Source organism: Stenella coeruleoalba (assembly GCF_951394435.1).
Source record: "Stenella coeruleoalba genome assembly, chromosome: 2".
NCBI lineage: Eukaryota > Metazoa > Chordata > Mammalia > Artiodactyla > Delphinidae > Stenella > Stenella coeruleoalba.
Genome location: NC_137147.1, coordinates 110,333,797 through 110,477,425, shown reverse-complemented (window position 1 = coordinate 110,477,425; position 143,629 = coordinate 110,333,797). Strand labels below are relative to the sequence as shown.

Below are 143,629 nucleotides of genomic sequence, written 5' to 3'. Positions count from 1 at the left end.
CCAAATCCTTTCACAGGAAATCCCTCCAGGCTTGCTCTAATGAGTAGGGGGTGGGGGGAGAGGAGGAATGATTCTGGATATTCAGAACCTTCCTGGGAATCACAAGGCCATTTCACCACTCCATATCTAGCTGCCTGTGCACAAGGCAGCACTCTTTGGCAAAAACTAAAACCATGCTAAAGGTACATCAATAAGGGACTATGGTGTGAGCACTCCATGGAATATTATACTGCAGTGAAAAGGGGTGAGTTGGAACAGTCAGTATCAACAGCACAGCAATCTGACACTTCAGAATCCAGATGAAGAAGTATACATGAGGGACTTCCCTGGTGCTCTAGTGGTTAAAACTCCATGCTCCCAATACAGGGGGCCCAGGTTTCAACCCTGGTCAGGGAACTAGATCCCACATGCTGCAACTAAGACCCAGCACAGCCAAATAAATTAATAAATTTTTTTAAAAAAGAAATATACATGAAAACTGATGAATCTTGTTTACAACTGTCAATTAAATATATATAAATTTCCTGACAGTACAATATGTCAAGATCTTTATAGTACTGTGCAGCCTTGGACAAATAATGATTTGCCATTATTTTCATCGTAAAAAGTGTGGGATTGACTGTTTTCTAAGTCTCCCTCCCCTTAGGAGAAAGGATTATTATTTTTTTAACTTTGGTTTAAACCCTTTCAAATCATGAAATATTGCATAACTAATTGCTTCTTTCCTGTTTGAAATCAAGGCCATTATCGATTGGTTCCACCTTCTTTTTGTGTGATGGACAGATTAAATATGTCCCCTCCTCATTCACAGCAGCTAGAATAAACTAAAAACAGTTGCCCTGACCAACCTTATTCAATGTCAATTATTACTTCATCATAACGTTAGAGTAATAACTTGGGCATATCTTCTCCAATATTTAACAAAGTAAGTTCTGAGGAGAAAGTGATGTAATTTCATTATTGAAGGTTTATTTGTACCTCCTGCCATTTAATTTTTTTTCCAGTTAAAATTATCCACTATGATTTAAATGGATGAACATTTAAATCAACTAAGACCAACTATGAGTCAGCTAAACACATCCTGACATGGAATGATCTCAGATACGCTGTTGAATGAAAAAAAAGCAAGTTACAGGCAAATTGCCATAATGTTACCTCATTTATACTATGTGTTTTCTAAGGATACATATGTTTATGTGAGTGCACAGGGACCAAGTCTGGAAGAACACATGACCTTTGGAGAGGGGTTACAGGGACTCCAGCTTTATCTGTCAGGTTTCCATTGCTTATAAAGAGAACATATTAGTTATGTAATTTGTGTAATAAAGTTAATTTTTTAAAATAAATTTATTTATCTATTTATTATTTTTGGCTGCGTTGGGTCTTTGTTGTTGCGCGCAGGCTTTCTCTAGTTGCAGCGAGCAGGGGCTACTCTTCGTTGCGGTGCGTGGGCTTCTCATTGCAGTGGCTTCTCTTGTTGCGGAGCACGGGCTCTAGGTGCGCAGGCTTCAGTAATTGTGGCTCGCGGGCTCAGTAGCTGTGGTGCACAGGCTTAGTTGCTCCGTGGCATGTGGGATCTTCCCAGACCAGGGCTCGAACCTATGTCCCCTGCATTGGTAGGCGGATTCTTTTTTTGCTGTACGCGGGCCTCTCACTGTTGTGGCCTCTCCCGTTGCGGAACACAGGCTCCGGACGCACAGGCTCAGCGGCCACAGCTCACGGGCCCAGCCGCTCCACGGCACGCGGGATCCTCCCAGACCGGGGCACGAACCCACGTCCCCTGCATCGGCAGGTGGACTCTCAACCACTGCACCACCAGGAAAGCCCCTGATTTTTTTTTTTTTTAATGTCACACTTCTGCTGAAAAGTCCATTTGGCTTCCCATTGCCTTGGCAGTAAAATACAACTTCTCAGCCTGGCCCCAGCCAAGGTGAGCTCCTGCTCTCCACATCACCCTGCCCTTGCACACCATTCCTGAAGCACACTGGGAAGTCCCACTGCCAGGCCTTTGCTTATGCAGTTCCCACATTCAGAATGCTCTCCACCTGCCCCTCTCCCTACCCAAGTCCTACCCATTGTTCAAGACCCAGTTGTGACCTCTCCGCCTCTGTGGCCAGAGCATGACAGTCCCTCTGAGTTCAGCCTTTTCTCTGAAGATTACGAAGAACACTGATACCTCCTTTAAATTGTAATTATTGCTGAGGGGTGGGAGCTTTTACTTTTAAACTTCACTGTATCAAAGGTTATATTATAAGACTATAACAACAGTCCTGTGAGCGGATACTATAATTACTACTCCTGTTTTAAGAGCTGTAGTTCAGGCTCAGAGCTGTCCAAGGGCAACACAGCTAGCTAGTGGTGGAGCTACTAATTACATAACGTTTACTCCTCTCTCCCACAAGACTGAAATCCCATGAGAGCACAGACCACAACTATCTTGTTCACTCTGGTATGCCTGACATTTACCAGCTGCTAAATAAATATGTATTAAATAATGCCTACAAGCATCTTGAAATGTAAGTACTTTCTAAATAAAATGGTAGCAGCAAACATTTAGCCCACTTGCCAGGCTCATTCTAAGTGGTCCCATGGATGGTTTCACTTGGTACCAGCAACCATCCTAGGTGGTGGGTATTTTATTTACTGCCACAGGGATGAGGCAACTTGAGCCTCAGAGGAGTTAACCGAACTGCCCAAGGTCACACAGCAAATAAAGAGGGTCTGACTCAGGCCTGCCTGGGGGCCCACATTCCCCCATTTTCATCACTCACTACACTCCATGCCTCTTCTTCAGGCTGCTCTGTACTATTTCTCAGGGAAAGAAACTAACTGTGGACAGTGAGATGACTTTCTCGGTGTCACTCAGCAAAGCAGCAAGTGCGGGCTCTGGGAACCCAGTAACGGTCCACCCGTATGTCCCCTCCTTCCCCAACCCCTCTCCCGCCATCACTGTGAGCAAGTCCCTCGGGGTCTGTCTTGACGCCTTATCCAGCACACTGGTAGGCACTGGGTGGGAGTTACTGGGTACAGTCTCCCGGAGGGTGGTGATGAGGGAGGCGGCCACTCTTTGCGGGGGTCCTTGAGTCACTTGAGGGACAGCCTGGCCGCCCCCAGACGATGGCACTGCCCACCACTGTCAGGGTCCCGGGCACTCACCGGAGCAGTGGATGAGGCGGAGTGGGTGGGAACACAGTGAGAAGCTTAGCAGCTCCATCCAGATGCGAATTGTCCCTCCCACACTTCCCGGGCTGCAGGGGCCTCCATTAGAGCCCCCGAGGAGTCAGAATCCACACCTCCGCAAATGGGCCCGCTTTCCCAGGACACCCCCTGCCCAGACCTTCCCTGGGCTCTGTGGGTTTTGACACCTCTCTGTAACGTGGCAGGGGTCCACCTCGCACCTTTGGTCCAGATAAAAGCTCAGTCCTGGAGGTGGCCGGCCCAGCCTCCCAGAGCCCGCAGCCCCGGCCATGGCCCAGTCCCCTCCTCTGCAGGGCCTCCTCGGCCACGACCACTGGATCTTCCCGCAGGGTTGGGGCTGGACCGGCCACTCGGACTCGACGTCCCCGGCCTCCTCCTCGGATTCGTCGGGCTCCTGCCCCTGCGACCGTGCCCGCGGCCCCTCACAGCCGGCGCCCCCTGCCCGCAGCGCCTCACAGGCCGCCTCGATGGCACCCGGACGTGCGCGGAGCCGGCCAGGAGGCGGGCAGCGGCAGAGCGCCAGTGAGCGTGAGAAGCTGCGCATGCGCACGCTCGCCCGCGCCCTGCACGAGCTGCGCCGCTTTCTGCCGCCGTCCGTGGCGCCCGCCGGCCAGAGCCTGACGAAGATCGAGACGCTGCGTCTGGCCATCCGCTACATCGGCCACCTGTCGGCCGTGCTGGGCCTCAGCGAGGAGAGCCTGCAGCGCCGGCGCCGGCGGCACAGCGACGCAGTGCTCCCTCGAGGCTGCCCGCTGTGCCCCGACGGCGGCCCCGCGCAGGCGCAGACGCAGACGCAAGGGTGCGGCCCTGGCTCAGCCGCTAGCGCCACGGTGTCCTGGGGGTCCCCGCCCGTCTGTCCCGGAGCCCTAGCGGCGCCCGAGCGCCTGGGGAGCAGGGTGTCTGATATGGGTCCCTGGGTGACACTCCCTTACTGCCCCGGGATGCAGTCGCCCCCGCAGCTGTCCCAAGGGAGAGCCCCTGACGCGGCTCGTTGGACGCCGCCCCAAGCCTGTTCCGGAACGCAGACACCCCCAGAGCCCCGGGACCAGGCCACGCCCTGGACCTCGCCCCCCGCAATGGAGCTGGCTGCAGTGTACCAGGTACGCGCCCAGGCTCTCTCCGCTTCCCTCGGAGTGGTCCCCAGTCTTCGATTGGAAACGGAGGGGGTGAGTAAGCTCTAGTCTGCAGAGAATCTTATGCTTTTTAGATCCCGGGTTTACCTAATCCAACCCTGGTTAGGGATGGAAAGCTGAAGGGAGGATGAAGAAGACCCTAACCTCCTTGGGGAAAGAGGTGGGGGCCCTGGGAAGTTAAGGCCACCACCACCTCTACCTAGAAGGCTTCACAGTCATGTGGAAGAGTGGGGAATCTTCAGACTTGCTTTCAGAGTCCAGGGTGGAAGGTAGCAGGGGCCTTCAGGTAATTCAGGAAATTCCTTGCAAGTGCTCCATCAGGGTTTGAGGGGGAGGGAGGCCTGGCTGCTCCGGGCGTAGGGGCTTTCTAAGTAGATGGGCTTGGATCTGGTGACCTTCATGCTTTCCTCAAGCTTCCATAAAAGAGCATATTAATAACCAAAATTTATTGAATGCTTACTGTGTGCCCAACATGATTCTTGGTATTTTACATGAATTAACTAACTCATCAGCCCTCCAGCAACCCTGTGAAGTAGGTTTTATTATCATCATCACCATTTTATAGATGAAAAAACTGAGACTAAAAGAGGTTATCTGAGTTCTCATAGCTAGTGAGTGGCAGAGCTGGGTTTTGAACCCTGGCAGTATATCTCCAGAGCTTGTACTCTAAACCACTTTGCTTCACTGGATCCATGGCACCAGGGCAGTTCAGCAGCTACCAGCCACACTATGGGGAACATCCAGGTTCAGGATCTCAGGGCATGAGGCAGTGGCCCACTAACCCACTACTCTTCTCTCTCTCAGGGAATCTCTATGTCTCCAGAGCCTTGTCTGTTGCCAGAAACCCCTCCTGTCCTGCCCCGCCCAGCATGCCAGAGACTCCAGCCTGAGACCCAGTGGGGATGCTGGAGCCACAGTGCAGAGGTGCTGCCCAGCTCGGAGGACCAGGGACCAGGCCCCGCCTTCCAGCTCAGTGATGAAAGCCCTCCCCAGAGCTCAGGCCTACAGCTCAGTGGCTGCCCTGAATTTTGGCAAGAAGATTTGGAGGGGACTCACCTGGGCATCTTCTACTAATGGCCTTGGAATCAGGCCTGTAGCGTGGGGTGTCCTCCTCACCTGCTACTTCACTAGTATTCAGGCGTTGTTTTAGCCAAGGATCCCTTTTCCAAGTGATGTCTTTCATGGAAGCAGTGTTTGAAACAGCTAAGGGTGGCCTCCCTGGCTAAAGTCGGGGCTGGGGCAGTCCCTCCACTCCTAGACGCCCCCCAGAATGACCAGTGTTCTGTAGAGCACAACCTGAGCTGCAGTAACATGGGTTGTTTGACCACAGTGGTTGGACAGGCTGGGACTGGTGGGGGAGTGGGCTTGGGGGTGGGTGGGGATGGGAGTGGGAAGAAAAGTATATGCTTAGATTTTGTACTTCTTAAAAAAAAAAAACCAAAAGAAACACCCAAATTTGGTTTGGTCTGTTTTTCTTCTATCCACTTGGGTTTTTATTGCTTCTGGAAAAGGAAAAATGTTCCCGTCCTTCAGGGAATAAATCATGCTGCTTTCCCCTCCTGGAATTCAGGCCCTCACTTGCCAGTTCGACAGTAATTATTGTGCAGGGGCTCCACCTGGCCTGCTGTGCAGGCGACACAGGTGAGTTAACGTTTGGGCCTGTTCACTTGCCTGAAGCCCGTCACCATTGCCCTTTTGCATTCTCCTGTGTGCATTCCTGCTGACCCATAGGGCTCTTTCACAGTTATCTGAAGTTGTTTCCAAAGGGTGCTTGTGAGTGGCTCCCATGTGCTAGGCCCAGTGTATTAGTTTACTAGGGCTGCCATAAGACAATACCACAAATTGGGTGGCTTAAACAATGGAAATTGATTTTCTCACAGTTCTGGAGACTGGAAGTCCAAGACCAAGGGGTCAGCAGGTTTGGTTTCTTCTGAGGCCTCTCTCCTTGGCTTGCAGATGGCCGCCTTCTTGCTGTGTCCTCGCATGGTTATCCCATGGTCCAGTCTCTGCATCTGTGTCTTAATCTCTTCTTACAAGGACACCAGTATATTGGATTTGGGCCCACCCACATGAAGTCATTTTACCTTAAGTTCCTCTTTAAAGGCTCTATCTCCAAATACATTCACGTTCTGAGATACTGGGGGTTAGAACTTCACCAAGAGTTGTGGGGGAACACAGTTCAGCTCACAACACCCAGTACTAGGTGCTGGAGAAAATGTGCCCTGACTAATGGGGTAAATTACAGGGAAGGAAATGATCAGAGCCCAGGTCAAGATGGGGGTTTATACAAGGTACTTTGGGACCAAAGAGGATATGCCAGCCTGGTGGGAGATGGGGTTGACAGTGCTGTTGCGTTCTTGAGTTACCTGATCCATTAGTCCTGCCGCATTGATTTATGTGGCTTTGAGCAAGACTAAGAGGCACCTCCAGGATCTTGGGAAAGGGCGCCATGATCCATTAGCAAAGGCTGCCATAGGCTTGGGAGCCAGCAGTGGTGGTGACTTCATTCTGTTTCTGACTCGGAGAGGGGAGAGTTGCAGGATGTTGGAACTGAGTATTGAAGGATGTGTGGAGTTCGCCAAGAGGAGTAGGCAGAAGAAACAGCGTGAGCCAAGTTGAAACAGGTGGTTGAAGTCCAGGACTGAAGGGGAAAAGTGACAAATTGAGTTGGAAAAGGAGCTGGGAGGTGGGGTTGTGGGGAGCCCCACATGGCGGCAGGGGGAGGCATCTGGCCTCTGTGTCCTGGGTGGAGGGGGCAGTGAAGGTGGAGGGTACGGGGTGGGCTGGTCAGAGCCACTCTTGGTCTTTTGGACTGCCTTATAGCAATGCAGCCTGGCAGGGGGCCACTGTTAGCGGTGCAGGGCGAGAGCAGAGGCAGGAGGAAGACCAGAGCGTGAGCTGCCACATGCAGGGCCTCCCATCTGACCCACTGCCTGCTGACATGCCCTTTGACGCCAGGCAAGTCACTCCATCTCTGTGCCTCAGTTTCCCCATCTCTTAAAGAGGAGCTGGATTAGGTGACCACTGCAGTGCCTTCTTCCCCCAACCTTTTAGAAGTGGGTTCTGGTTCCTACCCCAGGACCCTCTGTAGGGGCTGCCTGCCACAGCGGAGGATGGGAAACGCTCACACAAGGTTACATGCAGCAGGGAGACAGATACCGGGCACAGCTGCCCTGCTTGCACATTCATTCAGCTCTTACTCTCTGTGTAACCATGGGCAAGCTTCAAAACCTCCCTGGGGACTTCCCTGGCGGTCTAGTGGTTAAGACTCCAAGCTTCCAATGCAGGGAGCGCAGGTTCAATCACTGGTTGGGGAACTAAGATCCCATATACCGCACAGCACGGCCAAAAAATTGAAAAGACAAAAAATGAACAAAATCTCCCTGACTCTCAGTCTCCTCAGCTGTGAAGTGGCAACAATAATAGACCCTACCTCTCAGGGTTCTTAGGCTTGGCACGTAGTAATTGCTCAATACATAATAGCTGAATAGAATCACACGACCTTAGAGATGATCCAGTCTGGTGGTTCCCTCACCTGACTGCATGTTGAGCCCTCTGGTTCCAGGGTCCCACCCTGAGAGTGCGATTCAGTGCATCGGGCCGGGACCTGGGAACCTGGAGCCGAGGTCCAACCAGGTTTGGGAGCAATGGCTATTGTTTGCTCCTTCGTTTTACAGCTGAGGAAACTGGCCCAGGGAGGGCAGCAACTTTCTCTAGCCCTCCAGCTAGGTTGGAACATCAAGCCCCTGGCTCCCTGTCCAGTGCTCTCTCCTTCTCAAGAAGATGCAAGGACTTGGCTCCACAGTCTCATGGCACCTGCACCTAAGGCGGAACTGAACAGCTGCCCATCTCCTTCCTTCGACTCCCGCCTATCTGGGCTCAGTCCTTGGTCCAGTCACTGATGGCCACGGCAAGGGCCAGCCAGAGCTGAGCATCTTCTGGAATTTGGCAGCCTTCTTCTCCCAGCTCCTCTGGGAGATGCAAAGGCAGAGGCAAAAGGCTGCTATCACCCCAGCTGGAGTTGCCGGGGGCTTGGGCTAATCCCCCACCCCTGTCCTCACCCTCTGGGAGGGCAGGCTCAGCCCTGCCTCTCAGGAGCAGCAGCCCCTCACTCTCTTGTGTGGCTCCATCCCAGACAGGCTGCTCTTGGCTGCACCTCTGTGCTAAGTGCCTGGCAGGGGAGGGAGAGGGGCTGATGCTGGTGCCCTGCCTGGGATGACTGGTCCACCTACACCTTCCTGGGGACCCAGTCACCATCCATAAGAGACTGGACATTCACCGAGTACCTCACCCGGGGCTTCTCAATGACCCTGCAGTGCAGAGGACGTGCCTCCTGAGGAGTCTCCTGGAGGGTGGGGAGGTGGGAGAGCCCCCCCCCCCCCGCCCCTGCTGCTTCTGGCTGATCCTCAGGGCCCCCCACTGGCCGTGAGAAGTCAACCTACCTGTAGACGGAGCGCTGGATAGGGAATGAGCAGTCAGAGTTCTAGGCAGCTCCTGTTCTGCATCCGACCTTGAGCTAGGTTCTGCAAGCAGGTCTCTGGCTTTGCATGTCCTCGCTGCATCCTCGGTACCGATTTCCTCCAGCCCCACAGGCAGTCATGAATGCCTGCACTGTGAGCTGTCAGGTGACGAGTGCCTAACTACCGTAGCCCCAAATGCAGGGCCAGCTTCCATTCATGCACGGGCATTAGAGGTGGGGTCTTAACCTCCCCGTGCCTCTGTTTCCTTATCTGCAAAACTGAGATAAAGACAGTCCTTATCTCCTGGGGCTGTTGAAAACCAAATGAGATAATGCGCATAAACACAGCCCAGTGCCAGGCACCGAGACTAGGGTCCCTGCTGACTCTCCTACCTGGCTCCCCCAGGGACCCTAGATGGCGGTGCTGGTCCTTCCCCCAGTGGGGACCACCTGAGGGGGCCGCCTGCCCTCTGGTCCCCCTAAGGTCAAGTGCCAGCCGCCGGCAGCTGGGCCCTGGCGACAGGAAGGGCTGGTCCGGAGATGCTGGGCTGGGGGGAGCCTCCTGGTTGGTGGAGGGACCCATATCCAAGGCTGGTCCCACCCCTTGGCCCGCCCCACCCTTTGATATGTGGAAGGCAGTGGAGCGTGGAGGAGCCTTCCTGGCCCCAGGCCAGCTGGCGCGCTTCTCACAAGGAGGAAGAGGCTGGGAGGAAAAAGGATGAATGGGGCCTTGAGCAGGAGACAGGGCTAAGGATGATAGTAACACCCTGCTCTCCTTAAGTGTCAGACTGTGTGCTAAGTACGTGAATCTCCTTAGATCCACACACCAACCCTATGATAGATCATCTTTATCGTGCAGATGAGGAAACCAAAGCCCAGGGGTCAAGAAACAGGCTGGACTTCAAGACTTCAGCTGGAGCAGCTCACAGGCGGGGTCAACTGGAGGTGACCCCTGAGGAGCCTGGGCTATCTGTTACCTCCCTCTTTCCCTCCCACCAGCCTTGGGTGCTCAGCTGGACCTCCTTTGCCAAGAAATTTCCACCAAGGCTGATGTGGGCCGTGGAGCCCTGCGGGTCCCAGACCTTTTCCTCAGAGTTGGCCCTGATCACTGGCTGCCCCAGGTGATCTGGAGAGCACCTGCCTTTTTCTGTATGCTACTCTTGAAAACAACCACTTTACAAACTGATATGCCACCCAGGGATCCTGGAGAGGTGGCAGGACATGCCCTTGGCCAGTGAGTGGTCACACCAGGCCTGGATCCAGGGCTTGCTGCCCTTACCGTGAGCCCTGTTCTCTCACTCTCCCAGGTGTGCTGGCTGCAGTGCAGGAAGAGGGGCCCAGCCAGCACCCTGCTCCCTGAACTTGCCTTACGCTAGTTCAGGTGCAAATCCTAGCTTCTGAAACCATGGAAACTCCTGCTTTCTGGAAAAGCACTCCCTCCACTGTCAGGACCTGCTCTGTGTCTGGCACCAAGTCCCACTCCACCTTGGGGACTGCTGTGTCCCCATTCCTTCCACCTCCAGTGGTTCCCCAGCACCCAGAGTCTCGATCCTGCCAATGAAATGAACACTGCAGGCAGACACTGCCATACAGTTGTTCTAGGAAGGACCGGCAGCCTGGGTACTTCTTCCCTCCTATGTTTCCTGGGGGTCCAAGGCCCCCACGCACCCCAGGTTCTCTAGCTGTTGTGCAGATCCACTCCTGCTCTAGTTTAGTGATGAGTCTGGAAGCTCATCTAGAAATCCTTTATTTACATTTTATCTTAGAAAAAAATATACAGATCTGGTGCTCTGTTGACTCCTCCGGTTCAGGGTCTTTATGGGAGGGTGAGAGAGGGCACAGGGCAGCCCTCCAAGGCAGTCCATCATCCATCAAGGGCCTCTGCTCTTCTGGCCCTTGAGCTGGACTTCCCTGAGATCAGCCCCAGGGCCCTGGGTGACAGGAGCCATGCCAGGCCTGGGGTGGGGTTGGCATGAGGGGCAGGGGCTGGGAGGCACTTGGACAGTCTGGCCATCAGAAACTGGATTGGCCCCCTGGGCAGAGTGGAGAGAACATGGGCCAGAGACTCTGTTCCTAAGGGGAGGACACAGGTGCCTCAGGCTTCAGGAATGGGGGCCCTACCGTGAGCCACTTGGATAGACACACGTGGGCATCTCACATGGGGGCCAGGTGACTGTAAGCACCAGGGACTATTGGGCTGTGTTCTGTGAACCACTTTAACACCACCTCCTTGTTCTCCTTCACCCACTTGATGTTGGCTTTGGTCTTCTCCAGGGCTTGCTCCAGAGCCCGGGTGCCTGAGCCGAAGCCTACATCCATGTTGTTCTTCTTGAACTGCTCCAGCTGTGAGGAAAAGGATAATTCTGAGCCCCTGGTTAGGTCTCGAACACAGCCCTGAGGAGAGGGCTGCCAGATCCTCTGTCCTCCCCCTCCATGTTAGGGCCCCTAACATGGGAATGGGGACCACAGCCTGTTCTCCAGGACAGGGAGGGCCAGTCCTTCCCTCTCCCTGGCAGGGGTCAAAAATGACAGCCCCGGGCTTCCCTAATGGTGCAGTGGTTAAGAATCCGCCTCCCAATGCAAGGGACGCGGGTTCAAGCCCTTGTCCAGGAAGATCCCACATGCCTCGGAGTAACTAAGCCCATGCGCCACAACTACTGAACCTCCACTCTAGAGCCCGCGAGCCACAACTACTGAAGCAGGCCCGCACGCTGAGAGCCCGCGCTCTGCAACAAGAGAAGCCACTGCAGTGAGAAGCCCGCGCACCACAACTAAGAGTAGCCCCTGCTTGCTGCAACTAGAGAAAGCCTGCATGCAGCGACAAAGACCCAACACAGCCAAAAATAAATAAATAAATAAATTTATTAAAAAAAAAAAAAAGACTGCCCCAAGGTTCAGCCTGGCTCCTACATGTATTTAATCTTCATTGTGAGGTTCTTATTGAGTTGATCCTCAGTTTTTAAATGAATTACAATCTTAAGCCAATCAAGGGAGGAGAGAGGAACAAATTAAACAGACACCACAAGGAAGCAACCAGCCAAATTCAAAATGTGGACATTTCTATAGTACAAATGGCCCAGTTGCTTGAGCAAATAAATGTTTTTTTGGTTGGTTTTTTTTTAAAAGAGATGCTACAAATTAAAAGATGTATTAGTACTGGAGGTTGTAGCGAGGGCAATTAGGCAAGAAAATGAAATTAAAAGCATCCAGAAAGGAAGAAGTAAACTATCTCTATTTGCAGATGACACGATTTTGTATACAGAAAATCCCAAGGAATCGAAAAATAAAAAAGCACAACTATTAAAGCTTATGAGTTCAACAAGGTTGCAGGATATAAGAGCAATATACAAAGATCAATTGTATTTCTATACACTAGTTGTGAAAAATCTGAAAATGAAATTAAGAAAACAGTTCCATTTACAATAGCATCAAAAAGAATAAAATACTTAGGAATAAATTTGACAAAAGAAGTGCAAGACCAGTATGCTGAAAACTATAAAATATTGTTGAGAAAAATTAAGAAGACCTAAATAAAAGGAAAAATAATGACAAATAAATCTGTGTTAATGGATTGGTAGATTTAATATTACTAACATGGAAATACTTCCCAAATTGATCTACAGATTCAATACAATCCCTATCAAAATTCCAACTGTATTTTTTTGCAGAAATTGGCAAGCTGATCCTAAAATTCATAAAGAAATGCAAAGATTCAGAATAGCCAAATGATCTTGAAAAAGAATAAAGTTGGAGGGCCCACAATCCCGATTTCAAAACTCACTACAAATCTATGATAACTAAGACAATGTGTACTAGCATAAAGACAAACAGATCAATGAAATAGAATTGAGAGTCCAGAAATAGACCCTAAAATTTACAGTCAAATGATTTTCAACAAAGATGCCAAGATCATTCAATGGGTGAAAGAATAGTCCTTTTATCAACAGAGGAATGGATAAAGAAGATGTGGTACATATCTACAATAGAATATTACTCAGCCATAAAAAAGAATGAAATAATGCCATTTGCAGCAACATGGATGGACCTAGAGATTATCATACTAAATGAAGTAAGTCAGACAGAGAAAGAAAAATATCATAGATATCATTTATATGTGGAATCTATTTTTTTTAATGATACAAATGAACTTATTTACAAAACAGAAACAGACTTACAGATATCAAAAACAAACTTATGCTTACCAAAGGGGAAACATGGGGGCCAGGAGAGATAAATCAGGACCTTGGTATTAATATACACACACCACTATATATAAGATAGATAACCAGCAAGAACCTACTGTGTAGCACAGGGAGCATTACTCAATATTCTGTGATAAGCTATATGAGAAAAGAATCTGAAAAAGAATGAATATATGTATATGTATGACTGAATCACTTTGTTGTACACCTGAAACTGACACAACATTGTAAATCAACTATACTCCAATAAAATTTTTTAATAAATTAATGATATTACAAAAAAAAGGAATAGTCCTTTTAATAAATGGTACTGGGACAACTGGATAGCCACATACAAAGGGATGAAATTGGACCTCTGCCTTACACCATGTACAAAAATTAAGTCAAAATTGATCACTCCTAAATGTAAGAGCTAAAATGATAAGAATCTTAGTAAAAAGCATAGGTGTAAATCTTTGTGACCTAGGATTAGGTAACTGTTTCTTATATATGACACATAAAGCACAAGCAACAAAAGAAAAATAGAAAGTTAGACTTCATCAAAATAAAAAACTTTTGGACTTCCCTGGTGGCTCAGTGGTAAAGAATCCGCCTGCCAATTCAGGGGACATGGGTTCGATCCCTGGGTCGGGAAGATACCACATGCCCCGGAGCAACTAAGCCCCTGCACCACTACTACTGAGCTTGTGTTCTAGAGCCTGCGAGCCACAACTACTGAGCCCACGTGCCACAACCACTGAAGCCCTCGTGCATAGAACCCGTGCTCCACAACAAGAGAAGCCACCACAGCGAGAAGCCCGCGCACCACAACGAAGAGTAGCCCCAGCTCGCCGCAACTAGAGAAAGCCTGTGCAGCAATGAAGACCCAATGCAGCCATAAATAAATAAATATTTTTTTAAAAATTGAAAACTTTGTGTATCAAAGACACTATCAAGAAACTGAAAAGACAATCCACAAAATGGGAGAAAATATTTGCAAATCATTTGTCTAATAAGGGCCTAGTATCCAGAATATATAAAGAACTCTTGTAACTCAACAATAAAAAGACAAATACACCAATTAAAAACTGAGTGAAGGGGGCTTCCCTGGTGGCACAGTGGTTAAGAATCCGCCTGCCAATGCAGGGGACACGGGTTCAAGCCCTGGTCCGCGAAGATCCCACATGCCGCAGAGCAACTAAGCCCACGAGCCACAACTACTGAGCCCGCGTGCCTAGAGCCCATGCTCCACAACAAGAGAAGCCACCGCAATGAGAAGCCGGTGCACCGCAACGAAGAGCAGCCCCCACTCTCCGCAACTAGAGAAAGCCCGCGCACAGCAATGAAGACCCAATGCAGCCAAAAATAAATAAATAAATATATTTTTTTTAAAAAAATGAGTGAAGGATTTGAATAGACATTTCTCCAAAGAAGATATACAAACGGCCAAGAAGCACATGAAATGATGCTCAACATCATTAGTCATCCGAGAAATGCCACTCATAACCACAGTGAGATACCACTTTGCACCCAGTAGGATGGCTATAATTTTTTAAAAAAGGAAAATAACAATTCTCCCCCAAACATAAAGAAATTGGAACCTTCATACATTGCTGGTGGGAATGGAAGTTGGTGCAGTTGCTTTGGAAAACATTTTGGCAGTTTCTCAAAAAGTTAAACACAGTTACCAAATGACCCAGCAATTCTACTCCTAGGTGTACACCCACGAGAACTCAAAACATGAACATAGGGGACTTCCCTGGTGATCCAGTGGTTAAGACTCTGTGCTCCCAACGCAGGGGGCACAGGTTCAATTGCTGGTCAGGGAACTAAGATCCCACAAGCGGCTGTGGCACGGCCAAAAAAAAAAGACAGAATTTGAAAATGGCCTGGGTATAAGATGATAGTAAGGCATTGTTAATTTTCTTGTATTTGCTAATGATAGATTATGTTTTTAAATTCCTTTATTTTAGATATGACTAAAGTGTTTATAGGTGAAATTATATAATATCAGTGATTAGCTTGAAAACTGTCCACCCCCCAAAAAATGTCAGCAAATGTTAACAATTGTTCAATCTGAGTAACGGGTACGTGGAGGTTCATTATATTATTCTCTTTACCTTTTGCCTATACAAAAATTCCAAGATGAGTATCTGTGATTGAACTGTGACATTTAGAAAGTCTGGATACCCAGTTTCCCCTGTACATGAGGAAGGCCTGACCACATGGAGCCCCGCTGCCTTGTGAACACATGCGGTGGGAGCTGAGTGGCGGCTGTCCGTTGAGACTGGGGATGGGCCTCTGGGTGCTTCCCCAAGGTCCGGGGCTTCTTACCTCCTGCAGCTCGAACTCAGTGGAGAATCTTCGGGTCACAGCCTGGATGAGGTTGGAGAAGGAGAAGGAACCACCGCCGTAACTGCAGGGTAGGGAGAGAGAGGAACCGTGAGGGGGGCCAGGAACCAACGTTCAGTGACTGGCAGGCGACACAGGACCCTGTGACTGTCCCTATCTCGTAGATGTGATGAAATGACATGTCCAAGGAGACACCACTAGGGACTTGAACACAGGTTTGATTGCAGTGTCCTTGCTCCCATCTCTTCAGAGAACACTCCCACCAGCCAGACTTTCTTTCCCCCAAGTGGGAAAAGGGACGGCTGTGCCCCGCTGCCACAGCTTTCAATTCCTGTCCCTTCCCGACCTCAGGCTGGGTTCTTTTTGGACCACTCCGATGCAGTGTCTACCATCCACTCCCAACCCTACAGGGTCTGGTGCACACAGGCCACCCCCAGGGGACGCAGCCTTGGTGTGCGCTTCCCCTAACATGCTCTCAGCAGACTCACTCCTGAAAGATTTTCTTCCAGTTGCTCTGGACAAAGTCCCAGGCCAGAGATTGCCCGAGGACGTTGCTGGCAATGCTGTTAATGGTGGAGGTGGCATCCTGCTTCCGGATGAGGTCTGGGTTCAGGGTGTAACTCAGGTACCTGTGAGGACAGCATGCTGCGTAATAAGTAAAAGGACCCTGCCCTCCACCACACACACCTCTCCTGCAACCTCTCAACATGCCTTCAGCATGCTGCGGGTTAAAGACTCCTCAGTCCTACCGCCCTCCTGTAGATGGGACACTGAGTCCCCTAAGCAGGGTCACTGACTATGCTAGGTATCATACTGACATAGACCAGGTGCTTGATAAATATCTGACAATGAATGAACGAAGGAAGGGGTAAGCGCTGCACCAGGTAGGATGGCCACTCCTGTCTTTGAAATTGAGGGTAGCTCTTCTTTACTGAAGTACAGAAGATGGCATATGAGGCACACAGTGGGAGCCAGGAGCCCTCATCCAAGGGTTTGGAGGGTGCCCAGCTGGATGTCCAGAAGGCCTCAAGTCCAGGTGCACCACAGCCCTTGACAGAGAGGTAAAGGCTAGGAGACTGCAGCAGTTAAAAGCACAGGACGTACACCCAGATCCAGATTCAAATCTTGTTTTTCTCACTTAGTAAAGCTTCTAGACTTTGGGCAAGTTGTTTTGCTTCTTTGAGCCTCAGTGTCCTCATCTGTAAAACTGGGAAACACACTGCTCCACTGCACAGGTTTGCGAGAATCCCACGGAGGAGAGTGTGGACGCCTGGCTGGTTCTTTCTCCCCCACATTGGGAGCCTGGTCCCCGGCGGGGAGGGGACTCACCCAGCCCCGCCCAGCTCTGGTCCTCACCTGTTCAGGAGCCAGACCTGGTTGGTGCAGGCCAGCGCTGAGCGGAGCTTGTCAGCTTCATTAACCAGTTGGGCTTGTTGTAACTGCCTCCAGGCGAAGTCCCACTCTTTCTCGTCGCCCTGGGCGATGGCGTTGCAGTAGATGGTGGACCGCAGGTTGGGGTGGATCCTGGTGTGGGGTCAGGGTGTCAGGGGTAGAGTAGCAGCAGGGAGGGCAGGACGAGGGTCTGATGAGGGCAGGGCTGTGAGCTTGAGGGACAGATAAAGATCAGGAGACAAGCAGGGGACACACTCACGGGTTATTTTGGGGGTCCTCCATCCACCGGTTGTAAAGGTTCTTGGCCAGCTCCTCACACTTAGGCAGCCCATTGGAGCAGGCAGTGCTGATGGCATTAATCTCATTGTACCTGCCCCAGGGGTGACACTCTGTCAGCATGCCTGGCTCTGACTCTGGCAAAGACTCCCCTGCTGACACACAACTCCAGGAAGGGCAGCAGGGCTGGGGCTCTAAGGTTGCAGCCCTCCCGCCCTTTGGGTCCCCCTCTTTGCTTCTTGCCTTGGGCAGCCCAGGGAGGGTGGGCACAGACTCCAGCCCCACCTTCAACACCTAGAATCTGAATAACAATGCCGGTGAGGGGACCTTGAAATTTCAGTTTGGTCCTTTGTACAAAGAGGCCACATAGAGCCTCAGGGCAGGGCTCCCTATTCTTAGTGGGTGGGTGGGGTCTCTCCCTGACTGGTGGCCCTGGTCCAGCCAGGAGTTGGGAACTTCAGAGGAGGATGCTGCTGGGACTTGCTCTGGACTTCCCAGGTCAGGGTGCCTGGGCCACCTGTGATCTCCAGACCCAAGAGAGGTCATACTCACTGGTCCATCAGGCTTTCTGGGCGCTTAGTCCAGTTTTGGGTGAGATTTTCAAAATATAGGAAGAGAGGTTCAACCTGATTCCTGAGGTAATTCTGGGAAAAAGAAAACATGAACAGCCTCAAAGAAGAGACTCATGCCTGACCCACCTGGAGCCCCACGGAGCCTCTGATGTGGGTGGGCAAGTGTAGCAAGGGCTAATGGCTACAGAAGCGAGAGGCCAGAGGCTAAGGGCCTCGCCCAAGGCCAGATAGTGGTCAAAGGAGCCGGCGCTAGTTCAGGTCTCAGATGACTGATCTGAGATTCTTTCTCCTCAACCAGTTCTGACACTGATGTCTAAGTATCACCATTTCCTAATATAGTTTTAGGGCCTACCATCCCCCCCCACCTGATCATAAGTATTCTGCCTCTATTGTGGGGAATTTAGAAAACACTGTAAAGCGTAGGCAGAAAATATTAACCATCCCAGAACTTACCAAATCCAAGACTCACAAATTGGTGAGTTTGCCCCTTCCTTTCTCTTTTCTACGCAGCATATCTACAATTCTGCATGCTGTTCTTTTAGCTGGCATTGTCGTGTAAGGCCCCACCCATGTTATTAAACTCCTTTGCAGACGCTGGTTCAGTAGAGTAGATTATCATGTGTGTCAACCAGAATCCGCATCCAAACGTTAAAGGAATAAACCCCCAAGAGCAAAGAGAATTGGAAAGGAAACAACAGTGGATGAGACGGCCACACAGTGTAGGAGCTGGGAGGTGGAGAGAGGGAGGTGGAACAGGCTTGGCCAAGGCGGGGGTCTGCAGCAGAGCACCTGCCATGGGGGAGATGGAGACAGAAGCAAGGAGATTTGCTGTGGCGAGGCTCGGAATTAGAGGGATGCGTGTGCAGGGGACAGGAGTGAGGCCAGGCTGTGAACAGGGCAATGGAGTCCAAGTCTGCAGAGGGACTAATTAAACCCTCAAGCGCCCACTTCCCTCCCTGCCTCAAGCAACACCCCTCCCTCCCCCATGAGCAAGGCTGAATCAGAGGGGCTCAGCACTAGGGTCCCCAGACACAGTGGGAGGGTTGCTGAATTGCAGAGAGGGCCAGAGGTGAAAGTTTACAGCCTAAATGGAGGTACCCCCCAGTTTCCTTCCCCACCCTGATCCCAGAAAGTGAGCCTCAACTGCACAAGACAGAGGATCACTCTGGAGACTGAATGGTCTCAAGGGAACACAGTCACAGATATTAATTTTTGAGGGTCCTCACGAGGAGTTACTTAGTCACCCCATAACAAGACTGCAGGTGACAAACTCCACCTCCTCGTGGAGCTTTCAACCACTGCCTCACTCTCAAATTCAAAGGGGCAGCTCAGCTTCCAACTTGAAAGAGGAGATCAAAACAGACAGAAGACTTGGAGGAAACAAGTCAGTGAAAGAAAAAGAAAACTTCATAAAAGCCTATGATAAATATCCTCCAAGAGTTCAGAGAAGATATTGCATAGGACGCTGGAGCCAGGAATAGCACTTGGAAACTTAAATATATGATAGAAAAAATGAGGAGAGGCGGTGTGCTAAACTGAGGGCATATCCCGGAGGTCAGAACAAGAAGTCAACAAGCTGGAAAATAGGAGAGAAGAAAACTAGAGGACGAATGTAAGGGCAGTGAATTGGATTAACAAGTATCCCAGAAAGAGAGAACCGGGGGAAAAAAGGAGAGGAAGAAAGTTTAAAGGAGCAATGCAAAGTTGTCCAGGTTGAAAATGTAGAAGGATAAGAAAGGCCTGCATGAAGGACCACCAGCATGGAGAGAAGAGCCCACAGCTTCCAGAAGGGGAAACTGGCCACATTCAAAGAACTGGAAATAAGAAAGGCCCTGGGCTTCTCAACAGAAACATGAGAGGTTTGATGTCAATGGAGCAAGACCTGAAATTTCCTGAGGAATAATTTCCAAAATAGAAACTACTTTTTAAAAATTTTTTTGGCCATGCTGCGAGGCATGTGGGATCTTAGTTCCCTGATCAGGGATTGAACCCATTCCCCCTACAGTGGAAGCGCAGAGTCCTAACCACTGGACCGCCAGGGAAGTCCCTCAACCTAGAAACTTCTAAACCCAAGAAAACTCTCAATGCAGTGTGAAGGTGGAATAAAGACATTTCAGACAATCTACCTGAAAAAATCCACCTCTTATGAACCCTTTCTCCAAAACTGAAAGATGTGCTCCCCTAATAGAGAGAAAACTCAAGGAAGAATCCATGGGTTCAGGAAACAAGAGATGCAACAATGGAGAGCCTCCCAGCATGGGAGCTGAGTAGCAGTTCTAGAAGGGAGCAGGCCGACAGAGGGTACCAGGAGGGATGCCTCCAGGAAAAAGCAAAACTAATGTACTATCTGATGCATTTATATAAGATGTATAAAAAAGGAGACACACACATGGTACTTTATGTGGCTCGGCGGAGAATGATATTTAAATAATCACATACAGTAAGTGCTGAATGCTGAGTTGACCAAATACTGTGATTTCACTACATTAGGAGGATGGGGTGAATCCAAGGTGTAGGTAGGTTAATGAGTTTAAAGTGAGTTAAAACCTCATTTACCATAACAGTTAGTTAATCATGTGAAAAACATTTTTAATGACTACATAATATCCCATCAAATGGATATTCTAGTTTACGTAACCAACTCCAACTGTTGGACATTTGAGTATTTTTGGTTTTCTTGTCTTTTATAAACCACACTTCAGTGAACATCCTTATGGGTTCAGCTATGGATCCAGAGCAAGCAGCTTCCCTCTGATCCTCCCTGCCCGTGCCCCCAAGCTTCAAAACTGTTAACATCGGCATCCCCCTCCAGGCCCTTAGGGCAGGCTAGGCAGGCACAGGCCCGCTTCTTTCACAGAGGGGTTCTCTGGGGCTGAAGAGGATTGCCTGAGTCCACACAGCTGATAAAAGGCCTCCTCCCTCACTCCCACCCCCTTCCTGTTCTGTGGCTTTTTCTGTTGCCTTCTGAAAGAAGGATTTGCTAATTTCCAAATCTAGCAAACCTTGCTAGAAGTCTGTGTCCTTTCTTTGCCGTGCCCAACCTGCTCACCTTCTCAATCCCTGCTCCCTTCACCCTACATCCCTCCTACTCTCTCACCACTGCCAAGGACTTGGCGTGTTTCACCATTCCAGGCAATATTTCTATTCACTTCCTTATGGTGTAATTTCAGGCACTGGGGAATTGGTCCTTGAACCCTGCCATGACCCTCTGTACCTTCATGGGGCCGTAGACCTCGGATCGGTCGAACATGAGCTTGAAGTACCTCAGGCTGCTCAGGGCGGCCTGCCAGGGCATGTACTCTATCTCGTTTTTCAGGAAGAGGGTGTTGTTCAGCGCCAGGGTGACAGGGACTATACGGGCACTGGGAACAGACAGAGGGGCTCAAGTAAGCACCCCCACCCAGTCCAGCCTCACTGTGGGAACCCCAACCTCCTCCTAGAGCCTGAGGTCCCAGAGGCCCAACTGAGCCAACTCCAGCATTCACCAGGGGTGGGGCTGGGGGTAGGGGCGAGGGATGTGGATGCTGGGTGGTGCCACAGACGAGGCCAGCCCAGGCCTGGCCCTCACCCACTGCCAGTCACATTTCCTTGCTCATTATCCCCATTTTACAGGTGAGGAAACTGAGGCTCAGAGAGGTAAAGTGCCTTGCCTAAGGCCACACAGCCCACAGGAGACAGATCAGAAATTCAAAAAGACAAGAAACCTGTGCTATTTACTCTGCCCACCTCTTCTCTGATTGCTTGGCTCTCTGGTCTTTCCTCCCTCCACCTCCTCAGGCCATCTGTGCATATTTGGTTCATAAGTGTCCATGTCTATGGGTGATATCACTTATGTCTAAGAACTTGGCACCTGCTGGTGCTCATGAACACAGCAGCTGCTCAATAAATAATCTGTTTATCCATGCTGCATCTCTTCTATCCTGTCCTTCCCGTATCTTTCTCAGCACTGAGCATGGTGGCCTGGGCCATAGGTAGCCCTCCGGAAAACCTTGGTGCCGTGGAGTGCACTGGGGTTTTGGAGTTGGACAGGACTGCGTCTGGCTGTCATGGGCTAATGTGTGACCTCAGGCAGGGTACTCAAGCTCTGAATCTCAGAGTCCTTCTCTGGGAAGTACGGGCTGTGACGCCGACAATCTCCGGGGACATGGGGCCAAGGGAGGGGTGTGCACAAGCACAGGGAGCCCACGGTGCTGAGCCTGGCACACGGTGAGGACGGCGGCAGGCAGCACTGGCTCTCACTATGGAACCGCACTCACCAAGTCTCCAGGCTTCCGTGGCTGAGCACTCACCTGGCCAGGTTGAAGCTGTCGTAGATGACCTGTGCCCGATTGATGACAGGGATGGTCTAGAAGGAGCAACAGAGCGTGTGACCTCGGGCTGGCGGTGCGGGCAGGCCCTGCAGTCTGGGGCCCCGTCGTGGGGCTGGGCCTCGGGCAGGGGATGGGTGGGGCGGCAGGTACCCACCGCTGGTCTTATCTGCAGCTGATTCTGAATCTTCCTCCAGTTGTTCTCATCGTAGTTCACCTGGTAATAGCCCGTCACGTTGACGTTAAGCAGGACCCACTCTTCTGCTCCGGTTTTGAACAGATCGTGCTGGGCTGTGGGGAGAGACCAGAGCTGGGCAGGGCTGCTCAGAAGGCCACAGGCTGACCTGACCCAGGCCTCGGCAGAGCAGCCTCCGCTGCAGCCTGGCAGCAGCCGGCCCTCACGCCGCTGGGCCAACGCCAAGGAGAGGGGCGGAGAAGAGGGGTAGGACTGGCTGCCGGGGCCCGACTCTGGCCGTGGACCTTGGACAGACCAGTTGCCATCTCTGAACCTCAGTGGCCGCCCTGCCTCCCACAGGCTCTGTGTGGCCGCGTCAGTGGCATCCACCGGGACAACTCCATCAGCACACCCCTGGCCACTCAGACTCAACTCCCCAGGTGGCCTCTCCCCCTCCACCCCCTCCTCCTCCCACCTCTCCACTTGTAACAGTGCCATCACACCCAGGCAGCGCCTCCCATCCAGTTAGCCCCCAGCACCGCTCATCTCTTCCTGGGGGCTCTGTGCCCCCTCCTCACGGCTCTCCCTCCACCCTTTCTCCTGGCAGCCAGAGGGGATCCTTCCATAACTGCAGGTCAGACCCAATGGCTTTCCCACTTCCCACCTGTCCCAGCTCCTCCTGGCCCGAGGACATAGCCATTGTCTCCTGCAGCCTGCAGGGACCCGCTTCAGCTTCACCGAGGGCGCACCTCTGCCCCAGCCACACTCAGTCCCCGAGCTCTGTCCTACCTCAAGCCTTGCGCTTGCTCTTGACTCTGCCTGGACTGCTTCTCTCTGCTGCCATTAGCCTGGCGAACTCCTGCTCTTACTCTGACTCAGCTCACCTCCTCCAGTGTTTCCTGACCTCTCCATGAAGTTGAAGCTCCCTATTCCCCGCTCCCTACCCACCTGCCCCAGTACCCCAGAGGCCACATGTGCCTCCGTTAAAGCACTCAGCACAGCTCTGGAACGTTTGAACTGCTTGTCTTCCTTCCCTTCACCTGCAGCCTTGGCTTAGGCAGAGGATGACTTGCCTTGACCTTGGTTTCCTCAGTGCCTGGCAGAGTAGGACTGCTCATACTATGTGCCAGGCACTGTTTTAAACATTTCATGGGAATCCTCTTCTTTAACCTTCACACAACTCAATGGGGTAGATATTGTTCCTAGCCCCATTGTATAGATGGGGAAATGGAGACCAGAGAGAGATGGTAACTTGGCCAGGGTCACACAGCGTAGAAATTAGAACCAAAGAAGCTGGCTCTATTTGTTGAATGAAACGATGAAGGAAGCCCTGGCTGAGGCCTGCCATAACCCCAGAACATGGGCCAGGAGCTGGGAGTATGGGATGGGGCTGCTGTCCACTAGGGCAGGGCTGGATTACCTGCTGCATTGCCCTGCAGCCAGTAGTGGCCCTGCTGGTTGCCATTTCTGATAGATGAGATGGGAACAATCCACAGGTATCTGCAACAAGAGATCCAGAGGCCAGGTGTGAGAAACGGCAGCTCTTGGGCACTGCCAGCAAAGAACAGCCTTGCCCGGACTTCCAGTTTCTGCCCAACTCTGGCACTAAAACGCCCCCATCCTCCTGGCCCAGGAAGGAGACTGTCTACAGCCACTGTGGCAGGGCCACAGCGGGCCAGGCCCTGCTATGGTCAGAGGGTCCCAGAGCAACTGCCCCTCAGAACCCTCACTAGGATGCCTGTCTCAGTGACCTCATCTGCTCACTTGAACACTGAGGGGCGGGTGACGTTGGACTCGGGGTCAAGGAGGAAGTGCTTCTGGGAGATGCTCCCTGTCTTGGTGTCCACAGTGATGACAGGGAAGCCCATCTGCTGGGTCCAGCGGTCCATGATGGCACGCACGGTGTCTGGCAGCTTGATGGCCGACTGATTGTTTACAGCCTTGGGCAGAGGGATATGGTGCAGCCATCAGCGACTGCCATTCTCCCACCCACCCACTCTCCCCTTGCACCCTTGGCCTCCCCTTAGTGGTACCACTTTGCTGGGAGGCAGGAGCTGGGGTCCCAGCCCGGCTCTCTGTCTCCTCGGCTGCCCAGTGCTGGACGAGCCAAGAGCTTCCCAGCCTCTGGTTCATTCCACTTTGATTAAGCAAATCTATGTGGCCTCCCATTCTGTGATCCACCCTCAGGTGGGTGTGTGTCAGGGAGGGGCACCCAGGATGCCCATGGCTCAGCCTGAACAAACCCGGGAGGACAGGCAGGGAGAGGAGACAGAAAGGAAGGAAAACCAGTGTCCGCATGTCACAGGCAGCGTGAAGGAGAGGCTCGTGGCGATGTGAAGGAAACGCACCTGGATGAGGGTCTGGGGATGGGCTTAGGTTGGTTGTTATTGTCTTAAATCTTTTTTCATCTTTTTCCATGTGTGTGCATTGCTTTCATAATAATAACAAAAAACCAACCACATCTGTTAATAACTGAGAAAATAAAAAACTAAGAACAGCGTAAATAGAGGGCAGAAGACCCTGTCGGAAGGTGCAAGCTGAGGGGGAGGGCATCTCTAGGGCGGCTGCAGAGAGAAGGGGCTCAGGGAAAGAGGGAGGGGCAGATGGAGCTGGAGGGGTGCTGGTGTGGAGGAGAGCTTGGCTTCGGAAGAAAGGAAGGCGCTGGAAACTGAGGCTGGGCAGGGAAGACAGTGGAAGCGGAGGGGAGGGACTGACGCTGTGGGAGGTGTGGGAGGTGGACCGGCCTTGTGGCAGATGGATGTCGGGCTGGAGACTGGCCAGGAGGGCCCTGGAGCCCAGCTGTGACTCTGTGACAAGGCCCTGGGCCTCCCCTCCCTGGTCAGGCTGGTCATGGAGCACAGGCATATGGGGGGATCGGTAGGCCTGACCAGGGCCACAGAGAAGGGGTGGGGGCCGCAGTGAAGGAGAAGACATGATGGGGGATGATGGGGAGAGTCTCAAGAGAGGTGGGGAGGAGGGGCAGGCGGGAGGGTGGGAGTGGTCAGAGGGTTTGCCCAAAGACAGGGGCCACTCAGGGTCTGAATGGACAGGAATGCAAGGTGAGGCTGGATAGGAGGGTCAGAGAGCGCGCCGAGGGTTCTGGTGTGTGCAAAGTCATGTCTGGGAGGGGCCAGCCGGGGCGCAGGGCAGCCAGGAATGCTGAGTAGGTGAATGACTGGCTCCAAAGTTCCAGGGAGAGGAAGGCTTGGGCTTGGGAACCACAAGAGCCCGTTTCCTCGCTACTCAGATGACGGCACTCCTCAGCTGCCCTCACAGAGCTCACTGTAGCGTGAGGGGGGCTGCCTGCCAGGGCTCGTGACCCAGGCTCTCGTAACACCTCCTTCAAGGAGACATCATTGCGCCCATTTTACAGATGAGCAACCAAGCCTCCAGATGGCCTGCCTGGGAGGGTAAGCAGTGGAGCTGGGCACATTCTCTTACACGTGTGCTGCCCCCAAGGACTTTCAGCATCTCAGGACCCCCACATAATGGCTTCAGGGGGGCTGGTTGTTACTGACCTTCTGCAGGTGTTCCCACAGGTCCAGGTAGGTGGTGTTCTGATAGGCAAAGGCATGCAAGTAGGACTGTGGAAAGACAGGGCACGGTGAGGGTAAAGCTGCTGCCCCAGGCTCTACCACTCAGCCTCTGTGGTAGGCCGGGGCTTGGAGGAAACACCTCCCACCCTATGGCTGGCCAAGGGTACTCACCGCCAGGCCCTTCCTGAACAGGTCCTCAGTCAGGAACTCAGAAAGCATCCTGATGACCGAGGCTCCCTGGTGGAGGACAGGGGGCTCAGAAAGCTGCGCCGAGCCAGCAGGAGACCCTGTGTCCCCATTGGGCTGGGACAGGTGCTCCCGGAGCCCCCAGCTTCGGTGGGCCCCTGTGGGCCGAGATCCCACCTCCCTTCCCATGACCCCTACTATCTCAGGACCAGCACGGGGGCTGGGCAGCACCTTGCTGTAGGAGATGGAGTCAAACATCTCGCTGATCTGGGCGGGTGTGTTGACCTCCTCGGCAGGGGTGGTCAGGGGGTGGGAGGAGGCCAGCGCGTCCACAGCCATCACATGGTACAACTCGTTCGGCACCATGAGGTCTTTCTGCAAATCCCCAGCAGCCATCAGGAGACTGGCCTGGGAGGGGGTGACCCAGGTCTTCCCCCATCCCAGACCCCAGAGGTCCCTGGGCAGCGGGCTCACCAGGTTCCAGGTGGGCTCTGCATGGTCAGCACCCAGGTACTCCACGTAGGAGGCAAAGCCCTCATTCAGCCAAAGATCATTCCACCAGGCCAGGGTCACCAAGTTCCCAAACCACTGTGGGGGAGGGGAGGTCAGCCCGGCAAGCCGCTCGCGCCTTGTGGCCACTAACAGTACCCAGAGCTACCCTTCACCGAGTGTTCCCAGCGTGCCAGTCTTGAGCTCGGCTTCACCGACATCATCATGACTCTCCTCCCTGACACCCTGCCAGGTGGAACTCTTCCCTTCTCAGCTGCCAAGGACGGAGCCACAACTTGTGCTGTCTCCTCCCAGAGCCCCCCTCGTTCTTTGTCTGCACTCCCCATGATTGGGGGGCTACCTGGTGGGCCAGCTCGTGAGCAATCACAGTGACAACCCGCTCTTTGTTGCTGCTGGAGGAGGCCTGTGGGTCAAACAGCAGCGAGTTCTCCCGGTAGGTCACCAGCCCCCAGTTCTCCATGGCACCGGCGTTGAAGTCGGGCAAGGCAACCTGGTCTGGGGAGTCCAGGCTGTTGGTGGGATGGCCTCGGGCTATGGGGGGAGACCCATCCACTTCCCCCCAATGCGAGGTACCTCACTCACCAGATTTTGGGAGTGGGTAGGGTGTATCAAAATGTTTGGCAAAGAAGTTTAGGATGGGACCTGTCACGTTCAGGGCATAATTGCCATGGTTCTCTGCAATTGCATTAGGCCGAGCCCAGATCCCGACCTGTAAAGAAGACAGAGGTAGGTCAGGGGCCCTTCTTGGGTCCTGGTGCAGGTGGGCCGAGTCCCAAAGCCTGGCAGGCTGGGGGACCAACTAAGTTAAACTGGGAGGCTTGGTCAGCGGAGGAGAGGGCGGGGGTGTCTCTTCAGAGCCTTGAGTCACAGGCAGGGGCCTTCGGGGAATAACAATAGCCATAGACACCATCTGTCTGGCACCCAGGAGTCGGGAACTCCCTTCATGAGGAGGGTCCCACTTTTCAGATGCAGAGACGGAGGGTCAGAGAACCTAAGGCACTTGCCCAAGATCACTCAGAACTGGGATTCAAACACTGCCTAGCAACTCAGGGGCTGGGACAAGGATGAGGATAAATAGGAATATCTCCCAGGCCAGGACCAATCCCGAGGAAGGATAGGTGGCCTCAGCTCCATACCTGGACGTTGTTGGGTGCCATTGTCTTCACACTCGTGAACTCGCACACGATGTAGGCCAGAAGGTATGTGGACATTACAGGCGTGGTTTCGAACTCAATGACGTTCCATTTGGGGTCTTCTGCAAACGGGACACTGGGACCTGGGCAGAGAGCACGCAGGCATGTGGGGTTGTGCCCTCTCCCTGCCCTGTGCCCCAGCCCTGGGGGTCTGCTTTCCAAGGATGTGTGGCCCCAGCCAGACCTGCTCACCTTTGGGCGGCATGTTGGACAAGGCCGTGAATCCGTTGGGGTAGATGAGGGTGATGTTAAATGTGGCCTTCATGGCCGGCTCGTCAAAGCACGGGAAGGATTTCCGGGCATCTGTAGACTGCATCTGTGTCGTGGCCAGCACCCTGCCCGAAGCGGGGGTTAGAGGGTGTGCCAGCTTAATGCCTGTGCCCGTGTGGGTGTGCGGGGCTGGGGCTGTAGGATGTTGCTGGGTGTGCAGGGATGGGGTGCACAGATGCTGCCTGGCCTAATCCCTGCCCTCCCCACCTCCCCCAGGCCGCCTCTAGGCCGACAGGCCAGCTGACATGGGAGAGCAGAGCTCCTTCTGGACTCAGGGTCAAAGTCCTGGCAGGCTCCATCCCTGTATTGGCTGGGAAACCTTGGCAAATTTCTTTCCTCAGAGCCTGTTTTCCTATCTATCCAAGGGGCACTTTCATCTCTCATCCCTACTCCCTAATAAAGTATAGAGGAGCCCTCCGGGAAAGGGTCGATTGTCTTGGTAGCTGCTCTACCGGAGCTGCAGATGGAGTGATGGGCCAGCCAAGGACTCCCGAAGGTTCAAAGGCCCCGAACCCAAGCCGTTCCTTGGCTCCCAGGGTCCAGCTCTGCCTCAGCACCTAGGATCTGCCCCCCAGCAGACCCAGCTCTGACTTACTTTTTGACATTGCCTTCCATGTACTCGCTGCGGTAGAAGCCTGCCAGGTCGTCGGCCAGCTCCCCCTGAAATGCACTCTCCATCTCGTACATTCTGCCTGCCTCCAGCGAGCCCTTGAGGTGTACCACCAGATACTCCGTGGGCTCTACCAGCTCGGTCCTGGCGATGTCGGGGGCCGAGAAGCCCCCCACGCCCCGCAGGGCCACCATGTGCCCCTGGGTTGTGGTGTAGTTGAGCTTCTTGCTATGGATGATGATGACGTCAGTGGGGGCCTTGCAGATGAAGCGGACGATGCTTGTGCCCGTGAAGATATACAGGCCATTCTCATTGGGAGTGAGGTAGGGCCTCAGTGTCACCTTGTAGGAGTCAGGCAACAGTGTCGTGGGTAGGCGGTATCGGTTCCATGGCTTGCTCTGATCCAAGGTGGTGGCCGCGGTGATGGTGGTTGTCAGGCTGGTCGCGGGGCTCGTAGGGGCCACGGAGCTCGTAGGGGCCACGGAGCTCGTAGGGGCCACGGAGCTCGTAGGGGCCACGGAGCTCGTAGGAGCCACGGAGCTCGTAGGGGCCATGGTGGTGGCATACCCAGCATTCTGGTTCTTCTCCTGGGCATACAGCACAGACAGAGCGATGATAGTGGCTATGGCCGCCAAGCCCAGGAGGATGCCCAGGATGCCCAGAGCCTTGGATATGTAGAATCCTTTGGCCATGGTGAGGGTGCAGAGGGAGCTTGGGGAGGCTCAGGACAGGTGGGGAACAGGGTAGCCTCGGGCCAGGCTTATATCCCTGAAGGGGAGGAGCCCCACAGCCTGCAGACTGGGCAAAAATTAACCAGGGCTCAGACAGGCGAAGGTCACCGGACTGGGTGGGAACACACTCTTGCCCAGGTTTCGGAGAGGAGATCCAGGAACAGTGTGCGGAGTGCAGCTCAGGGGTACCTGCTGGGAGCAAACTGTCCGGTTACAGGCTGCAGGCTTCCTGGGAGCCCACCGAGGGCTGAAGGGCAGGCGTCAGGCTTCGTGCCCAGCAGGGAGAGGGAGCGGCCAGGTGGCTTGGATCTGCCTGCAAGGGGAGACAATGGGCACCAGAACAGGAGGATCGAGGTTAGGTCCAGGAGGTTAGAAGGACTTCCCAGGAGCAGGGAGGTGGGAGATGAAGAGAAAGGGAGAGTTGGTTTCCGGCTCGGGTCAAGAACACATTGGTTCACCCCTGTGGTTGGATGGATGCCCAGGGCTCCTCAGTGACATGGCCCCAGGCTCCCTTGCATTCTTTCAGAGCAGGGAGTTCTTCCAGGTTCCCCTCCCTTTCCCTTCTGCCAAAAACTTTTTCCTCAATTATAAGCTCACTGAGAAGAATGAAATAAGTTGTTTTGCCTTTTTTTTTTTTTTTTTTTTTTTTTAAGACAGGAGACTGGTGGAGGCTTAACCTCTTCCCAGCCATGACCTTGGGCAGGTAATTTTACCTTTCTGAGACCCCTTTCCTCGTACATAAATAATAGTATTTACTTCTCAGATTTGTTGAACAGATTTAATGAGAAAACATATTAAATACCATATAGTAGAACCTGAAAATCCTTCCCTTCCCTTCTTTCTTACTCAGAGGTCAACCATTCTATCCTTGGTAGAAAGGAAGATATTACTTATCATGCTCAATATAATATGTTCTTACAGGAATATGATGTTCATCGTTACCCTTCCCATCTGCCAGCCCAGTTCCTCAGACCTCAATATCACCTGACCCTCACCCCAACATCCAACTCACCCTGCCCCCCAATCTCACCATGTCCTTGGTCAAAGCCACTGTCATTGTTTATGTGGGCACTGCTGGACCCTCATGACTCCTCACTTCCACTTGGGCCCCCTCAAACTAGTTTGCTATACAAATTGGATCATTTTGCACCACTGCTTAAAACCTTCCCTTTGCTCTTGGAATTCAGACCAAATCTTCTAAAGACACCCACAAGTTCAAGTGCTATCAGCTGGACCACTTCCCAACCTCGTTCTCACCACACTCCCCTCTGTTGTGGCACTCCAGCCACTCTGGCCTTCACCCAGACCCTCCACCACAGGACCTTTGCATGTGCAGTTCCCTCTGTTTGGATCATCTTCTCCCCCTTCTTGCCCTGGTTACTTCTTATTTATTCTTCAAGTCTTTCTCAGAGAAGACACCCTGACCTCTGTGACTAGGTCAGGCCCCTTAGAACCACAAACCTCTTCTTCAAAGCCCTATAACTCAGCACAATTTTCCATTTGATCTGTGTGGTGATGATTTGAGTGTTGCCTGTCTCCCCGACCAATGGCAGGCCCCATAAGAGCAGGTCCCTGGCTGCTTCTGCTCACTGGCACTAGGCACGGTGCCTGGCACATAGTAGTTGCTCAATACATATTTGCCGAGTGAATGCACACAGGCGTGAATGGGTGCATGGATGAATGAGTGAGTCAATTCAGGCGTCACTCCTTATTGGAGTCTTTGCAGCCCATCTCCACCCCTGTCTCCACTCCCACTTAGCCCTGGGAGAACTGTCTACCCCCTTCTCTGAGCCCTCCTCCAACCATGGCAGACAGGCAAGACTCTTGCTAGGGCCAGATGCATCTCAGGGCCCACACTTGTCTCCTCCCTCATCTGGTCTGTCAGCTCCTCATTCATTGGCCACTCCCTGCCCCGTCTTGGGCCAGCAACGTGTGAGCCCACCTGGAGGCCTGGTAAACAAATGCATGCATGGACGGTAAGTGTTCATAGGTTAATTCATTCAGGCATCCCTGTACAGGGTCTTCAGGGGAATCCTGGGTGCCCATCTTTGGGCTCAAGGGCGCTCTGAGCCGTCAGCAGTTCCCTCTTTCTCTCTAGAGACCTGCCCCCCAGGGCGTTGGTCTGGACAGTGTGGACTTCCCATTGCAGTGACCTACAGCCACCCCTACTAGGCCTGGGCTGATGGCCAAGGGGCAAGAGTAGGAAGCCAAGTACCGAGGGAGGGCTGCAACTTGGGCATGGTGACAGAGGGAGCAGCAGCCCCTGAGGGTGACTGAGAGTGAGAAGTATGTGCTTCCAGTCTCCCTTCATCAGGGCTAGAATTTGCCAAGGAAAGCCATCTCTGTTGTACCCCTGAAGGCTGGCACCCAGGGGTCATGCATCCCCTTGCAACAAGGTTCACTCTGTAGGACCTGAAGCCCTCTCCCACCTTTGCAGCAGAAAGACACATAAGCCTGATTGGCCTAATCTCTACTCCAAACAAAGAAAGAGGCCCTGCCTGGCCCATCGTGGCCTTTTCCTGTTTGCTTTGGACACAGTCCGTGGGCCCAGCTGGCTGGGATCTTTACCCTTTTGGAAAGGGCCTCTGGTCTTCAAAGCTGGCACAGCAGGCAGCCCATTGTCCTGAAATGAGAGGTCCCTGTTCTGGGTACTGTGCCAGCCCAGGCTGGGGGCACATAGAGGGGCATGCTCCACAGCCCCCACATTCTCTAATAATAAAAAGGGATCCCTCTTCCAGCCCCCTGCCAAGACCCAGGCATGGCCATCTCTACACCCCACTGGGTAGCAGTAACCATGTTCTTCTCCCCTGTCACCCAACGTGCCCACACCTTGGCAGAGGGATCGTCCTCTCCTGCTTGAACCTGGTCTCTGGCTCCTCACTGCTTGTAGAATGAAACTTCAGCTCTGGCTTGAGCCTGAAAACCTTCTGTGGACTTGACCCTCTGGCCTCTCCTCTTTCCAATGCCCGATGTGGCTCCAGTTGTGGGTATTTCCCCAAACTCCCTGGACTTTTTCATACCTCTGTGCCTTTACCCATCCTGTTTCCACTGCCGGGAATGCCTTTCCTCTCCCTCCTGTCAAACTCCTACTCATCTTTCAAAACCCAGCTCAAACATCACTGCCTTCTCATGAACAGGCAGCCCCTTTCCCCCGGGTGCTTCCCTGGCCTCTGGTTCACACCTCTATCACAGCACTTAAGGCCATCTATGTGTTCAAAAGCTTCTCACTAGACCTAGGCACCTCAAGGGAAGCCTCTGTGACTTTGTACACCCCTCCATGCCTAGCACAGGGCAGAAGCTCAACGCTGGCTAAATGAATGACAATGTCCACAATCCCTGCCTTGGCTTATAGGTCTAGTGTGATCTAGCCTCCAATGATTCTCTGGTCTCATCTCAAGCCTTCTCCCCCTGTTGCTCTGCCCCACTGGCCTCTTTTGGTTTCTCAAGCCCACCATCTCTTCCTTCCTCCACCCCCACTCCACCCTCACCCCCACCTCACCCTCACCCCAAGCTTCTCTTTGGGCCTGGACAGCTTCTGTCTTTCCTTCACATACCACCCACTCATCCTGGAAGCTCACTTCAGCGATGCTATCCCGGGGCAGCTCTCCCAGCACCCCCAAGACTCAGCGCCATGAGGATGGTATCCTCCATACCAGGCAAGCACCTAGTACACAGCAGGCAGGTAACACATGCTCGCGAAATGGAGCAGCCATAAGAAAGCGAGAGGCAGTTGTTAAAGACCGAACTCGGCGTTAATTCAGACCCTGGATCCTCGGCACGGATTTCCCCTCTATGCCTCACGTTCCTTCTTGGGCTCCTAGATTGTGCATACAAACCACTTTTGTGAGTTTTGCCATATCTGTGATCCTCCTGTATATTATTTAGTTAACATTTTTCTTTAAATAAATTCACTACTTACTCTCCTTCTGAGCAATAACGACCAAGAAGTCATGGTTGGATGTATTACGTTATATTTTTTCTGATACACATTTCAATTTATGACTATTGATTTTAAAACTATTCATCTAGGTAGCCACTACAATCATCTTGTTTAGCTGCACTCACTTGGGGAATCACTGCTCTACCTTGTATGATTCTGGGGTGGCATCACCTGCAGACTGTCTTTGGAGTGGAAGATTTCTGCAGGTGAGCAGAATGTGTGCATTCCTCTTACCATTCATTTCTTGATGGGGAAGAAGCTGAGTACCCAGCCCCGGTCTCAACCAAAGCAGCCTTCCCATCTATGGGTTTATTTATTTCTGCCCTGCCTATGTTTTGGTCCGGGAACAAAAGTTCTAAATTAAAAAAAAAAAAATAATAAGGTTGACAACAATCATGTTAGAGAATATTTGAGGCATAGCCACTCGTGTAGAAGACATTAATTGAATGGGAAAAGTCAGCTTTATCTCAGATATGGGGGTACAAGTTGCCTTGAATTCAAACATGACAACGCCAGGAGCCTGGGAGGGGCTGTAGTGGGGAAAGCCAGGACCAGCAGTCAGGCAAACAACTGTGCAGTCCCAGCTCCCTCACAGATCGCTGGGTCTTGGGGTAAGCTGCTGCTCATGCTCGCTCAACACCTCCCCGCCCTATCCTCCTCAGCTGCAGGGCTGTGCAGGCTGGGAGCTATGCAACAATCTGAAGCCCATCTGTCTGCTCTGAAGGAGCAGCGAGTTAGGAGCAGGGATGAGGCTGGGGCCCCAGTGCAGGGCACATTCTGGCCCCTCCAGCCCCTGGCCTTCTCCCAGACTTCTGAGGTCTCCACCCACAGCTGCGTGAGGCTGGGCCTGGGCCAGCCCCCAGGGTGCTTCCTCTGGGAGCCTTGGACATTGTCCATCCTGTGAGAACCGCAGAAGGCCCTAATGGGAAGTCAGCTCCTGTTTTGGCCTTTGGAGCCCAATGCAAGGGCACTCAGGAGCAAAGGAGCAGAAGGGGCCCTCTTGGAGTTGGGGAAGTACACCAGCCTCGGAAGGGCCATTCTGGGCTGTGGATCCTGTCTGGAAACTCCCATCTGTGTAACTGAACAGATAATCACCATCAGGATAATCACCACCATTTGGCTGTTGAGAAAACCAAGGCACAGAGAAGTTAAGTGACTTGCCCAAGGTCACACAGCTAGTTAGTGGCAGGTTCTATTGCTTAACTATATGTGCCTCCCAAAGCATCCTCTCATACAGCTCCCCACATTTCCTACTAGGCAGTGCCCAGGAGGGTTAAAAGACCACAGGAGGAGACACACACCTTTTAGCATAACAAGACATGACAACAAGTTAAGGAAGGCCAATCTGGGCAGGATGAGAGAGACCTGATCATCTTTTAGGGGAACTGTGTGTCCCTTCTTCTGAATTTTAGAGGCACACTAAGGGACATGGGGCAGGAGTGGCTGCTGCAAGGAATAGCTGAGAGACTGGCAACCTGGTGGAAGTCAGCTTGGGGGCTCTACAAAGGGACCATGAACTCCCTGCCCCCAGACCAGGACTGGGAGCAGGGGCTGGTTCTAGGAAGTGGAACTTCTTATCAGAGGGGGAGCACTGTGCTACCAGACACAGGTCTCTGTGGAGGACCCTGGCTTGCCTTCAAGGGTGCACCCGAACCACTGTAGCGTCTCCAATGATGGACACCCAGGGTTGGGCCCAGGCTGGAGGTGACGGCTGTTGGCCTGTGTGAAGGAAGGCACCCAGGGCACTCAGTGTGAACAGCTGGCCTACTGTCCCTGCCATCCCTCCTAGACTCTCGAATAGCCCCCAGCATGGGGTCCTGGATTTTCCACCAGAGCCAGAGGCCCAGGAACTAGGCCCCATTCCAATACCCTGATTGATGCCTTCCCACGTGGGGACCCCCCACCTGTCTTCTCAGAATGCTTAGCAATAAAACTCTTGAAGCAAAGTGGCTGGAGGAGTTGGCTTAAGGGTTGTGGAAATGGGAAGGAGCTTATGCCCCACTCCCTAGAAGGCTCTGGGGGAATCACAGGGCAGGTGGCCGGTCTGCCTCACACAGTTGAGCCTGTTTCTCCATCTGTGAAGTGGGAGCAGCTCTCTGGGGTAAGCTTTCTTCCACTGATAGTCTAGCTTTAATCTAGGGCTTTTTAGGGAGGTGGACTAGTGGAGGATGCCAGCCCACTGCCAGAGAGGGGCGAGGCACCCTGCCTTCCCCACCTCCCCTGCCCCCAATGTGTCCAAAAGGGATCTTTGGTGGATTGGAGGCCCATTTCCTCTTCCGTGTGACCATGCCCTCATTTCTCCCCTCCCCCACCTCACATATCTACAGCCAGCTCCTCAAACACAGACAACCAACGGAAGGGCCCATCTAGTCCAAGACTCTGCTTTTACAGGTGAATAAGGCAAGGCCCAGAGAGGTCCAGGTCAGTTAGAGACTCAGAGACTAAGCCACAATCATACCTTAGGCCTGACTGAGAACAGTACTCTGACAATTCAACCACACTGCCTGGTTGGTGCAGTCCCTGGGCTGGGTTGGAGGGAGGAGGCGGATTCAAGTTACAAAACCCAAGGCATGACCCAACTGGGGCACCCGTGCCCACTGCACTGCTGGGGGTTTGGAGGTGCAGAGTTAGGGCCCCACTGGCTCATCTGGAGGACCCCTCCGCAGAGCAAGTGCGGGCTGCAGTAGGAGCATTGCTCTTCTCGGCTGCCAGGGAGTGCTGGAGCGGGCGCTCCGTTCCTGCCTCAGGAGAACCCGCGAACTATGGGGTTGTAAGGAGCAAGGGAGACGACGCTTGTTCAGCGGGAATTCCCTTTAAGCGGTCGGGGGGAGGGCTTTGGACGGAGGCAAAACGTCCAAGGTTAGCTAAGGGGGACTCCTACTGCGGCCTTGACCCTGGACCCCCCCCCCCCCGCTCCTCCTCTGGGGGCTGTATAGACCCCAAAGGCTGGCCGGGATTCCGTTCATTTTTGGCTCCGCCCCACCCACTACGAGTCTGAGCTGCGGTGCCTCACAGTCACCACGCTCGCACCTCTGTCCCCACACCACCCTGCCTCAGACCACAGCGGGATAGAGTCCGCTGCACCAGCGGGGTCTCTCCATCTGCCCTCCCCCAGAGGCGCCGGCAGCTGCCCTCCCCGCCCTGGGGACCACCTCCCCAGGTGGACGGCCCCCTGCCCGGCTGATAGGCCCGCTGCGGAGCCAACTCGGCCGCGAGATCATAGCGGGATCTCAGCCAAAAGAATTCTTCGCTCTCCTTGGACCTCAGTGTACCGGTCTGAGAAGGGGGCGTCGGCAGGGACGTCGGGGTCTCTGCGCGCGCTTGCGTCGATGTCCCTTCCTCACTGTGGCTGCCGCCCCGCAGCTGCCCCGCAGCCCCTCCGCGCCCCGCAGACCCTCTCCACCGCGCTCCACTTGCCTGTGGCCGCCAGGGCGCCCGACACTGACCTGCTCGGAGCCTCCTCTCCCGAACGACGAGCCGGACCAGCCACGGCCACTGCCCACTAGGACCTGACTCCTCCTTTCCCCTTCTTTGTAAAGGGAAGTAATCTGACCCGACCACTACTCCCGGGTTAACCTCTGCCCCCCCACAGCTCCGCCCGGACTCCTCCCCGGCCTGCCCGCAGCCTCCCAGGAGCACCCCCGATAGGGAGCCGGTCCAACAACGGCCGGCCCGCAGGCCCTGGAATTGCTCTTCGGTTCCAGGTCTCCCGCTTCCACACCCCACCCCACTACGCCCCCCAGCCCCGCTGTGGCCGGAGCCCCAGGGCCCCGCCCCCCCATCTGGACAGCATCTGCCCTTGGGGGAGGAACACAAAGCCTCGCCCTTCGAGTTGGGGCGCGGGGGGTGGGGGGAGCCCCACTCATTCAAAAAAATAAACTGGGCATCCCCCGGAGATGGCTGTTCCCGATAATTGAATGTCGGCAGCACAGAATTTAACTTTTGTGATACCTGGAGCTCATCATTAAGAAGGCAGAGAAGCAGCAGGACCTAGCAAAAAAAAAAAAAAAAAAAAAAAAAAAAGACCAGAGCCAGGAGTATGTTGCTTCCAGAGGCTGTGCAGCCAGGGGCAGGGCACTCCTCTTCTCTGGGTATCTTTTTTACTGGGCAGTACCAGATGATATTTGTATTCCCTTCCTATGGCTGCTGTAACAAATTAACACAAACTTAAAACAACGCGCTTATTATCTTACAGTGTTGTAAGTCAGGTCCAAGATGGATCTCACTAGGCTATATTCAAGGGTGTCCTCAGGGCTTCCTTCTAGAGGCTCTACAGAACATCCATTTCTTTGCCTTTTCTGGCTGCCCACATTCCTTGGCTTGTGGTCCCCTACCATTTTCAAAGCCAGCAGTGGCCTATCCAGTCTTTCTGACATTGTATCACTCTGACATTAACTCTTCTTTGGCCTGCTGCATCTGCTTTTAAGGATCCTTGTGATTACATTGTGTCCACCCTGATAATCCAAGATAATCTCCCTATTTTAAGGTTAGCTGATAGCAATTTTAATTACTCTTTGCCACATAGCAAAGCATCTTCACAGAATCCAGGGATTAGGACAAGGGCATCTTCAGGGAGGGGGCGTTAGTCTGCCTACCATAAAGTTCAAGATACCTTCCAGAATCTCAGGTTTAGAAGCAAATTTCGAGATCACCCAGTCTAATTGACTCTCCCGCATCCATTACTGGGATCTGTGGGACAGTTTAGCACTGCATCACCATGGTCCAAAGTGGTTGCTTTTTGACTGACATGCACTTTCTCTTCCTTTAGAAACAGCACAAGTGGGCTAGGGTGCTCTTAGTAGCAGCCTTGCTTCCCCTTTCTCATTTGTTCCTGTGCTCTGAAAAGACAGGTCGCAAGTTTACTGGAGTATAGAATTGTATGTAAAGTAAAAGTTGGCTCTGAGTGATACCCTAGCAGCTACTCTGGGCCTCCAGTCTCATGCTGCCTGGTCCCCTCCTCTAGCATATTTGACATAATCCTCTCTATGGCTGACAAGTCAAAGAAAGGCTCAATCAGGCCAGGAGAGAATCTTCCATTCTGGGTCCCTGCCTTTCTGCTTTAGGCTCTGAGGGCATTTTGATAGTAATACACAAGCCACTGTGGGAGAAATGCAGCCCGACTTTCTGGAGAGCAGTTTGGGGATGGAAATGAAGTTCACTTTCAGGAATTTAGCCTGATGAACTAGAATATTCATGGACAAGGCTTTTACTGCCTTGTATTATTTATAATTCAGGAAAAATCAGAAATAGCCCAAATATGCAGCTATAGGTGATTGGTTGAGTAAATTATGGTCTTCCCATATAATGAAATACTATCCCACCATGAAAAACAAATCATGTTTTATAACTACTGAATGAAACCATGGGAGAATTTTTTTTTAAATCCCAGAGTGGGGAAGTCCTTTATAAATATTATACAAAACCTGAAGCCTCAAAAGAAAAGACTGATAAATTTGACTACAAAAAAAATTTTTTTTTCTGCAAAACAAACCACCACAAGCAACGTCCATAGGAAAACTTCATACTGGGGGGAAAATTAGCCTTATCTTGATCACTGTTGGAGCTCAGAGGTAGGTACACTGGGAGTTCCTTATATCGTTCTCATTAATTTTGAGTATGTTTTCAAATTCCTGTAATAAGGAGTTAAAAATCATTTAAGCATATATAAACTGCTGTATGGCAAAAGATGATTATTACATGGGATTATAATATTTGCAACACATACAACAAAGAATTAATATCGATAATGTTTAAAAAGTTCCTACAAGGTGATTTTTTAATTGAAAACTGGCAAAAACTCACAGAAGAAGAAATAGAAAAGGCCAGTCAGGGCTTCCCTGGTGGCGCAGTGGTTGAGAGTCCGCCTGCCGACAGGGGACATGGGTTCGTGCCCCGGTCTGGGAAGATCCCATATGCTGCGGAGCAGCTGGGCCCGTGAGCCATGGCCGCTGAGCCTGCGCGTCCGGAGCCTGTGCTCCGCAACGAGAGAGGCCGCGGCAGTGAGAGGCCCGTGTACCGGAAAAAAAAAAAAAAAAAGGCCAACCATTGCATGAAGAGATGTTCCACCTTAGCTGTATTCAGGAAATGCAATTTCAAAACAATGAGATGTCATTTTTTGCCCATGATACAGGCAAAGGTTTAGACTATTGATAACATCTAGAATTGGCCAGGGTATGGGGAACTCACGTTTTCATACACTCCTGGAGTCTTGTGAATTGCTCCGACTGTTTGAGAAAGTAAAATGGCAAGACCTATTAAAAATTCACATGCATATCCCCTTTGACCCAGTGACTGCTTTGGGGGCTTTATCCTAAACCCTGGAGAAACCCAACCAGAACTCAAAGATGTGTAGAAGGAGGCTTATTGCAGCATTCCTTGTTACAGAAAAAAAAAAAAAAAAAGGCCAAAGTGTCCATAGAGTACCATTTAAACAAAGTATTAAACATCCACAGGGAACATTACACAGCAGTTGGAGAGATCAAGTTAATTCTATTTATATGACCTTGGAATGATGTCCCTAGCATATTTTTAAGTTAAAAAAGCAAGAGCCAAAGTAATATATTTACTATTATTCATCTTCATAAGAACTTTCTTGGTGCATGTAGACTTATATAGAGTCATGAGTGTTGGGGTGGTGGAAATGCACCTGCCAAATGATTAACCTCATTGGCTTCAGTGAGGTCAACTTGATGCAGGGGGCTGGGGGGAGCAGGGCCGGGAGAGACTACCAGTTTTTCCTTGTACACCTGTGCATTCTTTGAATTGTTAGAACAAACATACATCTGTACTATTTTTGGAGCAACCACCACCAAAACCATTAAAATACTACTTTAAAAAGAAAAGGAGATAGAAAAGATTTGGGGAAGGGGGAGCTGGAAGGGGTTAAGGTTATTCACTCACTCATCCGGTTGGTCATTCAGTCAACAAACATTTAAGGAGCACACACTGCCTGTGGGCACCAAGCTCATCTCTGTGCAGGCAGGTGGCACCTGTCCTGGGGGACTCACGGTCTACCTGGGCAACAGCAGCAGGGATAGTAATGTCCACCGGGGCAGAGGCTGGGCCGGTACTGTTTTCTGCTGTGTCCCAGTGCCTAGCATGGGAATGGACACATATCAGATGAATGAATGAACCAGGTTCCACCCAGTTGTCATGACAGTGGGGAAGAAGGCCACTCTGTTGCCTGGGGAGGGCAGGAGAGGGCTATCAAAAGAGGGAACTAATTGGGTTGAGTCTTGAGGATTGAGTTGAATTATCCTGATGGACAGGTGGAAGAAGGGTGTCCCAAGCAGAGAGAGGGACCAGCATATGCAAAGGCAGGGGGTCAGGTGCCTGGTGGGGTATGAAGCTGGGGCAAGCAGGGACTGGACATTGAAGCCTTGAATGCCGTGGTAAGGAGTTAAGACTCTATGAACTCTGAGTAAAGGACGCTGATGGGGTCAGATTTGTCTTTCAGAGTGAGCCTCTGGGGAGAGCATGCACAGAGGGGACCAGCATGGAGGGGAATCAGACTGGAGGCTGGAAGAGCAGATGGGAGGCGTAGAGCCTCTCCAGAGGTGAAGGATCTCAGCAGCAGGCAGAGACAAAGGGGCTAAGGGATATTTAGGAGGCTTGGTACCAGGAATTGTGCATGGGTGGGTGGAGGTAGGGTTTTGGGGGAGAGAGGGAAGGGAACCAGTGCTGCAGCTTGGGCTAGAGAGGATGGTGCTGGAGTCAGCACTTCCTGGAGCTGAGAGTTTTTTCTTTTTTTATTTCTCATTGCTGTTGTTTTCAAGAATTCAGTTTGGGTTTTATTATAAAATTGATCAAAAACACATTTTTTGAAAAAAAAAGAAAAAGGACAAAGAGCAGTTTTAGAGCTGACTCTCTTGGCAAGGCCGGAAGTGGGAAAGAGCCTGTTGTTGATGCGAAGTTGAGCCCAGCGGGGTCCCAGGCATGGAAGGGACAGAATGGACTGGGAGCCTAGCGGGAGGGACAGCGGTCCCTGAGGCGGGGTGAGAGGGAGGGACAGGCCAGGCGGGCAAGAAGGCAGGGTGAGCGCCGCTCCCCTGGGCTGGCTCCCATCCTAGTGCTGGCTCCACACCCCAGTCAACCACGCACTGGCCACAGGCTGCCCCCCGGAGCCTCCCGAGGGCAGAGCAGGATGCTCAGGAGGCCAGCTTTGCAGGCAGACACGTGGCTTCCAGTCAGGGTCTGACACTTACAAGCTGGGCAACTACCTTACCCCTCGCCTTCGCCTTCCTTGCCTGTAAAATGGGAACAAGCCCTCCTCGAACTGTTGTGAGAGTTACACGAGAAAAGCTGTGCACGGCGTTTCCCAACAGACGGCCCACAGGAGCCCTCAGTAATGATTCCTTCGTGGATGATATCAGTGCAGTGCTCGTCTTTGACCCACTTGGCATAGCCCATGCCTCCTCTGGGCATGCCTCTCCCTGGGCATGTCAGCCTCTTTGTCTAGAAAGTCTCAGCTCTGGGGGTTTCCCCATCTGCCTTCTCGGCCACCCCTCCCGCGTCTCTTCCCAGGACCTGCCATCTCCTGAAAGTGCCCTTTTCCTGACCCCCCTCCTGGACCCTGGCTCTCCCATCCCCCTGAGAGCTCCAAGCTTCTCCCCACCTCCCACCCATCCGTCCCCCTCTGCAGGCCTTCCTTCTGCCCACCCAGCCTGAGCCCACCGCACTCCACCTGCCAATCTGTGAGCCTCCTTTCCCGCCTGGCACTGCCCCATGCAGTGGAGGAATCTCTGTAACATGCCCGGTTTCACCCCCACCGATGGGTTTCCTAGGGCTTCCACAAACTGGGTGGTCAAAAACAACAGAAACGTATTCTCACACTGGTATGGAGAGTCACCAGTCTGAAATCACAGTGTCAGTAGGGCCATACTCCCTCCAAAGGTGCTGGGGAGGATGGTTCAGTGGCTTTTCCAGCCTCTGGTGGCTCCAGGTGGTCCTTGGCTTGTGGCTGCATCACTCCAGTCTCTGCCTGGAGTCACGTGGCCTTCATCTCTGTGTATCTCCTATAAGGACACTTGTCATTGGATTTAGGGCTCACCTGAATAATCCAAGATGTTCTCATCTCCAGATCCCTAACTTAATCACATCAAACACCATTTTTCCAAATAAGGTCACATTCACAGGTTCCAGAGATTAGAACTTGGACATGTCTTTTTAGGGGACACCATTCAACCCACTACACTCAGCAGGGCCCTGGGGCCCTCCTCAGCTCCCCCAGTCTCTTCCAGGCCAGCCTTGGTCCACTCCCCATGTGGCTCACCTGAAGCACACCCACCTGTCACCCCCAACCCTGCACTGCAGCCTCCCTCACCTCCAGCATCGGATAGAAAATCACAGGCATCCTTCCCACCAGCCCTCGGGGCACTGCCTTCATGGCACCTGGGAGACCTGCTCCAACCTTCTGGCCTCCCAGGGCTTCCTCCTCTTGCTCTGGCAGCCTGAGACCTTTTCCAAGACTCTCTTCTCTGAAACTCGACTCTGGACAGTCAGCCCTGTCTCAGTCTCAGGGACATTTGCACTCCCAAGCCTTCACTTTCCTCACATATGAAGAGGAAGATCTGAGAGGAGGATCTGAGAGGCCCCTCAGGCTGCAGCATTCTGGAATTTCTCCTCTTCAGAGCCCTCAGGAGGCTTCAGGGCTTCTACCAGCCCAGCTTGTCCCCTAGTGCTCCAGGGCCCCTGAGAGGCACAAACTGTTCTGGAAAGGGGTCAGCCTGCCCTTGGCCTCGGTCGTGGGAAACGGGTCAGTCCTCTCTCTGGTACTCAGTTCTGCACAAAACGTGGCCCCCAAGACAGGCTGCCCACAGGAGAACTGGGGCCATGGGCCCAGTGGTCACTGAAGCCTACTCCAGGCTCCTAGGGACCTGGAGCCTGTGCCTGGCTGGAGGTTTCAGGAAAAGGTGGGACCAGACCCTGAGTCCAACACTGCTACTTTCAGGGGGCAGAGGGTGTGTGGACAGTAGCAGTTAAGGGTCAGGCTTTGTAATCCTGCCTGTGACACTTACTAGCTGAGCAACTCTGGGCAAGTATTATATCTTCTCGGCTTCCTCCTCTGCAGGTAGTAATAGCATTTTACCTCTCAGGGTTGTGGTGAGGATTAAGGGAGGGAATTCACAAAAAACTTGTCAGGCAGCTAGGGTCGAATCAGGCTAGCCATTTCATCACCGCCATTATAGGCGGCCCCCGGGCCTCCAGCCTCTGTCTGTACTTGTCTCTCCCTTCAGCCCCAGACCTGAGCCTCCTGTCCAAGACCCTAGGGCTCAGTGATGTGATGATTAAATGTTTAACAATCCGCAGGGGGTGGGCTTGAGGGGTTAGCACTGATTTAGCATTTTTCCCATGTCCATGGGGTAAATAATCCCACCAGTCCAAATTCAAGCTACCACAGGAGGCAGAGCTGGGAAGAGACCATCTCCCCCTAATAGACACAATGGTGTGCAGAACCATAAGAGCATAAACACCAGCCAGAGTGGGAACATAATTAGGAGGCCATGAGTTTTGAGTATTATAATCTTTGTTTTTCACATATTTTGTTTAATTGTAAGCATATATGATTTAATTTTTAATAACAGCTATGTTTAACAACTGATTCGTGAAATTCCTGAAATTTTAACAGCCGGCTCTCCCATGTGGGTACCAGCTGGCTCCAGAACCCCACTGCTGCCATGCTGTGCCTACTCTTCCAGGAGACATGGGGCTGCTCTGAAAACCGTGGGGCCTGGCATCTGCCCACCTCCTCTCCCCCCACAAGGTGACTCTTGGGGAACACTGTATTTAAGCTGGGGCTGTCTCTGGGGTTCCATATGTAGCCCATATTCATGCCTGGGGGCTCTCACCCCTGGACCCTTGGCCTGCCACTCAAACTCCTTTAGGGTTAAAAGGTACAGGTTTTGAATTCAGGCACACCTGGTTCAGATTCTGGATCCAGCCTTTAAGAGCTGAGTGACCCTCAGCAAGTAATTTAATCCCAAAGAGGTTCATTTTCCTCACCTGTAAAATAAGGATAAGAATTTTATTAGAATTCTAGTCCAACAGAGTTGAGTTTTCTATAAAAACAGTTTATTGAGGTATACTTGACATACAATAAACTGTACATATTTAAAGTCTGTAAGATCTGACATGTATATACAGTCACGTAACCATCTCCACACTTAAGATAATGAACATATCTGTCACCTCAAAACTTTTCTCATGCCCTTTGTAATCCCTCCCTCTTGCCCCCCTCTTTCCCAGCCGGTTCCCAGGCAGCCACTGATCTGCTTTTTGTCACTATAGATAAGTTTATGTTTTCTAGAATTTTATAACAATGGAATCATTTGTGCCTGGTGCAGAGTATACACTCCAAATCCACGAGCTGCTGTAGCAGTCAGCTGAGGCTATGTTATACTGCAGCAACAAACAGCCCCCAGATTTTAGCATCTTACAACAAGGTTTATTTCTGACTCACATTACATGTCCATCATGGGTTGGTTGCCGCTCTGCACTAAGCCAGCTCCACTCCAAGACCCAGGTTGAAGGAGCAGCCCTTATCTGGGACACTGCAGGTCTCCTGGCAGAGATAAGAATGAACGTGGCAGCACCATGACTCCTGAAGTTTCTTTTTAGAAGTGGCACACCTCACTTATGCTCAGGTTATTGACCAAAGCAAGTCAGGTAGCCAAGCCTGATGTCAAATTATGGGAAGTGTCATGCTCCCCCAGGGAGAGGCAATAGATACTTTGAACAGTAATAATGTCTACCAGAGCCACTTTCACTATTATCATTGATATTGTTCTAGCTGGAGACCATGCAGAGGCTCCACACACGCGATCTAGCCTGATGTCCCCTGATCCACCACCACCCTGGGCTGGGTGCTCTCCTCAAGGGTCAGGGTCCTCCCATTCACCAGTGCCCACCTCATTGATTTGGAAATTTAGAGACTAGCTAAGCCCACCAGGCCCCACATCTCTGTTATCCTTGGCCCCGGCTCACTCTGTGCACCCATCCCATCCCCCTGTCAGCCCTTCCCCCCCTTCTCACTGAGCCCCAGAAACCCTGATTCCATGGCCCACACTCTCCTAATCTGGGCCTCTCCTCTGAGCTGGCTGCCTAAACTGGGCAGTGTCCCTGTAAGCCAGGGGTTCTCTATGCACACAGCTTCCCTTCCCTCCCACAAGCCCACCCTCCACAGGCATTGCCCACTGCGTCTCAGTCTCTTCTGACTCTGCTCCCCAAATCTAACTTACACTCACCCCAAATCCAGCTCCTCCATGGTGCCAGATAGAGCAAGACCTATCATCTGTGGGGCTACTCAAGCCCCTGGTCATCGCCTGCCTCGCCCATCCCCATGCTTCCCTCTACGCTGGATGACGATCCCCAAGTCCTATCAGTTCTAATCCTAGAATGCCCCATGAATCCTCCAATTCTCTCCACCTCCATGGTCTCACCCTGACCTGGTCACCACCAAAGGCTTCCTAACTGGACTCCTGGAATGTTTTTTGCTCCCTTTTCATCCATTCTCCTCACTAAAGCCACAGCCAAACTGGACACATACACCTCTCCTATGCCCAACACAGGCACACACAGACTACTCCTACCCTGGCTTCCTACTGTCCTCAGGATGGGCTCCAACACATTCCCTGCCTCCGAGGCCCCAGCTCCCCATCACCTCCCTGATCTGTCTCCACTCCTGTCCTCAGCTACTTGCAGGCCTTTTGTCTGCCCAGTTCTCACTCCCTCTGGCCTCCCAGCCTCTGCAGGAAGTGGCTAATTCCTTGAGGAGTGAATGGGTTGTGCTGAGCCAGGAGGTCTCCGCCACCACTCACAAATGAGCTCAGAACCCCTGTGCTTGCAGCACCAGCTCTGCCTACTGAATGCATTTGAGGGTTGAGAACACAGGGGTCTCTTCCAGCCTGGGAGGACAGTGTGTGAGGATGGGGTGTGTGGGGTGGGAGAGAGACCAACCAGTGACAAGGACGATGGTAACAACAATGACCTAACATTTATTCATCTCATACCATAGGCACTATCCCCAGTGCTTCCCAGAGACAAATTCTTTCTTTCTTTTTTTCTTAAACCCGTATTATTATTATTATTATTTTTTGCGGTATGCGGGCCTCTCACTGTTGTGGCCTCTCCCGTTGCGGAGCACAGACTCCGGACACGCAGGCTCAGCGGTCATGGCTTACGGGCCCAGCCGCTCCGTGGCATGTGGGATCTTCCCGGACCGGAGCACGAACCCGTGTCCCCTGCATCAGCAGGCGGACTCTCAACCACTGCGCCACCAGGGAAGCCCCGTATGTGATTTTTTTAATTGAAGTATAACAAGCCTAGAGAAAAATACAAAATCATAAATGAAGAACTCAATGAAGGTTCACAAAGTGGACACACTGTGAAACCAGCACCCAGATCAAGAAAGTGAGCTTTCTCAGCACAAGGAGCCCCACTCCTGCCCCTTCTTCTCTGTCGTTCTAGAACACCCACTATCCCAGCTTCTAAAATCATGCATTCACTTTGCCTGTGTTTGAAGTGCAAATAAATGAAACCATACAACCTACATGGTTTTCTGCCTGGCTTCTTATGCCTGGTGTTGTGTTTTAGATTTATCCACGTTGTTACATATAGTTGTAGTTTGCTCTTTCTTGTGGCTGTGTAGTAGTCCAGGGTACTTATTTATTCATGTGTTCCATTCTCGATGGGCATCTGGCTGTTCCCAGTTTTTGGTGATTACACAGAGTGCTGTTAGCATTTTTGTCCCCGTCTTCCAGACACGCACACTAGTTTGACATCACTGAGTCATAGGATACGCGTGTTCTAAATCCAGCAGATTCCACCAGGTTTCCCACTAGCTGTGTTCGAGGTTCTGGATTAACTCTAATCCTCAGGACAACCCTCTGCATGTGATGTGGTGGACAGGCGTCTCTTCCCTGCTTGGCAAGCTCCTCACTGTGTGATGCTGGGGCCAGCCTCCTCTACTTGCTGCCCTGGCCCCTGGATCTGAGTTTCACAAATCAGAGGCACTGCCTAGGAGTCAGTCTATTCAGGGAAGGCCAGCAGGGTCTGTGGCCCTGGGGTCCAGTGTTGGCAGTGCTGGTGGCATGCTTCAGAGAATATTTTTCCTTGTGGCCTGGACAGCTTTGTTTTGGGCTTTCCACCTTTCCGTTGAGCCTGTGAGAGCTTCCCTATAGCCCTTTAGTAAGCTTCTGGGTTGGTGCTATTGTTTGCAACCAAGAACCTTGACTGATTCAAGGAAGCTGTTTTACTCCCATTTCACAGATGAGGAAACAGAAGCACAGAGAGGTTAGGTATGTTGCCCAAGGCCACACAGCTAGCAGGTGGTGGAGCCGGGATTCAAACCAAGTTTATATCCCATTCAGGGCTTTATGTCTCTATGATAAGTGCGTTCTCATACACTATTCCTACAACTGGAAGTAGGCAGCTAAACGACTCACTCAAGCTCACGCAGTGAATTGAGAAGCCAGGCCCCATGACTCCCACGCCGCAGGGCTTCCTGCCCTCAAGCCTGGAGTAGGTGTGGAGCTCCATGCATGTTGACAGGGGAACAGCAGAAGTGTTCATTCATTCATTCATGAACAGTCACTTATTTAACTGACAGCTAAAGTGGGTCAGGCACCGTGCTAGGCACAGCAAAATAGCAGCAAAAAATAGTGAAAAGAACAGAATTTGACATCACAAACACTATCACGTCAGGTGATAAGTGCCATGAGAAACAGGAAAGGGCAGGGAAGTCCTCTGACAGCGACATTTGTGCAGAGACTCTCCTGAAGTGAGCGAGTGAGAAAGACCTGAAGACAGGCAGAGGGGTTGGCCAGGGCCAGGGCCTGGCACAGCCTGGAGTCTGAGGCCTTTCTGGGGCCACAGGAGCCAAGAGCAGCTCATCAGGTCTGGGCTGGAGCTGGGAGTGGGTGACCTGATAGGAAAGGGTTGTAACCCTGAGCACTGCGGCTCAGGGAGAGGCCTGAAAGGACGGCCCACTGCGGGCCACCAACCTGTGCCAGGCACAGCACAATGCCAGGTAGCATCACTGTATCACTTGCCTGTTTGGCACAGACCTTGGATCCAGGGATTTCCTTCCAATCTTGTAACATCATCGTGCACAATAAACAGCTGGTGGGTTGGTTGGCACTTCATAGGGCCCAGGTAGGCCCCAGTTGGTGGAGAAGAGGCAGGTAGAGGCTGGGAAACTCGGCAAAAAACGAGAGAGAATATCAGCAGAAAACACCCCAGAGTGCACAGTCCAGCATCTGAATGGGAGCCACCTCCTCATGGACCAGCTGTACCTCCCAGACACACAAAAGAAGTTCCAGAAAAGCTGGCTTAGCAATTAGCAGTTCAAATCCTAGCTTGCCTCAGTTAGATAAGCACTTTCCTAGCGAGAAAGGATTACCTTCCAGGCTGTGCGTATTGCCATCTTTGGCATGCAGCGACCTCAGGCCTGCCAGCCAGAGTAAGATTTGTGTGGCCTGCGGCCAGCTGGGGAGCCACTGGGAGGCTTGGAGAGGGGTCAAGGGAACGGCGCCCAGTGCCAAGGACTCAGAACTGGGAGGCTGGAGGAAAGCTTCAGTGCCAGGCTGCCCAGGGCAAAGACGGTGGTCTTCTGCGGTGGGCGCACCCTGGGCTTGTGTCTCTTGGCCTCCAGTTGCAGCTTGGAAGGGTCTAGGGGTGGGGTACGAGGAGGCTCCTTGCCCCTCCCACCTCAGGGCCCCAGCGGGAAGGGGCACACTGACTCACCAAGCCACAGTTGCCATCAACAGGGCCCCATCCAGGCCAGCAGAGGAGCGAACTGCAGCAGCTGCAGGTGTGGCAACCTCCTGGGTTCTCCTCTCTGTTACCACAGGAGAGGTAGGGCCTAGTGGCAGAAGCATCATGGACCACCAGTAACACCCCCAAGCGCCCATCTGGTACCTCCACTTGTCGGTGCCTGAGACAAGCCTGTTGGTAAGTATTTTGAGTATCACCTGAGCCTGGGGAGTCAGTGGATCCCAGTCTTTGAAAAATTCACCTGGCTCCGTCTCCTCAGCTGCCGCTAAGGTGCTCAGTCCCTCTGAGGAAGCTTGGGTCGCACTGGGGTGAGGCCCTCACTTCATCCGGCGACTAGCACCACGCCCGCCTCGCATTCGCTTGTACCATGGCCTCCATCTCGGAGCTCACCTGCATCTACTCGGCCCTCATCCTGCACAACTATGAGGTGATGGTCACGGAGGATCAATGCCCTCATTAAACAGCTGCTGTAAATGCTGACCTTTTCTGGCCAGGATTGTTTGCAAAGGCTCTGGCCAATGTCGACATCGGGTGCCTCATCTGCAAGGAAGGGGCTGGTGGGCCTGCCTGTCAGCTGGGGCGGCACCAGCAGGAGGTCCTGCCACCTCCACCACTGCTGCCCCAGCTGAGAAGACAGTGGCAGCGAAGAAAGAAGAGTCTGAGGAGTCTGATGATGACATGGGCTTTGGGCTTTTTGACTGAACCTCTTTTGTAACATGTTCAATAGCTGAACTCTTAAAATAATAAATGAATATTTACCTGTACCTCCTCCTTTCTGTCATTTCAGCTGTGCCTTTATCCCATGGGTTTGTAAAGGGCATTCATCATCACCAATACAGAAAATAACCCCCAACCTGCCCTCTTGCAAGTGTGGTCCAATCCTAGGTGGGAGGGGAGGGCACCCCTATACCCAAGCACTCTCAGGCCAGGCTGATATCAGAGTTGAAAAAAAATGTAAGGTTTGCTCTTGAGAAAGCCTAAAGATCCCATTTCTCACAGGAAGCGTGGAGTCCCTATAGGAACCCAACCCTCGGCCAGGCCTGCTTGGCCAGAGGCCCTCACCCCCGTCCTGGCCAAATGCTGACTCCTCCCACTGTGTCTTTGGGACCTCTCCGTTTCCCCCTGACTCTGGGGGAAAGGAATTCCAGGCTCTGTCCCCCACCCTTCTGGTCCTACCAATCCCAAGCTCGCTCTTCTATGTCTTCAACCTCCTCACTGTAAGGGAAGCTTCACTTTCCAGAGATTCCACCACTTCCCCTACAGCTTTATCCACTGGCGGCCTATAGATATGGGCCACTGGTGGGGCCAGGCCAGTATCCACTGTCCCCATCATCCCTCTGCAGCCCCACCTTTGAGGTCTTCTGCCAGGACTTGAGCACTGCAGACGTCCATCTCTCCTTCCCAGCACCACCAAACCTCTCCCAGCTAATTGCATCTACTTCAGCTCCCATTTCCTCTGCAAAAATCCCAATGATGACAGCAGCCAGTGTTTATGGAGTCCTTTGTGGTCTTCATCAATTCTCAGTTAACCCTCAAACAGCCCCCTAAGGCAGGAGTTATTGGTACCCCTTTATGGATGTGGTCACTGACCTTCCGAAGGCTCTGTACGTCACAGAGCTAGCTTGTGACGCACACTCTTATACAACCACCTTGTGGGTGAGACCCACCCACCACTAGGCTAGAGCCACCCCTTCCAAGTTCCCTCATTTCGCTGCCTCACTTAGAGGGCTTGGGGTGGAGGGTCAATGGCAAGACCAAGAAAGGTCATCTCTTCTAAGTCCCACCCCTTGGCGTCTCAGCAGGGGCCCTTCCCACTGAAAGTCCTCCATCGACTTAAAGTTGCTCCTCTGTCTAGACTCTCATCTCCCTTTCTCTGCCCACAGGCTGAGTCCTCTTGGCCACATCGCTCGCCCACATGGCTTCAACCACCATCTCTCTGGGCTGGACGTTCATTTCCTCTCTGCCCACTCCCAGGTTCCCAGCTGGCTGATGGACATCTGCCCCAGATACTCTCAGGCAACTCCAGTGTCACATGTCCACATCCAAACTCTGGTCTTTCTCCCTCGCTGGTCCTCTGGTCATGTGGGCTCCACTGTCACCAGCTTTGCCTTTCTCCTCTCCCTCATCCTCCACAGGCCATCACCTGGTCCCTCTATATAGGCTGTTCCCAATGCCATTATCCAGGTTCTTTTCCCAAATGCTGACTGAGCACGGGGCCCTGGAGAGCATAAGCTACAAGTTGCTGTTAGAATGAGTTACCATTTGTCTCAAGTATTCACTCATTCAATAGTTATTTATTGAGAAGTACATACCAGGCACTGGTCATAGCAGCTGGGACACAGCACTGAACAGGAGAGACAAATCCCTGCCTTTGAGGGGCGTACGTCCTAGTGGGGGAGATAAAAACTACAACTCAAACACACAGGACATCAGAGTGCCATGGAAAATGGAGAGGCAGAGCAAGGATGGGGTGGTCTGGGAGGCCTCTCCCTCTACAGAGGATGGCAGGATTGTAGTGGGCTGAGGTCAACCAAGGTCAAATGGAACAGAACTCTTTGAGGAAAGTACACTCAGTTTCAGTAATGAAAATCCAGGGGCTTTGTTTCTTAATCTTTTAAATTGGAAACACTCGTTGCTTCCAGGGGTGGGGGTGGGTGCTCCGTGGTTTGGGGGAACAGGGTGAGAGTCTGGCTGAACAGCCTTTTGTCACCTTAAATTTTGAACCACGTGAATTTCCTTTTCAAAACATTAATTCATTGAAATAGGAAAGAACTTGGACAGTCTTCTGGAAAAGATTAATCATTTCCATGGAGCTACTGCCTTATAGGAGGCCTGTTTGTCTCTCTGCCAACTGCTGCCAGACATCGCAGATGTAGCATCCTCCAGTGCTCCCTAGTGGGCAACATCTTAACCATGAGATCAGCCATTTGTCCACCTGCAGGCACTGGCCACGTGTACACACAGGTATGTGGACACCAGGCTCACGATGACCACAAGGAGATGGGTAGGACAGGAGACTCGGGAAGCTGAAGACTAGGATATTTGCTAGGAGCCGACACCCCCACCCCACCCCAGGTGACTCCCCTACCTCACTGGCTCTTGTCATGGCCATCACACTCTCTCTTGACCTTTATCGTCAGGCACTGATCACAGCTGTATCCTATTTGGAAACCCATGGCCCACACTAAGGATTTAATCCCCTACTAAAGACTGGTCCACGAGACAGGACTTGGCCGGCAGCCTGGTTTCAGCCATACTTCCCTGGTTTCTTTCCTGGTGAAGCTGGGGCCCGAGAGGTCTTCCCTAGGTTGGCTCCATGGAGGTGGAGGTGGTGGGGAGGAAAGGCTGGCTCTGTAAGTGGCAGAGGCCTGAATAACAGGGACTTGAGAACACTCAAGATAGCTGACTTAATCCTTAATGTGACAAGCACAGGGCCATGATCTGTGCAGAAAGGTGGGTACACATGGACTGAATGTTTGTGTCCTCTCCCAAATTCATATGTTGACATCCAATCCCCAATGTGATGGTATTTGGAGATGGGGCCTTTGAGAGGTAATTAGGTTTGGCTGAGGTCACAGGGGTGGAGACCCCATGGTGGGATTGGCACCCTTATAAGGGGATGAAGAGCCCAGAGCTTTCTCTTCATTATTTCTGGACAGAGCAAGAATATGGCCCTCTGTGAAACAGGAAGTAGGCCCACACTAGGCACCAAATCTGCTGGCACCTTCATCTTGACCAGCCTGCAGAACTGTGAGAAATGTTTGTTATTTAAGCCACCCAGTCTATGGTATTTTTGTTCTAGCAGCTTGAAGACAGGCTGTTTGGAGCACAGACAGCAGAGCATGATGGGGTCAGCTGGGGTTGGGAAATGGGTTACTGTCCTTTAAATATTCCATAAAACACAAAGTCACTGACTCTAGCCTCCACAAATTCAGGCTGCCAGTCAGATGCAACCTGAGCACTCAGAGATGCACAGCAGAGACAGCTGCAGGAGGCAGGGCCTCACTGCTCGCAACCTTCAGTGCCCAGAACTGAGCCTAGCATCTACCAGGCACTGAGAAATTGCAGAATGGAGGAATATTAGATTTTTGTCAGTGGCAGTGAACACTGAAAACCCAGTATTCTGTACCACTTCAGGAAATCCTCATTGTAAACCATCCAGGGCCAAGGGCTCCCAAATTCAAACCTGGTCCCTATTTTCATAACCAACATCTCTCAGCAGCAGTATTTGTATCCTTCTCCAAAAAAAGGCCAATGAGGATTTCCTCTTATTTTTCAAAAACGTTTATGGCTTTGCTGATAACAAGCAAGAAAGGTACCTGGATTTGCAGGCAACCTCAAGTAGTTAATGAACAATTACTGTGGCTCATCCAAAGGGATCAAGTGTTCCAAACAAAAGACCAGGCTCAAGTTTTATGTCATTTTTAGAAGCAGTATGAGGGATGATGTTGCGATGCCCACTGCTGGAGTCTCTAGGACCGGTCAGTGGCTTTTGGGAATCACTGGTTTCTGGCAGGCAAAACATTCAAAGACTATTCCAGGAAATCCAGAACATGTGGCAGCAATGCGATAAGCCATGAAACAAACTCAAGAAAAACGACTTGATATGTATACGTATAACTGATTCACTTTGCTGCACACCTGAAACTAACACGACATTGTAAATCAACTCTACTCCAATAAAAAGTTTAAAAAAAGAAAAAAGAAAACTGACTTGGTTCTAGCTCTGTGACCCTGGACACAACACTAAACACTTTGGGCTTCTGCTTCCTAACCAGTTCAATGGAGGCATGTGGAGGACCCCCCCAGCTCACACTCTTTGATGCTCTCACTGGCTACCAAGCCAGTTTTTAATCACAGTTTCTGAGAAGCTACCTATACTTTTTGAGGTTTCCTTATCCATAAGAAAGAAAATAATATTGGGAGAAGCCATCTTGAGCAGTGAAAAAAAATGAACTGTGGATTTAGGCAAACAGACAGTCTCAATTCTTAGCCCTTGTGACCTAAAGCAGGTTACTTGACCTCTCTGAGTCTTACTTTCTTGACTTGCAAAATGGAGATGATAGTGTCTGTTGTAAGGATTGTGGAAGGATCTCGCTCATGCCACCTTACAGGAGGTGCAAAATAAATATCATTTTCCTTCTTTGTTCCCTATATCACTTTCAGCAAATGTGAGAGGGATGTGAATATACTGAAATGTCTGTTAAAAATAAAAATTAAACTCTTTAAAAGAATATCAGAGGTTTTAACATCAGACAGATATATAAACCTACATTTCCCTCTTCCAACATAAGAGGGCCTACATTCTGATCAACACTGCCCATCTCTGAGGTTATCAGAGATGTTCCAAAAGACTGAGGTTAAGAGACTACAGGGAGCAAAAGGCACGACGCACAGGAAGCATTATTCAAAGTGGGAAAAGATGTGGTCCTGACCATGGTCCTGCCGGGCACCATCTCAGATGGGCTCTGCGACAGCATCAGGAGGCCTGAGGAAACAGTTTGGGCCACTGGCCGGCAGGCACAAAAAGTCCCCACGCCGGGAGACTTTACCATGATGGTGCGGCGAGCTCCCTAATCTCAAGGCAGCTCAACATCATACCCGAGACCTGGCCCCAAGGCAGCGCAGGAGTAAGAGGCACTACTTCAAGGAGCAGCTTCAGCTCTTAAGTTAACCACAGGAAGAAAGGCTCTTACCGAATGTAACATTTACAGGTTTCCACAGCTAGCTCTAGGGGACTGTCATCTGAGGGGAACAGGGCGTGCCCAGAGTGAGCACAGGCAGGGACCCCTCGCACACTGGGGAGAAGATGCTGCACTGCCACCGGTTTCAGCCAGCAGGATGCCCGTGTCCCCAGCCTTCCCCTGTGCCAGGTCCAGAACACATGACCCCAGCTCAGGCTCTCATGCTCCAGAAGCTGGTGTAGACAGCAGCAGGTTTCCTGTACAAAGAAGACTCATCATTCATAACACAGCAACTGACCCGTCTGCTACTCGGAAGGAGAATGTATTTTAAACCTGGAAGAGTCATAATTCTTAGATGTTCCACATGTTGTCAGCTTTGCTTTCTACAGACACAGGGCCCCTCCCCTTTGAGGGGGACCCCTCTGGCTGTGGGGGGGTGCCCTCCCTATTGGCAGAAATGTGGGGGGCAGGCAAACAACAGGCTTATGATTTGGATCGTGTCCTGCACATAAACACCTGGGAGAGCAGGGCCAGGACTGTGGCAGTGGGGAGTGTATGCTGCAGGAGGTGGTGATGAGATAGCGTGGCTATACAAAAGGATTCTGGGTGTGCCAACTCTAGTAGAGTCAGTAGGCAACTCTGGATCTCATAACATCCTGCTCTTGTTTGCCACTCACCACATCCCCACATCTAGAGGGTCAGCCTTTTTCTAGCTATGGCACCTCACCAGGAAAGTCAATGCTACAGGACCTCAGGGAGCCTCGTGGTGCTAAAGTTGAAGACTCACGTCAGAGAACATCCTCGTGGTGGGGTTCTGGGAGCAGGGGGGCCTCTCACTACAGTCTGCAATCCCTGGGGGTGGATGCACGTGGCAGGTAAAGGGGGCGAGTGGCTTGGGCACCTGACCCCTACTGAGGAAGCCAGGGCCCCTCACATCTGCAGTGGCTGTGTGTACAAGAGACAGGCAAGGCCGCACATGTGAGAAGCAAGCACACAGGCTGCCAGTGGACATAGGACTCCTTCCCACTTCGGGACAGCAGGGGCCACGGCCCGAGGCAGGACTCCTCTAGGGCGCAGAGCGGGCTTTGCTGCAGAACTGGCTCAGCTTTGCTGGTTCCAAGGACTCAGTTCAGCCATCTTCCACTCTCAGACAAACTGGGACAGGTTTGGGACTTTGATGTTGAGATCACCAATGTTGATATTCCGAGGCATCTCCGGCAGGTTGATGTTTTTCACAGCGGACACGGCCCGGGCGGGCGCTGCTGAAAGGCCACCCTGGGGAGACGAGAAGGTGGGTATGAGAGAAACCCTCAGTGTCATCTGCTTAAGGCTTAAATAAAAACAAGTGAAAGAGGGCTAGAAAATGTCCAAACTGAGCACATGCAATGCACATTTTGATTTTTCCCTCCTTATGCCTCAAAGGTGGCCAACACAACAATCTTTAGGTTAGTAGGTTCTGTAGTACAGGGACCCAATCTGCACTCCTAAAGGTGGGTTGTGTCTTATGCAGTTTTATAGCCCCAGTGCCAACAGTGCCTGGCACACAGTAGGTGTTCAGTAGATGCCTGTTGAAATAACCAAGGAAGTTTAACCAAGTCATGTTCAGCAACAGGTTTATGAAACAAAATTAAACAAAACCCTTTCCTCAAGAGACTGAAGACTCTTACAGAGGAGTGCAGTCACAGGGAAATTCTTAAAGGGAAAAGGAATGTCACAGCTTAGGACAACCGCTTGCCAACTAATACCATGGAATGGACAAGAGCTGGCTTTCGAAATGTCATGTGGCCACAAGACGGGAAGAAGGACACGTAGGAGGTGGAATGTACCCACAGACACAGAAGGTCTGGGAGCAACAGAGAGGAAAGGTGCCTGCGGTCAGCCCTCACTCTCCAGGCTCGGCCCCGGTGTGCGGAGAGGGGGAGAAGTCGACGAGGATGTTCTCAAAACCATTTCGTCCGTCTTGACTACTTTTCAAGATCCTGACTCCAATTCCACCCTCGCCCAGCAAGTCTCCATTGCTTCTAGTTTCTAAACCCCTTGCCTCTGACTCACTTACTATTCCTGGAAGCTTCCCAGCCTACATTTCTAAGAGAACTATAGTTGCCACAATAGCTGTGGTCTGGAAAAGCTTCTTCAGCAGGACTGCCAGTCCTCACAGGAAGCATTCCTGGTTTCGCAAGATCAAGTTCCGTTACACAAAGCAATGAAGCTCTTTAAGACACTCAGATAATTGAAGAGGTAATTTGTTCTGCTTGTTCTGCCACGTGTGAAGGTGTATGCCTGTAACTTCTACTCCCTGGTAAGGCTGATGAAGGTGACGGAGAGACCTCAGGGGAAAAGGATGGAAATTTACTGTGAGCATTTGTATCAAACTCAGCACTATGTGGGGGTGGACCTGGGGTATGCTATTTTCAAACTCAGCCCAAACTCTACTGTAGCTTTTTATAAGGCTAACTGGAAATAAGGAAATTGGCAACTCTGAGGTCTGAAACCACGAGAAGTGCCTGCTGGGAGACCACTCATAGGCACACAAACTTAAGAAACCACACTGGAATCAGAGAAGGGGATTCTGGGTCCCTCCAGGGAACACGTGGCTTTGAAGGAGGAATTAGAAACCACAAACATTGGCCATAACCTCCCAAGCCAGAAGCTGTTTGCCTTCCCGTGCCACCTGGCTTTTACATTCACACTTTGAGCCTTTTTCTTACCTTTTTAATCTTCATGGCTGGCCTTCAAACCAATGAGTTTCGACAGACTCAAGGAAGAAAGAGGATGAGTAGAAAACCCTGCTAAGGATCCACAGCAGCCCAAACCCACACATTAGCCATTCCTCCTTCTGCCCACGTCTTCTCTAACCAGCCAGGGCAAAATTACAGCTGCATCTCACCTCGGATTTCTCCAGCCTGTTCTGAGCTTCAATTTGAGCCACAATTTCATTCATGTTTGTTTCCAACACCATCCCACCCATCACCACCTCCTGAAGAATGTAGTGCACCTGAAGGGGAAACAAAAATAAGAAGGGTTAGAGCCCTTTGTGGGAGTGACAGTGTGGACCCAAAGGAAACCTTGTGGGCTTTCTTGTAGCAGCAGGGTGGTCATACTTGACACTGGCACCTGATTCACAACAAATGTCTCAGAGACCACAGGGGATTCCCCCCCACATCCCGGCATATCAAGACACAAATCTCTTTCAAAAGCAGTGCAGAAGGGCCTGGCTACACCCAAGGTGGTGGCTGAGAGCACAGGCTTCATTTGAAGTTAGACTGTGTTTAAATTTCAGCTCTGCTCTTTGTTATTAGCTGGGTGACCTTGGGCAAATCATCCTTTCAGTGCTTCAGCTTCCTTCCAGGATTGTGGTGAGGGCTGAAGGAGACAACCTGTGTGAAGCACCTACCCGGTGCCTGGCACACATTGGGTTCTAAAAAAATAATGATGCCTTTCATTACTAGTGTTATCATCATAAACACCGACTGGCATTAAGTCAGTCCAGCTATGACAGAACAATTCCTGTCCACGCACATTTCCATGTGAAATATGTTATCCCCCAGGCTTCATAAGATCCTCCAGTCTGTGCTCTGCTGGAGGCAAAACAGGCCCGTTTCTTGGCACCCGTCCTCATCCCATATCTTCCAGCTTTAGATAAGAAACCATGTTCAGGGTGAATACTTTTTTGGTCATGAGGCTCACACGTGGGCCTTCCATCTAGCTAGTACTTCTCCCAACAAAGCTGAGTCTCAGACTGCTGTGACAGCCGACTATTGCGCTGACTAAACCACTCTATCCCACAGTGGCAGGAAAGCTGCCATGGGAAGCCCCAGGTGGGTCAAGGTGCCCACTGGGGTATGTAAGGGGTGGTACTTCATATTTCAAATCAAGTCCTATCGACATGGCCTTCAAAGCACTTTCAATTAAGTTGGAAAGAGAGCAAGTACCACTTTGTATTGTTAACCAATTGCCAGATTAGTGGGATAGTCCTACAGGAGGTCAGAGAAGGAAGAGAGCAGTGGCTAGAGAGACCAGAGCCAGTTTCACCGAGACAGTGAGAGAACTGAAGCTGGGTCCGCCATCAGAGAAGCAGGGAGGAGGATTTCAGGTGAAAGGCACTGGAGGAAGCAATTCAGCTGGTGTATGGTCTGAGGAGCACCTGGGTCTGGCTAGAAGGTCAGGTTTATGCAAAAGAGAGGCTGAGGATGATGCTGAGAAGGTAGTTTGGGTCTAAGGCAAGGTCTCTCAACTTGGGCACTATTGCCATCTGGGGCTGGAGGGTTTTCTATTGTGGGGAGCTGTCCCGTGCATCGCAGCATGTTTAGCAGTATCCCTGGCTCTGCGCACTAGATTCCAGTAGCACTCCTTCACCTGTGACAACAAAAACGTCTCCACACATGATCAAATATCTCTGGGGGAAAAAACTGTCTTCAGCTGAGACCCTATTGGCGTAAAGTCCAGACTAAACTATGGAGGATTTGAGGGCCAATATACTCCACAGGCTATGGACAGTCAAGAAAAAAGACATCTCTGCAAGTTTGTGCACGTGTATTTTTGACACATGAAGTTTTCTGACACATCAGTTCTCCATATTTTGCCCATAGTAAGTGAGGGGAATACACTAACAGATGTAACTAGGGTATTTCTTCTGACCTCGAGGAGGGAGTGTAATAAAGCATACATTCAAATACAAATAAAATATGTTTGCTTACATTAATTAAGCCTTATTAACCACTTTTATGTCTACATATACACTCACATGAGGTGTTTTAAAATTTTACACAATATGAACTATTTCATTATCTATATGCAATGGCAATTTAATAGTGAAACTCTCATATACAGATAATTTACAAAATGTTAAACAAGACTGGTCTTAAAATTATGCCCTGGGGGACTACACTGTTTATACTTCCCCATCAAGAAATAGGCTTCCAAAAATAGTATTGTGTTTCCTTAAAAAATTAAAAATAGAATTACCATATTACTTCTGGGTTTATACCCAAAAGAATTGAAAAGAAGGATTCAAAGAGATATTTTTATACCTATCTTCATAGCAGCATTATTCACAATAGCCAAAAGTAGGAAGCAACCCAAGTGTCCATCAATGGATGAACAGATAAACAAAATGTGGAATATACATGCGATGGAATATTATTCAGAAAATTCTGAAACATGCTACAACATGGATGAACCTTGAGGATATTATGCTAAGTGAAATAAGCCAGACATAAAAGGACAAATATAGTATAATTCCATTTATATAAGGTACCTAGTAGTCAAAATCATAGAGGCAGAAAGTAGAACGGTGGTTGCCAGGGACTGAGGGGAGGAGGGAACGGAGAGTGTTGTTTAATGGGTATAGAGTTTCAGTTTTGCAAGATGAAGAGCTCTGGAGATGGGCTGCACAAAAATGTGAACACATTTAACACTACTGAACAGTACATTTAAAAATGAAGACAGTAAACTTTATGTTATGTAAATGTTACCACAATTTTAAAAAATAGGTCTCTATACCAGTACTCCTAGTATTTATTCCCTTTGTTTAATGAACCCCTTTTTCATGGGGGAAGTAGTACTTGTTGAGCATCTACTATGTGCTGAGCACTTTATACGTAACTTATTTTAATTTTATAACATCCATCTGAGGTAAAACGATACATGGAAAAGTCAATAAACTATCCCAATGTCACATATTTAGTAGCAGAACTGATCACTGAATCTAGGTCTGTCTGACTCCAGAGCTCATGTTCTACCCTTTCCACCATACTCCCTCCTCAAAATCCCAAACTAAGTCTTCCACCCTCTTCATCTGAACAGGGTGTGTCAAAGGTCTAGTAGAAAGTCTTCCATGCTTTATCCCCAAGGCCTAGAACAATGCCCAGTGTGGAGTAGGCATGTTGAATGAATAAAAGGTTGTTTTTTTTTTTTTTTTGCTGTACGCGGGCCTCTCACTGTTGTGGCCTCTCCCGTTGCAGAGCACAGGCTCTGGATGCGCAGGCTCAGCAGCCATGGCTCACGGGCCTAGCCATTCCGTGGCATGTGGGATCTTCCTGGACTGGGGCACAAACCCGCATCCCCTGCATCAGCAGGCGGACTCTCAACCACTGCGCCACCAGGGAAGCCCAATAAAAGGCTTTTCATAAGTCTGAAAAGCATCTTCAGTGAAGCATCTTCCGTGGGCTTCAGGTGCTTAAAAGATGGATGACAGTGTGGTGGTGGAGGCTTTATGGAGAAGGTGTAGTAAAAGGCCTAACAGAGGATATCATGGGGACCAGCAGTTGGTTAATAGATAATGTCAGTTAAGACTTTTGATTTGAACACTGCATCATGAAGTCATAATTTTTAAATGCTATTCAAAATGTGTTTCAAGTGCAAAAAAGGAGAAATAAATAAAAATGCAAACTCCATTTTCAACAAAATTAGAAGATAACCACAGGGCTTCCCTGGTGGCACAGTGGTTAAGAATCCGCCTGCCAATGCAGGGGACACGGGTTCGAGCTCTGGTCCGGGAAGATCCCACATGCCGAGGAGCAACTAAGCCCATGTGCCACAACTACTTAGCCTGCGCTCTAGAGCCCGCATGCCACAACTGCTGAAGCCCATGCGCCTAGAACCTGTGCTCTGCAACAAGAGAAGCCACGACAATGAGAAGTCCGCACACTACAACGAAGAGTAGCCCCCGCTCGCCGCAACTAGAGAAAGCTTGCGCACAGCAACAAAGACCCAACACAGCCAAAAATTAAAAAATAAATAAATACATTAAAAAAAAAAGGAGATAACCACAATCCCAGGCACCAATAGGTGTAAAAGCTGTCAAAAACAGGGAGCTCAAGCAAGGGCTCTTTTCCTTTTGAGAAGAAGAAAGGATGCTACTGAGAGAGGACACGGGAGCTGGAGAGCTCAGGAAGATCTGCAAAAATATACTTTTTGTAGGTAAAGAACACACCCTCTGGGACCAAACAGATTCCTTGTTTTTGGAAGACAGGAACTTCCTTGGACCTGGAGTTGGGGCTAAATGAGAAACCACCCAAACAAGCTCTATTTGCCTCACAAAGCCAGTCTCTGTGGCAGCGGAGAAGATAGCCTTTGCATGGTGGAAAAATTGCAGACACCCACCTCTCTTGGCTAGGTAGAAATAAAGGGTAAAGGAACTCACCCGGAACCTGAAATCATGAGAACAACTGCAGCCAGCCTGGAACACAGACTTGGGACCTCCCCTAAACAAGCATCCTGCAAATAGCTGGTTCCTGAAAAACTCACCTATTTAAAGATGAGTTATAAAAATGAAATCTGCACAGGATCTATATAAAGATGAAACAAGAAAAAAATTAGGAAACCCAAAGGGAAGACTAAGACTACACACCAGAAAAATGCTGTGATACAGCAGATAAAATGTAATAAAATACTTTACAAAACTGAAAAAAAAAAAAACTATGAAGCAAGAGCTCAAAGCAGAAGTGCAAGAGTTTATGGGAGAGGCAGGGAGACAAGAAGAAGAGAAGACATAAGTGGAAGGGAAAAAACATACAGAAAAGAAGATGAAACTGGAAGGAAGAAAAGGCAGGAGAGACTGCTGAAAATATAGGGAGGAACAAAAAGGGGAGAAATTTTTAAAAAGCAACTAAAATGAAATGAAAAAAGAATTAAAAGGAATAAGGAGAAAATGAGTTACAGAAGACAGCAAAGGAGATATAACATATGCATAAAAGAAAACTGTAACATAGAAACAACAAATATGTAAAGACTCAGTTCATAAAGATGATGTAAAAATATAATTCAAGATGTTCTCGAAAGGGCACATTGTATCACAGGGAAAAACTGACCCAGAACAGTCAGTGCCAAGACAGACTTTGAAGGTAAGATTTCTCAATTTCTGCAACCAGGCAAAAAGATCAAATCACTTAAAAGAGGGACAAAATCTTGAAAATTTCAACGGTAAAATTCAATGCTAGCAGAAAAAGGAGCAATACTTACAAAACTTCCCAAGGAGACAAAGGGTAACCCAAGAATTTCACACCTAGGTGACTGTCAATCAAGAGTAACAGAATAGGAAATATTGTTCCCATGAGTCTTTTTTGAGGAATCTACAGAAGAAAACACTTCTGCTAACCAAGAGGTGACTGGAAAAATCGTGGCAGAAAGACTGGCGGTTAGCACTGAATCCCCTTAATGGTAGGACTAAGACAAATGGGATTAGAGTGACAACAGAATGCCCATGCTATATGTTTTGACAATGTAGAAAGCTACAGCTAGCCAAAAATTAGGAAGACGGGGGAAAAAAAGAGGGAGGCAGAATAATAACACTGTTTTCCTTACCCTCAATGGATAGCATTTAAAACCGACAACTCATGTAATAAAGATAAGTTATTTTGACTTTTATTGTGACTTCTTCCCCAATGTCCAAGCCCATAATCATCTGCTACAAACACTACCTTGAGAGCCATCAAATTTTTGATGTAGAGCCCAAAAGATCTTTTCTGCTAGCGAGAGATCTATGCCTTTTTTCTTGTATAAAATTCACTCATAATGTATCATCCACAATTTCCAGTTTCTCTAAAGGAGAGGGAGAACTCAGACTCCTGTGAAACAGGAAGCACAGAATTTTTCTAGATTTTAAGAGTCCTCCACCTCTAGTCTCCTACAGTTATCCTGTCCAAACCTAATTCAACTTCATTTCCTTTTTTAAGTAACTTGCCTTTCCAATGCAAGTTACTTTGCCTTTCCAAAGCAAGTTAAGTTTTCATAGAACAAGTCTCTTTCCTCACTCATGGTTTAGTTGTATATTATTAATTAAGTTACTTATTTACAATACCAATATAACTAGCATCAACAGGTCTGAAACAATCACAACTGACCTTTGGTAAGCACAGTGACTCGTGCAGTGTAAATGAGCAAAGGATGAGCAACTAGGGATTAGTTCACCAGCTGCCCATGTTAACCTGACAAGTCAGTGAAGACTTCCTTCCACTGACTAGGAAGTGGACCATGTAAGATGGGTGATATTTCTTTGAGTGGAGATAGAGGGGCCTTGAGAAAGCTGGAGGTTGCCAAGCATGAGTGTGGGGAGAAGGCAGCCAAGAATCAATACCAAACTCATGTACTTAAAAAACTAGAAAAAAGGGCTTCCCTGGTGGCGCAGTGGTTGAGAGTCTGCCTGCCGATGCAGAGGACACGGGCTCGTGCCCCGGTCCAGGAGGATCCCACATGCTGCGGAGCGGCTGGGCCCGTGAGCCATGGCCGCTGAGCCTGCGCGTCCGGAGCCTGTGCTCCGCAACGGGAGAGACCACAACAGTGACAGGCCCGCGTACTGAAAAAAAAATAAATAAATAAAAACAACCTAGAAAAAAGAGATCACAAAGAATGGTTCTGTTAAATGACAGGAGCTGACTGATGGACTGATCTTAAGGATGCTAGCAGAAATGTAGGTAAGTACCTCAGAGAACACTGAGGGTTAAAGGATCAAACCAACAAACCAACTGATATGGGGGAAAAAGAAATCTGAAACCTGAGTCATGTAGGTAGCAATAAAAACCACAAGAATAGAAGATAGCAAAGAGGTAAAGGTCCTCAAGAGCCCTAAACCCAGCTTAACGCAGTGTGCACTGAACAAATATCAATTATCAAGTAATAGTAATTCATAGCTCTCTAGCAAAATTCATTCAGAAGTGTTTAAACAAAAGTGCTACTGATTTCTTAGTTCCTGGCAAATCCCCTGGTAATTTGACCCAAGAGTAATCACAACAGGGAAGAGTTTAATCTGAATAAAAAGATTAAGATAACCCTAATAAACAAATAGGTTATCTTGATGTGAGGGGAAGGCAACAGAGGAAATACTTTGGGTGATGAATCTGAAATGTTAACAGGTAAAATGCTGGTTGGAAACTGTGTTTTACAAGATCAAGATACATAAATTTATGGCCACACTTTAATGAGTGAAAGTTGGTATTTATAATTCTGTCTCTTAAAACCCCTTAAAGGGACTTCCCTGGTGGTCCAGTGGGTAAAACTCTGCACTCCCAATGCAGGGGGCCTGGATTCGATCCCTGATCGGGGAATTAGATCCCACATGCATGCCACAACTAAGAAGTCCGCATGCCACAAGAAAGATCCCACATGCCGCAACTAAGACCTGGCGCAGCCAAAATTTAAAAAGTAAATTAATTAAAGAGAAAAACAACAACCCTCAAAACAGTCAAAAAGTAGGAATGATTACCAGTCAAGATGTCTATTCCTCTGAAGGCAATCTAACCTGCTATCGAGACTCTATTCTCTCCTCCCCACACATCTGGACATCTGTCTCCTTCATTTTTCTTTTCCAGGAAGCTGTCACATCATCCTCCCTCTGTTGAAGGTACTTGCTTCTATAACTGGATCCACTGGGCATCCAATGTGGCCCCTGTATTCTTTTCTGTCAGTATAAGCTAACTGTTTGAGACCTTCCCCATCTCATTCCCTAGAGGCAATATGAAATGTCCTGATCAGGATACAGACCTATAAGTTTGTACCCTGGGCTCCCTCAGGAAGTGTTCCTGTGACCCAGTTTACTAACAGATGAAATAAGAATAAATCTGGTGCATGCTGAGCATTCAATAGAGCTTAGGTACAGCTTTGGGACTCCTGGAAGGTGTGACTCTCCTGTTCTGAAGAGCTTGAATCAGAGGTTCTGTGCCAACAAAGGCTTGGTAAGCAGTTCCACTGTGAAAATGCACAGAAAGGTGAAAATAACACTGGGAAGCATCGAAGGAGAGAGTTAAATGACTGTTTAACCTGCTGGGACTTCCTGATGGAAAGAAAGCACTTCTCTAATTGAACAAGGGCTTGTAATGCTGATGACTCTGCTGAGAATTGCTAATACTAACCCTCACTACCTTCTACCATTCTTCATGCTGATCCTGTTAAGCAGTTCTGTAAAAATCAGAGACTGCAAAACCATTCTTCCAAGATTTGAGGTGATGAATACTTAAGACTTGGGCCGAGTAAATTCAAGAAAGACTAAGGACCTCTCTAGGCTAAGATAATCACCCTCTTCTCAGTGATACTGCTGTGCCTAGTATGCATCTCTCCTGAGGCACTCAATTCAGTGCACTGTCATATTTTTCACTTGTCTGTTCTTCTCCTCCACCATGATTTTCCTTGAAGGCAAAATCTATGTCATATTCTTCTCTGGGTCTCCAGTGCCAAGCACTGTGCTTCGTAACAGCGGTACTTCATAAATCTGGCTGCATGGATGAAAGAGGCTCATCTGGTTCACAAGTTCTGATTTTGAGGAGACACAGGCCTTTTGAGTTGGCCTGGCTTCCCATTCTGGCACTGAGAAGAACACTCTAACTGCCTGGTACACAAGAGTTAACCTCCACAGATAAAAGTGGGTTAAAATGAGCTTGCTCGTTTCGTGTCAGGATTGATACAGTCTAAAAGGGAAAATAAAAGTGTCACTTCGAGGACAGAGGTGCTCCTTAGGGACACAGCTCTGGAACTACAGGGGGTGGAGACAAGTCAGTTTCAACAAACCTGTCCAAGAATAGAGGATTCCAGGATCTTCAAAAGTTCATCCTTGGTTATGTTTCTCACTGAAGATAAAAAAGTTCTGAATCCAATCCCAGGTCAACAGAAGCCATCACTGTCTATGGCTGTTAGCATAACTGATGCCATCTTGGGCACATACAGTTCCTCCTGTCCTTCTGCTGATCCTACCCGGGACTGTACTGTGCAGTAATCACTTCTCTGTTGTCAGGGGATTGGTATGTAATAGATATTGTTTAATAATCATTCTGACCAGGTGGCCTCTATGCTCTGTTAGTTCCCAAACAACGATGAAGACCTTTGCTGACATATACCTGGTTACCCATGAGACCAGTAACCCATTCATAAATCTTGACTTAGGAATGCATGTCCCATTTCCAAGCACATACCCCCCTACACTAGGTTAACTATGAAACTGTCCCAAGGGCCCCTCGGCAGTGTGGAGTGTAGCTGCAAATGCTTCCAGATCACTGTCTGATCCCACCCTGTGAGTGAATTACCCTATAATAAACTGATCCATCGATTATATAGAGCTGCCTGTCTTGTCTTTCAGTCTCAAGATAGCTTCTCAGTTCACTGGGCACTTTTCGTTCCCTCTGTCCTCCAGCAATCACTAAAAGCAAACTGACCTGGAGCCTGAAGATAACAAACATCACTCTTTTTCCTCCAGTAAAAATACAGTCTCCAGACATTGCTGGCTATGTTCCAAAAGTTTATTTTTAAATATTAAAGTTACAGTGTATTTTTCTATATTTATAATAAATAAGGTTCTCATGCAAGCAGGACACAAAAGCTGACTCAAATCCATGTTACCTAGAATGTGATACCATAAAGCACCCCTGCATCTACAACTAAGTACCATGAATAATACTGTTTCTATAGTAAAATGCAGTTCTATATTGGGATGGCAGGAACCCATCTAGTGGAACTCCACGGGCAGAAAGGATAGTGACATGTCAACACTCACCACACTCCAAGCTCAATCATATCCACAGAAATCTCTAAACTAGATCAATCCCTCTCCAGGTATTCTGCATTGGAGGATGAAAGCCTGCTGTATCACACAAGACAAGGGCTCACATCCCCACTTCGTATCCATACTCTCATATCTTTTTTTATTTTTATTATTTTTATTTTTTATTTTTATTTGGCTGCGTTGGGTCTTCATTGCTGTGCACGGGCTTTTTTTTTTTTTTCTAGTTGTGGCGAGTGGGGGCTACTCTTGGTTGCAGTGTGCGGGCTTCTCATTGTGGTGGCTTCTCTTGTTGCAGAGCAGACTCTAGGCACGCGGGCTTCAGCAGTTGTGGCGCACGGGCTCAGTAGTTGCGGCTGGTGGCTCTAGAGTGCAGGCTCAGTAGTTGTGGCACATGGGCTTCATTGCTCCGTAGCATGTGGGATCTTCCCAGACCAGGGCTTGAACCCGTGTCCCCTGCATTGGCAGGCAGATTCTTAACCACTGCACCACCAGGGAAGTCCCTCATATCTTTCTTAAAACAACTATTACGGGGCTTCCCTTGTGGCGCAGTGGTTGAGAGTCCGCCTGCCGATGCAGGGGACACAGGTTCGTGCCCCGGTCCGGGAAGATCCCACATGCCGCGGAGCTGCTGGGCCCGTGAGCCATGGCCGCTGAGCCTGCGCTCTGCAGCGGGAGAGGCCACAGCAGTGAGAGGCCCACATACCGCAAAAAAAAAAAAAAAAAAAAACAACTATTACCACAGAGACGACAATAAAATGCTCATCAAATACAAAAGAGCATGGTCACAGTGCTTGTACTGGAACAGGAGGATGTCAATATTGCAACATTCAAGTTTTAAAAAAGAACTGTTAATCACTAATAAAATATCTAGTCTACTATATAAAATCTAAGTGCTAATAACTTTTTCTACCCCAAGTCAAAAAGCTTGGTTGGTTTCATCAGTTCCGAGGAAAGGCCTCCAGAGAGTAAGGAGGGAAGAGATTCTTGGTGGGATGGGGTATGCATCATCTCTTTGTCTATGCTAGAGGGTGTGGTGGCTATTAATAGGCCAAAGGATAGGAGGATGCTCCAAGTGGACTCAGTACTGATAGGGGAAGAGAAAATCATCTGAGAGTCATTTTTTCCAAAGTAAGTCTCTAGTTCCCATATTACCCATTTTAGAAAGAAATGAAAAGGGGAAGAGGGCATAAAAATGCCTTCCAGAAACCTGGTATGCTCTGCTAAAGTAAAGAGAGCAGGCAAAGAAAGCAATCTGCTTTGTAAAGTTCTGTTTTTCTCTTTTCCTTGCTATTAGTGTCTCCTGAACCACTTTCATGACCTTCCTTGGTTTTTAGACTAGACGTTTTCCACAGTTTTCTCCAGATGTCTTGTCATGAAATTCCATAAGACCCAATCCCTAGCCCTTGATTTTCTGTCTTTCTCTTTCACTCACATGATCACACAATGAAAAAATGAGAAAATAGTGGAATCTCATCTTATATAAGGTTTAAGTTCTAAAGTCACCAAGTAAGATGGAAACTATGCATAGCCAAAATCCCTTAAATCACCAATGCAGTCCAACCTGGCTAGTCTTTCCTCTTGATTACTTTTTCTTGTCCTCAGTTAAGTACTAGGTAAAGTGGCTGGCTTGTTGTTTAGGGACCACACAGATTGAAAATCTGTATTGTATCTTTAAGAATTAAAATCACTCTAAACACAGTAAGATGCTCATGGGAGGCACATGACAGGCACATGAGAGGAGAGGCAAAGAAGAGCGGATTCAAATCTTCCCTCTCACACTCATTCCAGGCACAGACTAAGGGAGTAGAATTGTGGACAGAATCATTCTGTATTTAGAATTTAATTCTCTTTCTTCTTGCCAAATGGTTAGAGATGAATCTGTATATACTAAGTATGTATATGTGAGCCCACTGTACCCCCACAAACAAGATAATGTATTACGTTCAAGTATTCACTCATTTTCACTAAAAGAATGTGATCTGTAACAATGTCTATTTTTATTTTATTTTTATTTTTTTTAATATTTCCTTGGCCGCGCAGCACGGCATGTGGATTTTAGCTCCCTGACCAGGGACAGAACCCGTGACCCCTGCACTGGAAGTGCTGAATTATAACCACTGGACTACCAGCAAAGTCCCATCAATATCTGTCTTTAAATATGCTTAACATCACAGAATGTTAAAGCCGGAAGGAAGAAATGAAGATAAGATTTGGACCCTGGCCTCAAAGGGCTTAGTCAAGGAGGGAAGATAAAACATGCATGGAATTAACTATAATAAAAGGAAGACTGTGACCCAAGTACAAAATGCTGTGGAATTTTAGACAAGGCTGGGCCTTAAACTAACCAGTAAATGGAAGAGAAGCTATCCAGGCAAGGGAAATGGCAAATCACTCAGTAACTCATTAACTATTCTTCAGGGAATTCCCTGGTGGTGCAGTGGTTAAGAATCTGCTTGACAATGCAGGGGACATGGGTTTTATCCCTGGTCCAGGCAGATCCCACATGCCGTGGAGCAACCAAGGCCATGCGCCACAACTACTGAGCCTGAGCCCTAGAGCCCACACACCTCAACTACTGAGCCTGCACACCACAACTACTGAAGCCCGTGTGCCCTAGAGCTTGCACGCTGCAACTACTGAGCCCACATGCTGCAACTACTGAAGCCCACGTGCCTAGGGCCCATGCTCTGCAACAAGAGAAGCCTCTGCAATGAGAAGCCCACGCACCGCAATGAAGAGTAGCCCCCACTTGCTACAACTAGAGAAAGCCCGTGCACAGCAACGAAGACCCAATGTAGCCAAAAAATAAATAAAATTAAAAAAGAAAAAAGAAAAAAATCATGGTAAAGTCTCCAAACAAAACAAAACAAAAAACTATTCTTTATGCTCTCCAAATAATTCTTCTTCTTTAAAAAGGATTACTCACTTGCTGGTTTTATGTTTTGTGCTCTTTTAAAAAATAAATTTATTTATTTATTTATTTTTGGCTGCATTGGGTCTTTGTTGCTGCGTGTGGGCTTTCTCTAGCTGCGGCGAGCGGGGGCTACTCTTCGTTGTGGTGTGCGGGCTTCTCATTGTGGTGGCTTCTCTTGTTGTGGAGCATGGGCTCTAGGCGCACAGGATTCAGTAGTTGTGGCACACGGGCTCAGCAGTTGTGGCTCACGGGCTCTAGAGCACAGGCTCAGTAGTTGTGGTGCATGGACATGCTCCGTGGCATGTGGGATCCTCCAAGACCAGGGCTCAAACCCGTGTCCCCTGCATTGGCAGGCAGATTCTTAACCACTGCGCCACCAGGGAAGTCCTGTTTTGTGCTCTTGAGTATGTATTGTTGACTGTAGCCAAGTATACTCATTGCATTTTACTCCTTCCTTAAAAAAAAAAATTCCTATAATGAGTCAGAGTTCTCTGTGAAGTAATTTTTTTAAAATGTTCTAGCAGGACTTTCTTTTTTGTCTACTGTTTCATCCTCCCTCATTTCCTGCCTGTTTGCAATATTGGTCCCAAATACTAAGCACAACACTTTGTAAAGAAAATGGTCCAGGCTCTGTTCTCTTGAATTTTATCCTCTCTCTGGCTGGTTATCTGTTAACAAAACATGAGCTTAATACATTCTTACCACATTGAGGATGCTAAAGCAGGAGAGGACACTAAGGGAGTATAGCTGTGTGGAGAGTGCAGGCTCTGAAACCAGAGTCCAGGGTCTGAATTCTGTCTCTGCCACTTACTAGTTGTGAGACTTTGGAGAAACTGAGGCATCCTAGCTCTAAAGCTCAGTTTCTCCATCTGTAAAATGGGGAGAACAAGAGTTCTTACCTGACATACCTATTTAAAGATAAAATAAAATGATGCAGGAAATAGGGCTTCCCTGGTGGCGCAGTGGTTGAGAGTCCGCCTGCCGATGCAGGGGACACGGGTTCGTGCCCCGGTCCGCGAAGATCCCACATGCCGCGGAGCGGCTGAGCCCGTGAGCCATGGCCGCTGAGCCTGCGCGTCCGGAGCCTGTGCTCCGCAACGGGAGAGGCCACAACAGTGAGAGGCCCGCGTACCGCAAAAAAGAAAAAAAAAAAAAAAGAAGAAGAAGAATCACTGCTATGGGGGGATACAGAGCCACTGAAAAATTCAAACGAGGGAGTTAGTCAAAAACACACTTTTAATATGTCATTAGGCAGGTGTGTAAAGGGTGAAGTTAAGGGGGTAATATTGAAGGCAGAGAGAACTGTAGGAAAAAAGTAAAAATAAAGACAAAAATCATCATTTATTGAGCTAAGCAGTTACTCATTAACTCCAATCCTCAAAATAACCGTGAATGCATGCCGCGGAGCGGCTGGGCCCGTGAGCCAAGGCCGCTGAGCCTGTGCGTCCAGAGCCTGTGCTCCGCAGTGGGAGGGGCCACAGCGGTGAGAGGCCCGCATACTGCAAAAAAATAAAAAAAAATTAAAAAAAAAAAAAAAAACCGTGAATGGTAGATGCCAAGACTCTTTGATTATAAATCACACCATTATTTTATGTATCACTAAAAAGGAAAATGTTGAAATGCTAATTAAACTGTGAAATGCCATTGACTGTAAGACAAATCTGGATTTGATATGTAAAGTTATTAATATTACCAAAAAAGGGAGTCTAAGAATCAATTAAATATGGTATCATCCCTGTTTTACAACTGAAGAAACTGAGGCACAAGGAGGTCTTTAGGAGGGATGCCTAAGTCACAAAGTTAGAATCTAGTAGAGCCAGAACCCATGAAGCCACTTCAGGCAGAATCCCACTCAAGGAACACAGGGCTCCTCCTGAGTCCACCCAGATGTTATCTCCCAAGGGAGCAAAGGCAAAGCTAAGTGATAGACTGATGTATGCCCTGAAACTAGTGGGTGTACACAGCTCATAACCTTGAAAGTTGAGGTCTAATTAGAATCTAGTTTTTAAAAATAGGCCTCTAGGGCTTCCCTGGTGGCGCAGTGGTTGAGAGTCCGCCTGCCTGCCGATGCAGGGGACACGGGTTCGTGCTCCGGTCCAGGAAGATCCCACATGCCGCGGAGTGGCTGGGCCCGTGAGCCATGGCCGCTGAGCCTGCGCTCCACAACGGGAGAGGCCACAACTGTGAGTGGCCCGCATACGGCAAAAAAAAAAAAAAAAAAAAAAGGCCTCTAGCTGTGTTAATCAGACATTATATCTGAAAAGTGCTTTGAAAATTAAAAAAATTTAAAAACCACACAAAATTTGGACAACCAATCAACTGCAACAATTAACCTACCAACTATATTTGAGTGCCCTGTACTGTTCAGATAACTAACAAACTATTACATATTGACACTATTCCAAGAGTTTAAAACCTATTGGAAACAATTAGGAATAAAAACTTTAAAGCAAGAGTAAGAAGACAAATAACTTGGAGACCTACAATACTGGAGTTCAGAGAAGACTTCATCAAATGTAAAACTTGAACTGGGTGCTGAAATCTTGAAAGCTTGTTAGGGAGAAGATGAGGGTATTTCAGGGTGGAGACAAGGCATAGGCAAAGGCAAAGAAGTGGGAATTGACAAGGTATGTATGAAAAACAGAGGAAGACTGTCTGATTGGCCTGAGGGGTCTCCGTTCCAAAGCAGAGACAGCCTGAGGGACAAGAGGATCCACAATCCAGAGATCCTTTGAGGTCAGAAGGAAGAATGTAGACTGAAGGGAAAATGGGAGAAATGTTTTCTATGGAAGATTAGACTGAGTGAAAAAGGTTGGGAGAAATACTGGATATAGCTGCTGTAGTTACCTAGAGCTGATATATTAGTTACCCAGGAAGGAAAAGGAAAGGAAAGGGGAAAGGAAAAGAGAAGGAAAGGCAGAGGTGGGACTGAAGCGGACCCTGAAAGAAGAACCAATACCATTTTGCGACCACTTGGAAATAGAAAGCAAAGTACACATCCGAGATTTCATGCCTTGAAGAAAGATGATATCGCTGACAGAATAAGGAAAGTTAAGAAGAGAAGACCACAGCTGAGTGGGTAAGTGGGTGAGGGGTAGGCAAGAGAGGAGGTGAGGAAAGTAGGAGAAAATGAGCGGTTTGGTGTACACTAAGTTGGAAGTGATGGCAGGTCATCCAGATGGAAAGGTGCTGTACACTCCCATAAACACAAGCCTTTAGCCTGGGTCAGAATGAGATGTAGATCTGTCGCCCATCTGTATCAAAGCAGACGAGTGCCCAAGGATGAATGTAAAAAGAGAAAGCCAGCAGGGTGCCAGGGACAGACCTGTGTGGAATGTGCCCATTTCTCTCATTCTGTAGGTAGGAAAAGAAGCAGCAGTCTTAAAGCCCAAGGGGGTCAGGCCCAGTCAGCAAGGAACCTTCCATTCCTTCCCTGAGGTTTCTAAACAACATTAACATGATTCTTCTAGGGTAAATTCAGATATATTGATTCTGAAAATCTAAAGGGATGCACTTTATAGTGACTGGGCAAAAAAACAGGAAGTGCTCAACTCCAGGCTTTGACAGGATGACTTCCCTTCAGTGCTATCAGGAGTTCAACTGCAGGTGGATGGGTCTGGGCATCCCTCTGCCCTAACCTGCTAAAAATGTCTCACGGTACAGACCTGGCTAACTTCAGAAACAGATGGAGCAACTTGTTCTCTACAGAATATGGACCTTAATTCTTGGGGTCATAAGCAGATAAGGCCACAAAGATTCATTAATGACCAAGACGTCAATGTAGCAAATTGTTTTCCCCAATCTAGATGGATGTGCTTTCAGACTCATAAATGTGTCCTGAGGTGTACTCTGGGCCATTACCACTACTGTGCACACACTCCCTTGGCCCTCCCACTTGTACTCCGGAGTTAATCACCGTTCCTAGGCAAAGGTGAAGGGATACTGTGTAGACAATCTACAACTTATCTAGCTTCAAGCTCAGACTTTGCCTCAGAGCAGGAGACAGCAATTTAAACTGTTTACTGTATAAAGCTTACATTAAGAGAGGGCTGTACTCTTTCTTTAGTGCACTGGACCTAGAAGACCCAGGGTGATAAAGAAGCTATATATATATATGCACATGGTACAACATTTTTGAAAAGTTAGTCCCCACACTTACCTAGCTCCCCTCTCCAGAGGCAGTGATGACTTTTCCGCTCCTCTTTCCCCATCCCTACCTCATCTCCTATTATTCCCCCTGCTTTCTCACTTCCATTCGGCTATACCAGCCCCAAGGCCTTTGGACTTGTTCCATTTACCTGGAATGTTCTTCTCCAGGGAAGAATCTATCTCTCTCTTCTCTTACTTTCTTCTGGTTTTTGCTCAAATGCCATCTTATCAGGGATGCGTTTCCTAAGCACCCTATATAAAATATCAAGCCATACCTACCCACCCCTCAACCTGCTTTATTTTCTCTCCTGCACTTATTACCACCTAACATTTATTTTATTTTGTCTCCCTCTAGTAGATATAAGATTCATGAAGAAAGGAATTTTTGATTAACTATTTCACTGGTAGTAGATGGACAAATGAATTCAACAATGAATAACCAGTATGTGCCAAGTATTGTGCTAATATCTGGAAATACAGTAGTGAGCGAGACAGTCTGATCCTTACCTTAACAGTATCTGGAGGTGGCGGGGGGGGGGGGTAAACAAACAAAAGAATGAAATAAATATTTACTATGTCCTAAGCACTTTCCATATATTTAATGCTCAAATCCACCATATAAGCTAGGTGCTATCACGATTTCCTGTCCACACATAAATTCCTAAGGCACAAGCCATATGGTTCTTAAGCGGCAGAGCCGGGAATCAAGCCGAGACATGCAGGCTCTGGAGTGTGTGCTCTTAAACAGGCAAATAAGCAAAAACAACACACTGTGTTAAATGTCACGGCAAAAGTAATTGAAGGTGCTCGGGTGGAAACAAGACAAGTACATCTATTTCAGTCTATGGGCAGTGAGGGGAATGCCAAGAAGTTTTCCTAAAACCTTTCCAGAACTGTCAGTCTGGAAATACAGGGGGATAGAGATTCAGTTTTGGACATAACTGAGTTTGAAGTGAAGTGAGTTCGGATGGTACTTTAGGAATCACTAGCAGAAAGATAACTGAAGTCATGGGATTGTGTGAGATTTCCTAAGAAAAGAGTGTCTAAAAGAAAAGAGAAGAGGGATCATTTAAGAGGTAAGAAGCTCAAAATGCCAGATGAAATGGCCAGAAAGGTAGATAAAACCTAAAACTAGAAACAAAGAATGCTTTAAGAATGAGGAAGTATCAAAACTGCTTGGTGAAAAGGGCACTGGGGAGTGTACATTGGACTTAGAAACAGAGGACAAGGTTCTCCACAGTCTGACCATTATCTACTTCTTCAAACTTCTCTCGGCCTAATCCCATACACACACCCTACTCTAACTCAGTGCTCTTCATCTAGGATAGCACTGCTCCCACCCCAGAGGGCATTTGGAAATGTATCAGGCAGAGGACCTACTAGCATTTAGTAGAGGGGGTCAGGGATATCCACAGTTCAATGAACAACTGCACTGCCCAAAATGCCACTAATGCCTCAGCTGGCAGACCCTTTGTCTAGCGGCAGTTTATGCAAAGTTCCCAATCTCCGGTGGCCTTCACCCCTAATGTTCCCATTCCTCCCTACCCCCTGCCATACCTTTAGCCTTTGTTCCTACTGTGTGGTCTCCTGCAATTCTGGTTTTGGAATCAGAAGTCAACAAATTCTGTAAATTTTTACATATCATATTTATTATAATATTCATGCATTTAAATTCTCAAATTCTGTAGTAGAGTGGAAAGAACATGTTTTGTGTTTTTTTTGGTTTGTTTGTTTGTTTAAGTTTTAGGCACTTTAAGCCTCAGCTTGCTGATCTGTTACACAGGGATGTTACTATCTACTGTATTAAAGATGACTGGGCTTAAAGTACCTAGCACAATGCCCGGCACTTGGCAGCTGCCCAATCAACATTAATTTCCCTTTCTATGATTACCCTCCCCTTGAATGATTACAGTCCACCCATGGTATCTGTTGGGGGCTGATTCCAGGACCCTGCCACCAAATACTGAAACCCGTGAATGCTTAAGCCCCTTATATAAAACGGCACAGTATCTGCATATAACCTACGTACATCTTCCCATATACTTTCAATCATCTCTAGATTACTTATAATACTTAATACAATGTAAATGTTACATAAATAGTTACAAATACAATGTGAACGCTATATAAATAGTTGGCAGCATGGCAAATTCAAGTTTTGCTTTTTAGAACTTTCTGGAATATTTTTATCCCCCAAGTATTTTCAGTCTGAGGTTTGCTGAATCTGCAGATGTGGAACCTTCAGATCCAGAGGGCTAACTGTATTCTACTCAGGAATTCATACAGACCTCACTGCTCTTCTCACTTGGCAGTGATCTTCTACCTCAAGTTGCTAATGGTTTTCTCCAGCTACCTGACTTGGGGCCGTCACACCTGCTGCCCAACATGCTCCATATCTAGGACCTAGGCTCTCAGGCAAAAGCTATAGATGGGCCACCATCTATCCTGCCCCTCCTCCATTTCAGAGACTTGCCCCAGAAACAGCTATTTCTTTAAAGTTCCATTCTTCTTTCTCTACCTCTGATTAAATATCATTAAATAAAAGAGCTCACGATTAGGCACTATGTTATTCTGTATAAATAATGTATATACATTTTAGTTTTATGAAGTACAATATGCAGATATACTATATATATTTGACTAAATGCAGTGCTTGTGATCACTGCTATAAAAAGTAGTACAAAATGAGAGCTCCCTCATATAACAACATGCCTCCTAAAAAATTGCATTCAACTTAAGGCTCCTTCTCCAAAAATGTTGCTTTAGTCCAAGACCCAGGAATGTCTCTATGTGACCCATCTTTATAGTTGCACCATGAACCTCTTGAGGACAGAATATTTGTCTTTTCCATCTTTGTATCTCCATATCTAACACAGTGGCCTCCTCATTAATAAATGTTTGCTATTTGATAATCAGAGAAAAAAAGACAAAAACATTCTCAACAGACATCAGTACTTTACCAAGGTCAGAAAGCCATCAAGGTAAGGATAGGTAACTGGAAGCCTCTGTAAGGAGAGAGGAACCTGCCTCTCAGATATGGAAGCAATTTATTCTATTAGGGAATTTTAATTTTGTAAACCACCTTAAATTCATATGGGAAGCATATAAGACATAAATGCCAAGTATTTCATTAGAGAAACTGAAAAGCTGCTACATGAGATGCCTTTTCCTAAGATTCAATCATGTTTCCTTTTTACAAGTGTTCCTCGATTTTTCTGATACTAAAATTTCTAAGTTTCCACCTATAAATTGATACTGAAGCATACGTCGGATTTGTTTTGCCTCTAAGAAAATAAATGAAAACAAAACAAAACAAAACTGTGGTAGTCATTAGTAATATTCAAAACTATTTCAGGTTCTCCCCCATCTTGGGCACACCGTAGGACTGCACTTTCCTAGGCCTTTAAGTGAGAGCATGTGACTTGCTTTTGGCCAATGAAATGTGAGTGCAATGGATGCGTCACTTTAAGAGCCAACACACTTTAAGCGCCCAGGTGGAAAAGTACACGTTGATGAAGATTTCCATCAGCCTGGACCCCCGAGTGACTATAGTTAGCAGACACACACCACGGCTACACAGCCTGAGTGAGAAATTAACCTTTCTGCTACTGAAAATTTGGAGTTATGTTATTACCTAGTCTACCTAGATTGATACAAACACCAAGTCTGGCAAAGGGTTTTCAATTGGGGATCAAGAAATTCTGTTTTTTATCTCAGAGCAGGCCAATCCTCTTTTGCATCATAAATAATAATAGCAAGAAGTGAATCTCAATTCCAGCCTTTTAGGGCACCTACACATCAGCAATCCAGGTGATACACAATTTGTTTTATCTGCAACACAACCAAGTAACATCATTGGTAATAAGCTTTGCTATCACTACAGTCTTGACAAACACTAGGTTTTATTGAAAAGGCCGGATAACAAACAGCTCTAAAGGTCAAATTTTGCTGTTCTGTGTACAGTATCATCCTAATACCCTAAACCAGTAATAAGGAACGATTAAACAAACCAAAAAGGTTCTCTGTAATTTCAAGTGGCAATCAATGAGACTGTACATTGAAGCAGTGCAAAGTTCAAGCGCAAAGGAAAGTGAGAGTGTATACTGTAGCAGATATTACGTATAGTTTGGAGCAGTCTGAGCTTTTCTTTCCTTTTTTTAAAACAAAGTATAGCAATGTTAGAAATTTAAGAAATCATTATTGCTAATCTCTGAGCTGTCCCGAGGGAATAAGATACTGGCCTCTGAAAAATATTCTGCTACAAAATTCTTCTCAAGTCTCAGCAGAGAAGGGCTTGGAATGCGATGGGACAAAAGGCAGGCCTCGGCTCCCCTCCACTTTCTCGGGAGCATTCAGAGAGAAACACAGGTAGCTAGAGACGGTTAGACATGCCAACTATCACCTTTCACAAGAACTAAAACTCAAACAGAATGTCTTGTTCTTTTAGGCCCAAACAGCTCCTCCCTCCTCACTAAAAACACACAAAACGTGTGTCCTTTACTCTTCCTCCATTCTCTGAAACAGAAATCAGGGTATCTGCTTCAAACATCACTGGGGTGTGGAGGGCATTAATGAGCTTTCTTATCACAACCTCTGTTCCCAGAAGGGACACTTAACAAGCACCATCATTTATTTATGATCCTTTCATCTTAGGTCTCAACAGTTCATTTCAATTTTGAGCCCTCAGCATTTTCCCATTTCAGCAGCTTATACTTAGCAGAGATTTAAATTCCATACTACAGGGTTTCTTGGGCTCAGACCTGCTCCAAAGCATACGTTCCAAATCTCCTGAGACAGCCCATTGCAGACTGAAATCTATAAAAAGGCTGGATGAATTCCCTTGACACAGGCACTAAACCATGACTCTGATGACCAAATCTTGAAAGCCCAATTGAGTTCCAAATCCAGCTTTGCTGTTGAGGCACTGGTAGAACAGAATGTTAGGCTACTCACGTGACTGTCTTTGAACAAAACTCAATTCACCAAAATCAACACCAATACCCACCTCAGCCATGAAATTGAGCTGTGTTTGGGGGATTTCTGAAAACAGAAGGGAACCAACTGCCCCAGGCAAGATAAGCTCCAAATGGCACAGTCTGGAGAGTTGAGGACTATGCCAGAGCCTATGAAATCAAACTTTATTCCAACCTGCAGCATTTTAAATCATGAAGAAGCTTATGAGGCTAGAGACATGAGAACTCTTTAGTGACACTCACCTGTAGACAGCTCACTCAGTAAAAGGGGCCATGCTACTAGATCCAGGGAGGGAGACAAGGGCAAACACAAAGAAAAGAACAGTCTAGTCAAGTAGGGAAAACATACAAACTCACATAAACTAAGGTACATAAGGTCAGAAATAGCACTACATATTGTCCACAGAGATGATGACAGGCCAGGGTAACCAGGACAAGCTTTAGGGTGGTAGGATTTGAGCTGAGCTTGAATGACAGACTGGATTACAAAGAGATGTTGAAAGGCAATTCAGGCAGAGGCTCTGAAGCACGAATTACAAAGAGATGAAGACTGGTCCACTCTGGCTAGAGCAGAAGGTATCTGGCTAGAAATAATGGTAAGTGAGGACAAGACAGAATAGGGACAAACTGTGAACAGCCTTGAATGCCTGGCCAGGGGGTCAAAGCTTGATAATGGGGGACCAAAACAGGTCTGTGATCAAGGGACCTAGTCTAAAGGGTGCTTTGGAAAATGAATCTAATTCCAGTGTGCAGGAAGTTGAATGAAGAGAAAACAAGGTTAGAAAACCCAACAGACACAACTGAAATCAAGAGACACCATAAATGAAGACAGTGGCTCTCCTTGACTCATAATTGAAACTAGGATTATAAAATTTATATATATATAAAGGACATTACTGGGTCAAATTAAATATGAACTATATATTGGATAACAGTATATATTAATGTTAAATTTCCTGAATGTTATGTTGTGGTTAATAATTAATTATGCTGTAATTAAGTATATTAGAGAATTATGCACAACATATTATATAAGACAATGTCTTTGTTCTTAGGAGAGGTCTGCTGAAGTATTTAGGGTTGAAAAGTTATGATGTCTGCAACTAACTCTCAAATGGTTCAGGAAAAAAGTATGTATCTAGAGAGATATAAAAGCAAGTGTGACCAATGTCAATAACTAGTGAATCTAAACACAAGATATAAGAAGGACTCTATGGAAAGAAGCACAGGTTTTAGTGACTGACTGGCTGTTGGGGGCAAGGAAGAAGGAGGAAAGGTTTTGCGTGTACATGACACAGAATACTGGTAGCACCACCGGAAAAGGGAAGCTAAGGGAAGAAACAGTTTTCAGGAGACATGTGCTGAATCTGGCTACGGATAAGAAGTGGCAAGAAGAAACAAGATACTAGAATGAAATGAGAAAGAAATGTCTTCGAGCAGTTGGGAAAAATAAGACTCAGGCCACACATCAGGACTAGAAATACCAATTCACGAACTACCTAAGTGGATAATAGTTTAAGTATGAGAAACAGATGAGATCTAAGATAGAAGCAGGACAGGGAAAAGAGTGAAGTGAGAGATGACTGACATCATAATTTACTGGTAGAAGGTGGGAAGAGAATAAGAGAACCAGGAGGGTTCTATGTGACAGAAACAAAGGTAGGAAAAGGATTAAGGCAGTGCTTCATGGAATGATCAACGGCATCAAATACTGCAGAAACACTAAAGAAGGTGAAGATTGGCAAATAGAATTAGGAAATAATCAGTGAATTTGGGGTAGAAGTGAAAACCAGGCTATAGGCTCCAGAAAAGGAACAGACGAAGTAGAAATGCAAGACTGGGTATAAATCACTCACACATGAGGAGGTTTACCTTAAATGAAATGGAAATGAAACGACAGTTAAAAGGAGCACTAGAAGCATGGGGAGAGCTGTATTCTGTAAGAGATTGGGACAATCTGGCGAAATTTGTAGTTATAGGAGAAGGAGCAAATAAAGACACCTCGGAGACGAGTTGAAGAACCGAGATTATGCTGCATATTAGGGAGAGATAGGAAGAGGACTTAGTTCTAGAAATGGAATGGAATAAACCTTCCTTTAAGACAGGAAGAAAGGGTGAGTGAAGAGGTGAAGAGAGCAGCGGTAATAAAAAGAGGACATTGACAAAAATAATTTAGAAGCTGAGAAAGAAATCTCAAGATTAGAAAAAAATTGCCAGGGCAGCAGGAAGTGAGTCATTTCTGGACCTTACACAGGCCTGCTACTCCAGCCACAACTGCTTAGGGGAATGGGGCAGCTATCCATGACAACCCAACGCAGAGTGTAACCGCCTGATGGGAATTCCTGACTTAAGGTGGAGACTAATTAAGAAGGACTGCGTTCAAGGTGACATTCCTCCTGTATTATGACTGGTCCTTTGCCTATATGAGTAAAAGACCATTTTCTACTATCAATAGAAGATATGCCTGAATTAGCAACTGCTCTACATGAGGGCAAAGGTAAGCTTGAAATCCCACTGAAAGAAAGTCCGCTGTTGGAAGACACCTTTAGACATTCTACAGGCGAGTACAGTGAGATTTGGTCCTTGCATCATCACTTTTCAAAAACCTTAGGAGATATGGACAGCAATTTCCTGACGTCATAGAGCAACTAAAAATAAACAGTTCTATAAACTGTAAAAGAAATGTGCAGCAGCAGCAAAACACTTCATAGAACTCATCTGAAGATAAGACATATGAGAAAGAACAATATTTTTATGGCCTTTTATTTCCTTTAAAAGACACGTGCAATAAAATAGTTGGGACTGGAATTACTTTACTGCTTTAGCAGGTATCCTCACAAATATTTAAAGAACAATATTAGAATGATAAGGCAAAAAATCATGATTACCCCAGGAGATGGAGAAAAAGCTTTTGATACATTTTAACACCCTTTCATGACTAAAAACTCTTCGCAACTAGAAAAAGAAGAAACTTCCTTTAACTTGATAAAGAATATTTACCCAAAAACTTGCTATACTTCAAATACTATATATACAGCAAATACTGACAAGATGAAGACTTCGCTTTGAAATTATGAACAAAATGAGATGCCCACTATCACCACTTCTATTCAGCATTACACTGGAGTTCCTAGTCAGTAAAGCAAGAAACAGAAAGAAAGCTACAGGATTGAAAAGAAATGGGCAAAATGTTTACAGATAAAATATCAGAATTAGTAAGTGTTTAACACAATCTCTGAATTCAACATCAACTTGCAGAAATAAAGTGATGGATATATTATATAGCAACAATAAACAAAAAATGAATATTTAAAACATCATTACATAAAAAAACAGGTATCTAGGAATAAATTTAATAAAAGATATGTAAAACCTCTATGGGAAAAATTGTAAAAGTTCACTGAGAAACCTCAAAGAAGACCTGAAGAAATGGCTATACCATAACATGGATAAAACTTGATATTGTAAAAGTGTAAATTCTCCTGAAATGTTTTATAGATTCAATGCAATTCCAATCAAAATCCCAACAGGTGTGCGTGTGTGTGCATGTGCGCATGTGTAACTTACAAATTGACCCTAAATTGCACAGGACCAAGCTCAACTTCCCATAGGACCCGCAACTGCCTCCTCCAGGTGTATCATCCTATAGGCCCCCCAAGTTTTCAGGTGTTAGGCATCTGGCATCCTGAGACAACTTCTAGAGACAGCTGGCACCCAAATAACAGACTACCTGGTATCCAGGCAGTTTGTCTATCTCCTCACTGGTAAGTCTGCTCCTGCAGTTGTCTGATAAATACAGAGGGCAGGGCTTCCCTGGTGGTGCAGTGGTTGGGAGTCTGCCTGCCAATGCAGGGGACACGGGTTCGAGCCCTGGTCTGGGAGGATCCCACGTGCCACAGAGCAACTAAGCCCATGCGCCACAACTACTGAAGCCCGCGTGCCTGGAGCCCGTGCTCCTCAACGGGAGAGGCCACCGTGATGAGAGGCCCGCACACTGTAACGAAGAGTAGCCCCTGCTCACCTCAACTGGAGAAAGACCACGTGCAGCAATGAACACCCGATGCAGCCAAAAATAAAAAAAAATTTAAATAAAAAAGAATATAGAGTTTCTTTTAAAAAAAAAAAAAGAAAGGGCATTGGGAGAAGGGGGCGGGAAGCCACTCTACCAGAGACAGGCCCTGACACACCTTGCCATGGTGACAATGGGAGGATGGGAAACCTGTGCCTCCTCTTCTCTTGCTTGGGAATTCCCAAGCAAAGCCTATCCCTTAATCCATGAGCTGAGAATGGCTTGGTAAGCAACAGGTGGCATCCCCAAAGGAATCCACTTTGAAACCAGGTGTTAACCCCAAGGTTAACACCTTGTATTTCACAATTTTAAAAAAATTGTTTTAAAATAATAATAGGGCCTATAGAAAGCATTCCTCTGTTCCCTCCATATTCTCAAGTCTCTTTAAGTCTTAACTTTTTTTCCCCACTAGTACAGAAGGAAACTAGAGCTATGGCTCTCCTTGACAGAAATTACCAGATAGCAGCACCTTTAACAACTGACAAGCCTAAAACCACTCTAATTGCCTGCAAAGAGGAGGTTGAGAGGTCTCTGAAGTTTCTAAAGTCCTTTCATATGAAAAGGGAGAGTAACCACCTCAAAAGTATCAGTCAGTCCCGGAAGTCTTGTGAGGCTATCAGGGAGCCCCAAGTCAAGTATCTATAAAAGGAATGGGGTTCTGTGATTCTCTTGCACCAAGCTGCTCAGGGAGCCACACAGCCAAGCCACATGTTGAGAGAGAAAACTGTACTCCATTCCAACACCCATTGCATTAGCCCAGAAAATGCTATCTGAGAACCCTGGGAGAGTTAACTGAGACTGAAGATCCTACTGGAAAATGAAAGTGCTCTAGATGGCAATGATGGATCTAAAAATAACCTATCTCGTCATGATGAAAACAGATTAATAAAGGATCACGGCATAGCAATGGGTAGTAGTCTCCTAAACATCATTATCTCCCTCTAAGGGCCATGGATCATTGTGACAATAATCAGTGGAAGAAAAACCAGGACCAAGCAAACCTAAGATGCACCAACCTCCACCAATGAACAGCACTGGGTAGAGCATGTGCCCAGCTGGATAAAATAAATGTGGCAGCTCCTATCCCCTTGCTGGCTATCTCCCATATTTAATTTGGCACATGAGGACATAAGCCATGTCACAGTTATGGTAGCAACACAAAACTGAAAACGTGTACTTCGGACCACTTCAGTTCTGCCTGGCAGGCTTCCCTACAGAGTATCACCTGACCTCAAACTATGTTACTGATGTCTTAGTCACTATATTACTCTTTAGAAAAAGGGTACATTTTACTAGCTAAGTTCAAAACCATGATGTGTTTATTTCAAAGCTTCACTGTCACTGGACTATGCCTGAGAAACTCATTTCAAAATCAATACAAAACTATTTGTCTCACCATTGGCCTGGTAGCCATCATTGCCCTAAACCAAGAAGTCCGTCTGTGAAAACATGAACCATAATATAGGCCCAGTAATTATCCTGTGTGTGTTAAAACTGGTAACAAATCTCAGCAAAATACTCCCAAAACTATTAAACTTATGTTATTAAGTTTAATAACTTAGGTTCTAGGACTATCCCTAGAGTAAAAAAACCAAAAGAAAGAACATGAAGGTGTACAGATGGCTAGAGATGTCCAAAGTTCTTAGTTTCCTAGTAACCCTGGTTTGGGAGAGAAGGTTACCTTATCCATATGGAAGATCAAATCCAATTCACAAACATTTTCAAAACACTTATCCAGAGTCTCCACAAAAACCTAGGAAACAAGGAGAAATAGATACACAAGTCACATCTTCATAAATGTCACATCTGAAAGTAAAGGGGGCAGTCAAGATACTATTTACCTTATGATAAATCTCAAACCCCCGCCCCCCCCCCCCAAAAAAAACCCACCGCAAACCTCCCAGCACTAGCTGATCACCCTACTTATCCCAATTTGAAGGGGACAATTGAGGACAGGACAATCTTGTTTTCAGTATAGCAATACAACCAGCAGACACATGAGGCTTTCTTTCCCCCTTTATAAGATGCCAGCTGATATAAAAGAATAACGATCAATAAGAATCTGTTCCCCTTGTAACAGGACACAATTGGAAACATTGGTGGTTATATTATCAAGGCTTTGACTGGAATGTCATATTTGAGAATGATGTGCATGGAATCAGATATGACCTGAGAGCTTTAAGGAACTAAAGTTGACTTTATGAAGCCAATGTTAATAAAAATGTTTTGGAAAAAAAAAAAAAAAAAAGAATAACGAAGTAACAGCTACTTATAATACTATGTCCTTTCCCCAAGCCTCCACATATACATGTAAAAACATTTTTCATTATCATGGTGCTAATATAGCTCTGTCCTGCTAATTTCAATGAACATTAACTTCAAAACACTTTTCCATGAATCAACTTAATTAACATGCTTACGATTTTAATTTACTTTAAATATAACATTTAAACAGAAAATTTATATACAAATTTATAATTTGTATATTATAAATACTTTATAATTAAGCTATAAGGGTATAGCTTAATGAATTTTCAGAATGAGCATATCATGTAACCACCATCCAAATATTGAAATGGAGCACTACCAGTTCCCTAGAAGCCCCCTTCATGCCCCCTCAGACCGTATCCTCTCCAAAGGTAACCACCATCCTGACTCCTACCATCACAGTTTAGTTTTGCCTGTCCTTGAATTTACATAGAAGGCGTCATACATCATGTACTCTTTTCGTTTGGCTTCTTTCACTCAACAATGTTTGTGAATTCTTCCATGTTGTTGCATGTCATAAAATCTTGTACATATTCACTGCTGTATAGTATTTCATTCTTGAATTTATTTATCCATTCTCCTATAGACATTTGAGTTTTTTGTTTTTGACTGGGTACAAATTGATATAAATGGAAACTATACTTCCAACCACTCTGGAAAACTATTTGACATTATTTACTAATACTCCGTGATCCAGCAATTCTACTCCTAGGTACATACTCAAAAGAAATGCATACAAATGTATGCCAAAAAACACATATAATAATTTCATAATAGCATTATTTATAACCCTATACATTTTTAACAATGACTGAAAATCCACTGTAAGGATAACATACATAAATATGGGTTTTCAGTCACTGTACTGGGCAGTGAGCCCTTAGAATCCGGCAACTCAAGTCCTTCAGTTTGAGGAAATTTCATCAAATAATTTTGTTAAGAATTTCCTCCCTTCCATATTCCTCATCTTTCTTTTTTTGGAGCTGTTTATACTGGGGTATTCGACCTCCCATTTTCTTATCTTTTCTGTCTCATTTTCCTCTCATGTTTTTAATTTTTAAGAGATCATTCTGCTCTGTGTTTCCTGTTTATGAGCCCATTTTTGTTTGTCTTCCTTTATATTTCTCTGTGGCTTAGAGATAGGGAGCTGTTTGCTTTATTGTTAAAATGAGTTGAATTTTACTGTTGGTTTTAGTCTCCATTTTCCATGTCAGAGCCTTTCCTCAGATGTCTGATTATCCTTGTTTTTTATTCATAAGAATTAAAGGCTGATTGGAAGCTCTGTAATAATGGCTATTTGCTGGGAATCCTACCCTCCACCACGGCCCTGGGCTTTTAAATTTCATTTTCCTTAGATTGGTCAGATTTCCCAGAGGAATTTTACAATCTCCTGCCTAAAGAGTAAAAGACTAGCTGTCAGAAATTTGGGAGCTGAGTGGCAGGAAAAGGGTTGGAAAGTTAGTATACAACATTCACAAGGCATATGTTCACTTAATCCCCCCGACTTGTACCATCGACTATGTCTAGAATTGGAGAAAGGACTCAGGGATCTAACTGGTTCTCAGCTTTCCTTGACCACTCTACACCCACACCACAGTGAGACTCTGTACAGCTAGCTTTGTGCCTTTTGAGGGTTCCACAGTGTGTAGCAGGTTGGCTGTCAGCTTTCTCTACTGCTGGCCTGGGGTGTGACCTCCTTGGACCAGCCAAGTGAATACCAGGCATTCATACTCTTCCCTTCTTTCAAACAATTCCTTGCTACTGTCTTCTCTCCTGTTCTCTCTGTCCTTGTGGGTATGTATGTTCTTTTAAAATTCATGTTCTATAGTTTTAAAGGAAGAAAATGAACTTAGAAGTGTGGGAGCTCCCAAGAGGACTTTTTAAAACATGAAACTGACAAAATCTAAAATTCTTAAGAAAATAAAATGTGAAAGAATACCAAGAACACTTGGACAAACAATGATAATAAGAAATGACTGGTCTTACTAGGTATCAAAATTCATTGTAAAGCTTTGGTAATTAAAGGAGTGTAATACTAAGATAGAAATGAAAGTATGGATCAGTGGGACAGAATATAAAATACTGAAACATACATGTTTATAAGAAAACAATTTTTTTTTCTGGATGGGATAAATCATTTTCATTACTATCAAAGGCATAAACACGAGTTGGAAATTTGTTAAAAGGTCAAAGTTCATTAAAAAAAACCTACTGTAAATTAAGGTAATGTAGATTAAAATGATGTAGATTAAAATGCATCATCTGTCTCTTAAATAAAGTAATACTTCCCATAAAAAGCAAAGGTGGGCTTTTGCCTTAATGCTGAATAACGCTGGTTCTAGAATCCTGTGCAAGTCTGAGCAAAAATGCATTCTCTGAAAATTGTTTTCCACTTATTGTGAATGTCAATAGATCAAGTTCAAAGACAAGGCATGATTAAAAACTGCCATTGTCTTAAATTCTACAGGCTATGAATTTCAGATAAGTTTCACCAAAAAGTCACAGTTGACAAAACCAGTGAAGCACAGGGACACAGCACAGACACTTTGGGTTTTGAAGTTTGAGAAAATTGAAGTAGAAAGTTGATTTTGTGCGGAATACTTTTACATGCTCTAGGAAGACCCAGAATCACGACAGCTGTAGCAGTCTGTGAAAAAGTCACTATAGCCTGCTGTCACCAAGTTGCCTCCATATCTGTAGCTCCCATACCGGGTGCCAGCATTCATGTAGCCTCCAATGGTTGGCACCACCAAATCCTCTTCCTCTCCCTCTATTGCAGATGTCCCCTCCTCTGCCCTGCCCTGGTAGGTCTGGGAGTAGAGGCACTTCATTTTGCATGGAGCCTCCCATGCCAAGAAAATACAATTTTTGATAAAGATGGGAAAATTGATGGGAAAAAGATGATCTAGACAATAAATAGTGTCAGGACAAATGGCTATCCTTTGGGGTAAAAAATATTGTACCTGGGCTTCCCTGGTAGTGCAGTGGTTGAAAGCCGACCTGCCGATTCAGGGGACACAGGTTCGTGTCCCGGTCCGGGAAGGTCCCACATGCCGCGGAGCAGCTGGGCCCATGAGCCATGGCCGCTGAGCCTGCGCATCCGGAGCCTGTGCTCCACAACGGGAGAGGCCACAACAGTGAGAGGCCCGCGTACCGCAAAAAAAATATATATATATAGTACCTATCTCAATACAGATATATAAATACCTTAAAGATATTGAGCTAAATGTAAAAAAAACAAAAAAAACTAACAAAGCAATGGCAGATCCATTTTATGCCATCTGGGTCTCTCTTGGAAATGATTTAGTCATTCTGTGGGATGCTTCTGGTTAGCTGACACTGTTCAAAGCAGCAAGTGGAGATGCTGCCTAGCACCAGGACACGTGAGGAGAAGCAGCCCATATTTCTCAGCAGCACTGTGCCAAGGGGCTGTTTTCATTAAAGAGGGTTAATGAAATTAAGATTGGTGTATTAGGGGCTTCCCTGGTGGCGCAGTGGTTGAGAGTCCGCCTGCCGATGCAGGGGACACGGGTTCGTGTCCTGGTCCGGGAAGATCCCACATGCCGCAGAGCGGCTGGGCCCATGAGCCATGGCCGCTGAGCCTGTGCGTCCAGAGCCTGTGCTCCGCAACAGGAGAGGCCACAGCAGTGAGAGGCCCACGTACCGCAAAAAAAAAAAAAAAAAAAAAAAAAAAAAAAGATTGGTGTATTAGTCTGCTTGGGCTGCCACAACAAAATACCACATGGTAGTAACTAAGTCTGTGTGGCTTAAACAACAGACATTTTCTCACAGTGTTGGAGGTTAGAAGTCCTAGATCAAGGTTTGGCAGGAGCAGTTTCTCCTCCTGGCTTGCAGACAGCTGCCTTCTCCCTGTGTCCTTGAATGGCCTCTCCTTGGTTTGTGCATGTGGAAAGAAAGAGATCTCTGGTGTCTCTTCCTCTTCATAATTATAAGAACACCAGCTGCATGAGACCAGAATCCCACCCTTAGGCCTAGTTTAACTTACTTCCTTAAAGGCCCCGTCTCCAAATACAGTCACATCGGGGGTTAAAGGCTTCAACATACAAATTTTGGGGGGACACAATTTAGTCCATAACAATTGGGTTCTCAGTAGGCTAGTGATCCAGAATAAGATGGAATAGCTCCAGAAAAGACATCCCCAGATAGAGATCAAAATGAACAGTCAGATGTATCTGTTTGTCCTAAAGCTTTCTCAAAACATCATTATTCAAGATCATAATCAAGGTCAAGAGAAAGGAAACAAAAGTCACATAATGTAGGAAGAAACCGCAGGAGCCAGAACATAATAAGCAAACAGCATGCTAATGCATGAAGGGACTGAAATGAAGGTGCTACAGACTCAGATGGCAAAATAACATGACATGAATCTAAAACTAAATTAAGAAACAAATCTGGGGAATAAAATGACAAGGAACATTCTTCTCACAAAGGAAAAGAGCAACTAAATTCATCTGCAAATGGTGAGAACAGACACAAATACAAAGAATGAAAGTCACCAAGAGGCAAAAGTCATTCAACATCTAAGTCTCATAAAAGGCATCACCTTAGTAGAAGCAAGGAATGGAAAAGGTCTTGATCCTACAAGGTTGGAAAGGGCAGACAAATTACAAGAAAAGGAAATGGTGTAAAAACAAAAACAAGAAGAAACAGCTGCAGCTACTGGAGATTCTGTTCTCAATGTTGCTGCCCTGTTGCCATCAAGAACACAAGTAACTCCTCAGGTAGCTACAGAGGCTCAAAGGGCAGCCCCACAAGCTAAACCTTTGGCAGAGATCAGAATAGCCACATTTAGCTATTATAACACAGCAGCTGTGACTCCAGTGAAATTCGCTGAACAGAAATAAAAAGGAAAACACTGGATATAGTTCAGCTGATGAAGAAAGTTACAAGACTGTGAAGCAACAGGAAGTACTATGTGGAAATCTAGATGCTCAGTATGAAAAGATCATAAACTCATACACAAAGAGGAGTAGGATTGGGTCTCACTCTTCAACGCGAGGAATGGATACAGGTTGAAAAAGATCACACATTTAAAGTATGGGAGGGACTTCCCTGGTGGTCCAGTGGTTAAGACTCCATGCTTCCACTGTAGTGGGCATGGGTTTGATCCCTGGTTGGGGAACTAAGATCCCGCATGCTACAAGGCGCGGCCAAAAAAAAAAAAAGTATGGGACTTACAGAGTTCTTGTTCTGAAGTCAGGTCCTTGTGCACCAAACAGCTAGCATTCTAATTTGCATGGATGTCATGCTGACTTTAGTATATTGAAAAATGATTTTTACCACAAAAAAGAAATGATAATTTTGTGACATGATAAAAGATGTTAGTTTGATATGGTGGTAATCATTTTGCAATATATAAGTATATCAAGTCAATACACTATACATCTTAACTTTACACAATGTTATGTGTTATACATCAATTATACCTTGATAAAGCTGGGGGAAAAAAGAAAAACATCATTTTTTGTAACTATTAAATCAATGATACTGGTGTTAGTGTTGTAATCAGGTTAAATCTACTTCTATCAAACTTGATAGGTGGGGACTTCCCTGGTGGTGCAGTGGTTAAGAATCCAACTGCCAATGCCGGGGACATGGGTTTGATCCCTGGTCCGGGAAGATCCCACATGCCATGGAGCAACTAAGCCCTTGCACCACAGCTACTGAGCCTGCGCTCTAGCATCTGCAAGCCACAACTACTGAGCCTGCGCACCACAACTACTGAAGCCCGCGTGCCCTAGAGCCCACATGTCACAACTACTGAGCCCACATGCCACAACTACCAAGCCTGCGTGCTTCAACTACTGAATCCTGCACACCTAGAGCCCGTGCTCCGCAACGAGAAGCACGCGCACAGCAACAAAGAGTAGTCCCTGCTCACCACAACTAGAGAAAGCCCACGCGCAGCAACGAAGACCCCGCGCAGCCAAAAATAAATAAAATTTTAAAAAACAAACTTGATAGGACAATATATTTTAGCTCATGAATTCTACTTTTCAAATATATAAAAGCTGCACATGGGATAAAATCTCACACAAATTTTTTTGCATCCACTGTCTTGTGTACCTTTGTTAACTTTTTACAGTTATTTTCATCTCTTGAAACATGAAAGAAATGTTATGTAGATTTCTTTAGACAATCTGGCCAATGTGCTACATAATCAAGCACAAATAAGCTGGGTGGCGATAATAATAAAAATGGTTTTCTCAAAAGAAAAAAAAAGCAATGGCAATACTGGAGAATATTTTTATATACCTTCAAGCTACAAGAAGAAAGACAAGCAAACCTAACTATATAAAGTTAAAAGACAAATGGACTAGGAGAAAATATCTGCAATAAATATAACAGAAAAGGATTAGTATCGATAAAGTTAGGAAAAAAACAAACGCTTACAAATGAATAAAACAAATGAGCCGGACTTCCCTGGTGGCGCAGTGGTTAAGAATCTGCCTGCCAATGCAGGGGATACTGGTTTGAGCCCTGGTCCGGGAAGATCGCACATGCCATGGAACAACTGAGCCCATGCGCTACAACTGAAGATCCCACATGCCATGGAGCAACTAAGCCCGTGCGCCACAACTACTGAGCCTGCGCGTCACAATTACTGAGCCCACGTGCCTAGAGCCCATGCTCCACAACAAGAGAAGCCACCGCAATGGGAAGCCCACACACCACAACGAAGAGTAGCCCCTGCTCGCCGCAACTAGAGAAAGGCCGCGCACAGCAACAAAGACCCAATGCAGCCAAAAAATTTAAAAATAAATAAATAAATAGATTTAAAAAAACAAAAACAAATGAGCCATTAGAAAAGTGGACAAATGCTATGGTCAGACATTTTCAAATACAAAATGGTAAACAGTAAAAGGTATGTGGCCTCACTAATATTCAAGCATGCTAGGGAAAACAACAAATTTCTATTTTTTCACCCATAAGACGGCAAACATTTGAAAATATCCTTAATATTTAAAGCTGGTAAGGTTATGGGGAAATAGGACTTTGGGGAGAGGCAATTAGGCACTATCTAACAATTTAAAAAGCACACATCTTTAATTAAAGCAGCAATTCCAATTTTAGGAATCTATCCTAAAGAAACTAACACACGTGCATACAGATGCATGTGCAAGGATATCATTGCACAATAATTTCCAATAGGAAGAAACTGGGAGAAACCTGAATGCCCACAGGTAGGGTACTGAATAAAAGATTATAAATAAAAGACTATGATATATTAATATTGTGGAAAATCATGCATCACTAAAAAGCATATATGAAGTGGAAAAAGCGCCAAGACTTCTAAGTGATTAAAAAAGCAAGTTGCGGAACTATGTATGTAGTGAGATTACTTTTTACTTAAAAATTAAATAATGTATGTGACGTGTGTGTGTGTGTCTGTGTGTGTACATGCATTAAAAGGCTTAATAGTGGCTACCTCTAGAAAGAGGAGTGGTATATGAGAGGGGAATGAATGCTAAGGGGGAGGACTTCTCCATTATACTTAATATATTTACTTAATATATTTAATGACCTATATGGGAAAAGAATCTAAAGAGTAGATAATATGTATATGTATAACTGATTCACTTTGCTGTACAGCAGAAACTAACACAACATTGTAATATCAACTATACTCCAATAAAAATTAATAATAAAAAAAAAGGAATGGAATACTGATACATGCTACAACAATAGATGGATATTGAAACTATTATGCTAAAGAAGCCAGTCTTCTGTGGTCCTTCTGTGGTCCAGAAGGACCACATATTATACAAATCTATTTTTATGAAATGTCCATAATAGGCAAAACTATAGATACAGGAAGTAAATTAATGGTTGCCTAGGGCTGGAGTTAGGAGGCAGTTGGAGGGAAATGGGAAGTGACTATAATGAGTAAGAGGTTTCTTTTTGGGGTGATGAAAATGTTCTAAAGTTGGTTGTGATGATGGCTATACAACTCTGTGAATATACTAAAATCCACTCAATTACACACTTCAAATGGATAAACTGTATGGTATGTGAATTATATCCCAATAAAACTGTTTTAAAAAAAAAACCCTACTTTTTTAAATAAAAAGAATATATCCAGGTACTACTTGTATAATTTAAAAAACCCAAAACAATGTACTTGAAATTCCAAAAAGGGGCCTACATTTATACAGAAATTTAAGTTAAACTAGAAGTGGCAAAACAATGGGAGACTGAATAATTTGAAGAAACTGGAACATGATACAGAGAAAAAGAAACTCAGTTCCATATCTCAGAATATACTGAAATAAATCTTGTGTGTGTTAAAAAGATTTAAATAATCTTTGTGCTAAAAACTTATTAAAACATTTTTTAATTGAAAACAAATGATTTGGAATTTTGTCCCAATTGGAAGATAAACTTATGACTAGTGAAGAAGTAGAGGAGATAAACATAAAGTGGATAGTTTCAACTATGCTGAAGTGCAAATAATGAAGAGCGTAAAGTAAGAATTAGAGGGACGGCTGTATAATGGTAAAGAAATATTTGTGAATATAATGATGAATAAAAGCTTAATATCCTGGGCTTCCCTGGTGGCGCAGTGGTTGGGAGTCCACCTGCTGATGCCGGAGACATGGGTTCGTGCCCCGGTCCGGGAGGATCCCACATGCCGCTGAGTGGCTGGGCCCGTGAGCCATGGCCGCTGAGCCTGTGCGTCCGGAGCCTGTGCTCCGCAACGGGAGAGGCCACAACAGTGAGAGGCCTGCGTACCGCAAAAAAAAAAAAAGCTTAATATCCTAAAACTCCAGAATAAACCATGGGATATTAGGACCTTTTTTGAAAAACAAAACAAAACAAAACTGTAATGTAAGATTTGAAAGGAATGAATAAATGCAAGGAAATGCTACTTTAAATTCACTTCTAATTAAAATCCAACAGGGACTTTTGGGACCTTTACAAATTATTCAAAAATGTATAAGGATGAATAAATGGTTATAACTATTGGAGAATATTCTGAAAAAGAACCGCACCCAAGGGGAATAACCGGTCTTACTGGGATATGAACCTATATTAACAACAAGTAAAACAGTGCAAAATTAACACAGAAAGAGAAACGTAACTCAGTGGAACAAAGTGAAGAGTAAACACTAAATAGCGAGTGATTACTGTGCACTAGGCATACACGGGTGTACTCTGGGGATACCTCAGTCAGCAAGTCACATTCTTGTCTGGGTTATGTTCTGGGTGTGAGAAGAATGAGGCAGATAAACAAGATCTTTTCCATTGTCACACATGCTCTGAAGGAAGTAAATAGGATGATGTGATGGGGGTTACTTCAAACAGAGTGTCAAGAAAGTCTCTCTGAGGATTAACATTTGAGCTGAGTCATGAATGAAGAAGCCAGTCTTTTGAAGAGCTGAAGAGGGAAACACCTGGGAAAAATCACTCCCGTGGATAGAACAGGTGCAAAGGCCCTGAAGCAAAAATGTACTTGGACCTGAGGAGCAGAAAGGCGGCTGGAATGGCTACAGTGAAGGTGACAGTGTATATGGTGAGATCGGACAGAGAGAGACAAAGGAGCCAGACCATGTCGGGCCTTGCAGGTTGTGATAGGGAGTTTGGATTTTACTCTAAACTTAACATATTATACATTAAGGTTTCTTCAACAAGGGGAGGTATAAATGGATTATTCACATTTAATAGAATCGTTTAGAAAAAAGTTAGTTTTAAAATAAACAAAAATATACAAAGAATTACTTTTTCATTGACTATAAGACAAACCATTATTTTTGTATTAACAAAGAAAAAAATGCTGTCAATTGTAACTGTAAGATATCATCTACTGTAATATACATCCTCATGTTAGTTATTAAAGTGTGAAAAAAATGTGTATCTTACAATAGATGAAATATAATATTATAAACCAGGAACTAGACTTAACTGGACAAATGTTTCAATTATATTACAAAAGGTTTACATGAAAAAGAACATTGTAAATTCACACATGGGGGGTTCCCTGGTGGCGCAGTGGTTGAGAGTCCGCCTGCCGATGCAGGGGACACGGGTTCGTGCCCCGGTCCAGGAAGATGCCACATGCCACGGAGCGGCTAGGCCCGTGAGCCATGGCTGCTGAGCCTGTGCGTCTGGAACCTGTGCTCCGCAACGGAACAGCCCACAACAGTGAGAGGCCCATGTACCGCAAAAAAAATAATAATAATAAATAATAAATTCACACATGGGAAAAGTTGGCATGATTAATAAAAATAAAAATTCAGACATTTCTGAGGTACCACTCACCTCCAAGTAGAAATTAAAAATGACGTATTTCAATGCTGGAGTTAGGAAGAAACATAAACTCATATACTTCAGGAAGCATTATAAATTAATATAACCTTCCCGAATATCTATCTAGCAACATGAATTATAATTAGAAATATTAATCCCTTGACCCAGGAATTTCATTGGGGTGTGAAGAGACACAACAGTTTGCATAAAGACTTACAGCAGTTATATTTGGGTTAATTAAAAAAAAGGAAAATGAAAACAATCAAACTAATAAAAAAAAGGAAAATGGAAACAATCAAACCATCTAGTATCTGTTCTACTGCTCTGCCACCTGGATCAGCTGAGAATACTCATTTTACCCATCCCCCATTGAAATGTTCTGCTTTGATTTACTCTTGAAATACAGAGGTTATGAAAAGGTGAGAAGCAGAAAATGCACAGTGGTCCATTCCTCCTGTCCATGTTCCTCCAAGACAGCCAAAGGCTAATGCCCCAACTACGGTGAGCTCTAAGTTTCCCCAGAATCACTCACATGAGCTTGCCCTCAGACTTCCTCAGAAAGGCCTCTTGTAAAACCCTCAGGGATACTGAAGTCAGATGGTGACACTGTTCAGCTTATCTTCTTGCGGGAGCTTTCATCTAGTAGTGGCAAATTATCCTTTCCTTACACAACTACTTACACTCAGTTTTTCCAAACTAACAAAGTATCATTTAGGGAATATACATCACATGATAAAACTATAAAGAGAAGCAAAGCAATGATCAACTTAAAAGTCTGAAGAAAGGGACTTCCCTGGTAGTCCAGTGGTAAAGAATCCACCTTGCAATGCAAGGGATGCAGGTTCGATCCCTGGTTGGGGAACTAAGATCCCACATGCTATGGGGCAACCAAACCCATGTGCCACAACTACTGAGCTCGAGTACCTCAACGAGAGAACCCACGTGCTGCAAAAACTACAAAGCCCACTCACTCTGGAGCCCACACGCCAAAACTAGAGAGAGAAAACCCACACACCACAAGTAGAGAGAAGCCCGTGAGCCGCAATGAAGACCCAACACAGCCAAAAAAAAAGAAAAATAAAAGAAGGAAAATAAATAAATAAAGTCTTTAAAAAGTCTGAAGAAGGATGCAATGAACAAGGGGGACGGAACTGAGGAGGGACATACGGGGGCTTTGAGGTACTAGCAATGTACTATTTCTTAATCTGGGTGAGAGTTTCATTTTATTGGCATTCCTCAAACTGCATAGGCATGTTTTCCGTAGTTTTTGTATATACGTTTCACAATAAAAATTATTTAAAAAACAGCAATAATCTTATTGGGATTCTGATTGGGTTTTCAGTAATTTATAAGCTGGAAGTACAGCTGACACTTGACCAACACAGGTTTGAATAGTGCGGGTCCACTTACACTCAGATTTTTTTCAATAGTAAACACTATAGTACTATACAATCCCCAGTTGGTTGAATCTGAAGACGCAGAACCACGGATATGGAGGAACCGTGTACACGGAGGAACTGGGTATACAGGAGGGCCTACTGTAAATTATATAGGGATTTTCGACAGCACGGTGGGTCAGCACTTCTAACCCCTGTGTTGTTCAAGGGTCAACTGTACTGACAGTTTTAAAAGTTTTTTCCACAGGCAAAGCGTATGTTTTATTCATTTATTTTGCTCTTTTATCATATTTTCAGTAGAATTTTAAAGTTTTCTTCATATAGATCTTACACATTTTTTACATTTATTCTTGGGTATCTTAAGGAAGGTTTTCCTACTGTGAATGGGCCCCTTTTAAATATTATATTTTCTAACTTATTATTGCTAAGGGAAAGCTATTAGTTTTTATACATTAAACTTGTATCCAGTCCCTTACTGAACTATATTGCTCATTCTAATTGTTTTCCAGTTGATTGTTTTGGAATTTCTAGGTAGATAATAATTTCATCTGCAACCATTATATATTCTGAAGCCTAGTGAAGCCAGTCACTCATTACTGCCCTTCTTCCCTCAGAACATACTTCTGCATTTCTTGGCCATTCACTTTTCCTCATAAACTTTCTCTTTACCAAGTTCTATACAATCTCCTGGATTGGGACTTCCCTGGCAGTCCAGTGGTTGAGACTCCGTGCTTCCACTGGAGGGGGCACGGGTTGGATCCCTGGTTGGGGAACTAAGATCCTGCATGCCATGTCGCATGGCCAAAAAAAAATTTTTTAAAAAAAAGATCTTCTGGATTTATACTTGGTTCCCCATTTAATCTATTGATTACTACTGTCATCTTTGCTCAACTCTTCCCAATAAGGGGCTTATAGCTCCACTGATTTCAAGTATTCCTTTATGTTTTTCCTTTAAAATTTTACAATTGTAGGGACTTCGCTGGTGGTCCAGTGGCTAAGACTCCATGCTCCCAATGCAGGGGGCCTGGGTTCGATGACTGGTCAGGAAACTAGATCCCACATGCACCAACTAAAGATCCCACGTGCTGCAACTAAGACCCAATGCAGCCAAATAAATAAATAAATAAACAAAGATTTTATAATTTTATTGGAATCAATATCAAGTATTCCATACTAAGTTAATTTCTAAACACTAAATATCCTTTGTCACTACTGTAAGTGAAATTTCTTTAATTATGAATTTCCTAGCTGTTTTCACAAAAAATAGGAAATTCAATTTTGACGAACTGATCTCATATTCTGCCATGTTGCTCATATCATTCATTACTTGCCACAATCTCCCCCCCCCTTTTTTTAAGGTTTACTAGGTACATAATCAGGCTCTCTTACAGTAATAACTTACCTCTCTCCTCCTTTACTATGTTACTTCTTCATTTCTTTTTTAATCACTCATTACAAATGTTTGCTCAAATTAGAATAACAGTAAGAGACACCTTGTTTTCATAAATGCCTGTAGATTTCTCCCCTGAGATAACACTGGCTCTGGCTCTTGGTTTTAAAACTAAAATTGGCTGTTTCTGGGTGACTGGGGGAGAAGAGAAGAAAGATGTTTTCCACTGTATACTCTTGGTATTCCTTTTGAATTTTGAACCACATAAGTGTATTATTTCTTCAACAATAAATAGTTTATACTGAATAAAGAAAACATGCACTAAATAATCAAGTAAAAATGCTTCCTATTCCAATTTAAGAGTATTTCAGAAACATAATTTGGGTAATCATTTCTCTCCGCACGTACTGATGAAATTATATTAGTTATATTTTTCTTACTGTTGTAATAGAGACTCTAAGAATATGTCATTGTTAAACTGACTTGTATCCTTGGAATAAAGATTATTTGGACACAATAAATAATTCTTCTAGTATGCAGTATTCCTGAGAAAGAATTTTAGAGCTAGAAAGAACACCTAGTATACTTATAAATAAACACACATATACACACACACACACACACACACACACACACACACAGAGCCAAAACATAAAACAAAAACCCTAACGCCAACAAAACTTAAATGATTTAAGACCATGCTGCTTGCTAACAGGAGAGTCCAAAACAAGAGCCAGGTCTCATGACTCCTTGGTTCAACTGATTATTCGCTAAGATTTTATTTAATAATTCTGTCCAATAAAAATATGCAATAGCAGGGACCTCCCTGGTGGTGCAGTGGTTAAGAATCTGCCTGCCAATGCAGGGTACACAGATTCAATCCCTGGTCCAGGAAGATCCCACATGCTACAGAGTAACTAAGCCTGTGCACCACAACTACTGAGCCTGTGCTCCAGCCCGCGAGCCACAACTACTGAGCCCACGTGCCGCAACTACCGAAGCCCGCGCACCTAGAGCCTGTGCTCCGCAGCAAGAGAAGCCACTGCAATGAGAAGCCTGCGCACAGCAACAAGGAGTAGCCCCCGCTCTCCGCAACTAGAGAAAGCCTGCGCACAGCAACGAAAACCCAACGCAGCCAAAAATAAAATAAATTTTTTTTTTAAATGCAGTATCTGACTCACATTTTCTTTGTGAGAAGCTTTTGGATCATAACCAATTTACTCCATAAAATACACTTAAGCAGTATGATTTTTTAGTCTGAGTCTAAAAAATAACTTACATAATAGAGGTCTTACTGTACTAAAATCTACTGAGTCTATTAGGGAGTCAGTTTTTCATTTTACCTTTCTTATTTCATCCTGATATTGGATTCAGTGTCTTTGGATATTTATTTTTTGAGGTCAGCTATTTCAAATATATTGGCATTATAACTATGTATATCATCCGCTAAAACATTTTAATGTTTTCTACTTCTGACTTTTATCCTCTTTATATTAGGATAATTATTTACTGATTTTATTGTCTTCTCAATGATGAAAACTCTTAGTTCCTATTATTTTTACCTTTTCTTTATCTATCTTCCCAAATCCAGTGCATGCTAAGTATTTAATAAATGTCCACGACATTATAAAGTTACACTTCTCGTTTTGTCTTGTTAATATGCATTTCTCTTTTGTCTTGAAGTGCATCTCCTCTAATAACTGCATCTCAATTTTAAAATTACCACTATATATTTTACCTTTATTTTCTAATACACTTATTATATGCACATTTCTATAGCATTCTACAGTGTATAATAATATAAAGTACATTGTCACAACTGAATTCTACAACCTAGTATTTCGGGTTTTTTTAGTTGAAATACAGTTGACATACAACATTATGTTAGTTTCAGATATACTACATAGTGATTTGCATACATTATCATACAATCACCAAGGTAAGTCTAGCAACCATCTCTTTCAAAACAAAGTTATTAAAATATTATTGACTATATTTCTTAAGCCGTATATTATATCTTTGTGGCTCATTTATTTTATAACTGGAGGTTTGTACCTCTTAATCCCCTTCACCTATTTTGCCCTCCACCTCCATCCCCCCTTCCCTCTGGCAACCACCCATTTGTTCTCTGTACCTGTAAGTCTGTTCCATTTTTACAACCTAGTAGTTCTATATCAGATGGTGGATCCATGATTCAAACCCAGGTTTTCTGACTCTAGATCTTGAGCTCTTTCTGTTATGCCACATTGACTCTCAATGTCCAATCGAACTCAGGTGTTAAGAAAGCATTTAAAGGGACTTCCCTGGTGGTGCAGTGGTTAAGAATCCGCCTACCAATGCAGGGGACATGGGTTCAATCCCTGGTCTGGGAAGATCCCACATGCTGCGGAGCAACTAAGTCCGTCCACCACAACTACTGAGCCTGAGCACTAGAGCCCACACGCCACAACTACTGAGCCCACGTGCCACAACTACTGAAGCCCATGCACTCTAGGGCCTGCGTGCCGCAACTACTGAGCCTGCATGCTGCAAATACTAAAGCCCGCGCACTGCAACTACTGAAGCCTGCATGCCTAGAGCCCATGCTCTGCAACAAAAGAAGCCACTGCAATGAGAAGCCCACTCATAAAAGTAGCCCCCACTCACCGCAACTAGAGAAAGCCCACAGGCAGCAACAAAGACCCAATGCAGCCAAAAAAAAAAAGCATTTAAAATTATCTTAGAGATGAATCTTTTTTGGATGTTTCTAGTATTTATTTATATTTTTATATATGATAAGTGAATATACTATATGAAAATTTAAAACTAACCATTTTAAGTCATTTTCTGAACGTGAATGGGTGTAAATAAATAAATAAAACTTAAGAGAGGGGAGACAGCAGAAGCAAGAACTACAATCCTGCAGCATGTGGGACGAAAACCACATGCAGAGAAAGATAGACAAAATGAAAAAGCAGAGGACTATGTACCAGATGAAAGAATAAGATAAAACCCCAGAAAAACAATAAATGAAGTGGAGATAGGCAACCTTCCAGAAAAAGAATTCAGAATAATGACAGTGAAGATGATCCAGGACCTCAGAAAAAGAATGGAGGCAAAGATCGAGAAAAAGCAAGAAATATTTAACAAAGACCTAGAAGAATTAAAGAATAAACACCTAGAAGAATTAAAGAACAAACAGAGATGAACAATACAATAACTGAAATGAAAAATACACTAGAAGGAATCAATAGCAGAATAACTGTGACAGAAAAATGGATAAGTGACCTGGAAGACAGAATGGTGGAATTCACTGCTATGGAACAGAATAAAGAAAAAAAAATGAAAGGAAATGAAGACAGCCTAAGAGACCTCTGGGACAACATTAAATGCAGCAACAGTCACATTATAGGGGTCCCAGAAGGAGAAGAGAGACAGGACCCAAGAAAATATTTGAAGAGATTACATTTGAAAACTTCCCTAAAACTTCCCTAACATGGGAAAGGAAATAGCTACCCAACTCCAGGAAGCACAGAGAGTCCCAGGCAGGATAAACCCAAGGAGAAGCACACCAAGACACATAGTAATCAAACTGACAAAAGTTAAAGACAAAGAAAAATTATTAAAAGCAACAAGGGAAGAACGACAAATAACATACAAGGGAACTCTCATAAGGTTAACAGCTGATATCTCAGAAGAAACTCTACAAGCCAGAAGGGAGTGGCACGATATATTTAAAGTGATGAAAGGGAAGAACCTACAACCAAGATTACTCTACCCAGCAAGGATCTCATTCAGATTTGACGGAGAAATCAAAAGCTTTAAAGACAAGCAAAACCTAAGAGAATTCAGCACCACCAACCCAGCTCTACAACAAATGCTGAAGGACCTTCTTGTGGGAAACACAGGAGAAGAAAAGGAGCTACAAAAACAAACCCAAAACAATTAAGAAAATGGTAATAGGAAAATACATATCAATAACTACCTTAAATGTGAATGGATTAAATACTCGAACCAAAAGACACAGGCTCACTGAGTGGATACAAAAACAAGACCCATGTATATGTTGTCTACAAGAGACCCACTTCAGACCTAGGGACACATACAGACTGAAAGTGAGGGGATAGAAAAAGATTTCCCGTGCAAATGGAAATCAAAAGAAAGCTGGAGTAACAATGCTCATATCAGATAAAATAGACTTTAAAGAATGTTACAAGAGACAAGGAAGGACACTACATAATGATCAAGGGATCAATCCAAGAAGAAGATATAACAATTATAAATATATATGCACCCAACAAAGGAGCACCTCAATACATAAGGCAAATGCTAACAGCTATATAAAAGGAAATCAACAGTAACACAATAATAGTGGGGGATGTTAACACCTCACTTACACCAATGGACAGATCATCCAGACAGAAAATTAATAAGGAAACACAAGCTTTAAATGATACAATAGACCAGACAGATTTAATTGATATTTATAGGACATTCCATCCGAAAACAGCAGATTACACTTTCTTCTCAAGTGCACACAGAACATTCTCCAGGACAGATAACAGCTTGGGTCACAAATCAAGGCTCGGTAAATTTAAGAAAACTGAAATCATATCAAGCATCTTTTCTGACCACAATGCTATGAGATTAGAAATAAATTACAGGGAAAAAAAAGTAAAAAACACAAACACATGAAGGCTAAACAATACGTTACTAAATAACCAAGAGATCACTGAAGAAATCAAACAAAAGTCCAGGACCAGATGGCCTAACAGGTGAATTCTATCAAACATTTAGAGAAGAGCTAACACCTATCCTTCTCAAACTCTTCCAAAAAATTGCAGAGGAAGGAACACTCCCAAACTCATTCTACGAGGCTACCATCACCCTGATACAAAAACCAGACAAAGATGTCACAAAGAAAGAAAATTACAGGCCAATATCACTGATGAATATAGATGCAAAAATCCTCGACAAAATACTAGCAAACAGAATCCAACAACACATTAAAAGGATCATACACCATGCAAGTGGGATTTATCCCAGCGATGCAAGGATTCTTCAAAATACACAAATCAATCAATGTGATACACCATATTAACAAATTGAAGAATAAAAACCATATGATCATCTCAACAGATGCAGAAAAAGCTTTGACAAAATTCAACACCCATTTATGATAAAAACTCTCCAGAAAGTGAGCACAGAGGGAACCTACCTCAACATAATAAAGGCCATATACGACAAACCCACAGCAAACATCATTCTCAATGGTGAAAAACTGAAAGCATTTTCTCTAAGATCAGGAATAAGACAAGGATGTCCACTCTCGCCACTATTATTCAACATAGTCTTCAAAGTCCTAGCCATGGCAATCAGAGAAGAAAAAGAAATAAAAGGAATACAAATTGGAAAAGAAGAAGTAAAACTGTCACTGTTTGCAGAATACATGATACTATTACATACAGAATCCTAAAGATGCCACCAGAAAACTACTAGAGCTAATCAATGAATTTGGTAAAGTTGCAGGATACAAAATAAATGCACAGAAATCTCTTGCATTCCTATACGCTAACAATGAAAGATCAGAAAGAAATTAAGGAAACAATCCCATTCACCATTGCAGCAAAAAGAGTAAAATACCTAGGAATAAACCTACCTAAGGAGGTAAAAGAACTACTCAGAAAACTGTAAGACACCGATGAAAGAAATCAAAGATGACACAAACAGATGGAGAGATATACCACGTTATTGGATTGGAAGAATCAATACTCTGAAAATGAGTATACTACACAAAGCAATCTACAGATTCAATGCAATCCCTACCAAACTACCTATGGCATTTTTTACAGAACCAGAACAAAAAAATCTTAAAATCTGTATGGAGACACAAAAGACTCCGAATAGCCAAATCAATCTTGAGGGAAAAAAAAGGAGCTGAAGAAATAAGACTCCCTGACTACAGACTATATTACAAAGCTACAGAAATAAAGACAATATGGTACTGGCACAAAAACAGAAATATAGATCAACGGACCAGGACAGAAAGCCCAGAGATAAACCCATGCACCTATGGTCAACTAATCTATGACAAAGGAGGCAAGGATATACAATGGAGAAAAGACAGTCTCTTCAATAAATGGTCCTGGGAAAATTGGGCAGCTACATGAAAAAGAATGAAATTAGAACACTCCCCAACACCACACACAAAAATAAACTCAAAGGGGCTTCCCTGGTGGTGCAGTGGTTGACAGTCCACCTGCTGATGCAGGGGACACAGGTTCGTGCCCTGGTCCGGGAAGATCCCACATGCCGCAGAGCGGCTGGGCCCGTGAGCCATGGCTGCTGAGCCTGCGCGTCCGGAGCCTGTGCTCCACAATGAGAGAGGCCACAACAGTGAGAGGCCCGCATACAGCAAAAAATAAATAAATAAGTAAACTCAAAACGGATTAAAGAACTAAATGTAAGACTGAACACTATAAAACTCTTAGAGGAAAACATAGGAAGAACACTCTTTGACATAAATCACAGCAAGATCTTTTTTTGACCCACCTCCTAGAGTAATGGTATTAAAAACAAAAATAAATAAATGGGACCTAATGAAACTTAAAAACTTTTGCACAGCAAAGGAAACTATAAACAAGACGAAAGGACAACCCTCAGAATGGGAGAAAACATTTGCAAATGAATCAATGGACAAAGGATTAATCTCCAAAATATATAAACAGCTCATGCAGCTCACTATTAAAAAAAAAAACAACCCAACCAGAAAATGGGTCGAAGACCTAAATAGACGTTTCTCCAAAGAAGACATACAGAGAGCCAAGAGGCACATGAAAAGCTGCTCAGCATCACTAATTATTAGAGAAATGCAAATCAAAACTACAATGAGGTATCACCTCACACTGGTTAGAATGGACATCATCAGAAAATCTACAAACAATGAGACTGCCCTGGTGGCGCAGTGGTTAAGAGTCCTCCTGCCAATGCATGGGACACGGGTTCAAGCCCTGGTCCGGGAAGATCCCACATGCCACAGAGCAACTAGGTCCATGAGCCACAACTGCTGAGCATGCGCTCTGGAGCCTGTGAGCCACAACTACGGAGCCTGCATGCCACAACTACTGAAGCCCTTGCACCTAGAGCACATGCTCCACAACAAGAGAAGCCACTGCTGTGAGAAGCCTGCGCACCGCAACCAAGTCCCCGCTCACTGCAACTAGAGAAAGTCCATGCACAGCAACGAAGACCCAACACAGCCAAAAATTAATTAATTAATTTAAAAAAAAAGAAAGAAAGAAAATCTACAAAAAAATGCTGGAGAGGGTGTGGAGAAAAGGGAACCCTCTTGCACTGCTGGTGGGAATGTAAACTTATATAGCCACTATGGAGAACAGAATGGAGGCTCCTTAAAAAACTAAAAACAGAATTACCATATGAGCCAGCAATCCCACTGCTGGGCATGTACCCAGAGAAAACCATAATTCAAAAAGACACATGCACCCCAATGTTCACTGCAGCACTATTTTCAATAGCCAGGTCATGGAAGCAACCTAAATGCCCATCGACAGACGAATGGATAAAGAAGATGTGGTACATGTATACAATGGAATGTTACTCAGCCATAAAAAGGAACAAAGTTCGGTCACTTGTAGAGATGTGGATGGACCTAGAGAGTGTCATACAGAGTGAAGTAAGTCAGAAAGAGAAAAACAAATATCGTATATTAACGCATATATGTGGAATCTAAAAAAATGGTACAAATGAACTGGTTTGCAAGGCAGAAACAGAGACACAGATGTAGAGAACAAACGTATGGACACTAAGGAGGGAAAGAGGGTGGGATGAATTGGGAGATTGGGATTGACATACATACACTAATGTGTACAAAATAGATAACTAATAAGAACTGCTGTAGGGCTTCCCTGGTGGCGCAGTGGTTGAGAGTCTGCCTGCCGATGCAGGGGACACGGGTTTGTGCCCCGGTCTGGGAAGATCCCACATGCCGCGAAGCGGCTGGGCCCATGAGCCATGGCCGCTGAGCCTGCGCGTCCGGAGCCTGTGCTCCGCAACGGGAGAGGCCACAGCAGTGAGAGGCCCGCGTACCGCAAAAAAAAAATTTAAATAATAAAAAATTTAAAAAAAGAACCTGCTGTATAAAAATAAATAAAATTTAAAAGAAAATAATAAAATAAAATTTAAAAATTGCTATGTCCAAGTATATAACTTTTTGGAAGAGTGTAGTATATCTGAAATAAAAATACAGATTTAAAATTTCCATTTATTTGTCCCAAGGTATATTAAATTTAGCTTCTTTAATTTTATCTTAACAAAATAAAATATAGTTATAAGCATGTAAATTTTATAATCTATAGCTAGAGTTTTCTATTATTGTTGTTATTAGGTTTTAATGCATGCTCCTTCTGAGTGCTTTCAACTTAACTTGTTCAGTCACTTAAAGCCTATCTGGAATATCATGTACAAAATGACGGAATTGTACTAAATTAATAGTTCCCAGTACAGGGTTCCTACATATCTCAATTTCCATGAAGGTAATGAAAAGAAATCTGTAAGCCATTTCTAATTTTCAAAAAGCCTAAAAAAACATGTTTACCTATGTCAAGATTGCTCAGATTAGATAAAACATCAAGTTTCTTTGCTTTAGGCTAGAGTTACAAGTGAAAATACAAAGTATGCATTGTTAAATGTCATTTAGTTTGATACTTGAAAAAAATCTTAAAACATGATGTGACACTGTAACTTATAATGAGAAATATTTGGTATTCATCCTTGTATCTGGCACAGGGCTCCTAAAAACCTTGGAACTTCCTAAGTGATAAAGGTACCTTTTGTTCTGTTAATAAGGTGACTTTTGGAAAGCACCCAGGAATGGGGACTGGTTGCCAGAGGAACCAACCATGTGATTGTGGGAACTTTCAGTCCTACTTCCAGACCTCTGGGGAGGGGAGAGGGGCTGCAAACTCAATCAGTCATCAATGGCCAATGATTTAATCAATCATGCCTATGTAAAGAGGCCTCCTTAAAACCCAAAAGGAACAGGGTTCGGAGAGTTTCCAAGCTAGTAAACATGTGGATATTCGAGGAGAGTTGCATGCCTGAAGAGGGCATAGAGGCTCCACGCCCTTTCCCCATCTTCCATCTGGCTGTTCCTAAGTTACACCCTTTTAAATTAAGCTGGTAAACTAGTAAGTAAAATGTTTCTCTAGAAAGTTCTGCGAGCCACTCTAGCAAATAAACTGAACCTGAGGAGGAAATCATGGAAATCTTCAAGCTATATGCTGTCAGTCAGACACACAGGTGACAGACAACCTGGACTTGAGACTGGTATCTATCTCCAGGTAGACAGTGTCAGAATTGAGCAAATTTATGGGACACCTGGTTACTGTCCATGGAAAACTGAGTTAATTGCTTGGGGTGGGGGTGAGTACACACATTGGAACTGGTGTCAGCCTCGTATAAGAAAACTAAGGGAGTGAGAGGGCTGGAGAAGAATCTCTAAGAATTTTTAAAGGTTGCTAAGGAGTGTTCTCATAGCACCATCTGGTGGACATCTAGTAACTTTCACCAAGTATCAAAAAAGAGACTGACAAAAGGATCTACAGATGGTTACTCAAAAATCCCATGCAGGGCTTCCCTGGTGGCGCAGTGGTTGAGAGTCCACCTGCCGATGCAGGGGACACGGGTTCGTGCCCCGGGTTCGTGCCCCGGTCCGGGAAGATCCCACATGCCGCGGAGCAGCTGGGCCCGTGAGCCATGGCTCCTGAGCCTGCGCGTCCGGAGCCCGTGCTCTGCAACGGGAGAGGCCACAACAGTGAGAGGCCCGCGTACCGCAAAAACAAAAAAAAAACAAAAAAAAAACCCAAAAAAATCCCATGCAAACTCTCTGAAGTGGCTGCCATCATTACCTGCTACACATACCTGGATGAGGTCCAAGATCCCAAGTTCACTCTCTGATGAATCCACACAAAATACAAAATAGAGGGTAGCATAATGCCGATAAATCAGTTTGTAGTCAGAGCCACCAATCAAACTGTGGAAAATGGGAAACATTTAAATGCCTATATCTTAACTGAATATATCAAAGACAAACTCTGTGCCAAGGGAGGAGAAGGGGCCCAACAGAAAGGGGGAGGACAGGCCAAACAATAGGCCATTTCTACCAGGTGAATGGCAACCAAATTTGGCAGAGGTGCCTAAAGCCATTTTACCTCCCCTTTTCTTCTGCCCATCCTCCCAGGCACCAAACTTGTAAATATCTGAAGCACAACCATTTAGCAGCTTACAGAACAGAACTGGGTCTCTCCCTGAGCAGATTCAGCTCAGCTCAGCTCAAGTTGCATCAGGTACTCACCTGACACTTGAGTACTGCCTGAAGAAGCAATAATGATGAAGGTCACCCAAAAGTGGATGTATGGGGGTCTTCCCTGGTGGCGCAGTGGTTGAGAGTCCACCTGCCGATGCAGGGGACATGGGTTCTTGCCCCAGTCCGGGAAGATCCCACATGCGGCAGAGCGGCTGGGCCCGTGAGCCATGGCCACTGAGCCTGCGCGTCCGGAGCCTGTGCTCCGCAACGGGAGAGGCCACAACAGTGAGAGGCCCGCGTATCACAAAAGAAAAAAAAAAAAAAGTGGATGTATAGGGAGAAAACTGATCATTTACCTTCCACCCTCCAAGAAGTTACAGATGTTGTCATCCCGCTTGAGAACTAGATGGAAGGTCTCTCGAATAATCTGCTGTTGAATTTCTTCTGGCTATGGAATAAAAGAAATAAAGTGAATCAGTGGGAAAGTCTGAAAAACTACATCCCATCAGTGAGGATGGACAGGAAGGCAAGGGCTTCCAAACTAGGAATGATTTGAACATTTGGTACCAGTTTACAGAAAAGACAGAAATGATGAGTAAAGTAAAAGGGGAATCTATGGAAAAATTGACGACAAGTCTCTGTTACAGGAATTAAAATAGGGTATATTTACCTAGATATCTAGTCCCTAACCATTACCATCCTGATAGGTAAGCTGAGATTTCTTTACTGTGAATAACCAAGGAAAGGAGAACTGACAAACTCTCATACAAGGTCAAAGAATAACTAGAAGGCCTGGTTCCGAAATATTTTGTCTTACTCTAGAAAACATCTATGCCAGGGCAAATAACAAACGTTAATAGGTCTAACACTTTAAGGAAGTCAAGATGTAATCGTGTACGTGCTTTAAAAACCTGCATTTGCCATCTTCTGTACTGGTAATACAGACATTACATATAAGATGCTGTGTTACCAACAAAGTACTACAGAGAAAGACAGAAAATGTTCTATTTACAGATTAGAATCTTGAACAATTACAGAGGTATAAACACCTTTTTTCACTTACTACACTCCAGAAAGCTCAACTGTGATGGAATCTCTTGATAACTCACATTTGATTTCCATTTATACATATGAAGTTCATAGTAAGTATGGTTTTTAAAAAAGGATAGTGGGAGGGAGAAATCAATCATTAAGGCAGAAGTAGGGATTCCCTGGAGGTCCAGTGGTTAAGACTTGGCGCTTTCAATGCAGGGGATTCAGATTCCATTCCTAATCGGGGAACTAAGATCCTACATGCTGCATGGCCAAATAAAAAAAAAAAAAAAGACAAAAGTAATTAAAAGCTCTAGACCAGTGCCCAATGTATAATGGGACTTCCCTGGCAGTCCAGTGGTTAGGACTCTGCACTTTCACTGCCAAAGGCACAGTTTCAATCCCTGGTTGGGGAACTAAGATTCTGCAAGCCACGTGGCAGGGCCAAAAAAAATCTCAATGTATAATGAATCACCCGGGAATGTTGTTAAAATGCAGATTTTAATTTAGTAGGTCTGGGCTAAGTCCTGAGACTGCATTTCTAACAAGTTTCCAGGTGATAACAATGCTGCTGGTCTGAGGACAACATTTTGAGTAGCAAAGCTTAAGAAAACCTTCAGATTGGACTTCCCTTAAAGAGTCAGAACATAGATTCAAGTAACATTAACCCCTTTCTTCCTACAGCATTGAATTTAGACTTGAAATGGTTAGTTATTTAAACGAAACAGGAAAAAACAGGGAAAATGTCATTGTGGAGAAATTACTTTTCATAACCTTGACTTACACTGGTATACAGTGGCTCTCTCATTTACCAAATGGATAAATGAAAACTTGCTAATAACTGGTCACTGTAAGTCTGAGTAAATCAATCACTATTTTCTGGTTTCCATTTAAAGAATTCAGAAAGCTCACAGACGCCAGGATGCTGTAAAGGATTAACTCTGTGTACCCAGAAATACAAAACATGCTAAGCATCAGCACTTTTTTAAACTGACCAAAACATCTTGCAAAGCCTTTTATCTGATTCTACAGGGAAGTGGTGATAGTCAGTGGGTAAGCACTATGAAATGGTGAGGTTACCTAATTTCTAATTCAACAAAATAGCAAACTACCAATTGCTTACATCTCTCAATCATTTTAATAATCCCTCATATCTTTTAGTACTCTGCAGTTTTCAAGGTAACTTTCACTTAGGAATTAATTTAGGTCTTATAAAAATCCTATGCTCTCCAAAGAAGATAAACAAATGGTCGATAAAGACATGAAAAGATGCTCAACATTATTAGTCATTAGAAAAATTTTTGAAACCGCAAGAATCCACTTTACACCTACTAAAATGTCTTTAATCAAAGACATAATAGAAAATGTTGATAGGGAGGTGGAAAAATTGGAATTCTTATATATTGTTGATAGGAATGTAAAATGGTGCAGCCACTTTGGAAAGCAGTTTGGCAGTTCCTCCGAATGATCACCATAAAGTTACTACGTGACTCAGCAATTCTACTCCTAGATATATACCCAAGAGAAATGAAAATACATGCTCACACAAAAGCCTGTACATCAGTGTTCACAGCAGCATTATTCACAAGAGCCACAGGTGGAAATATCAACTGATGAATGGACAATCAAAATGTGGCGCATCCACACAATGGAATATAATTTGGCAATAAAAAGGAATAAAGAACAGATACACATTCCAACATAGATGAACCTTGAAAACATTATACTAAGTAATAGAAGCCAGTCATAAAAGACCACATATTGTATGATTCCATTTTATATGAAATGTCCAGAATAGGCAAATTTAGAGAGATAGAAAGTAGATTAGTGGTTGCCTAGGGCTGGGGGAGTTGAGGGGGAAACACAGAATGATTGCTAACGGGTAGGGGGTTCCTTTTTGGGATAATGAAAATGTTCTAAAATTGTGGTGATGGTTGCATAACTCTGTAAAGTACTAAAAACCATTCTACTATATAGTTTTAAAAGGTGAACTGTATGGTATGTAACGTATCTCAATAACACTTTAAAAAACCTGAGAGAAAAATTCACACACACACAAATGCAAATACAAGTTGAATAGTGTTATTGAATGTTAATATAAAATCGATATAATAAAATGTAACCTAGCTAAAAAATTCTACGAAAAAGGTAAAAAAAATTTTTTTTCATTTCTACTTGACAAAAGAGGAAATGAAGTCTGAAAAAGATTTTTGTTAACTTGACACAAGGGTAAAATAAGGTGTTGCTGAGGCCTGAACATAAGTTTTCTGACACTTTCCACTCTACGGTTTCACAATTACGTACTTAACATTTTGAAACCTAGCCACGAAGAAATAAAACGTCGGGTGGCAGGAGGCAAATAATGATGTTTTTTTCCAGAGTAACGCCTTTGGAAAATTCAAATTCACATTATCACGTATAATTTCTCAACATTTCCCACTTTCAAACTGACTTTTTCTTCAACTCTACGTAGTGAAAGGTATCTAGCTCCTGGGCGGTCCCAGCCTACACTGAAGCAAAATAATTCCAAGAAAGCACTTTTCCAAATCCGTTAGCTAAAGCAAAATAATTAAAAAGCTGCATATTTCTTCCTCCTCGTGAAACTACGTTTAACAGTTTAATTAATTTGAGATTCATTTGATTTCAATCATTCAAGTTGTCCATGAGGCACACCCCCTCCACACACACACACACCATTTATAGAGGCCTGAGACTCTGCGAGAAGTGTCACAAAAATGGCACAAAAATGCCGGGATCCAGGAAGGGGTGGAAAAGAGCGGGGGTAGCGGGGCGTGGGACACAAGGCCTGACACTGGCCCCGGTCTGGGGAAGATCACATATACGGTGCAGGAGGCCTAGGAGGTCAGCGGGCGATGCCCGCGTGCGCCGTACGGGACAAAGAGAGAGAAGGGGCGCAGGTGCCCCGAAAGGATGTGACGAAGCTCGGCCGCACTCACGAAACGCTGGTAGAAGCGGACTAGCCGCGGCTTCCCGTGGTTATTGAAAACCAGAATCGCCTGAATCATCTTTGCCCGCCACGCTCCTTTCACCACCGGCTGCTTCCAGAGAGCACCTCCTTCCGCCACAACACGGACGCTTCCGGTTGGTGCGCTGCTGAAAGTAGCTCCCGGAAACATGTCCCGGAGCCCAAGGGCCCGACCACCAAGAGTCCGGTTTCCCGGCACGCCTTGGAGAAGGCTCCAGGACTGGCGGCGGGTTGCGGGGGTAAGGCTGGTGCAGACACCGAGGCTAGGGCCGCAGAATCCCGGGCCTGGCGCAAAGCCGAGCACACCGGAAAAGCGGATCAAGAAGCAGAGAGCCCAACAGCAGCCGCGCTCCCAGGTGAAGCGCAGCGGGAGTCTCCCTTTATCGTCGTCTGCCTTAACACATGCAGTCTTACCTTCCCCTTAACACTGCAGAACGTTGCGCGGTGTGGAGATGCAGGCTAATTTAGCCATTCCCCGGTTGGGGAAAGTTAGGTTCATTTTTATTTTTTAGTATTACATACAATGCTGTAGTGAATTATATATGTGCCTCCTCGTGCAAAAGGGCTCTCTCTCCACGGTAGATAGCGAATGGTGGAATTAAGGGATCTTTAATGCAATTCCTTTTAAAAGGTACCGGCGACCCCAAATTAGTAAAGTTTTTGTATTTTCTTTTAATGACTTAGTGCGGGTGAGGTGGGGCACGTCCTTATATCACAGATAGAGCTGCAAATTGGAATCACCTACCCAAAGGACAGTTGACAATATTTATCAAGCCTTTAAAATATATTGAACATTAGACCCAGCATTTCCAGTTTTAGAATTTATAATAAAACGATGTGGGTGTGTGAAAAGATTTAGCCTCAAGAACATACCTCTCAGCAGTCTTATTACAGGGGAAAGTGGGAAGCAAACTAATTATTCCAAAATGAGAAACTGGTTAAATGCATTGATCCACATGCATATGTATGTAGAGGGACACTCCACTTTGTAAAAGATTGGAAGTATATACACCAAAATATGAATAATAATTGTGTCTGATGGAATGGCAGCATCATAGTGTTCACCACAGGCCGGTGGAACCACACTGCTCTGATCAAAACCCTGGCTCTCTCCACCACCTGTGCACCTTGGGCAAGCGTCATCATTTGTAAAACAGGCATAATATCAGTTTCCTTTACTGTAAGACTAGTTTATTTCTACTTGAAAAAAAAATTCTACTTACCTAAGACAGTTGGTATAGCACAAAAAGAGTTAATATTTGTAAGTACTCAGAGCAGTGCATGGTATATAACTGAGTACTACATAAGTGAGTTTAAAAATGGTGGTGGAATTATATTTTTTCTTATTTTAAATTTTCTAAAATAAAATGTATTACTCTTGTAGCCAGAGTTTTTTTTCATTTAAAAGAATCCAAAGGCAATAAATATGCACTGAAACTTGACAAAATATTTCAAATGTTGAGGAGGAATACCAAAAAAAATTCTGAAACAGAAGAATAATAAGTGAGACCTAGCTCTACCAACTATTAAAACCTACTCTGATAGTTCACATTGTCATTAAAGGGAGACTTATTGAAATATAATGGATAATTTAAGTATAAGTGATTTTAATATGTGATGTGGAAGACATCATATCTTGACAGTGGGAAGGAATTCAGTGTGTTGGGATAACTGGTTAGCAATTTGAAAATAAGCAATTTAGTTATCTCCCTTCATACTCTCTCAAATTAAAGGCAGAGTGGAATACAGAGTTAAATATAAAACCAAGTAATAACTAGAATGGAAGAAAATGATAGAGAATCTAACATCTATAAAGAGTATATAAGCTTAGAAGCAATAAAAATCATAAAAAGTCAAGATATAGCTATACAAAAATTTTACGTTTGTAAGTCAATTTTTTTAAATGGAAAAGTTTTTTAAATATGGCAAATGGTTATATTTAAAATATAAATAACTGATAAACCAAAAAAACCTCCCCCCCCTCAGTAATAAATGGGCAAAGGAACTGAGTAACAAATGAGGAAATACATCTAGAAAATTAACATGAAATAAAATGCTTAAGCTCACTATTAATGGGGGAAAAGGCTAATTAAAATTAAAGTATTAACTTAAAATTAAAGTGTTATTTTTACCTTATCAAATATCAATTTTTAAAATATTATCATACCCAAGTCTAGCAAGGGTAGCATGAAAGTAGTCCTCTCCTACCTTGCTGGTGAGATTATAATTTAGAACAACCCTTTTGGAAAGCAATTTGGCAATATAACAAGACCTTTACAGCTTCCAATGCAGGGGGCATGGGTTCAACCCCTGGTCAGGGAAGATCCCACATGCTGCAATGGCGTGGCCAAAAAAAACAAAACAAAACAAACAGAAAAAAAAAAAACCCAAGACCTTTACAAAGAATTCCTAGATTCCCAGTAATCTGACTCCTAGGAATCCATCCCTAAAGAAATAACCCTGGGAACTTCCCTGGCGGTCCAGCGGTTAAGCCTTCACCTTCCAGCGCAGGGGGTACAGGTTTGATCCCTGGTCCAGGAGCTAAGATCCCACATGCCTCGCACCAAAAAAAACAAAAGATAAACAGAAGCAATATTGTAACAGATTCAATAAAGACTTTAAAAATGGTCCATATCAAAAAATCTTAAAAAACAAAACAAAACAAAACAAAATATAGTGGCGGGGGGAGGCAGGTGAGATTGAGGGAACTATGTAATTTACAATAGTTTTTGACACAGATAGCTCCAAAGAGGGATCAATTAATTACCCAAATTCTGGAAAATAATAGAGCTATTAAGGTAGTCAATCTTAAAAACAATGACATGAAGACTAGTGATATATTGATAGGAAGTAGTTATATAACATCAATTGAAAAAGGATTATCAAATTTTATGTGTTGGTATAAAATTGCAATGACCATGTACAGAAATTGCATATTCCAAGATCGGGCCACTCCCCCACCTCCATGGCCTTGCAGGTCCTCTTCTCTTGCTGGAAAGTCCCTTTCCACCTGTCTACCTGAATTTCTTTCCATCTCCTCTGCCACTGCTATAGACTAAATCACTCTAGGCTCTCACCCCCACCACTGCAGCAGTCTCCTAGTTGGGCTCATTGCCTTCAGTTTCTCTGCAGTCAAGTGATCTTTGAAATATACAAATCAGATCTTACTACTCTCCCGGGGATCACTGGCTTCCAAGGTATTAAGGATAAAGTCCCAAAATACTTAACATGCTGAAGATGCCATGCCCAACCTCCCACCATTCTCTAAGCTCCAGCCACCATGGCCTTTTCCTTCCAGGAGCCCATCCCCACCCCACCAAGACACCAAGCCTAGTTGTTGCCCAGGGGCTCCCCCATTGACACACTGTGCCTCCTCGTTTAGAATGGTGGCCTGCCCACGTGAGCTTGCCGTACCCTTTGGCCACAGTGCTTTGGGCAACAGGATGCCCTCACTGGGTGCCTCTCCCCATGTCAGTGTCCCCAGCCCTCCTCCTGTTTAACCCCTCCCCTGGCCACCACATGGTTGAGGTCCCAGCATGCTCAACAGTGAGCCAGCCCCATTCAGACACAGGACACTAGCGAGGCGGCTTCTATAGTAGCTGAGGTAAGAGAACGAGTATGTGAACTAAGAAAAGGGCAACAAGAACAGAAGAGACCCGAGGGCAGTCCAGTGACCTGTGACTTCAGGTGGCCTAAATGAAGTGTTAACCCCAAGCCTCACAGCCATATTGTTGAGCCCAGGCTCAAATATGCAGGAAGGCAAATGAAAGTTTGAACCCTGATAATAAACGCTGGGACCTCAACCATGAAAACCATATGAAAAAAAAATGGAGATAATGATCACATGTGCCTCTTGGGATTGTTGTGACAATTAAGTAAGATACTGGAAGTGCTTGGCACAAGTAATAGAACCAAGAGGCACTCAACAGTCAGGGACTATAATTATCATCACGGAAAGCATCTAGTGCTGTGTTTGACACATTAGGGGACTCCATAATTGTTAGTTTACCACCACCCCTCTTTTCCCTGAGAGAAGCAGGATCCACATTCCACCAAGTCCCTACCCATTCTTAGGACGTGTAGATTTCAACTCCAGATCTCTTCATAGATGTGGGTGTGGGCATACTACCCAGCAAGGCAATGTTCATGACCAAAAAGATACGGCTTTCTTCTTATAGGGAGGTTGCTCAGTTTATACCTAATAATAACACAGTCAGTGTAGAGGAATCCTTCCTGAAGATTTACTCATTCGTAAAAAGTTCTCAAGGTACAAAACAAGAAAAAAGGTGTTGTCCAAAATGTGGCCTGGCAGAATGAGTCAGAGTTGGAGACCAGCTGGCCACACCTGTGAACGCTCTCAGCCTCCCTGAAAAGAGCATTCCCAGGAAAGCCGCCAAAGGAGGTCAGGAGACAGGAACCCTCAGGGTGGCAGAGAACCAGAGGAGGAATAAAGAACTGGCAGCTCTGGGGACTGAAAAGGGCACAGGGGACAAGGAGGCTTGAGCAGGAGGGCAGAGGCTACAGCACAGAGTGCTAGGGAGGAGGGCAATTGCAGAAGGAAAGCAAGAAATACAACAAGGACAGAAGAAGAAGGCCCCGCTAACTTCTCCTCTGAGCCACTCTGCATGCAGATGAGGGATTCCCCACCAGTTCTGCACCAAAACCAAGTCCAGTTCTTCTGACTGCCCTGGGGGACTTGCCCCCTGCCTGCCTCCAGAAACAAGGCTGCCACTCAGGGTGAGGGCCACCATGAAAATGTCTAGGAAGGCTAGACTCACATCCAGGGAGGGACCCTCCATGAGCCACAGGCTGGGGCCCCACGTCTAACGTCAGGCTCTTGCGTTTGATTTTAGCAGAGCTTGTTCAAAGGGTATTCCACAGTGGCTGTAGGGAAGAACCAGGCAAGGCTTGGTGGACCTGCTCTCTCGAGCTCCAGAGTGAAAGTTGATGGAAGAAATGCTCAACAGTGGGTCCCGGAGGCACCCCATCTCTCACTGACCTCAGTCGTCCTAGAGGTAAAGTAAAGAGATATGAACAGAGCACATTTCGTAAAAGTCTTCTACCGTCATCAGACAAACAAGGGTTCGAATGAGTGGTACCCGGGGGCCCGCGGCTACCTGCCTTGGCCTCATCTCATTAGTGTTGGCCCAGGGAGCCAGCCTGGCAACTCCAATTGTTTTTTAGTCCAAGACTCACTCTATTAAGACAAAAGGGAATCCACTCCCTCTATCTGCCCTGCTTTCTCTGGCAAATATCATCATCTTCATCACCTAGATCAAGAGCCCATTTTTCTGAGACTTTGTTTTAAACGTTCAATCTGGGGCCTTTTGACACCAATTCAAATCTTCAGGTGAAATATACCTCAAAATACCAAATCAACCGTGAGTAGGCTGAGGATCAACGAGGAGGCTGAACTTTGGGCCAAAATAACTATTAAGGACCAGGTCAGCCATTTTCCAGCCACTCTGGGCAGGAAGCCGAGAACAAAGGGGGGAAAAATGCTCATTCAGCTGCTCAACATGGCTAATGTATTCACTTGAAGTAGAAATGTTTGGAGCCTTAATGGAATTAAGTCTCCTTGGTTCCCCTCTGCACTCCCTTCTTTCCATCCCTTGCTTTCATAAATCTTTGGGGCTCTCTTGTTGATTGGCACAGTTCAGACCCACCAAGAAGAAAGGTCCCTTCACACCTTGAGGGAATTTTCCTGATGCTAACACACTCTCAGGAATTCCACCAAAGCTGGGGAGTAAAGTTTATGCTGCTGTCCTACACCCAACCACAACCAGTGCATACAAAACTCCTGCCAGGAGATGAACCACACCAACTCCAGGTCCACGGTTATCTCCCTGGACTTACCCACTCCTCGTCCTCGGCGCCGTCCCCCTGCTCTCGGGTCTCCACTGCAGCCCTCTCTGAAGACTTTTGGGCCATGATGTTGTCTGTCCAGGATGCCCCCATCTTCCCATCACCAGCGAAATTACACTTGGTCACTGTTCCAGCCTCGAGTTTGGCTAATGAATCTGAAATGAGAAGTTAAAGGCCTCTCTCCGTGTGGCAGAAACATAGTGGGGGCTGGCCCGTTCTGCTGGGGTCCCCTAGGCCTGAGTGTGCTCAGGGAGGCCCTGGATGGGACCCCCAAGGCAATGGATAGGAGAGGTCACCCACAGGAACCATGGGACTGGGCAGCACCCCAGGATCCAAAGTGTTCAGGCTATTGGCCCCAAAGCACTTGCCCAGGGACTTAGGAATAAATCTCAAGGGGTCTTGTCCACGGGGAGGCCAGATGTGGCCTGCTCCATGAACTCGAAGCAGGAGGGGTGGGTAAGCCTCAGACAGGAGGCCAGGAGCCCCCACAGGCCATATAGGAGCATCAGGCCACAGTGAGGGCTGCACTGCTCACCCAGGAAGGGGCCGTCGCCTCGAGTCTTCAGCCGTACCCCAGCCCCCAGCTCGAGCTCCACGGCCTCCATCTCCGACTCAGGCATCCAGAATGCCACTGTCTGGTCGGGGGTGAGGCTCTCCGTCAGTGCAAGCAGCTCTGGCTTGTTCACCAGCCCCTTCAGTGCCTCAGGCGTGAGTCTGTCGGTGTTCCCCTTGGCTTCCACCTCTGCAGGCACACAGCACGAGACAGTCATTACTACTGTAATAGCAAGCACTCTAGGAGGGCTTTTTAGGAGCCAGGTGAGGCCTCAGTGTTGTACACGCTCACAACCACCTGAAGGTAGGGGCTCTGAGTTCCCATCCTGCCAGTACTCAAGGAACGCATCACAGAGGAGTTATGGCTACGGGCTCTGGAGCCAGGCTAGCTGGTGCAAATCTGCTTACATGCTGTGTGACCACAGGCAAGTTACTTAACCTCTCTCTGTGCCTGACAAATAAGGATAAAAGAGGTACCTACCCGATGGGACTGACGTGACATGTGAAAGAAATATCGAATGCACGTAAAGCACTTAGCATGGGGCCTGGCACTCAGCAAGTGTCAATGTTTTTACTATCCCTATTCACAGATGAGAAAATTAAGGCTTAGACAGGTTAAGTAATTTGCCCAAGGTTACAGAGCTAGTCAGTGGAGGAGGCAGGATTCAAGCCCTTCACACAATTCTGCCTTCCCACTGAGACCCCAGTGACCAGGCAGGGTTCTCTCTGGGCTCTCAGGGACTCCCTGGCTGGGGTGGGGTCTGCTGGAACCAGCAGCAAACTTTGGTGGTCCTCATACTCTCTACTGGCCTGCTCATCCTGGCTTGGGCAGAGCGCAGAGGCTCAGGGAAGGTTCCAACAGCCTGTCACCCGCCTACCCTGAAAGTCCCAAATCCGCTAATCCCAGGGCGGGGGCAGCATGGAGGGGGGAGTCCCGGTCCCAGACTAAGAAGTGAGAACTTGCAGCGTTGAGAGTATGGCAACCCCAGTGCCGTCCACTGGCTGCCTTCCCCACACTGATACCCAGGCGGCCGCGAGTCCCGAACACCAGACCATGCTCCATTTGTGGTGTAAAACCTCTGCCAAGCTCCGTCAGGGATGCCTTCTGGGATTCCCTAGACACCTTGCTCACACAGAGAACTTTCTCCTCAACCCTCACCCTGCCCACTGTCCCCCAGACAAGCCACCTTATCTCCTACTTCGCAAGATAACAGAAGCCAGAGGTGGGGCCACCACCTACCTGTCCAGTTACCTAGAACCGCAAGAAACCTCTCCTCCTTCCCATCTGTCTCAAAGGACGAGGTGTCTCCCCTCCTGCCTCAGGCCAGCTCATCTGGGCCCCAGAGCCCACCCCCTCCCACCTCCTCCAGGACTTGCCTCTCCTTCTCCTCTCTTGGATCTTTCCTTACCACCTTCCTGCATTCCGGCTCTGGCACCCACTACTCTAGACACTGTTCACCCCCCACCAGTCACTGGGGAGCATGTCACTGTGAAGCCACTGGATGCTCCGCCGTCCCGACTTACCTGGGCCTTGGGCACCGCCTGACTCCACTGCTACTCCTCACCCCTGGGCTTCGCTGGGCTTCAGAGACACACACCTGCCCCACCCCGCTCAGACCCCGCCAGCGTTCCCGCCCCTGCTCCTTACAAGGCTCCTTCCCTGTCCGCCCCCGTTGTTGCTGTTCCCCAGGACAACTTCCTGGCTGACCCTGTCCACTGGCACAGCTTCAATACGACCCATGTGTGATGACTCCGAAATACCTGCTGCCAGCCCAGCCCTCTTCCTGGGTTCTAGAACTGTACCAAGTCCCTAGAGCACATCTACCTCTACCTGGAAGCACCACCACGTGGCTAATGCCATGTGTCCCAAACAGATATCTTCTCCCCAAACCTCCTCCTCTTGCACCTCCATTCCGCAAACCTGGCACCTGAGCCCGAATCCTGGGGTCATCCCTGACTCCCCCCATATCCAAACAAACACCGAGGCCATGGTCCCTCCTCTATCTTGAGTCTGCCCAGTCTCTCCATCCTCACTGACCAGTCCTTAATCCTGGGCCCTCCTAGATGCCATCATGGCCTCCTAATAGCCTTCTGGTCTTCCAGTCACTTCCCCAGGGATTTTAAAAAGCAAATCTGGACTTCCGTGGTGGTGCAGTGGTTAAGAATCCGCCTGCTGATGCAGGGGACACGGGTTCGAGCCCTGGTCTGGGAAGATCCCACATGCCGCGGAGCAACTGAGCCCGCGTGCCACAACTACTGAAGCCCGAGTGCCTAGAGGCTGTGCTCCACAACAAGAGAAGCCACTGCAATGAGAAGCCCACCCACCACAACGAAGAGTAGCCCCCACTCACTGCAACTAGAGCAAGGCCACATGCAGCAACGAAGACCCAACGCAGCCAAAAATAAATAAATTCATTTTCAAAAAGAGCAAATCTAATCATATCACTCACCTAACTTAAAACCACTCATGCAGAGCTCCCCTGCACCCTCGACTGAGTGCCCTCTCTGCAGGGCTGCTCTTCACCTGCCGGAGCCCTCAGTTCCCAGAATGCCCTTGGCACCCTGCCCCCTCTCTGAAACACCCTTCCAAGCCCTGGCACCCTGCTGATACCTGCATGTCTTTCAGGATCCAGTACTGGCATTCCCTCCTCCAGCGCACCTCCCCCAACCACGCCTGCCTGGGCTCAGAGCCCCCGCTAGGGCTCCAGTCATGGCCTGTCCATCTCCTCTACCAGCCTGAGAACGGCTTGTGTGCAAGTCCGAGTCTTGCTAGTCCCTGAACCCTCAGCATGCAGCTCAGAGTCTGGCACATGGTGGATTCTCACTAAATGTTCAGATACTCAATGAGCAACTGAAAGCATGAATGGATAAAATGATAGAGGGATGATGAGTACCCACTCAACCTCAAAACCTTCTCACACGGGGCAGACAGCAAGAAGGTCCTTCTCCAGCCAAAACTGGGAAGAGGAATAAGATCACAAAGGGCCCAAGAACCAAGTGAGCATTTTGGCAGGAAAATGGAGGCCACCTGGCCTGGGCTCTGCACTAAGGCAGGTTCATGGACGATTCTGCCAGACTGCAGGAGATGGCAGGAGCTGGGAAGGCACCCAGGTCCTCAGCACTGAGGTAGGGCACCAGGGATCCTCTGAGTGAATGGGGGGCAGGAAGAGTCCAGCCAGGGGCCCCTCAGGCCAAACATGGACTTCAAGGCCGACCATGCTGAGAAGACACTTTCTAGGGACCAAGAGACCTCTGGAGACAAAGGAAGACCACAGTGTATGAAGGCTCTGAGGGAGAAAGGGTGAAGGGTACCTACTATAGGATGACATGAGGAAGCCTGTGTTCACCTTCCTGGTGGCGCTGAAGTTGGGCTCGATTTCATTTCCCTTGGGGTCGAACTTACGGCAATGGATGTGACTAGGCCGGATATACAGCACGTAGTAGCGCTCCTGGGACCAAGCAGAGAGGCAGTGAGGGGCTGCTTCATTCCCTTCAGCCTCCAACACAACACACACTCCCCAAGTGCTCTGGTTGCAGCCCCCTCAACCTCACTCTCTACCCCAGAATCCCACCCCACCTCCAAAAGATATTCAAGCTGGCCACAGGCTTCCACTCCCAATATTCATTCATTCATTCATTCATTCATGTGTTTAGTAGAGCACTTGCCACACATAATGAACCATGGCTAGACGTCCATGAGAGGGCGGGCTCAGAGCCTGACCCCAAGGCCTCCACATATGAGAGACAGAAAGAATATACAGAAAACCATAACCCGAGCACCAAGGAGCCCAAATACCATGAAGCAGAAGCAGAAGCAGCCAAGATGCCATGGAAAGGGCACTGAAATGGAGTTCTGAGTGAGGACAGCCACTGTGCCTCTTCCAACAGATGTGAGTCCTGGAGAAAATCACCCCTAGCCTCAGTTTCCCGTGTTGTCTGGAGACAACGTGATGTCTACTTTCAGGCACGTTGTAAGGGTTCAAGGAGCAAGCACAGTATAAAGCATGAAATGTGCTGTAAATTCTTTGCCAGCTGTCCTAGTCAAAACAGGAGACTGACGACACTGTAGATCAACTATACATCAATAAAAAGTTAAATAAATAAATATTATAATAAAACACACACACACACACACACAAAACAGGAGATTAAAGAGAAGGAAACCACTTCCTGGGAGAAACAGAGAAGGCAAGGTCTCAGAGTGGGGAGAAACCTGCAACTGTGGGATAAGGGTGTAGGAAGAATATTAAGAGCCTGGACAAGTACATAAAATAAAAGTCAAGGTCCTGTGTGGATGTTTGAGCAATGCAGGACCCTGAGAGGTCTCATGGGAGTCCAGGCTGGGGAAGCAAGTGGGGGATCAGCCTTGAGTTGGCATTTGGAGTTTGCATTTTATGTGGTAGACTAGAAGGAATCCTGAAAGGTTTTTGGACAGCAGCGAGACCCTGAGAGGTGTCTTTCAGGAGACAAGCTGGCAGCAGGGCAGGAATGGGCGCTGGGTGCAGCCAGAAGCCAGGAGAGGGGGTGCAAGGTTTAGTCAGGACAGGCTGAGTTCCTGAGGGCCCATGTGAGGTGAGCAGACATGGAAAGAGGAAGGGAGGGGAGGGGAAAATGGTCAAGGTAGGAGGCCTGCAGGACTAGGCATTACTCACCTGGGGGAGGGGGGAGGGGAGACAGTGGAGGTTTGCAGGCTGGTGGTCGGGGGCGTCTAGTGCACTATCATTAGGAAAGAAGGAGTTGGAGAAGGCAAGTTTGGAGAGGGGCTGGAGGACACCCTGCCTGTGGAGGACGGCCGAGGCTGGCCAGCTCCACTCAGCTACTGCTGGGCTCTCCTGGGCAGGGTGGCTAGGGCTCCAGACCGCTGTGCTCAGCCTGCTGACCTGCGTGCTAAGGAGGGGAGGGTGCAGCAAAGCATCTCTTGACCTGAAACTAGTGCTGAGCCGGAGCTGAGGCTGTTCACATGGGGTGTGGGTGAAAAAACAGCTGTGTGTAGCCCCAGGCCTCTGGCCTGCCTCAAGAAGGGATTTAATGAGCTTGGTTCTACAGATCAAGGAGATAGGTGGTCAGCACATCTGGGTGGGGTTATTTGGGGCGGGTGGAGATTTAGGATTAGTGCTCAGGAAAGAAACACTGGCTAGTACAGAATGGAGAATGCCAGGAGTGTCCATGGACATCTGAGATGGGCGGGTGATAAAGGGCATAACCCCAGGAGGCTCAGAGGACAAGAGGAGAAGGGCATGGACATGGGAACCGAAGCCCCGGGCAACGTGGCTTGACACTCAGGCTGGAAACAAAGGCCCAGAACTCAGCAACCCTCCTCCCACCTCAACACTCTCACACCCCTACACACGTGGAGGTCCAGGTCCACACCAGTGACCTGCTTTATAAAAATCCAACATTCCAAAACACCCAGCCACACAGTGATATTAAAAGATGTGCAAGGGAATGCCCTGGCAGTCCCGTGGTTAGGACTCCGCGCTTCTACTGCAGGGAGCCAGGGTTCGATCCCTGGTCAGGGAATTAAGATCCTTCAAGCCTTGCAGTTCAGCCAAAAAGAAAAGAAAAGAAAAAAAAAAAGATGTGTAAACCCATGCTAAGATATTCACCACTCTGCAAATGCAGTCACTTCAAGGCGCCTTCTAACAGCAAACTCCAACCGTGCATTTAAAGTAATTCAATTTTAAACAATCCAAAGTACACACGACTTCCCAGCTACAGAGCTGGTACCCCTAAAGGAGAAGGTCACTGTTGACCTTGCACCCACACAGGCAGATAACTTCACTCTGACCTTGTCCATCAGGTCCGGAGGCAGTGGGAACCACCAGGCCAGAGGACAGGAGCTGGACCTTCAGCCCCAGAATAAAGAGCCACTCATCCTGCCTACCCAGCAAGCTTCCCAGCACTCTAAATTTGTTCCATCAGAAGGTGACAGGACCTCTTCAGAAGGCAGGCCTTCCAGCCCACTCAGAACCCACAGCCTGAGTCCTGAACCACTCACCTCACTCCCAGTCCTGACCCCAAACACACCCCTCGGGTTTAGGGCCTGGTCTGTCTTCTCAGCAAGAACCCAGGCCCTCCCATCAAACCCAGCACAGCCCTAACTGACCTCTTCCATCTGTCGCCCCTTTTGGCTGCTAATCTCCCAACCAACACCCCCCCACCTGCCCTGTGAGCCCCTCAGGGAAAGAGCTGGACCCCAAGTCTTGGCACTGGCAGAGCCAAGCAGAGAGATGCTTTGGTGGGTGAGGACCCTGAAGCCAGTGCCCTGCGGGTGCCCCCAGGGAAACATCCTCACCTTCCTGCCATGGTCATCCAAGATGCTGTGCCGAGATACATCGACCAGTTCTCCTTCCAGCAGGACGCCATTCCCCCTAAGGATGAGAGAGAATGAGGGCTCAACTGGTTCTGTCAGTCCTCAGGCAAGAACCACAAGTGCAATGGCCCAGGTCAGGGTCTGCACTAGGACAGAAGCAAGTCCCAGGTGTGTCTCCCATTTACCCGGTCCCTGGGCAGGCCCAGTATGATGCAGCCCCTTTCTCTGGGCTCCCACACTGGGCCCCCACTCCTCTGAGGGTCCCAAAGGCTGGGGCACCATCTGGAGGGTAGGAAGGAACATTGACAGGCTGCAAGACTGAGCTATGGCCCCTCCTGCAGGGGTTGCTGTAACCAGAGCCTCAGTCTTCTTATCCACCAAATGGGAGAGTAATAGCCACCTCACTCTGCTTCTATGACAATAACATATGATCATGAATATGAAGGCGCTTTGTAAACTATTGTGTTTACTAAATATAAAGGACTTTACTTTTTTTAAACATCTTTATTGGAGTATAATTGCTTTACAATGTTGTGTTAGTTCTTGCTGTATAACAAAGTGAATCAGCTATATGTATACATATATCCCCATATCCCCTCCCTCTTGCGTCTCCCTCCCACCCTCCTTATCTCACTCCTCTAGGTGGTCTCAAAGCACGAAGCTGATCTCCCTGTGCTATCCAGCTGCTTCCCACTAGCTATCTTTTATACATTTGGTCGTGTATTTATGTCAATGCTACTCTCTCACTTTGTCCCAGCTTACCCTTCCCCCTCCCCGTGTCCTCAAGTCCATTCTCTACGTCTGTGCCTTTATTCCTGTCCTGTCCCTAGGTTCATCAGAACCTTTTTTTTTTTTTGGATTCCATATATATGTGTTAGCATACAGTATTTGTTTTTCTCTTTCTGACTTACTTCACTCTGTATGACAGACTCTGGGTCCATCCACCTCACTACAAATAACTCAATTTCATTTCTTTTTATGGCTGAGTAATATTCCATTGTATATATGTGCCACATCTTCTTTATCCATTCATCTGTCGATGGACACTTAGGTTGCTTCCATGACTTGGCTATTGTAAATAGTGCTACAATGAACACTGTGGTACATGACTCTTTTTTTTAAATTATTTTTTAAATTTATTTATTTTTGGCTGTGTTGGGTCTTTGTTGCTGCATGCAGGCTTTCTCTAGTTGCAGGGGGCAGGGGCTACTCTTTGTTGTGGTACGCCAGCTTCTCATTGTGGTGGCTTCTCTTGTTGCAGAGCACGGGCTCTAGGTGTGCGGGCTTCAGTAGTTGTGGCACGCGGGCTCAGGAGTTGTGGCTCGGAGGCTCTAGAACGCAGGCTCGGTAGCTGTGGCACACCGGCTTAGCTGCTCCGCAGCATGTGGGATCTTCCCAGACCAGGGCTCAAACCTGTGTCCCCTGCATTGGTAGGTGGATTCTTAACCACTGCGCCACCAGGGAAGCCCCATGACTCCTTTAGAATTATGGTTTTCTCAGGGTATATGCCCAGTAGTGGGATTGCTGGGTCATATGGTAATTCTTTTTTAGTTTTTCAAGGAACCTCCTTACTGTTCTCCATAGTGGCTGTATCAATTTACATTCCCACCAACAGTGCAAGAGGGTTCCCTTTTCTCCACACCCTCTCCAGCATTTATTGTTTGTAGATTTTTTGATGATGGCCATTCTGACCGGAGGACTTTACTTTTTTATTTCACCGAATTTGGGGGGGGGGGGCGGGGTCTAAGCTGCTATAAAGTATCTTCCCTTTGCATCTGTTTTAAAGCATTTTCATATTCCTGTTCTCATTCGTATCCACTTTAGAAGTGGAGAAACCCACTCAGAAGTTTCGTGACAAGCCCAAGATCGCAGGGTCCCTCACTGAGAGGAACTGGACCCCCGCTTCCCAATTCTAGTTTTCATAAAAGCAGAACCTGGGGACTTCCTTTTCTGGAACCACGGAAATGGGAGAGGGGTGGGGGCAGCTGAAGGGATGGGGATGAAAAGTGAAAACACCCTGGACCTTACTTGCCCCTACCGCACCCCGCCCCTTGCGCCCTTCATTCTTTAGTGTTTGTAATTGCAAATTGAATTGTCCATTCGTTCTCATGACCTCGGCGTCCGTGATGGCAGGGCCTGGCCCTCCGGATCTAACACGCCCTCCAGACAGGCCCTGCCCCTCCCGCGGCCCTGCCAAGCCAACTCCCACCCGCTGTTGCCGTCCAGCAGGACACTGTCCCTTCCGGAGCGGGGTGCAGCCTGTGCAAAAGCCTGAAGGCAAGGCAGCGGGGTGAAGCTTAGAGTCACCGGGGTGGGGTTGAGACAAAGGCTGACGTGAAGTAAGCACCGCCTTTTGAGCCCTGCTTGGGAGTCGGGACCGACCCTCGGTGAGCTTCACGCCGATCAGTGTCTCAGGGGGGTGCGCTCCGAGGGGAGCGCAGGGAGGAGCGGTCTGGAGGCCAGGGAGGTCTTTGGCGAGCCCCGCCCTTCCTCCCACCCGCACCCGACCCCGCTAGCGCACCCCCTCCCCCTGCCAACCAGGGAGCCCGGATTCAAAGCTGAGCCTCGGGAGCCAACGGAGGCCGGGCCCGGGAAGCGGTGGGGAGACGCGGGCGGAGCCTACCCCTGGTGGGCGGCGGGGTCCCAGGCCCCGGGCAGCCGCGCGCTCTGAACCGCCTTGTTCCGGAGGGCGCTGTCGTGATAGATGCGGCTCATTCTCCCCACGGCCGCGGCGCCCTCAAGGCCTGGCGCAAGGAGCCTGCACGCTGGGCTGGGGGCACCGCGAGGTGGGGTACAGCGAGGGGAAGCACCGGGAGGACACGCGGAGACCAACAATTCCCAGCTGCAGATCCGGGACCGGCGCGGCCCGGCCCCGGGCGTTCCCGCGCGGGATTTAAAGGGGCCGAGCCCCATTCCTGCCCGTGGGACCTTGCTTGGCGGGAGGTGGGCTTCCCTGAAGACCCGGCTAGGACCTTAGCCCCGAGGGTGGGGGTGGGGAAGGGAGCCATTCCCTTCTCTTTCTCTCCCTCTTCCTTGTTACTAGAAGGAGACCCCTGCCCCACACACGCACAAAGGGGAAATTGAGGCCCAGAGAGCCTATAGGATCAGCTCTGAAAGGATGAGTTTCCAGAGAGCAGGAATGGGAAAAAGGGAACAACCCTCAGGGACGGCGGGGTGCTAAGTACAGACTTGCTCTTTATGCCCGCGCGCGAGGTCGCACAGTGGCTGAGGGAGGGGCTCCAGGGATCTGTAACGAAGGAGCCTGGTCTTGGGTGTCAAGATCTACGGCCTAACAAGGTTGGAATCCCAGCTGTGTGAGCTTGGGCAAGTTCCTCAACCTCTCTGAGCCCGTGCTTCCTCCTCTGTAAAACGGGGTCAGTATCAGAGGGGTTGTAAGGATTTAATAAACTCATTCTAGAAAGGAGCATTGCCCCTCGCCGTCTTCCCGCACATTCTTGGACCCCTTCCCAGCTCCCTACTGCCCTGTGCCCAAGTATGTAACTAAGGATGCATTTCCCAAGCCCGGGTGCAGGGGTCTGTTTTGACCCGGGGATTGTTGAGAGCCTTGGTTCTCTTGTTTGACTCCTTTGCGGCAAGCCCTGGGGCAGGTGGGCCCATTCATGGAGTCGAAGTGTAGCCTCTGGGGGACACTTCAAAGGGGAGGTGGCCAGGTTAGATACCTGGGGGCCCAAGCTGAGCTGTCAGTGGTAGAAGAAGCACCCCCTCCGCCCACACATTATGACTTTTGTGCATTTTTGGCATTTTTGTTTTCAAGGTCTCCCTCCTCCATAAAAAAAGTGTTTAACTTATATTTTATGACTGGGTTGACATAAAGATGAATATATTAATATATATTAAGACATTTTCTTTGGCCTAAAAATTCTTTTTTTTCTTCTGATTTTAAAAGAAATTAATATATTTTCCTGTGCCTTAGGCATTGTGCCTAATGGATTAGTCAAACCCACCCCTATCTGGCCTACCTGACTGCTCCCTAAATTCTAAGAAGGAAGGATGTAGGAGACCCTCTGGGCAGAACTGTCCTTTGGTTCTGTCTCTTCAAAATTCCCCAGGCTGATATAAGGAACTCTCATAACTCAATAGAAATAGAAAAAGAAAAAAAAAACACACACACGATAAAAAAAATGGGCAAAGGAACTGAATAGACATACAGAAGACATACGGATGACCAACAGGTATATGAAAAGCTGCTCAGCATCACTAATCATCAGGGAAAACCTCACAGCTGTTAGAATGACTATTATCAAAAAAACAAAAGGTAAGTGTTAGCAGGGATATGGAGAAAAGGGAACCCTTGTACAGCATTGATGGGAGTGTAAATTAGTACAGCCACTATGAAAAACACTATGGAAGTTTCTCAAGAAATTAAAAATAGAACCACCAAATGATCCAGCAATTTCACTTCTGGGTATATGTCCAAGGGAATTGAAATCAGGATGTCAAAGGGATATCTGCACTCCCATGGTCCTTTCACAATAGTCAAGATGTAGAAGCAAACTAAATGTCCATCAGTGGATGAATGGAAAAAGAAAATGTGGTATATGCATACAATGGAATATTATTCAGGCTTAATAAAAGAAGGAAACCCTGCCAATCTGCAACAACATGGATGAACCTGGAAGTGAAAGAAGCCAGACACAAAAAGACAAATACTGCATGATCTCATTTACATGAGGAATCTAAAATAGTCAAACTCATAGAAGCAGAGAGTAGAATGGCTGCCAGGGGCTGGGGGGAGTGAGAAATGCACAGGTAGTAGTCAAAGGGCACAGAGTTTCAGGTGTACAAGATGAATAAGACCTAGACATCGGTATAGTAGAGTGCCTGTAGCTAACAATATTGTATTATATGCTTAAACATTTACTAAGAGGACAGTTCTTATGTTAAGTGTTCTTACACACACACACACACACACACACACACACACACACACACAATAATAATAAAGAGGGCTTCCCTGGTGGCGCAGTGGTTGAGAGTCCACCTGCCGATGCAGGAGACGCGGGTTCGTGCCGCAGTCCGGGAGGATCCTGCATGCCGCGGAGCGGCTGGGCCCGTGAGCCATGGCCGCTGAGCCTGCGCGTCCGGAGCCTGTGCTCCGCAACAGGAGAGGCCACAACAGTGAGAGGCCCACGTACCGCAAAAAAACGAAGAAGAAGAAGAAAGAAAGAAAGAAGGCTTGGGACTTCCCTGGTGGCGCAGTGTTTAAGACTTTGCTCTTCCAGTGCAGGAGGACCGGGTTCGCTCCCTGGTCAGGGAACTAGATCCCACATGCCACAACTAAGAGTTCACATGCTGCAACTAAGGAGCCCACCTGCCATAACTAAGACCCAGAGCAACCAAAGAAATAAAGTATTTTAAAAAAAAAAGAAGGCTTGAAGAAACTTTTGGAAATGATAAATTTGTTTACAGCGTAGATTGTAGTGATGGTTTCACGGGTGTGTACTTATCTCCAAACTCATCAAGTTGTATACATTAAAAACGTACAGCTTTTTGGGACTTCCCTGGTGGCGCAGTGGTTAAGAATCTGCCTGCCAATGCAGGGGACACGGGTTCGAGCCCTGGTCCAGGAAGATCCCACATGCCGCGGAGCAGCTAAGCCGGTGTGCCACAACTACTGAGCCTGTGCTCTAGAGCCTGCAAGCCACAATTACTGAGCCCACGTGCCACAACTACTGAAGCCCACGTGCCTAGAGCCCGTGCTCTGCAGCAAGAGAAGCCACCGCAATGAGAAGCCCGTGCACCACAACAAAGAGTAGCCCCCACTCACTGCAACTAGAAAAAGCCCGCGCGCAGCAATGAAGACCCAATGCACCCAAAAATAAATAAGTAAATAAATTTATTAAAAAACAACAACAAAAACAAGCCAAAATACTCCCCAGGCTGGTCACAACCTCATGGCCAGAACGCCCCCCTCCTCCTTCCCCATTCTGTGTCATCTTCCCCCTCAAATGGCTCCAAATCTTCACTTTCTTTAATTGCAGTCACTAGCCATATGTGGCTATTGAAGTTTAAACTTTAATTAATTAAACCTAAATAAAATTTAAAGTTCAGTTCTAAAGTCTCACTGGCCACATTTCAAGAGCTCGAAAGCTAGCAACATGTGGCCAGTGGCTACCAGTTTAGACAGTGCCGAGAAGAACCATTCCATCATTGCAGAAAGTTCTATCAGACTGCACTGCTGTAAATCCTTTCTTAAAAAGAGTAATCTGCTTATTGGGCTCTGTGACTTCACCCCATCAGCACAATTGGCCAACCAAGCACCAGCAAGACAGGCAACTAAAAAGAACAAGAAAACTTTTTTTTTTTAAGGTTTTGATATTTGTTTCCTAAAAAAGCATCAATCATCATGGGGAAAAAAACAACTTTGTTGGACTTTCTTACACCTATTTGTGGATTATTGATGTCTCTACATTAAATTATAAACCAGGAGGTACAACATGGAGACAGTTAAAGCTTCCTCAGTTCCATGGTCCCTTTTTGTTTGTCTGTTTGTTTGTTTTTTGCGGTACGCGGGCCTCTCACTGTTGTGGCCTCTCCCGTTGCGGAGCACAGGCTCCGGACACGCAGGCTCAGTGGCCATGGCTCACGGGCCCAGCCGCTCCACGGCATGTGGGATCTTCCCGGACTGGGTCACGAACCCGTGTCCCGTGCATCGGCAGGTGGACTCTCAACCTCTGTGCCACCAGGGAAGCCCCATGGTCCCTTTTCAGGATGGGTTTGAAGGCCCCTAACAATGTGTTCACATGGGCATTTGGTTTTGTAAAATTTTCATAGGTAAGACAGTTTTGGTGCAGTCAGTTAAGACCACTATCTTATTTTGCCCAAATTCTCCTTTGCCTCATGTTAGATGATGTTGGAATGAATCTGAGCGAAGGAAAGCTGACAAGAGATACATTTAATTTGGGTCTCGCAGAATAGATTTATGTGGTCTGTAGTCGTTCCCGCCTATAATTCAGTTTTCGCCAGCCGTCCTGGTGTTGGAGTGCCCTACCACCCTCTGTGATGGCTTATCTGTTGTAGGGCACAGAGTGGGCGACACAGAAGAGCATGGCAAGGGGTCACATCACAGAAGAAACGTGCCCTGCAGTGCCCAGTGCCTGGACTGTGTGGGGAGTGTAGGAGAAACAAGGTGTGAAACTAAGGAGCCGGAAGCCATTATGAAGAAAATTCTTCCGCTTACCAGAGAGGTAAAACTGTAAGCAGAGGATTTGGTTCTCGTTAACTCTAGTCAAGGGAGTTCCCTGGTGGTCCAGTGGTGAGGACTCCATGCTTTCACTGCCAGGGTCCTGGGTTCAGTCTCTGGTTGGGGAACTAAGATCCTACATGCCGCACGACCAAAAAAAAAAAGTCTAGTCAAAATGGAAGCAGTTTCAGGAGTGTTCTCACTAAAGTTGTGCACGTAATTATAAACACACCAACTTTTTTTTCTCTTTTGATGGAAAGCAAAATAGAATTTATCAGGATTTCTGTCAGGCACGAATACATAACAGTAAAAAAATCAGGAGCAGGCATGCATGTGGACTCTTAGCTTTCATGCATCAGATCATATCTTAGCATATCTGACACATCTTGTCCTGATAAAGTTTGGTGGTTTCAGAAGAAATAGCGTGCTAAGTTGCCACCAATGCAGTGAAATAGCCTGAAGAAAACACACATACACACCACAGAGCAAAAGATTGCAAAACAAAGGAAGCATTCAAGAGAGAAAGCATAACATAAAACATGATGCCAGAATGAGAACTAAACCTATCCATCACATTACATCAATACATGCAAATGGGGTAAACCTAGTTTGGAAAGAAAACCTGTGATGTGCCTTTGTAGCAAACATCTCTTAATGCCATATCTGAGTCTCTTGGCCTCCAGTGCCTTGGACCTATCCTGTCCTAGCCTCTCTGTAGTGACCCACCTCCTCTTGGGCTCCAACTGACTTCACGCAGAAACAATCCCCCACACCTCATCTCAAGGGCACACTGCACCACTTGCCCCCAAAGATAATTGTTCCCAAGGGTGGTCCTCAAAAGAAGACTTTCAGGATAGGATTGTGAAATTGGATTACCTATATTGTTCTGACAGCAGTAGGGACACTATTGCTAGTGGTAAGCGGGTGGTGATAACTCTTGGCATGAAGTGGCATCAGAATGACTAAGGTTTTCATCTGTGGTTAATTGGGGGAAGGTGCAGGCAGAAGGTGAAATTGAGCTGGAAAATGGAATGTAGCATTTGATTGTATGGGGGCAATGATAATTATAAGAAATGTAGAGTAGGCTAGCTTTTAGTAACAGCATAAGAAACCTTGCAGAAAAGAAAATGATAGGCTTAGAGTAGCTAACAGCCAACTTAAGATACATGAAAGCCACAGGGAGTTTTATGGCAGTTTTTAAGGAGACTCTCATCTTCTGCAGCTTCAGGGCAAACTGCTAAAAGTCAGGCTCAGCAGCTGATTGTAAGGGTGACAGAGCTGCCAAAGGAGGCTGAATGTGCAGGTTTGATAATCTCCAAATAGCATGGGACCCTGGGATGGGGACATTGGGTGGATGAGCATGAAAACCTTGATCCCCTAAACACAAATTCCCCTAAACTCTCCTGGCCAGCAGAAGCAGCCCCTCCCCTAATGTGGAGACAGTGCAAAGTCCTCACCGGAAGCAGATGCCTTGCAAAATGTCATTTGCTTTTCTTAAGATCTGCGTCCTTCACCACTCATTGCCTCCAGGCACATAATCAGAATCAGGGCTCACCACAACCTGAGCAGGAGGGTACAGTCCCTCCTCCCAGAGGCTCAGCTTACACACCCAAGGAATTGCAGGGTCTGGTCAACACGTGCCACCTAACAAAGGGAAGCCACATGGCAGTGGATCTGAGGTGATTGACTGGGGACGGGGTGAGTGGAACATAAGGCTCAGTTGGAGAGAATGTATTGACATGGGGCATTCACCTGCGACGTGGCCTTCAATATTCTAGCAAGGATGCCTGGAGCTGGTCTCAACTGTGTGTGGAGATGGCTACGAAACTTGTACATGACAGTGAGGTAGAGATGCCAGAACCTCCTTGACACAATGTTGAGAAAGTGATCACAAGGCTCAGGGAGAGTGGAATGTAAGAGGGATTTACTCTGTAAGACCTGAGAACCCACCATTTGACTAGGGGCAGGAAGTCCCAGAGGCACTGAGGAAGGACAGGGCCACCGGTATCTTTGAGATGCCCCGTGGGGTTGATGGGAGTAGATAAATAGGCACTACCCTGGAACTAGACTCTCAAATAAAAGTCTTTTCAGAGATGTGTGGCTGGCCACCACCTTGAAGGGAATCCTGAGACTAAGGAATCTTTTTCTCACAAAAATGGAGGTCCCATGTTGTAGTACAGCAGTCAGGTTGGGTGGGGGCAGCTGAAGCAGATCTGAGTGATGGTGCTTGTGCTGCACCTTTCGCCCCACTTGTCTCTGGGGCCTTTGGCCGCTTGTTCCATTCTAGCTGTTGCTGTGATGACAAACCATGTGTGCTTCAACTCACTTCACGTGGGTACAACCTAACAGTGCCTCAGGTGTCCCTGTGTCACTTGTCTCCCCTTCTTGCCCTGGGGCGTCCTTATTGAGGCTGAAGCACGAGACACCAGGGCCCTCTGGGCACCAGGGCTTGTACCACCCTAAGTGCAGAGGAGTGAACACCTGTGGAGAGAACCTTTGACCAATGGGGGACAGAAGCTGGCAGATAAATTCTTCCTCCTTTCTCTCCCTGTTCAGACTGTTATGAAATATAGTTAAAAGGGCTTCTTGGGGCTTCCCTGGTGGGCAGTGGGTGAGAGTCCGCCTGCCGATGCAGGGGACGCGGGTTCGAGCCCCAGTCCGGGAAGATCCCACATGTCGTGGAGCGGCTAGGCCCGTGAGCCATGGCCACTGAGCCTGCGCGTCCGGAGCCTGTGCTCTGCAACGGGAGAGGCCACAGTGGTGAGAGGCCCTTGTACCGCAAAAAAAAGGGCTTCTTGGAGGACTTCCCTGGTGGTCCAGTGGTTAAGACTCTGCCCTTCCAATGGAGGGGGCAGAGGTTCGATCCCTGGTTGGGGAACTAAGATCCCACATGCCGCTTGGCCCAAAAAAACAAAAGGAAAGAAAGAAAGGGCTTCTTGGAAGATGGGCCCATAAGACCAGACAAGCACTCCCTCTTAATTGCAAGTGGTGACCGGTTGAGTAATGCACCCTTAGATTTGCTCTCCCTCATTCCCTGCTCCTCAGCTCTTTCCTCTGGCGTCCCTGGGATTGCACTCCCTCATTAAGTAATTAAGTAATGGCAAGGAAGATTTTTGTCTCTGGCTCTGCCTTTTGAGCAACCCAAGCTAATACAATCACATACAAAAATTCTCTGAAACAAAGTGAGCCAGAAAGATAAATGCAAAAGGACTTGGCAAAGACCGAGTAGAAATATGCAAACCAAAATGGAAGAGGCACACTTTTAATACTAATAATGGACAAGGTTGAACTTAACAGAACAGGCATTAAATCACATATATTTTAATTTTTTTTTTTTTTTTTTAGTTGGGTCTTCATCGCCGCGCATGGGCTTTCTCTAGTTGCTGCGAGCCGGGGCTCCTCTTCTTTGCGGTGCGCGGGCTTCTCTTGTTGTGGAGCACAGGCTCTAGGCGCACGGGCTTCAGTAGTTGCAGCACGTGGGCTCAGTAGCTGTGATGCACGGGCTCAGTAGTTGGTGGCTCGCCGGCCCTAGAGCGCAGCAGGCTCAGTAGTCGTGGCACACAGGCTTAGTTGCTCCTCGGCATGTGGGATCTTCCCAGACCAGGGATCGAACCCGTGTCCCCTGCATTGGCAGATGGATTCTTAACCACTGCGATACCCGGGAAGTCCCTAAATCAGATTTTTAAAAAGGGAACTTCATAGTGCTAAATGTTACAATCCACAAAGAAACTAAATGAAGGTAATGTTAATATGTCAAATAAAGTAGGATTAAAATTCAAAAATTAAAAGCTATAGGAGGAAAGGCAAATTAAAAGCACAATGAGGTCCCACTTCACACCCATTAGGATGGCTATTATATAAAAACAGAAAGAGAATTAACCAATTTTGGCAAGAATGTAGAGGAATTGGGGCCTTTGTGCATTGCTGGTGGGAATGCAAAATGGCGCAGCCGCTGTGGAAAACAGTACGGAAGTTCCTCCAAAAACTAAAAATAGTACTACTGTATGATCCAGCAATTCTACTTCTGAGTATTTATCCAAAAGAATTGAAACAGGATCTTAAAGAGATATTTACACACCCATGTTCATAGCAGCATTATTCACAAGAGCAAAAAGGTAGAAACAACCCAAACGTTCATCAGTGGATGAATGAATAAACAAATTGTGGTATTTACATACAATAGAGTATTTATTCAGACTTACAAAGAAAGGAAATGCTGACACACAGCTGCAACATGGATAAACCTTGAAGACACTATGCTAAGTGAAATAAGCCAAACACAGAAGGACAAATATTACATGATTCCACTTATATGAGGTGCCTAGAGTACAGGCATACCTCATTTTGCACTTCACTTTATTGTGTTTTTTTACAAATTGAAGGTTTGTGACAACCCTGCATCAAGCAAGTCTATTGGCACCATTTTTCCAACAGCATTTGCTCACTTCCTGTCTCTGTCACATTCTGGTAATTCTCACAATATTTCAAACTTTTCCATTATTATTTTATTTGTTATGGTGATCTGTGATCTTTGATATTACTATTGTAATTGTTTTGGGGTGCCAAGAACCATGCCCATGTAAGACAGAGAACTTAATAAATGTTATGTTGGTGGGAACAGCTCATCCGACTGGCCGTTCCCCATCTCTCTCTCTCCTCAGGCCTCCATATTCCCTGACATACAACAATATTGCAATTAAGTCAGTTAATAACCCTACAATGGCCCCTAAGTGTTCAAGTGAAAGGAAGAGTCCCACGTCTCTCACTTTGAATCAAAAGCTAGAAATTAAAAAAAAAAAAAAAAGCTAGAAATTAAGCTTTGTGAGGAAGGCATGTCGAAGCTGAGACAGGCTGAAAGCTAGGACTCTTGCACCAGATAGTTAGCCAAATTGTGAATTCAAAGGAAAAGTTCTTGAAGGAAATTTAAAGGGCTACTCTAGTGAACAAATGAATAATAAGAAAGGGAAACAGCCTTATTGCTGATATGGAGAAAATTTGAGTGGTCTGGATAGAAGATCAAACCAGTCACAACATTCCCTTAGGCCAAAGTCTAATCCAGAGCAAGGCCCTAACTCTCTTCAATTCTCTGAAGGCTGAGAGAGGTGAGGAAGCTGCAAAGAAATTTGAACCTAGAAGAGGTTAGTTCATGAGGTTTAGAGAAAGAGACATCTCCGTAACATAAAAGGTGAAGCAGCAAGTGCTGATGTAGAAGCTGCAGCAAGTTACCCAGAAGATCTAGCTAAGCTAATTAATGAAGGTTGTTACACTAAATAACAGATTCTCAGTGTACATGAAACAGCCTTATACTGGAAGAAGATACCATCTAGGACATTTGTAGCTAGAGAGAAGTCAATACCTGGTTTCAAAGTTTCAAAAGACAGGCTAATGCAGCTGGTGACTTTAAGTTGAAGCCAATGCTCATTTACCATTACATAAATCCTAGGGACTTAAGAATTATGCTAAATCTACTCTGCCTGTGTTATAAATGGAACAGGAAAGCCTGGATGACAGCATATCTGTTTCCAACATGGTGTACTGAATATTTTAAGCCCACTTTTGAGAACTACTGCTTAGAAAAAAAAAAGATTCTTTTCAAAATATTACTGCTCATTGACAATGCATCTGGTCATCCAAGAGCTGTGTTGGAGATGTACAATGAGATTAGTGTTGTTTTCATCCTGCTAACACAGCGTCCATTCTGCAGCCCATGGATCAACGAGTAATTTTGATTTTCAAGGCTTGTTATTAAGAAACATATTTCATAAGGCTATAGCTGCCATAGAGGGTGATTCCTCTGATTGGTCTGTGCAAAGTTAATTGAAAACCTCTGGAAAGGAGTCCCCATTCTAGATGCCTTTATTCATGATTCATGGGAAAAGGTCAAAATATTAACAGGCAGGAGTTTGGAAGAAGTTGATTCCAGCCCTCTTGGATGACTTTGAATTCAAAACTTCAGTGGAGGAAGTAACTGAAGATATAGTGGAAATAGCAAGAAAACTAGAATTAGAAGTGGAGCCTGAAGATGTGACTGAATTGCTGCAACCTCATGATAAAACTTTAACAGATAAGGAGCAACATTTTATGGATGAACAAAGAAAGTGGTCTCCTGACATAGAATCTACTCCTGGTGAAGATGCTGTGAAGATTGTTGAAATGACAACAAAGTATTTAGAATATTACATAAACTTAGTTGATAAAGCAGCAGCAGGGCTTGAGAGGATTGACTCCAATTTTGAAAAAAGTTCTACTGTGGGTAAATGCTATCCAAAGCATTGCCTGCTACAGAGAAAACGTTTGTAAAAGGGAGAGTCAATCAGCGCAGCAAACTTCACTGTTGTCTTCTTTTAGAAGTTGTCACAGCCTCCCAGCCTTCAGCAGCCACCACCCTGACCAGTCGGCAGCTATTAACATTGAGGCAAGACCCTCCACCAGCAAAAAAGATTAGGACTTGCTGAAGGCTCAGATGATGGTTAGCTTTTTTTTAGCAATAAAGTATTTTTTAATTAAGGTAAGTCCATTGGTTTTTTTTTTAGACATCAAACTATTGCACACTTAATATAGTGTAAACATAACTTTTATACGCACTGGAAAACCAAAAAAAATCATGTGACTCACTTTACTGCGCTATTTGCTTTATTGTGGTCGTCTGGAACTGAACATGCAATATCTCTGAGCGTGCCTATAGTCAAACTCATAGAGACAGAAAATAGAATTGTGGTTGCCAGGGGCTGGGGGAAGGGAGGAAGAGGAAGTTGTTGTTTAATGGGTATAAAGTTTCAGTCTGGGAAAATGAAAGAGTTCTGGAGACGGATGAGTCACAGCAATGCGAATGTATTTAATGCTACTGAATTGTACACTTAAAAATGGTTAAGGGCTTCCCTGGTGGCACAGTGGTTGAGAGTCCGCCTGCCTATACAGGGGACACGGGTTGGTGCCCCGGTCCGGGAAGATCCCACATGCCGCGGAGCGGCTGGGCCCGTGAGCCATGGCCGCTGAGCCTGCGCGTCCGGAGCCTGTGCTCCGCAACGGGAGAGGCCACAGCAGTGAGAGGCTTGCGTACTGCAGAAAAATAAAAAAGGTTAAGATGGTAAATTTTATGTTATATATATTTTACCACAGTAACAAAAAACAATAAAAATCAATATACACTGTAGAAAATATGGTAAGCAAAAAGAAAATATTTTTAGAAATTGCACTAAGGGGGAAAAGGAAACAAACTGAGTCTATATCTAAGATATATGTAAATTTAAAAAACAAACACATACATACTCCAACACTGGATGGCTTAGTTTGCTGGGATGCCATAATAAAATACCATAGATGGGGTAGCTTAAACAGACATTTATTTCCTCACAGTTCTGAAGCTATGAAGTCTGAGATCAAGATGTCAGCAGGGTTGGTTTCTTCTGAGGCCTCTTTCCTTAACTTCTAGATGGCAGTCTTCTCCCTGTATCTTCACATGTTCTTTTCTCTGTCCACATACATATCTGTGTCCAAATTTTCTCTTCTTAAAAGGACACCAGTCATATTGGATTAAGGCCAATCCTAAAAGACCTTGTTTTAACTTAGTTACCTCTTTAAAGACCTGACCTCCAAATATTGCTCATTCTGAGGTTCTAGGGGTTAGGACTTCAATGTAGGAACTTTGGTGGGAACACAATTCAGACCATAATACTGTATGTCATTTGACGAGACATGCATAACCAAGGACACATAGTTAAATACCTTAGTGGGCACCAGGGGACGAGGGTGGGGGAAGAGTAGAGCTGGAATGGGAGTGGAAATGGTGCATGAAGGGGAAATGTCATTAAAAAAATGTGTGTGTATGCACAGGTGTGTGTGTATGTGTGTGCATTAGAAATACAATAGAAATGGGAGACTTTAATTTACCTCTCTCAGTCCAGAATAAATGAAAAAGACAAAAATTATTTGTTAATATCCTAGTACAGTATCTTGCTATGAGTATGCTTTACCATTTTTTTCTTCATCCTTATTTACCAGTTTTTAAGTTTTTCTCTCCAAAAATCATTCTTTGAATATATTTATTAGTTCTACCATTTTCCTGTTTTCTAATTCATTATTTTATCTTTTTAGCTTTACAAATTCCTTCCTTTTGTTTTTAACTTATTTATTTTATTTACTTATTTTTGGCTGCATTGGGTCTTCATTGCTGCTTGCGGGCTTTTTTTAGTTGTGGCAAGCGGGGGCTACTCTTCGTCGCGGTGCGCAGGCTTCTTATTGTGGTGGTTTCTCTTGTTGTGGAGCATGGGCTCTAGGCGCGCAGGCTTCAGTAGCTGTGGCACGTGGGCTCAGTAGTTGTGGCTCACAGGTTCTAGAGCGCAGGCTCAGTAGTTGTGGCGCATGGGCTTAGTTGTTCCGCGCCATGTGGGATCTTCCCGGACCAGGGCTCGAACCTGTGTCCCCTGCATTGGCAGGTGGATTCTCAACCACTGAGCCACCAGGGAAGCCCCGTTTTTGTTTTCGTTTTTTTACATTTATTTTTCTGTTTTTTTAAAATGTCCTGAATTGAATGTTAACTCCATTTATTTTCATTCTATCTGGTTTAGCAGTCTCAGTTTATAAGGTTGTAAATTTTCCAAGCTCTAACACACTTAGGCCTTGCCATCTTCCTGATGCCCTTGAGATAGAGGGTGAAAAGTGCCCCCCGCACCCATCAAGAGCCTCAGATTTCTGTCCTCTTCATAGTTTTGAGAAATATTCCTTTCTTGGTACTCTCAAAGGGACTTGCCTATTTTCCCTCCACATAGCATATGCCTCAAGATTCTTAGGCTTCCCAAAAATAAAATCTCAAGGAAGGCAACTTTATACATTCATGTGTGACTCCACAATCCCATGGTGAGGGTGTAGGTGGACATATAAAACACCAGTATATAATAAAGTTGCCATTACAACTTAGCAGAGAAGAGACAGACAGGTCGATAAATGGTATCAGGACAATTCAATACCAATAAAGATAAAATGTTTTTAATACTGTAAAAACACCAGAAGAAAACATAGAAAAAAGTCTCGTAATTTCAGTGTGGGATAGCTTTTCTAAACAAAACCTAAAGTCTCAGCCATAAAAGAAAAGACTGATAAATTTGGCTCTTTGAATTTTAGAATTTCTGCACTGACATGCCAATGACATGAAAAAAGTGGTGGGGGAAACATTGTTCTAGATTTATAAATTGCTTGTGAACATGTTAAAAGATGCTCAACCTCATTCATAATTAAAGATATGCAAATAAAAACACTGAGTGGGGTTCAGCATCTTTTAACATGGTTTTTTAAATCATTTTTTTTGGACTTTATTTTATTCTTTTAATATTTAACATGTTTTATTAGCAGTTTATATTTATATTTTCTATGAAAGCCGATTTTTGCTTTCATCCATACTTTCCCCCAGTTTGTTAAAGATCAGGACATTTGATAATACAAATTTGGCTATAACATAAAGAGACACTCACATACATTTCTGGGGAAAATATGTGTGTGAATTGGTGCACCTTTTTTGAAAGGACACTTGACAATGCTATTAAAACTACAAACATATAGATCTTAAAAGTTCTCATCACAAGAAAAAAAATTCTGTAACTATGTGTGGTGAAATGCTAATTAGACTTATTGTGGTGATCATTTTGTAATATATACAAATATTGAATCATTATGTTGTATACCTGAAACTAATATAATGTCAATTATACCTCAGTAAAATAAAATAAACCATACACACACATACCTTATTACTCAGCAGTTCAATTTCTAGGAATAGAACTATTTCTATGAATATATTCCTATATATGTGAAATAATAGATATGTGAGCAAATAGCAAAATACTAGAAACACCCAAACAGTCCATCAATGGGGGACTGGCTCAATAAACTGAAATATCAATTCAAAGCAATACTACACAGCCATAAAAAAGAATGAAGCATATATATATACATAACATATATAGGTGTGTTTGCATGCGATATTGAACTCTCTTACTTGCTTAAGTAAAAGCAGCACAGTAGAGTACAGTGTGCTCAACAACCACTCATTCAGCAGATATTAATCGAGGACTTGCTCTATGCCGAGAACTGTCCCAGGTACTGGAGAAATAGAGGTAAACAGAACAGCTCAGATCCAAGCTGTCATGAAGCTTCCATCCTGGTAGAGAAGAGAAGCAATGAACAAATAAAACAACCCAGAAATGAGATCATTTCCAATAGTGCTAAATGCTATGAAGGAAACTCAGGAAAGAGATGTGACAGTGAGAGACTGGGTGCAGTGGGGCTGCTTTAGAACAGGTGGTCAGGGAAGACTTCTCTAGAGGTGCTATCTGAGTTGAGGCAACAGGGCACAAGAAAAAAGGCCCCAAGACAGGAAAGAGCTTAGGATGCCAAGGGCCACAAAGATGGCCACTGCCGTCAGAGAGTGGTGACTGGTGGGGAAAGCTGTACAGATGAGGTCTGAGCCGTAAGCAGGTCAGGGAGTTTGTATTTCACTCTATGGGTTTTAAAATGGAGAATTATATATGGGTTTTATGTGTATTAGAAATACAATAGAAATGGGAGACTTTAATTTACCTCTCTCAGTCCAGAATAAATGAAAAAGACAAAAATTATTTGTTAATATCCTAGTACAGTATCATGGGTTTTAGACTCATGGGTTTTAAAATGGAGAATTATATGTGGACATAAATGCTTTTCTTCTTGCATGTGTGCTTGCTTATGTACATAATATTTTTGGAAGGAGAAACAAGAAAGTGATCATGGTGGCTGCCTCGGGGGGACTGGGGCTTCAGGGTGGGAAGGAGACTTATTTCATAGTGTATCTTTTTATGCTGTTTGATATTTTTACCATATACATGAATTGCTTTTTCAATTAAAAACTAGTTAATTTTTTAAACTATGGAAACATCTTAATATTCAATCTCAGTTGTAATCAAGGAAATGCAAATTAAAACATCACGGAAAAAAATGTTTTAGGAAGGATT

The 143,629-nt window shown here is 46.4% G+C and overlaps 4 protein-coding genes and 1 pseudogene across 7 annotated transcripts; 2 read left to right on the top strand and 3 right to left on the bottom strand.

The window, feature by feature from the left end:
* Positions 1-2,857: 2,857 nt before the first annotated feature.
* Positions 2,858-5,651, top strand: MESP2 (mesoderm posterior bHLH transcription factor 2). Of its 2 annotated transcripts, none has more exons than XM_079912437.1 (2): positions 2,858-4,298; positions 5,136-5,651. In XM_079912437.1, exons 1-2 carry the CDS (start codon positions 3,468-3,470, stop codon positions 5,403-5,405), a joined length of 1,101 nt encoding a protein of 366 aa, XP_079768563.1. In that variant the 5' UTR covers positions 2,858-3,467; the 3' UTR covers positions 5,406-5,651. The 2 variants fall into 2 exon arrangements, with proteins under 2 accessions (XP_079768563.1, XP_079768562.1); XM_079912436.1 differs by having other exon boundaries at positions 2,858-4,364.
* Positions 5,652-10,484: 4,833 nt separating this feature from the next.
* Positions 10,485-29,294, bottom strand: ANPEP (alanyl aminopeptidase, membrane). The gene is given in 22 exon segments (XM_079913447.1): positions 10,485-11,133; positions 15,306-15,387; positions 15,812-15,952; positions 16,680-16,847; positions 16,975-17,085; positions 17,544-17,635; positions 20,778-20,925; positions 21,853-21,908; positions 22,028-22,161; positions 23,466-23,545; positions 23,810-23,985; positions 25,564-25,629; positions 25,753-25,818; positions 25,999-26,142; positions 26,242-26,355; positions 26,618-26,772; positions 26,860-26,986; positions 27,414-27,553; positions 27,663-27,805; positions 28,336-28,784; positions 28,786-28,788; positions 28,887-29,294. Coding segments are annotated over 22 exon segments (2,940 nt in total). The 5' UTR covers positions 29,043-29,294; the 3' UTR covers positions 10,485-10,944.
* A 19,853-nt stretch (positions 29,295-49,147) lies between these two features.
* Positions 49,148-49,494, top strand: LOC307182537 (large ribosomal subunit protein P1-like; annotated as a pseudogene). The gene has a single exon. The product of its transcript is annotated as a large ribosomal subunit protein P1-like (transcript).
* A 978-nt stretch (positions 49,495-50,472) lies between these two features.
* On the bottom strand, positions 50,473-112,826 carry AP3S2 (adaptor related protein complex 3 subunit sigma 2). Of its 2 annotated transcripts, XM_079912425.1 has the most exons (6): positions 112,685-112,826; positions 109,052-109,143; positions 108,311-108,422; positions 84,750-84,821; positions 57,364-57,471; positions 50,473-55,751 (listed from the first exon to the last, which is right to left on the bottom strand). In XM_079912425.1, exons 1-6 carry the CDS (start codon positions 112,751-112,753, stop codon positions 55,623-55,625), a joined length of 582 nt encoding a protein of 193 aa, XP_079768551.1. In that variant the 5' UTR covers positions 112,754-112,826; the 3' UTR covers positions 50,473-55,622. The 2 variants fall into 2 exon arrangements, with proteins under 2 accessions (XP_079768551.1, XP_079768552.1); XM_079912426.1 differs by lacking the exons at positions 50,473-55,751; positions 57,364-57,471 and adding an exon at positions 71,006-71,376.
* Positions 112,827-116,650: 3,824 nt separating this feature from the next.
* Positions 116,651-128,283, bottom strand: ARPIN (actin related protein 2/3 complex inhibitor). The gene is made up of 6 exons (XM_079912424.1): positions 128,067-128,283; positions 125,426-125,501; positions 122,447-122,579; positions 119,114-119,320; positions 118,570-118,733; positions 116,651-117,722 (listed from the first exon to the last, which is right to left on the bottom strand). Exons 1-6 carry the CDS (start codon positions 128,156-128,158, stop codon positions 117,714-117,716), a joined length of 681 nt encoding a protein of 226 aa, XP_079768550.1. The 5' UTR covers positions 128,159-128,283; the 3' UTR covers positions 116,651-117,713.
* Positions 128,284-143,629: the final 15,346 nt, after the last annotated feature.

Coding starts and splice junctions, on each gene's coding strand:
- MESP2 (XM_079912436.1), top strand. CDS start 3,468: ATGGCCCAGTCCCCTCCTCTGCAGGGCCTCCTCGGCCACGACCACTGG. Junction 4,365..5,135: donor TTCGATTGGAAACGGAGGGG/GTGAGTAAGCTC, acceptor TCTCTCTCTCAG/GGAATCTCTATGTCTCCAGA.
- AP3S2 (XM_079912425.1), bottom strand. CDS start 112,753: ATGATTCAGGCGATTCTGGTTTTCAATAACCACGGGAAGCCGCGGCTA. Junction 57,472..84,749: donor TGATCTTCCATATGGATAAG/GTAACCTTCTCT, acceptor TTTCCCCTTCAG/GTGCACTACATTCTTCAGGA. Junction 55,752..57,363: donor ACAGGCTGGAGAAATCCGAG/GTGAGATGCAGC, acceptor TCGTCTCCCCAG/GGTGGCCTTTCAGCAGCGCC.
- ARPIN (XM_079912424.1), bottom strand. CDS start 128,158: ATGAGCCGCATCTATCACGACAGCGCCCTCCGGAACAAGGCGGTTCAG. Junction 119,321..122,446: donor CTTCCTCATGTCATCCTATA/GTAGGTACCCTT, acceptor GTGTGCCTGCAG/AGGTGGAAGCCAAGGGGAAC. Junction 118,734..119,113: donor AGGCGACGGCCCCTTCCTGG/GTGAGCAGTGCA, acceptor TTCTCATTTCAG/ATTCATTAGCCAAACTCGAG.